General features: G+C 44.4%; 10 protein-coding genes, 1 non-coding gene and 2 pseudogenes across 28 annotated transcripts; 6 read left to right on the top strand and 7 right to left on the bottom strand.

Moving 5' to 3' along the window:
• The first annotated feature begins 786 nt into the window (after positions 1 to 786).
• Positions 787 to 1366, top strand: LOC118858483 (annotated as a pseudogene).
• A 5603-nt stretch (positions 1367 to 6969) lies between these two features.
• LOC118858294 lies at positions 6970 to 7613 on the top strand (annotated as a pseudogene).
• Positions 7614 to 8534: 921 nt separating this feature from the next.
• Positions 8535 to 11404, bottom strand: LY6G5C (lymphocyte antigen 6 family member G5C). The gene is made up of 4 exons (XM_036768429.1): positions 11398 to 11404; positions 10753 to 10878; positions 10149 to 10298; positions 8535 to 9508 (listed from the first exon to the last, which is right to left on the bottom strand). Exons 1-4 carry the CDS (start codon positions 11402 to 11404, stop codon positions 9213 to 9215), a joined length of 579 nt encoding a protein of 192 aa, XP_036624324.1. The 3' UTR covers positions 8535 to 9212.
• Positions 11405 to 11517: 113 nt separating this feature from the next.
• Positions 11518 to 15274, bottom strand: CSNK2B (casein kinase 2 beta). 3 transcript variants are annotated; one of them, XM_036766875.1, is made up of 7 exons: positions 15070 to 15274; positions 14401 to 14483; positions 13566 to 13668; positions 12859 to 12974; positions 12330 to 12405; positions 12014 to 12203; positions 11518 to 11793 (listed from the first exon to the last, which is right to left on the bottom strand). In XM_036766875.1, exons 2-7 carry the CDS (start codon positions 14470 to 14472, stop codon positions 11703 to 11705), a joined length of 648 nt encoding a protein of 215 aa, XP_036622770.1. In that variant the 5' UTR covers positions 14473 to 14483; positions 15070 to 15274; the 3' UTR covers positions 11518 to 11702. The 3 variants fall into 3 exon arrangements, with proteins under 3 accessions (XP_036622770.1, XP_036622769.1, XP_036622772.1); XM_036766874.1 differs by having other exon boundaries at positions 15066 to 15189; XM_036766877.1 differs by lacking the exon at positions 15070 to 15274 and adding an exon at positions 14655 to 14673.
• A 3252-nt stretch (positions 15275 to 18526) lies between these two features.
• On the top strand, positions 18527 to 21196 carry GPANK1 (G-patch domain and ankyrin repeats 1). Its single transcript, XM_036766873.1, has 2 exons — positions 18527 to 19398; positions 20534 to 21196. The coding sequence occupies exons 1-2, from the start codon at positions 18827 to 18829 to the stop codon at positions 20976 to 20978; spliced, it is 1017 nt and encodes a 338-aa protein (XP_036622768.1). The 5' UTR covers positions 18527 to 18826; the 3' UTR covers positions 20979 to 21196.
• Positions 21197 to 60166: 38970 nt separating this feature from the next.
• C7H6orf47 (chromosome 7 C6orf47 homolog) lies at positions 60167 to 62553 on the top strand. The gene has a single exon (XM_036766870.1). The coding sequence runs from the start codon at positions 61051 to 61053 to the stop codon at positions 61948 to 61950; it is 900 nt and encodes a 299-aa protein (XP_036622765.1). The 5' UTR covers positions 60167 to 61050; the 3' UTR covers positions 61951 to 62553.
• Positions 62554 to 62707: 154 nt separating this feature from the next.
• Positions 62708 to 67580, bottom strand: APOM (apolipoprotein M). 2 transcript variants are annotated; one of them, XM_036766872.1, is made up of 6 exons: positions 67353 to 67580; positions 64146 to 64300; positions 63650 to 63723; positions 63438 to 63536; positions 63104 to 63202; positions 62708 to 62799 (listed from the first exon to the last, which is right to left on the bottom strand). In XM_036766872.1, exons 2-6 carry the CDS (start codon positions 64217 to 64219, stop codon positions 62774 to 62776), a joined length of 372 nt encoding a protein of 123 aa, XP_036622767.1. In that variant the 5' UTR covers positions 64220 to 64300; positions 67353 to 67580; the 3' UTR covers positions 62708 to 62773. The 2 variants fall into 2 exon arrangements, with proteins under 2 accessions (XP_036622767.1, XP_036622766.1); XM_036766871.1 differs by lacking the exon at positions 67353 to 67580 and adding an exon at positions 64662 to 64858.
• Positions 67581 to 67610: 30 nt separating this feature from the next.
• BAG6 (BAG cochaperone 6) lies at positions 67611 to 81622 on the top strand. Of its 11 annotated transcripts, none has more exons than XM_036766861.1 (26): positions 67679 to 67979; positions 68613 to 68730; positions 70499 to 70616; positions 70732 to 70931; positions 71197 to 71250; positions 71956 to 72030; positions 72608 to 72810; positions 73273 to 73402; positions 74556 to 74753; positions 75015 to 75267; positions 75754 to 75831; positions 75937 to 76044; positions 76169 to 76281; positions 76407 to 76491; positions 77259 to 77539; positions 77966 to 78260; positions 78582 to 78751; positions 79016 to 79069; positions 79317 to 79419; positions 79499 to 79623; positions 79749 to 79895; positions 80034 to 80090; positions 80196 to 80339; positions 80438 to 80545; positions 80911 to 81057; positions 81427 to 81622. In XM_036766861.1, exons 2-26 carry the CDS (start codon positions 68623 to 68625, stop codon positions 81520 to 81522), a joined length of 3450 nt encoding a protein of 1149 aa, XP_036622756.1. In that variant the 5' UTR covers positions 67679 to 67979; positions 68613 to 68622; the 3' UTR covers positions 81523 to 81622. The 11 variants fall into 11 exon arrangements, with proteins under 11 accessions (XP_036622759.1, XP_036622756.1, XP_036622760.1 ...); XM_036766858.1 differs by having other exon boundaries at positions 67684 to 67979; positions 75910 to 76044; XM_036766862.1 differs by having other exon boundaries at positions 67959 to 68218.
• Positions 81623 to 81904: 282 nt separating this feature from the next.
• PRRC2A (proline rich coiled-coil 2A) lies at positions 81905 to 96983 on the bottom strand. Of its 4 annotated transcripts, none has more exons than XM_036767139.1 (31): positions 96813 to 96983; positions 95092 to 95266; positions 94437 to 94614; positions 94078 to 94177; positions 93908 to 93980; positions 93371 to 93514; positions 92911 to 93062; positions 92693 to 92769; positions 92378 to 92520; positions 91921 to 92011; positions 91580 to 91793; positions 90467 to 90941; positions 89920 to 90110; positions 89331 to 89631; positions 88923 to 89133; positions 86843 to 88678; positions 86179 to 86453; positions 85825 to 85955; positions 85469 to 85598; positions 85282 to 85367; positions 84830 to 85063; positions 84574 to 84702; positions 84397 to 84471; positions 84122 to 84289; positions 83687 to 83769; positions 83358 to 83568; positions 83180 to 83278; positions 82753 to 82965; positions 82575 to 82663; positions 82385 to 82481; positions 81905 to 82222 (listed from the first exon to the last, which is right to left on the bottom strand). In XM_036767139.1, exons 2-31 carry the CDS (start codon positions 95201 to 95203, stop codon positions 82082 to 82084), a joined length of 6459 nt encoding a protein of 2152 aa, XP_036623034.1. In that variant the 5' UTR covers positions 95204 to 95266; positions 96813 to 96983; the 3' UTR covers positions 81905 to 82081. The 4 variants fall into 4 exon arrangements, with proteins under 4 accessions (XP_036623034.1, XP_036623030.1, XP_036623033.1 ...); XM_036767135.1 differs by having other exon boundaries at positions 82030 to 82303; positions 96813 to 96942; XM_036767138.1 differs by having other exon boundaries at positions 82030 to 82249; positions 96813 to 96942.
• Positions 94763 to 94898, bottom strand: LOC118858861. The gene has a single exon (XR_005010984.1). It is a non-coding gene; the product is annotated as a small nucleolar RNA SNORA38 (small nucleolar RNA).
• Positions 96984 to 99491: 2508 nt separating the features above from the next.
• AIF1 (allograft inflammatory factor 1) lies at positions 99492 to 101194 on the bottom strand. Its single transcript, XM_036767764.1, has 6 exons — positions 101074 to 101194; positions 100826 to 100887; positions 100675 to 100741; positions 100386 to 100427; positions 99989 to 100151; positions 99492 to 99682 (listed from the first exon to the last, which is right to left on the bottom strand). Exons 1-6 carry the CDS (start codon positions 101096 to 101098, stop codon positions 99598 to 99600), a joined length of 444 nt encoding a protein of 147 aa, XP_036623659.1. The 5' UTR covers positions 101099 to 101194; the 3' UTR covers positions 99492 to 99597.
• Positions 101195 to 125718: 24524 nt separating this feature from the next.
• On the top strand, positions 125719 to 128120 carry NCR3 (natural cytotoxicity triggering receptor 3). Its single transcript, XM_036766172.1, has 4 exons — positions 125719 to 125774; positions 127050 to 127400; positions 127816 to 127919; positions 128040 to 128120. The coding sequence occupies exons 1-4, from the start codon at positions 125732 to 125734 to the stop codon at positions 128118 to 128120; spliced, it is 579 nt and encodes a 192-aa protein (XP_036622067.1). The 5' UTR covers positions 125719 to 125731.
• Positions 128121 to 128895: 775 nt separating this feature from the next.
• LOC118858443 (leukocyte-specific transcript 1 protein-like) lies at positions 128896 to 132297 on the bottom strand. 2 transcript variants are annotated; one of them, XM_036768965.1, is made up of 4 exons: positions 132218 to 132297; positions 131886 to 131981; positions 129410 to 129432; positions 128896 to 129235 (listed from the first exon to the last, which is right to left on the bottom strand). In XM_036768965.1, exons 1-4 carry the CDS (start codon positions 132234 to 132236, stop codon positions 129098 to 129100), a joined length of 276 nt encoding a protein of 91 aa, XP_036624860.1. In that variant the 5' UTR covers positions 132237 to 132297; the 3' UTR covers positions 128896 to 129097. The 2 variants fall into 2 exon arrangements, with proteins under 2 accessions (XP_036624860.1, XP_036624861.1); XM_036768966.1 differs by having other exon boundaries at positions 132224 to 132288.
• Between the last annotated feature and the right edge of the window lie 6164 nt (positions 132298 to 138461).

Here is a 138461-nt window from a genome sequence, read left to right as displayed (position 1 = left end):
AAGAAGGCCATGAGAGATAAGTCAGCAAAATGGCCTGATTTAGAGAGAGAATTGAGGATATGGATTGAAGAGCAAAGGGCAATTGGAATTCATGTGTCCACAAAGATGGTTCAGCATGAGTCAAGAAAAGAAGTTACTGATTTCAAAGGAGGACACAATTGGTGCTTCAGGTTCATGAAACGGAATGGATTAAGCATGCGTACACGCACCAGACTTGCCCAAAAGATGCCTGAAATCTATGAGCAGATGAATAAAATTTGAGTTTCATAACTTCATGTAATACATTTTTTTCAAATTTTGGGCCCTGAAATTAAGGTGTGTCCTATACATGGGTAAATATGGTATATACATACATACATACATACATACATACATACATACATATATACATTTATATATCATGCATTTTTCTATTGGTTAGTTCTTTCTTTGGAGGTGGATAGCATCTTCCTCCATAGGTCCAAGTCTTTTCCTTTTTTTCTAAATCAGCCAGCTCATCGTTTCTTAAATCACAGAAGTATTCCATCACAATCATATACCACAGCTTATTTAGCCTGTCTCAATTGAAGAGCATCTATCATTTTAGCCAATCTGATAGGTGTAAGATGATACATCAAAGTTACTTTAATTTGCATTTCTCTAATTATGATTTGGTGCATTTTTTCATATAATTATATATGTACATATTACATGTTTGTAAACATTATGTGAATGTGATAGAATATTATTTTATTGTAAGAAAGGATGGGTTCAGCCCGCTGCCACCGCCTCCCTCTTTCCGCCTCCATGATCATTCACCGGGACCTCATCAGCCATGATGAGATGTTCTCCGACATTTACAAGATCCAGGATATCTCAGGCTGTGCCTACAGGTGGAGGGGAAGAAGGTCAGTAGGACAGAGGGAACCACTGATGATTCACTCATCAGTGGAAATGCCTCTGCTGGCGTTCCTGAGGGTGAAGGAACGTATGCCACTGTAATCACTGAAGTTGACATAGTAATAAACCATCATCTGCAAGAATTTGTTTCACGAAAGAATTAGTTTCACAACAGAATCCTACAAAAAGTGCATCAAAGACTACAAGAAATCAATCAAAGGCAGACTTGAAGAACACAAGCCAGATAGGTTTTAGAATAAAAATAAAATAAAAAAATAAAAATAAAAAGGTTTATAGAATAAAACCTTTTATGATGGGGGCTGCAGAACAAATCAAATACATCCTTGCTAATTTTAAAAACTATCGATTCTTCATCAGTGAAAACATGAATCCAGGCAGCATGGTGGCTCACTTGGACTTCTGTGAGGATGGTGTGACTCCATATATGATTTTCTTTAAGGAAGGTTTAGAAATGGAGAAATGTTAACAAATTCAGCTGATTACTTTGAATCACCTGTCATCATATCTGGCTGCTGCTTTTTGTCATCTACATAACACCAGGACTTGGACAAACTTGGACTGATGTCATCTTGGGCTTTATTCATTTATTTTTACCTTGATTTATTTGGAGTGGAGGCATTGTTTTTTAAGAAACATGTCATGTTGATTGTCTACAATAAAACGCATAAAATAAAACCTCAGAAAAGAAAAAGGATGGGTTCAGAAAAACCTGGAAAGATGTGTACAAATTGATACAAAGTGAAGTGAGTAGAGCCAGGAAAACAATTGATACAATAACAGCAATATTTTAAAGAATTAGTAACTCTGATCAATACAGTGACCAACCACATTTCCAAAGGATTCATGATGAAATATGCTATCCATCTCCAAAGAGAGAACTGAAAGAGTAAGAGTGCAGGTTGAAGCATATTTCTCTCTCTCTCTCTGGAATTTGTCTTGCATGACTATACATATTTGTAATGGATTTTGTTTTTCTTGTTTTCTCAATAGGTGGGGGAGAGAGGAAGAACTTTGGAAATGAAAATAAAATAAAATTGAATTTAAAAGAAAAAGAAACACAAAGGGGCTGGGGATTCTTGGTCAGAGAGCACAGAATCACAGAATGCCTATGTTAAAAGATACTTTGGAGGTCACTGAGTTATACTTGAACAAGCATTCCCTTTAGAACATATGACCACTATATAAAGCTTTTTTTTTCCTTTTCTTTTTTTGGAGGCAATTGGGGTTAAGTGACTTGCCTAGGGTCACAACAGCTAATACTTGTCAAGTGTCTGAGACTGTATTTGAACTCAAGTCCTCCTGAGAGGATACACTCCAGTGTTCTATCCACTGTACCACCTAGCTGCCCTTATATACAGCTTTTCCAGTGAGGAGGTCAAGACCTAGGAGATGGAACAGTTTTGGTTCATTAATATGAATGTTCATATTCAAGGTGTTCATTAGTAAAAATATTTATGTCCCTGACTTGCGGTAGAGAGGAAGACCAAACCAGATAGCAAATTCCTTGAGAAAGGGAGGGAGAGTGGACTGGAGGTAGGCATATTATAGAAATAAGGCTCTGGATATGGTAATGTGTCTGGACATCGGACCTCAAATAAAGGGAGTTTGCTGAAGGATAGCCAGACATGCAGTTGCTGCTGGTAGTGATGAGCAGGGTGGTCCTCTTCTCCAGAGTACTTTCTCCCCTCAATAATGACTATGAGAGTTGTGTTGGATACGGGTCTGGGGGTCTGGGGGACAGAGTTATTCCTAAGGCTCTTGGGCTCAGGCTCCTGGGCCATCTCCTTCTGAGGTCTGAGGGGAGATTGTGGTCAGGGTCATGGTGGTGATTTGGTACATGCTGCCTCTTGTCTCTCTCCTTACAATTAGTTAAGAGGGTATTTCCCAGGGGCAGTTAGGCGGTGAAGTGAGTAGATCACTGGCCCTGGAGTCAGGAGGACCTGAGTTCAAATCTGGCCTTAGACACTTGACACATTTACCAGCTGTGTGACCTTGGGCAAGTCACTTAACCCCAATTGCCCTGCCAAAAAGCAAAAAAAAAAAAAAAAAGAACGTATTTTCTTACCCAGAAATTCAGTGGAACTTCTAGGAACTTAAGGAACCAAGGGACTGACTAGTCTCTATTCCTATGTACAAGGCACTGTGCTAAGCACTGGCTACATAGACAAAAAACAGTCCATCATGATCCCAAAGCAATTTACAGTTTAGAAGGTGGCCAAGACTGAGATGAGGGAAGGAAGAGGGTTGAAGCAGATATATATGAATATAATAGAAGTTAGAACAGGATAAATAAATGAATATAATACAAGTTAGAATAGGATAAATACATAGAAGTCCCACAGAATGACCTGATAGAGATTCAAGTAGGCAACTGGTGGCACAGTGAATAGAGTGCTAGGCCTGGAGTCAAGCAGTTCTGAGTTCAAATCCCACCTCAGACACTTACTAGCTGTGTGACCCTAGGCAAGTCTCTTAATCTCTGTTTGCCTCAATTTCCCCAACTGTAAAATGAAGGTAAGAATAGCACCTACCTCACAGGGATCAAATAGAATACTTGTGAAGCACTTAGCACAGTGCTTGACATATAGTAGGTTATTCTCTCCCTTCTAGCTTAGAATATCAGAGAAGACTTTATGGAGGAAATGACAATGAATGGCAAATACCTTTGGGAATGGCAGCTTCCTCCCTTCTCCACCTCCCCCACTCCTCCATCGGTCTTCCTTCCTCACATGAAGCCATCATCTGGGCACAGCACTGCTGGGAAGAAGGGGCCAGCCATCTCTACTAATTGCCAACCAACAGCCCCACACAGGGTAGGCAAGCCAGCCTACCTGAAGGAGCAAGGTATGCTGGGTGAGAGATAGGAGGCAGCATGTGCTGGGCCAGTCACCACTGTGATCACCATCTTCCCCCAGACTCTGACAAAGGCAGTCTAGGTCCAAGAGCCTTGGGAATGGCAAAGCTTCTAACTCGATTCCCTCAGCTATCACTCTGGGAAACAACCCCTGTAGAGATGCAGCCTGGCAACTGTTTCTGCAGGTGTTGTGGGTGTAGATCTACTGAAAGACCCAGAAGATAAAGGTTTTGTCACCAAAGTCTTTGATACTGTCAAATAGTTCAATATCAGAAACTGATATGAATTTATCAGTGGGAATGACATTAAAGAGGAGGCCTGCCTCTGCTTTGCTGCTGTATCTACCTTTCTGATTTGTAGCTGAAATGTAGGTATTGTCTTCCTCCTTCAGAATGTGAGCTTCTTCTTTTGTAAATAATATTTTACTTTTTTCTCAACTATATGTCAAGATGATTTTTACAAGATTTTTACAAGATTTTGAGTTCCAAATTTTTCTCCCTCTCTCCCTCCCCTCCCCTCTTCCTAAAATGGTAGGCAATTTGATATAGGTTATATATGTGCAATTATGTGAAACATATTTCCCTATTAATCACAGTTGTGAAAGAAGGAGATCAAAAGGAAAAAACTGACAAAAAAAAAAAGTAAAAAAGGGATGCTTTGATCTGCATTCAGAGTCCATCAGTTTTTTATCTGAATGTGGATAGCATTATCCATCCACACTGAGTCCTTTGTATTTGTCCTGGATCATTGTGTTGTTGAGAAGAGCTAAGTCATTCATAGATGATCATCACACAGTGTTGCTAATACTGTGTACAATGTTTTCCTGGTTCTGCTCACTTCACCCAGCACCAATTCATATAAATCTTTTCAGGGTTTTCTAAAGTCTGCCGGATCATCCTTTCTTATAGCGCAATAGTATTCCATTACATTCATATACTACTGCTTGTAAGCCATCTCCCAATTGATGGGCATCCCTTCAATTTCCATTTTTTTTGCTACCATGAAAAGGGCTGCTATAAATATTTTTGCACATGTAAGTCCTTTTCCCGTTTTTATGATATCTTTGGGATACAGACCTAGTAGTGGTACTGCTGGATCAAAGGGTATGCACAGTTTGGTTGCTCTTTGGGCATAGCTCCAAATTGGTCTCCAAAATGGTTGGATCAGTTCACAACTCAACCAACAGTGCATTAGTATCCCAGTTTTCCCACATCCTCTCCAACATTTATTATTTTCCTTTTTTGTCATATTAGCCAATTTGATAGGTATGAGGTGGTACTTCAGAGTTGTTTTAATTTACATTTCTGTAATCAAAAGTGATTTAGAGCACTTCTTCATATGCTTATAGATACCTTTGATTTCTTCATCTGAAAACTGACTGTTCATATCATTTAGCTATTTTTAAATTGGGGAATGGCTTCTATTCTTATAAATTTGACTCAGTTCTCTATATAGTTGAGAAATAAGGCCTTTATCAAAGACACTGCTGTAAATATTGTTTCCCAGCTTTCTGCTTTCCTTCTAATCTTGGTTGCATTGGTTTTGTTTGTGCAAAATCTTTTTAATATAATCAAAATGATCTATTTTACATTTTGTAATGCTCTCTATCTCTTGTTTGGTCATGTATTTTTCCCTTCTCCATAGATCGAACAGCTAGACTATTCCTTGCTCTTCTAATTTGCTTATGGTGTCACCCTTTATGTCTAAATCATGTACCCATTTTGACCTTATGTAAGGTATGAGATGTTGGTCTATACCTAATTTGTGCCCTATTGTTTTCCAGTTTTCCCAGCAGTTTTTGTTAAATAGTGAGTTCTTATTCCAAAGGCTGGGGTCTTTGGGTTTATCAAACACTAGGTTACTATGGTCACTTACTACTGTATCTTATGTACCTAATCCACCATTCTATTTCTTAGCCAGTATCAGATAGTTTTGATGATTACTGTTTTGTAATATAGTTTGAGATCTGTTATTGCCAGGCCACTTTCCTTTGTATTTTTTTCATTAATTCCATTGATACTTTTGACCTTTTGTTCTTCCAGATTAATTTTGTTTTTTCTAGCTCTATAAAATCATTTTTTGGTAGTTTGATCGCTATGGCGCTGAATAAATAAATTAGTTTAGGCAGAATGGTCATTTTTTTTTTATATTGGCTTGGCCCACTCATGAGTAATTGATATTTTCCCAATTATTTATATCTGATTTTGTGTGAAAAGTGTTTTGTAATTGTGTTCATACAATTCCTGGGTCTGTCTTGGCAGGCAGACTCCCAAGTATTTTATATTGTTTAGTTACTTTCAATGAAATTTCTCTTTCTATCTCTTCCTGCTGGCCTTTGTTAGTCAGATAAAGAGATGCTGATAAGAATGTGAGCTTCCTCAAAGCTGGGACTTTCTATTTGTATCCCCAGTGCTCTGCACACAGTAAGCACTTAATAAATGGTGGTTTTCCCCCCATTCATTCTCCTAGTCCATCCAGGCCAGCAACTTTGGTGTTATCATCTTCTTTTCACTCTTCACCTCTCTCAGATCCAAATAGTTGTCAAGTCTCAATGGTTTTTACCTTCTTAACAGCTCTCACATATTCTCCCTTTTCTCTTTTTTTTTTTTCCAGGCGGGAAGGCAGGGCAGTTGGTACTCTCCCTTCTACCTTCTAACATTGCTACTACCTTGGGGTAGGGCCTCATCACCTCATGACTGGTCATCCGCCATAGCATTTAGTTTGGTTTGGAGAAATTTGTCTTGAGTTTCTCCCCATTGCAGTCCATCCTTCACTCAGCTATGGAATTGATCTTCCTTAAGTGCGGGCCTGACCACAGCATTCCCCACCTCCATTCAATCACTTCAGCGTCTCCCTGTTGTCTACAAGAACAAATATGAAATAGCCTGTTTAATAATAATAGCTAGCATTTATGTAGCACTGTGTACCGGGCATCAACGTCATCTCATTTGACCACCCTAGGAGGGAGACGCTATCATTATCGTTTTATAGTTGAGGAAACTGAGGCAGACAAAGGTCACAGGGTCACACAACTATGAAGTGTCTCAGGTGAGATTTAAACTCAGGTCTTTCTGACTCCAGGCCCAGTGCTCAATCCACTGTGCCACCCAGCTGCCTCCTAAAAGGAGGCCATTCCAAAAAGAAATGTTTGGCTTGTAAAGGCATTCATAGGTAGGCCCCGGCTGAGGTGAATCCGAGCCATCCCAGGCGCCACCATGACGGCGGGCAAGAGCAGCAAGATGCTGCAGTACATCGACTACAGGATGAGGTGCATCCTGCAGGACAGCTGCATCTTCATTGGCACCTTCAAGGCCTTTGACAAGCACATGAACCTGATCCTGTGTGACTGCGATGAGTTCAGGAAGATCAAGCCAAAGAATTCAAAACAAGCAGAAAGGGAAGAGAAGCGAGTTCTGGGCCTTGTGCTGCTACGTGGGGAGAACCTAGTCTCAATGACCGTGGAGGGTCTACCTTCCAAAGATACTGGTATTGCCCGAGTGCCACTTGCTGGAGCTGCAGGAGGTCCTGGGATTGGCAGGGCAGCAGGGAGAGGTGTGCCTGCCGGGTTCCCAATGCCCCAGGCTCCTGCAGGGCTAGCAGGGCCTGTCTGAGGGGTAGGCAGGCCATACCAACAGGTGATGACTCCACAGGGAAGAGGAACCGCTGCTGCTGCGGCCACAGCCAGCATTGCAGGGGCCCCAACACAATATCCTCCAGGCCGGGGGGGCCTCCCCCAGGCATGATGGCTCCCCTACCTGGAATGAGACCTCCCATGGGGATGTCCCCTCTTGTCATGAGACCCCCTCCTCCAGGAATGAGAGGTCCTCCACCTCCAGGGATGCGCCCACCAAGACCCTAAGATCCTGTAGCCCTTCCTCAGATGTTCTTTCCATGTTTGCCACCTGGAAAGTTGTCAATAGTTGTTTTACTGCCTTTGAACTTGGTTTGTAACAAACTTCAGGAAAAAACAAAAAGCCTTCATATTCTGGCCCCTTCCTGCCCAGCTAGTCATCTTATATAGTGCCTTATTCCTCATACCCCACCTCCCCACCTCCTGCCTATTCATCTCAAGACACTCCAACTTGTGACTGGGCACTTTCCCTGACTGTCCCCCTTGCTTAGAAGGCTCTCCCTCCTTCCTGTTTCCCTGGCTCCCTTCAAGTCTCTCCTTCTACTAGGAGCCTCTCCCAGTCCTTTTTTGAGACGACCTCTGATTTATGCTGAATGTATCTTGTTTGTACGTAGTTGTTTTCATGTTGTTGCCTCCACTAGACTGTGAGCTCCCTGAGAACAGGGACTGGATTTTGTCTATATTTATCCCTAGTGCTTAGCACAGTGCCTAACCTATAGCAGAACTTAATGCTTTTTGACTTGCCTGAGTATGGCTTCTATCCATGCCTTTTTGCCACCCCCACTCCCTTTAGGGAGGACAATTCCCAGATAACCCCTCGAGAGGGTTAGACCCTGGCATCCTGGGGATTAATTTTACAGCCTAAGGTTTGGGGGTGGCAGGTGGTTTGTTATACAGATGGGAGGTGATTGGTGATTTGAGCCTTGGGTTTTGAACATGGCATGTGATTCAAGAAAGTCAGATGGAGGGAATGTCGGAACTGCATCGGACTATTGTGCCACATTGGACTAATCTGTTCCTGGTCTCAATGACACACTGAAGCAGCACCCTCTAGTCTTCTTTCTTTATTCTTCACTATCTCACCCCACCCCCAATTTCATCAAATTTGGACAGAGTTTTTCTGCATCATCAGTTTATTATGGAGTAAAATTAGAGCAGACTAAGGTGTGGAGAGACCTGACCAATCCAACTCTTCCTTTTCTATCATTAATGGGGAAAAGGGCAGTAGGGAGAAAGTGGAGATAATGTTTAAATGATCCAATCCAGAGGGAAGCTGCAATGGAAAGAGCACGAGTCTGCTGGAACTTAGGAGGTGAGGGCTCCAGTCCTGGCCTTTGCCAATGATGACGTGACTTTGACTAATAATTAAAATTCACTTAGTTTTATAGAGTTGACAAAATGCTTTCCATGACAACTCTGAGGGTTTCTTCACTTTACAGATTAGGAAAATGAGGTCTAGAGAGGCAACCAGTAAAATGTTTGGGGCCTGGGGAGGTGTGGTCATGGGCTAGATCACCTCTGGGGTCTCTCCTGCCTCTGAAAGTCCATCATCTATATCATCTGGGGATAGTAGAGTGCCTAAGTGTCCTGTATGTAGTTGAGATGTTTCACAAATGTGGTGAATTGACTTAGATATAGGCAGAGTGAGGTTGGGGTGGATGGGGAACCCCGAGGGACAGGCTGAAACTTGGGTCTTCCTGACAAGTCCCAGAACAAGGTATAGGGAATCTCACTGGAATGGAGATCCCTAGCTGTATTCTAAAGCAGGATTAAGTTTGGGGCCAAGCAAGGTCAGTGGTCTCTAAGAGAGCTCTCAGAAAGGGCTGCTTAGGTGTCATAGTCTGAGGGCCATTCAGTTTGGCTGGTTGAGGGTTTTGGGGGAGAGTGAGCGGTGGTGACTTTAGAGCTAGGAATGGGAATGAGGAAATCCAACACCACACTAGTATTTTTATCTTGATTCTGCAACAAGGCCTGGTCACGGAGTGATGGAGAATTACAAAGTGGCTCAAGGCAGCACCGAGAAGACACCCAAAGACCTGGCACAGGGGAGGCCAGTGACAGTGAGCATTCTGACAGCCGATCCTTCGACCTGCAGTCGCTTATGATGACTTCCTCCTTACTGCCTGAAGGGAGAGAGAGTTACTCTCCCTGCTCCACCCAGATCCCCAAAGTGCCCTTACATCATTCTTCAGAACGTCCTCACTCAGCCTCCCAAACTATTTTCTTTGTATTTCCAAACTGTCCTTCTGAAGTCATTCGGTCCTCATTTTTCATTCACCATCCTCAGTCATCAGTAGAAGCCTGGGGCACTGTCCTTTTTTGGTAGCCAAACTACCTTTTTCACTTCTGGATATTTGAATCCTTTCCCCAAACTTTTCCACCCTTATCCCTTGCAGCTAAAAAGACAGAAGACTACATTATAAGGAAGATTTGCAGGCATGGACTTGGGATGTCTGCGATGCCATGCGGGATCTGAATAAAGTTAAGAAGAGAAGGGTGCTGAGAAGAGAGAGGTGAATGGAGGAAATGAACCAACAATTTGGTGTCTTAGCATAGTTTTCTGGATAGAATTAGAACACTGGGGTGAAGAACCGGCAGCAGGGCTGAGCCACCAGGAGGGTTTGGGACTAGGATAATCTGAGAACGGAACAAGGATGGTCTAAATATTAGTGACGGTTGGGGCTCCTGATGTCAGCCAGACAGGAAGATCTGGAAAGGCCGAGGCCGTTTAATGAGGTGGGGAAAGAGGCGGAGGTCACTCACCATTGTGAATAATGGTGGTTAGGCAGCCTCCACCCTTGGCTGTGAGGCAGACGCCAGAGCCCAAGACACAGCCCAGCTCCTTGGTCTCCAGGATGCATCGGTAGCAGCGCAGGGGTTTGGGGTGCACGGAGGGGAGGCGGTGGTTGGCTCCTAAGAGGAGAGGGCCTTGGGAGCCGAGCAGCCCTGCCCAACCCTTCCCCACCCCCACCCCCCGGGATCCGCCTTTCTCTCCCACTCCCGCGATGAAAAGGGTGGAAGAGATCTTAGATTATGCACAGTCCGACCTTATTTTAGAATCAAAAGTGAAGCCCAAGGGCATCTCGCCTAAGGTCACCCGCAGCGCTCGGTCCCGGGGACATGCTTACCCAGGGCCAAGTTCAGCCACACTCCCATAAGGACGATGGCTCTCATGTGGAGAGCTCAAGGGGAGATTCCCAACAGAAGATGCGACTCGCAGCAATCGCTGTTGCCTCAGGACAGGGGGCCACTCCGGACCACAAGCTATATAACTATCCCCACTCCCCCACGGGGTGTGCCTGCCGGGAGTGGGCAGCGGAAGGAAAAGCTGCCCGTAATCCCCGAGGTACAGGGTGTTCTCACCCACCCGAGGTCCCGGTGACCGGGCAGCGCCGGACGAGGGGGCGGGGAGCTGTGACCAGAGAACGGCGGGTAGCCGGGTGACCTCGCCTCTGAGCCCCCCACGGCTCTTCTGGCCCTGAGGCAACAATTCCTCGCGTGGGTGGAGCACCTCAGGCCATTCCAGAATTCCGCACGATCCGGCCACCGGACGAGACCCCTAACAGCTCCAGCTGCCGGCCCTTCAAAGCCGCGGCGGCCGGAAGCCGGGGGCAGCCACGTGGGGAAGCACGCCAAGGCCCGGAGGCGGGACCCGCCCTCCAGGTAGGCGGGGCCGACCTGACCTAGTCCCGCCTCCCCCGGCAGGCACCGCGGACCTCACGATGCAGGCTCCGCCCCCGGCGATGAGACCCTCTGACAACCAAGGAGCGTAACTTCGGCTCCTGTCAGATTGAACCCCTTTCACCGATTTTCTAGCTCGTAAAAGTTTTGCCTTAAGAGGATTTGGGAAACTTCGAAAGCCTAGATGCTTTCTGGATTAACTCTCTCGAACAGCCTAAGTAGGGTGTCACAAGAACAGAATTTGAAATAATTCACCCTCCACTTTTCTATGACCCAACTTAAATCTTCTCTAGACTCTAAACTTGGCTTCTGCTCTTCTCTAAAACACAACCTTCCATTTTATGTTGCAAACTAGGTCAGTTTTTTTTTTTGGGGGGGGGGTAGGCTGAGTGTCCGGGTTTTGGTCATACTTTAAAAATTTCCCTTTTCCCCAGTCATTGGGCTGAAGCTGTGCCTTTTCCTCCACTTTATTTCATACTCCCACCACACCACCACAATAATGACTTCTTCTTAATTTAAACTAAAAACCATTAGGGGTTCTGGAAAGGTGTGTGTGTGTGTGTGTGTGTGTGTGTACTGGGGAGAGGGGGAACGGTGTCACATCCTGAGGTGTTGGGGGGGAGGGGAGGAGACAAGTCAGCGGATGGTCTTGACAGGGCTCTTGAAGTTGCTGGCTGCCTGAAGCTGCAGTTGGTAGGCCATAGGGTGGATCTTGAAGCCATACAGCCTGGGGAGAGGGAAAGGATCAGAAGAGGGAAAAGTGGGACTAGTCCCCACATTTTCATCCCACTGCTGAGTGGAATGCAACCCTCTTTGAGATCATCTCTTTCCAACAAACTACCTCCACCTTCCTTCTTTCACTTGGTTTTCAGGGTACATGTTCCCAAGAAAGGGAGGATCATGAGGCCTCATCAACCCATTCTATCCCATTCTTCTTCCATTCTCACCTGGGCACAAATTGGTTGGCAGGCCGTTTGGGCCTGTACTCAGGATGCACCATGAAGAGCATGTGAGGAAAGCCAGTGCCAAAGTAAGCACCATCTGTGTGGTGGTGCCTGGACGACTTGGGGGTGTAAACATCCATGCACTTGGGGCAGTACAGCTTCACCATGGCCTCACCTGGTATGTCTGACAGTCCTAAGAGCAGTGGGAGGAAGCTTCACCATCTGATTTGTCACTTTCCCCCTGCCCCCAACCAAGGACCCATAAATCCCAACTTCACTCCTCCTTAGGGAATCCCCCCCCTCTCTTTCCAATACTTACCAATGGGCAACATGGGCTGGTTTTCACAATATACACGGGGACAGTAGCCAAAGTCTCCTTGCTGGTATTTTTCCAACTGAGAGAGGGAATATAATTAGGAAACGAGGTCAGAATTTAATGTACTGGTCCAATAGAGGCTATCCCTAAAGTCTTCACAATAACTATACTTCACAATACTAGAACCAGAGCTAGAAACAATTATTCCTTTCCCCTTTCTCCCATTATGAGTTTTCTTTGTTTAGAAATGAAGTTTCTTAACTTTGTCCTTGTGAAGCTACCGGTCATCTCAAATGAAGTCAGTAATCCCCCAAATGTTAAATGGCTTCTACTTCCCTAATACAGAGCATAAAAATCACACAGGAACTAAAGAACAAATCTGTCATAAATAATAAAAACTAATTGTGAACTTGGCAAGTTCTAATTCCTTGCTTTTTATCTAAGGATAACAAAAAAGCAATTTTCACTTAAGTTTCTTTTCATTTCCTCAACAATCAGTAAACAAAAGTGGATTGAGGCGGGATAACCTCACCATCTGGGCGATGCCACGGTTTGTAAGGATGTAGCGGGCATGAATCAGTCCATACAGCATCTCAGCTGCCTGCTCGATCAGGTCACTCTGGTTGGGGTTGTCCTCCAACTCCTCATCTGAAACATGCCCCCCACACCCAAACCAGGACCCAGTCAGCTGTCACTCCACCTTTTCCCTATGGAACCCTACCCATCCCCGGGAAATACCAGTCAGGTCAACCTTCCCTCCACCCTCCTTGTCCCCAGCCCACTCACCCTTACCCTGCCCAGGAACCTGAGTCCAACCGCCTGACCAACTGAGAACAACAAGGCTCCCCACAGAATACTGCTATTATAAATCTGAGTTCCCTCTACTTTCCCCCCTATAAACCTGACACATAAGCCAATATAAGTGAACTGTGCTACTGGTTTGAAACTGGGAAGAAGAGGTTGGAAGACACCAAGAGAAGGGAAAAAAAAACAGAGTGGGGCAGGGGGAGAAGGGGGAAATAAGACAACAGAACTTTTGCAGTTAAAATCAAGAAGTGGTAGGAGTTGTATGGCAGGCTCAGAATGCTCATGAATTCTATTACAAGTCAAAAAATTTAAGTAAGAGTTATAGGTACAGAAAAAGAACTAAGAAATTCAGAGTTAGAGAGCTTGGGATCAGGGAGAAGGCTCGTACATCTGGGAAAACTGGAAAAAAGGAGGCAGGTGGGGGCATCTCACCAGGTTCCAAGTCGAGGATCATGTCTAGTGCCTGCCTATAGTGGGGCACCTGTTCATTGAGCCCTGTGAGGTTGAACTTGTCTTGGATATAGTCTTCATCCACCTGTTAGAATGCAAAATCAAGGGAAGAACTCTGGCATTTGGATTACTAGAACCGGGATGGAGGGGGAGACAAGTTATCACTGATGTGTCATGTAACAGAACTATAACCATTCTGTCCTCAAAGGAGTCCTCCATCGCAATCCTCCCCTTACTACTACAGAAGACAATGGTTTGCCCCTCCAATCTCACAGGAATCCCAACAAGCCATCTCAGTCCTTCTCCTTTATGACAACAGAGCAAGGGTTCTTAATCTGGGGTCCATGAACTTGTTCTCTTCAACACAATAGTTAATAACTCTATCAATACATTTGATTTCCTCTGTAATCTTATGTATTTTATGTCTCTAAAACATTATTCTGAGGTTTCTATAGGTTCTACTAGACTGCCAATGTTTACTACACAAAAGAGATCAAGACTGCCAGGAGCTCCTCAGTGGAGGGACAGCACTTCAGATTCTTTAGCCCCTCCTATGGAGATTCCTGACTTCAGAGTCTCCCTTAAATGGGGGGGGGAGGGTAGGATAATTGGGTTCCTGAAAAGAAAGGAAGCTTCAGGGGCACTATGCCAGGGTACATGATGACAGTGGGTGAAGGGAAGCACCAAGGCCTGGGGTGGCTAGCACACATGGAAGAGACTAAGCATCTGACTGCCACAAGGGGAGACGAAGACGCTGTGCCTGAGGGTAATTAGTAAACAGGGCACCTGGGAGGCCCTCAATGACCAGAGATCTTACCTCGCAGAAGAACTCATTGCCACGAAGCCCACAGAACCATGAGATCCATGATACTTCCTCTGAGCTGCTCATCTTTACGTCAGCTGAGGGAAAAGAGGTTAGCCTGGAGGGCGAAAGGCCAGCGTCTCTCCCGGGCTCTGCATCCCTTGGACATTCTCGGCCTTCCCCGGCCCCCCTTCCGAAGGAGCCTTGCTCCACATCCAGGTGAGAACTCCTCACCAGCCTTTCCCCCGCCCCGCGCCCCCAAAGCTCACCTTCTTGGCTGAGCCTTTTCTTCCCAAGGCCCTTCCCTCTCCCCCTCCCCCGCCGTGTGTAGTGGGGCGATCCAGGCCTGGCTCAGGCGCCCTCCTCACGCCCCCTTACCGACCCCCTCGGCTGCCCAGGGAGCCCCCTCCTCCCCCCGGGAGGCCGGGCCCCAGCCAACTTCCGCAGGGTCAGTTCCCTGGGCTGCTCCCTCCGAGGGCCGCCGCGGGCCGCTCAGCCCCTTTCCCCGAGGCTCCGGGGCTTAGTTAGGGCTTCTCTGGGGAGGGCCCTCGGCGTCTCCGCGCACCCTGGGTCCGGGACCACCTTGGCCTCCCCTGCCCTTCCTTAGGACCTCTCCCTCCCCAAGGCCAGGCGTCCTCAGGTCCCGCCCCCAACGTGCGGAAGGGCGCCCTACGACTCACCTACCGGGCCGGGGCTGGGGAGGGAGAGGGAGAAGTTGCTCCCAGGGGCGGCGGCGGCAGCAGCAAAGCCGCGCAGCGAAGGCCGCGGACCCGACCGCGGCAGGCGAAGCGGTGGGGGAGCAGGGGGGAGAGGAGGGGGGAAGAGAAACGGGAGGGCGGGAAAGTACGCAGAGCGCAGGCGCAGGAGGTCAGGCTCCCCCGTGGAAGACGGGATATGGAGTCCCGGAGCAGTAGTAAGGCTGGGCTGATAATACGACTTCCGGAAGACGCCCTTCCCCCTGCCCTCTCGGTGAAATAGGGCAGGGGGCGGGGCCACAAAGGAGGAAGGACCGGAGGCTCTCCGCTAAGATGCTGGGAACAGGCGCCAGAGATCCAGGCTAGCGCTGGTGAACATGGGAAATGTAGTCCTCGTGCCCTCAGAGGGCAAGACCCAGACTAAGTAAGGTTGGAGAGGCTTTCTCCCACACGTCTCAGCGCCGAGCGAGACTGGGACTAAGTGGGGTTGGAGCGTCTTTCTCCTCCACGTCTCACAGGTAGGTTATCTACAATAACGGTCTGCTCAGTCTACCGCAAACCCCCCCAGTCATCCATCGGTCATGCCTCACTCGTATTCCCCATCATTATCTCCCCTTTTCTTACAGCCCTCATCCCCCTGACTAGCCTCCATCATTCAGTGCTTTCACAAGCTTTTAAGAAACGCCTGTTACGTTCAAAGCACTGATGGGGGTGAGATTACAAAAGAAACTATGAAAATCTCTCCTTGTAAATGTGAGGCGCTTCCATTCTACAGGGGAATACCTGTATTTCAGTATTCCGATCCATCTGTGATCTCATGGATGTGGCTATTTCTCGACCCCCGCATGAGGCACAAATACATAAATACAAAACAATTTGAGAGAAAATTGAAATCTAGGAGGGTTAGGAAAGGCTTCCTGTAGGAGCTGGCATCTGAGCTGAGCCTTGAAAGACGCTAAGAGTTCTAAGAGATGGAAGTGATGGAGTCCATTCCAGAGATGAGGCACATTTTTCCTGTGCATTTTCCTCCGTGGGGTGGTCGAGTCTTTCCCCTACGTATCTCACACAGGTAGCGTATCTATCACAATGCTTCTCAGTTTATTCTTAAGCTTTAGTTCTTAATCTTTAAAGGTACATCACAGAAGCTGGAGATGGAATGGCAAATTCAGAGAAAAGCAAATAGGGCAGTTTGACTACGACACAAGAGTGGATGATGGAGAGTCATGTGAAGTAAATCTGAGGTGGTGAACTGGAGCCAGATTGTGACTTTAAATGCTAGATTGAAGAATTTGTATTTTATCCTAGTGGCAACAGTAAGCCACAGAACTTTCTTGATTAGGGGAGTGCTGTATTCAGACTTGTGTTTTCAAAAGATTTTTTTGTTTCTATGTTAAAGATCGTTCGGAGAGGGAACAAATTAGAAGCAGAAAGAGCAACTTGGAGACTATCACAGTACTCCTGGCTAAGCATGATGAGTGCTGGTTGCATTGTGGGAAACGAGTTCTATTTTGGACATGCTGAATTTGAGATTGCCGCAGAACATCCTGGTGGAGATGCCCAGCAGCCAGTTAATAGACTTTATTCATCAATGTTTTTGTCTTTGTATCTCAAGTGCCTAGTACAGTGCCTGGTACACTCCAGATGCTTAACCAATGTTTGTGGAACTAACTGCCTTGGAATTTGGGAGAAGGACTGGATATGTAGATTTGAGAGACCTTTGTATAGAGATGATAATTTAACCTTTGGGAGCTGATATAAAGAAATACTGTAGAGAAAGAAGAGAAGAGGGCCCAAGACTGAGCCTCAGGGGGAACATCCGTGCTTAGTGGTTTGAATACCTATTAACCTTACAGCCAAGGAGACTGAGGAATGGGTCATGCAGGCAGGAAAACCAGGATAGTGCAATGTGATAAAAGCTAAGTTGGGAACAAGCGTCAAAAACTGAGGTTAAGAAAGAGGAGGAATGACAAAAGGCCATTAGATTTATAATTTAAAGAAAATTAATAATTTATAGTTAAAAATTATTAATAACCTTGGAGGAAACAGTTTTGGTTGTGGTAGTGGGAGATGTATGGAAGGCTTTTTCCAGGAGTTAGGCTGTGAAAAGGAGAGATATAGGATAATAACTTGAGGATGTGCCACAATCAAACGAGGGTTTAGGGAAGGATGGGGAGGGCTAGAACACGTTTGTAGATAGGAGGGAAGGAATCAGTGGATGAGAAGAATTTGAAGATGACAGAGGGGCAAGCTCCTGGAAGAGATAAGATAAAGGGTACAAGCTGGGAGAGTGTTGGCAAGGAGAAGGAGTGCCTTCTTATATGGAGAAAATGGGGGTTGGTTTATAGAATAGGTGAGAACAGCTCATGAAGGATAGCTTCTATTTTCTCAGTGAAGTATGAAGGCCTTTCTTCCTCCCAGCTTCTTTCACCACCCCTCCATCATAGTTCATCTTCCCCTCTCCCCTTACCAACTGCATTACCCCCATCTTTTATTTCCTCCTCCAAATTGCCAATTAGCCCTTACCATTCCCTATTCCCACCTCTCCGAAAGTCACCCCTATACCAGGCTAGCCCCTATGCCAGCTCTACCAAACAGGTCCCATGCCCACCCTCCTCCAGGGCACTGGGTGACCAGGTTTCTTCTCTGCCCCTTGTCTCCAGAGAATGGAGGTGGGGTGGCACTAGGGAGAGAACGGGTTTAACCCCAGCCTCCGGGAAAAGGGCTTGTCATGGGAGGGGGCCGCTAACCTGAGGTGGCACCAGCCATCCTGTTAGTTGTCCCCTTGCCCTTCTCCATCTCCTCCTCCACTCCTAGGGGCTAGGCTGGGCCTGCAGCAGCACAGGGCTCTTTGTATAGCCTCAAATGCTGGTTGTACTAAGAGTGAGAGGCAGCGTGGCCCTAATTCACGTTTAGACTTGGCTGCACCCCGCAGGCCTGTGCCCACCTTCCTTGGGCAGCTGACTCCACCGAAACCCCTTCTCCGGCCCCAGGAAATGGGCTTCAGGGGCCACTTTGGGAGGAACGAGGAGCATTGTGGGGCGTTATGCAAACGAAGAACCCTAACGGCCGGCGCCTCCCCTCCCCCACTGCGGCCTTCGCGCCTCTGGGCACGCGCCGGCCTCGCGCTACCGGGCCATTCGAATCCGCAGGGGCGGCGAGGGGCGGAGAAAAGGTGCAAACTCAGCAGGACGCGGGCGCAGAATTGTGTGTGAGTGTATGTATGCCTGTGCCTGTCTGTCTGTCTCTCTTTTTTTTTCCACCTTGGCCCCGCTCCGGGCTCCGGCCCTACGTCTTGCACGGTTATTATGTGGGGTGCTGCCTAGGCGGCGCGCCTCAGGCTCCCCTTTGGTTCCAGACCGCGCCATTTTCTTCGCCGAGACTGTAGTTTGACGCAGGCGCATTCTCTTCCCGTTGTCTGCTTCCGGAGTGTTTTCTGCGCCGGCGCCGTGTGTGCGTGTGTCGGGACCGAAGCGCACCCTGGCGCCGGTTGCTCCTGGGGCTTCAAGTCGCTGCCGAGTACCGAGCGTGGGGAGTTGGCGCTGGGGCTCTGGGGAGGAGGCCTGTCGCCATTGATCTTACTTCGTGGTTACCGGTCGCTTGCGTATCTGGGGCGGGGAGGGGGAGAGCGGGGCTGGGTTAGCTTAGGGATGAGCCCCTGCGCGTTTTAGACCGAGAACGTTCGGTCCCCGATGGCCCGGTAACGGTGCTGAGGGCGGCTGGCTTGATGTTCCCCCACCCCGGCAGTCATGACCCGCCCCGCCCTCATCGCCTTCACCCCGGCCCGGGACTCGAGTGATCTCTGGAAGGACGGGCGGCAGCAGCCGGAACCGGAGCCTCCCCTGGACGGTGCCGCCGCCCGGAACTTCTATGAAGCTCTGGTCGGGGTGGAGGGAGACGCCCCCCGAGGGTCCCCGGGACCCTCGCGGGTGCCTCCCAAGGGGAGAAAGCGGACGCGGGCGACTAGGCTGGAGAGGCCCCCCGAGAGCGATGGGGCCTGGGACCGCCAGACGGCGCGGCTCCTGCGGGCTGCCCAGGCCGGGGACGTGGGGCAGCTGCGCGCCCTGTTGGAGCCTCGAGGCCCGGGCGCCCGCGGGGGCGACGTCAACGCTCGGGACGCCTTCTGGTGGACCCCGCTGATGTGCGCCGCCCGGGCGGGGCAGGGGCTGGCCGTGCGCTACCTCCTGGAGCGAGGAGCCGCCTGGGTGGGCGTCTGTGAGCCCGGAGGCCGCGATGCGGCGCAGCTGGCCGAAGAGGCCGGCTTCCCCGAGGTGGCCCGGCTGGTCCGAGAGAGCGGTGGAGAGAAGCGCCCCGAGAGCCGGTGAGTGGGAGGGCCTGCCCAGGGCAGCCCCCTGCCGCCGTCCCGAACGTGAAGGGTCCGAGCCGGGCTGTGCCTTCAGGCCACGAAAGAGCCATATAAACAGCTTCGTGCAAGTAAGACATTCAATAACAGGAAATGGAGTTAAGGAGAAAGAGATAAGGTACTAGCATTAAGGAGAGGGGGAGAAGCTTCTTGTAGAAAGTGGGGTTTGTGCTGGGACTTGAAGCCGCGAAGTGAGGATGAGGAGGGAGAACATTCCAGGCCGGGGCGCAGTTGGAGAGAAAGGCCATAGTCTGGAGGAGTGTCGTGTGGGAGGACAGCGAGGAGGTCATTATCAGTGGATGTCAGACAGCGTGAGTAAGGTGTAGGACACCTAGGAAGGGACTAGGGGGCTCCGTTGTCTAGGGCTTTGAATGCCAAACAGGTGATAGACGGTGGATCAGATCTGAGGATGCTCTGTCTCTTCTCCCTACCTCCCGAGGTTCTTGTAAGGATCAAATGAGATAATAGTTGTAAGGCATTTATAAGCACGGTGCCAGACATATTGTGAGCTTTACAGATGTTAGCTATTGTCATGATCATCATTATTACAGTATTCTACCCCATCCCATTAAGGAGTCTGTGGTCAGTAATGCCTAGCCTCCTTTCCTGGTTTCTAAGGATTGATGAGAGTGTACCCGAAGAATATGACTTAGTAAGGCCTGGTCATCCTTTTCAAGCCCAAAGCTGAACCAGCCCCGTTCAGACTTATTAAATACCTGTAAATACCTGCTGGGGGTTGGGTATACAAAACTACGCAGATCCCCTGGAGGAGCTTACAGTCTACTGGGGCCTGATATGATATAATGCTGTATTTTACTACCTGTATTTGGGCCTCAGTTCCTCATTTGTAAAATAGAGAGTGAGGTTGGACAACATAACTTTTAAATCTCCTAGTTTTAAGTTTATGATAGTTTGTGCACAAGTGTTGTACTAGGTTGAAAGGCACAAAAGAGCTCCAGAGTGCTTTAGGAAAATTAGAGGAAGAAATAAGTTTAGTTGTGTGATCAGCCTTGTTGGAAGAGGTAGCAACTGAACTGGACCTTGAAAAGAGGCCCACCTTCACTCTTTTTTTCTACCTTTTTTTTTTTTCCAGGCCCTGCTCTCCATTGCCAAAATACTGTGAGACTTGTAGTTCCCATTACCGAGACCCTAATCACAACAGCTCTACTGCTCACCTCCTGTCCCTGTCCCATGGGCCTCAACCACCCCCCTTGCCTCCAGGAGTCCCTGCCTCTAGCCCTGGCTTTCGGTTATTAGTAAAGGGGGGCTGGGAGCCTGGATTGGGACTGGGCCCCCGGGGTGAGGGGCGGACTGCTCCCATTCCTACAATCCTCAAGAGAGACCAGGAAGGTTTGGGATATAGGCCAGCTTCCCAACCCCGAGTCACACATTTCCTTGCTGGGGACCTTCGGGCTGTGGCTGAAAGGAAAAGAGCGCCTCGAGCTGCCACTTTGGGCAAGAGAGAGGAGAGACATCGAGAGGAGAAGAGTCGAGCCTGGGAGCGGAATCTACGGACTTACATGAACCTTGATCTCTAATCATGACTACATGAACTGTGATTTCTGATCACAGACTCTTTGGAGACCCGTGACTGCCTATACACAAGGGTCGTTACTGCTGACATCTGACCCTGAACTTGGAATTTGAGTCTTTCTGGAACTGGAATCTTGGATTTTCTATTCTTTAGTTTGATTTAGCGTTTGCTGGAGGGAAATTGCAAAGGTTGATTCGTCCTTAAAGTTGAGAAAAAAACCTGCCTTTTTGTTATTTTTATTTTGTGATGTTTTTCTTTGGAGGAGAGTGGGGCAGTTTTGAGGGATAGTGGAATTTGGGACTGGGATAGCAGAGAAAGGGCAGCAGTAAGCTCATACTGACTTATCTTCCACTGTCTTGGCTATGTGTTTTAAGCATGATAGGATTTAGAGCTGGAAGAGACTTGAGAGATGCCCTCATTCAATCCATTCATTTTTACGGAAGGGAAACTGGCACCAGAGAGGGCAATTAACCTCAAGTATAAACATTTTAAGTGCCTACTAGTTGCTAAGAATTGCTAAGTAGTTCCTTAAATGTCTCTAGGTAAAATACAAACTCTTGGCATTTAAAACCTTTTCCTGGGACAGCTAGGTGGCAGTGAACAGAGCTCCGGCCGCAGAGTTAGGGGGTTCTGTGTTCAAATGTGCCCCCAGACACTTGACACTTATTAGCTGTGTGACCTTGGGTATGCACTTAACCCCAGTTGCCTTGCCTTCCCCCTCCAAAACCTTTTCCAGTCTGTCTTGAATCTGTCATTCTTTCCAGATTGATTTCATATTACTTCTCACCCCCTCAGCCAAACTAACCTAGTTGAGTGTCCTCATGTGCAACATCTCCAGCCTCTATGCCTTTGCGTAGGCAGTTCCCCACACCGGAAACACTTCCACCCCCTCAAGTGCCAACTCCTATGAGAGATCTTTCCTGATTTTCCCCATTTATCAGCACTTTTACTCTCCACCTTCAAAATATTTTGTGTAAATTTTCTGCCTACTTACGTGTATAAATTCTTCCCCCTCAGTAGAATATAAGCTCATTAAGGTTTATTTTTGTCTTTGTACTTTGAGCACAACATCAACTAAGCAAGCTTAAATGCATTTGGAATTGAATTTATCCTAATTTCTTTTATCCTTGTAAATTTCATGTTATCAGATTCAGGACAATACTCTGGCCTCTTAAGATCTTGGATTCTGACTTACCCAATATTAGATTATCCTTCCTTGCCCTATGTGATCTGCAAAAATGATTGTGCCATCTATGCCTTTATCCAAGTCATTGATAAAAATGATAAACAGCCACAGGGCCAAGCCAGTCATTTGACCACTTCTGAATCTCTGATTGTATCCATAGAAGTCTTCTAATCCGGAACACATTTCTCCATCTCTCTCTCCCCACCTACAAGAATACTGTGGGATATTTTATTAAATACTTTGATAGAATATTGATATAATTTACTTAGGTTTTTGTGAGGACAGTCAGTAGAAAGGAAAGAAACATAAGATGAGCTGCTGCTTGGTAGACACCGTTCTTGTTGCCGCCCTACACAGAACACACTGATGAGAAGCAAAGAGAGGGAGCATTTGGAGTGGAAGAGATGAGAATGGAATGCTGTCTAAGCATTAGGAAAGACTAGGGAAGTTCAAGCTAATTGGCCCGTAACTTAGACCTGGGGTGGGGAACTTTGAAGTGTGGATTCAGTCAAAGCACTGCACTTGAGGACCCAGAGGACCTCCCCACCCCTGACTTAGACTCTGTGAAGGTAGTAATGTGAGATAAAGCTGGAAAGATAGGTTTGAGCCAGATCGTGGAGTGTTTTGTGCTGGCAGCTGGCCAAATAATGGAGCCCTGGCTATAAAGCTTAGTAGGTAGGAGTTGGGCTAGTTGTTTTAACAGGATGTCTTAGGCTTTATTGGCTAGGGGTATCAACATAGGATTCCTATATGAGCTCTAACTCTGTAATTCTGTGCTCTGTTAATTTGGGGTCGTTTTGTTTGTAAACCTTACTTTTCAGGAACCAGCAGTGTAAAGATTGTGAAGTAGATTCAAGTGGCTACTGCTCAACAGAAACTGGTGGCCCGAAAGGATGCTCTCAACCTGGATTGAGCCCCTGTATCCATAAGCATAGTCGATAAAACACATTCCCACGTTGATCACACCCAAAACTGTATTTCTTAGGCATTTTAGTTCATCACCTCTCTGTCATGTTTTTGTGACATTCTACACCTCAGTCTCTCTTACTGCATCATCCTTCTTATATCATGCCCCCTAACTGAAAGTATACCCCAAAACTTTTAGGCCTTTTCTTGTCTCCATACTAATTCACTTAGTGACCTCATCAGCTTCCATGGATTTAATTTTCTCTTGCTAATGACTTCTGAAACTATAGTCTGTCCTAGTCTTGAGTCTGACATTATGAACTGCCTTTGAGATATTTTACCTGGATGTCCACTAGACATTTTGAATGTCAATTGTTCAAAACAGGACTATCTTCTCCACCCCATAATCCACCTCTCTTCCAAACTTACCTGTTTCTATCAAAGGTACCACTATTCTTCTGGTCACTCAGATTTGCAACCTTCCTGTCATCCTTCTTTCCTTGCTTCCTTCACCCCACATAGCCAATAAGTTGCCAAATCTTGTTTCTATCTCAACATCTTTAGAATTCCTCCCTTTCCCTGTGCACAGTCACCTCCCGCTTTTAGACTCATCACCTCTCAAGTGGCTCCTAAATGGTCTCTCTGCTTTAAGCTTCTCTTCTCTCCAATTCATCCTTAATGCTACAAAGGCTGTTTTTCTAAAGCATGGATATAACCATGTCACCTCCCTACTTAGTAAGCTCTGGTAGCATCTTGTTACCTTCAAAATCAAATATAAACTTCTCTCTTTGGTATTTAAATTTCACAAACTGACCTCAGCCTACCTTTTGAAACTTATACATTATTTCCTTCATATACTCTACTAGCCAGTCTAACTGGCCTCCTTATTGTTCCTCACACATAATATTCCATTTCTTGTCTCTGTGACTTTGCAATGGTTGCTCTTCTCCCCTGCGTCTGGAGTGTATGTTTTCCTTAAGTCCACCTCTTAGAATCTCTGTTTACCTTTAAAACTCGGCTCAAGCACCACTTCCTATATGAAGCCTTCCTTGATCCCTCTTAGATGTCAGTACCTTCCCCTTCCAAAGTACTGTGTATGTCTTTTGTGTATATGTTGTCCCCCTCATTGGAATATAATCCCTTGGGGGCAAGAATTGTTTCATTTTTCACTTTGTATTCTTAGTACTGCTAAGTTCCAGTCACATAGTGCTTAATACTTACTAATAAATTTAAAAGATCAAGGATGGTGGCTCAGTGCTGTACTGCCAACTCTCCCTAGCTATAAGCTATAAGAAATAACAATGTTTTGATTGCGCCGCCAAGGCAGAGAGTACTGGGTTCTTTCTTCAACAGATATTTCCTCCCTCTCCTTTCCCTTTTATGTTAAAGCCTTTTTGATTAGATTCTTAGGAACTGAGGAAAAAGCATTTTTACCAGCCCTGTTAGGTATACTACAAGTCAGGCCAAGAGTTTATTTTCCTGTATTATAAAACGTGGTGGAGAATTCCAAAACCCATTCTCAGACACCATCTTAACTAGATGTACACTTCTCAAATCTGCTTTCCTCTTCTTTGATTATTTGTGATAAAAACACTACTTAGGCCTCTCATGTCTTCAGTTTTGTTCCCAGTACTTCCTAACCTTTAACAATGATTTCCAGATTCTTTCTGGCAATGTCGTTTATGCCCACATGCATCACCAGAAGTAGGTAACAGTCATCAGGTTTGACAGGTCTTGTAATATATACCAAGGGAAGACAACAAACCTCTCTATTACTCCTAAAGGCAGGGGAGAAAACTTCCTTGGTATCCATCAGCAGAGAGTCAATAACCATTTTTCCTTATCTTTTTACTTTGATGCTTACCAGATTCATTCTCTATATCACTTACAGATCCACATCAAGCATATGAAAGCTTATCCCTACTATGTCTCACTCCATACATCCAATGTGTTACCAGGGTTTGTCAATTTGACCTTTGCAGCATCTCTCTAATACCCACCCCCCCTTCTCCCCTCTGATGCTGACCATGATAGTGCAGGCCTCTCATCACATCTGTATTATTGCAATAGCCTGCTAGTGGGTCTCCTGCCTCAAGTCTCTTCCTGCTCCAGTCCATCCCATTCAGCCACTAAAGTGATTTTCCTAAAGGCAGGTCTGATGATGTTATCTTCCCTACTCAGTAAACTCCCTATTGCTACCAGGATCAAATAGAAAATGCTCTGTTTGGCATTCAGATCCCTTTATAACCTAGCCCTCATCCCCGACATGTACTGCAGTGACGTTGACCTCCTGGCTATTACAGGATGAAGACACTCCATTTCTCAGCTCTAGGCATTTTCTCTGGCTGTCTCCTATGCCTGGAATGCTCTCCCTCCTCAACTCTACCTTCTGACTTCCCTTGCTTCCTTTAAGTCCCAACTAAAATCTGATTTTTTTGCAGGAAGTTTTTCCCAACCCCTCTTAATACTAGTGCCTGCCTTCTTTCTGTAATTATGTCTTTTTCATCCTCTGTATACCTAGCTTTGTATATATTTGTTTCATGTGATCTATCTCATCAGATTCTAAAGTCCTTGAGGGCAGGGACTGTCTTTTGCTTCTTTTGGTCATCCCCCCTCCCGTCCCGTGCTTAGCACAGTGATTTGGCATATAGTAGGTGGTTAATAAATGTTGATTGATTGATTTTTTTACATTTTTGAAGTTTTACAAATCTGAATGTATGGATATCTCCTTTCAGCTTATTTTCCTCCCAGTATTCCTGGAATTTTATTTGCCGCAGGCTTGTGACTTGTAACCAAAGACACTGTGCAAAGAAAGCAAAGATTAAGTACCCTTTAGGGAAAAGGTAATAATCCACATTGGTAACATAGAAGATTAGTTTTGATAAAAGAAGCCATCCGTTACACTATATGGATTGCAATATTCAATAGCATTTTCAACCAAACTTTTTAAAGTCAAGAGCCAAAAAAAGGAGCAAAGTTTACAGTCAACATATTTTTTTTAAATTTCACTGAAACATTTTAATTTAAAAATTTTTAAGTTTGATTTCTTTTTTTTTCCTTTTATTTATTTTTAGTTTACAACATTTGGTTCCACAAGCTTTTGAGTTCCAAATTCCTCCCCCTCTCCCCTCCTCCCCAAGACAACATGCAATCCAATATAGGCTCTACATATATATTCACATTAAACATATTTTCACATTAGTCATGTTGCAAAAACGAATTATAACCAATGGAATGAACCATGAGAAAGAAGAAACAAAACAAAAAAAGAAAGAGAGAGCAAATATTTTGCCTCCATCTACATTCAGACTCCATAATTCTTTCCCTGGATCTGGATAGCATTTTCCATCATGAGTCTTTTGGAGCTGTCTTAGAACCTTGCATTGCTGAGAGGAGCCAAGTCTATTAACCTTAGTCATCACACAATGTATCTGTAATTGTGTACAATGTTCTCCTGGTTCTGCTCCCCTCACTCAGCATCAGTTCATATAAGTCTTTCCAGGTTTTTCTGAAGTCCACCTGCTCATCATTTCTTACAGGACAATAGCATTCCATTACATTCATATACCACAACTTGTTCAGCCATTCCTCAATTGATGGGCATCCACTAAATTTCCAATTATCTGCCACCACAAATAGAGCTGCTATAAATATTTTTGTACATGTGGGTCCTTTTCCTATTGGTATGATCTCTTTGGGATATAGCCCTAGAAGTGGTAGCACTGAGTCAAAGGGTATGCACATTTTTATAGCCCTTTGGGCATAGTTCCAAATTGCTCTCCAGAATGGTTGGGTCAGTTCACAACTCTACCAACAATGCATTAGTATTCCAATTTTCCACATCTTCTCCAGAATTTATAATTTTCCTGTTTTGTCATGTTAGCCAATCTGACAGGTATGATATAGTACCTAAGAGTTGTTTTAATTTGCAATTCTCTAATCAATAGTGATTTAGAACATTTTTTCATATGACTATAGATATTTTTGATTTCTTCTTCTCAAAACTGCCTATTCATATCCTTTGACCATTTATCAAGTGGGGAATGACTTGTATTCTTATAAATTTGACTCAGTTCTCTATATATTTTAGAAATGAAGCCTTTGTCAGAGACCCTGGTTGTAAAAGTTCTTTCCCAGTTTTCTGCTTCCCTTCCTAATCTTGGTTGCATTGGCTTTGTTTGTACAAAAATTTTTCAATTTAATGTAATCAAAATTATCCATTTTTGCATTTCATGCTCTCTATCTCTTGTTTGGTCATAAATTGTTCCTTTCTGCATAAATCTGACAGGTAAACTATTGCTTGCTCTCCCAGATTGCTTATAGTATCAGCCTTTATATCTACATCGTGAACCCATTTTGACTTTATTTTGGTATATGATGTAAGGTATTGGTCTGTGCCCAGTTTCTGCCATACTATTTCCCAGTTTTCCCAGCAGTTTTTGTCAAATAGTGAGTTCTTATCCCAGAAGCTGGAATCTTTGGGTTTATCAAACATACATTACTATAGTCATTGACTACTGTATCTTGTGTACCTAACCTGTTCCACTGATCTACCACTCTATTTCTTAGCCAGTACCAAGTAGTTTTGATGATTGCTGCTTTATAATACAGTTTAAGATCTGGTATGGCTAGGCCACCTTCCCTAGCATTTCTTTTCGTTAATTCCCTTGATATTCTAGACATTTTGTTCTTCCACATGAATTTTGTTATTATTTTTTCTAGTTCTAAAAAATAATATTTTGGTAGTTTGATTGGTATGGCACTAAATAAGTAAATTATCTTTTTTATTATATTACGTTGGCCTACCCACAAGCAACTGGTGTTTTTCCAATTATTTAGATCTGACTTTGTGTTTTTTTCTTTTTTACTAGAATTATTTTCTTTTAAGTTTAGAAGTTGATATGTATTTTCCCACACAAGTAGAAGTCTTACCATTTTATTTCAATAAAAACAGTTTTAAAAGTTTTTTTCTTTGAACTTTTTTTTATTAAAAAATTAACATTTTCTCTTCTGTTTAGTGGAAGTACTTTCTTGGCAATCTAGCATTTGACATTTGCTCTTCTCATTTGGATCTCCTTTTTTGCCTACCACAACAAATCTCAAAGGATTCCAAATACGTGGGCATTGTGACCAGTACTATATTGCTTCCATTGACCATTAAGCTGTTACCTATTACTGTGTTAATATTGACTATTACTAATCCCTGATACACGATGTTGATAGTATTCTTGTAAATAGGCAGTTGGTTACCATGGAATAACAAGTGGATTTGGAGTTAGGACCAAGGTTCACATTCCAGCTCTGCCACTTAATACCTGTGTGACCTGGTGCAAGCTAGCATTGAAGAAAAAAATATTAATAATAACACTGTACTCTCTTTTTAGGCATCAACTTCCCAGAAATAGCTTTATTTAATATAAATTAATCTACATCTAAGACATTTCCAGCTCGGAGAAAGAGAGAGGTCCAAACTGGCATAGTCCTCAGACATGACTCTGCCCTGAGACAATTTCAGGTAACAATTATAGGAATCTTGAGCAAGCAAAATATATCTTAAAGTAATCCTGTTTTAACATTCCAGACTTGAGCAATCATATCTTTATCACCTTCATTCAAGATCACTCTTCTAGAGGAATCAGTGGGATTCCTCCCAAATACTCATTTCAAAAATACAAATTGACTGGTTGAATGGAAGAGAATACTTCTTATGGGTGGACCCTTCAGGGGATAGAGAAAGGAGGTTGCCCTTAGTTGAGTCAATATTCTAGTCAGGAACTGGGGGCAGGTGGGGGTGAGGAATGGCAATATTCTTATCTAAACAAAGATACTGAGTTAAGTTTCTGGTTATCACTTTTAATCTATTTATCAAAGGAGAAGCCCCCTTTTCCTTTTGTCCCAACCTATTACCTATTCGGGTATCTGGGTGGCACAGTGGATAGAGCTCTGGCCTAGAGCCAGGAAGTCCTTAGTCCTGAAGTCAGGAAGACCTGAGTTCAAATCTGACCTCAGAGTTGAGGCCAGGTCACTTAAACCTGTTTGCCTTAGTTTCCTCATCTGTAAAATGAGCTGGAGAAGGAAACAGCAAACCTCTCCAGTATCTTTGACAGGAAAACCCCAAATGGGGTCACAAAGAGTCAGACACGACTGAACAACGACAGTGACATTCCTATACCTTTCCAAGGGGCTTCTCCGGGAGTCTGGAAAAGGCTTTAGAGAAAAATATTATTTCTTAAATTTCTAGAGAAACTAAAATGGAAATTTTTAATATGTTTCCACTCTAACCTCTCTGGGCATTTGTTTCTTCATCTGTAAAGTGAAGGAATTGTACTATGTGAACTCTAAAGTCCCTCCCATCTCTAAATCTATGATTCTACGTGTTACTGATTATACAATTGTTTAATTGCAAGTGCTATTAATATTATTGCCTTTTTTGTCTTACTGTACGCTGAAATCTTGATGTATTCTGGCAGGGATGGAGCTGACAAGAAATATAGTGTTTACTATGAATAGTTATTTTCCAGGATTCATATTTATATATTCAGATCATATCCTAGACCTTTTCTTTTTGAACCCAGAGAGATAGAAAGACCTGATAAGGAAATGAACTAGAGTTCTGGCTCAATTGACTAAATGGAGGAAAAACAACCTAGCTCTTAGACAACTACTTCAGCAAGGATTCGAAAAGAGAGCCATATCATCAAGATATTAAAAGAAGAACTATAGTAAGTGCATTTCACAGCCCAGGTCCATACAAAGAGAAAGCCAGAAGCCAACAGGCAGTACAGGGAAGAGGTCCAACCAAAAAAAAAAAAAAAAACCCCAGCCTGGGAGTATAGTGGACAGAAGCCTTCTAGTGCTCAGACTAGAGATGAGTCAGAGGAACCTGGAGCCTGAAGCTGTGTATCCAAGGGGGTTAGGTTATGAAGGGCTTTGAATGACAAGGAGAGCATTTTGTATTTGATCCTGGAGATAATAGAAGCCACTGAAATTGACTGCATATGAGGAGATAACATGATCAGACCTAAGAAGAATCACTCTGATGGCTAAATGGAGGACAGATTAGCTTGGGTAGACACTTGAAGCAGGCCGACCCATCAGCAAACTATTGCAATAATCCAGGCACTAGGTGATGAGGGCTGGCACTAGAATGGTGGCAGTATCAGAGGAGAGAAGGCATCACGTTCAAGAGATGTTGCAAAGGTGCAATCATGGGTAGTGAGAGACGGTGAGGAATCTAGGATAATTCCTAGGTTGTGAACTTGAGAGACCAAAGGATGACGTTGCCCTCGACAGTAATAGGAAAGGCAGGAGCCAGGGAAAGTTTAGGGGAAAAGTTAGTAAGTTCTATTTTGAACATGTTGAGTACAAGATGTCTACTGGACATCCAGTTCAAGATGTCTGACAGGCATCTGGAGCTGTGAGATTCCCAGCAGAGAATTCAGGGCAAGATGGGGAGATTTTAACATAGAGATGATAAATCCACAGGGAGCCGATGAAATCAACAAGTGATGTAGTTATATAGAGGGAGAAGAGGGAGAGGACTCAGGACTGAAGCTGAGGGACACATACAGTTTGAGGGTGATCTGGAATCCAGCAAAGGAGACAGAGAAGTATTGGTCAGATAGGACAAGAGCTAGGAGAGAGTGGTGCCCTGAACACCTAGAGAGAAGAGAGTATTAAGGAAAGGAGGATGATGAACAGTGTCAAAGGCTGCAGAGAGGTCAATGAGAATGAGGATTGAGAAAAAGGCCACTGGATTTGGCGACTAAGAGATTGTTGGTAACTTTGGAGAGAGCAGCCTCTGTGGAATGATGAGTTCAGAGGCTAGATCGTAAGGGGTTAGGAAAAGAGTGTGCTGACATACCATCTCCCTTTCACTCTGTTTCTGTGGTAGGCAGGCAGCAGGTACTATTGATCAAACAGCCTGCCTGAGTTTGGGGAGTTAAAGGGAGAAATTACTTTTGCTTTTGCTTCCTCAGCCATCAGTGGGAATGCCAGTGTCCTCCCATCCAAATGACCTCCCTCCCCCATCTTGCTTACTGCCATTTCATTGTTGTCATTCCTCTTTTATATAAAAGAGGAATCTTGTGGCCACTTGTCCTTGTATGTATGATCAATGCTGTTAAGTGTGGGTGTTTGGGGAAAAATAAGGATCTTTGCAAAGGGATGGTCTTGCAAAGGGGTGGTGGAGGAGGAGCAGATATGAGTCCATTTGAAAGTCACAAATACAATGGATTCACATTGAAATGATATCCTTAAGCAAGTGTTGCCATAAACAAGGGAGCCTTTAAGCAAAGAAATTGATAACATACATATGAAATATATATGTGTGTGTGTGTGTGTGTGTGTGTGTGTGTGTGTGTATATATATATATATATATATATATATATATATATATATATATATATATATATATATATGTATACATCTCCTTAGTAAAGATGAACCCTTGAAAGAAAAATGTGTGCCAACCCCGGGAAAGGTGTATCTGTGTTACTAGTGGAATGGGGAAACAATTTCCCTGTGCATTCCCTACATGTAGGATTTAGTCAATTAACAGACATTTATTAAACTCCTACCATGTGCCAGCCAGTATACTAAGCACTAAGGGTAGAAATATAAATAAAAACAGACAGTCTCTGCCTTTAAGCAGCTTATAGGGTAAGACAACACACAAAAGGAAGCTGAAAAGCTGGGCTGGGAGGAGGACAGGGAGAAGTTACAGGGCAGAAAAAGGGAGAAAAGAAAGGATAGAAGAGAGAAAACCAAGGAAACAGAGAGGGAAGGAAAAGGTAGGTTAAACTTGGGGAAAGTTAGTGAGATGAAAAGAAGGAGATGAGTTGGAGGTTAAAGAGAGTTAGTGAATGAAGTAGGAGATAATAAGAATAAGAATAATAGATTATACAGTACCAGCAAATTTGGAAAAATTAACAGTGGTCACTAGATTGGAAAAGATCAATTTACATCCCAATCCAAAAGAAGGGCAATGACAAGGAATGTTCAAATTACCAAACAATTGTGCTCATTTCACATGCCAACAAGATTATGTCTGTGAGCTAGGCTTCAGCAATATGTGAACTGAGAGTTCAACTGAGAGTTGAAGAGGTAGAGGAACTAGAGACCAAATTGCCAACATTTGCTGGATTATGGAGAAAGCAAGGGAATTCCAGAAAACATCTACTTCTGCTTCATTGACTACACTAAAGCCTTTGATTGTGTGGATCACAACAAAATGTGGCAAGTCCTCAAAGAGATGGGAGTACCAGATCATCTTACTTGTTGCCTAAGGAATCTATATGCAGGCTAAGAAGCAACAGTTAGAAGTGAACATGGAACAACTGATTGATTTAAGATTGGAAAAGGAGTATGACAAGGTTGTATATTGTCACCTTATTTGTTTAACTTCTATGCAGATTGTATTGTGAGAAATGCCAGATTGGATGATTCAAAAGCCAGAATTAAGGCTGCTGGGAGAATATCAATAATCTCAAATATGCAGATGCCACTCTGATGGCAAAAAGTGAAGAAGAATTAAGAAACCTCTTAATGAGGGTGAAAAAGGAGAGTGTAGAAGCTGGCTTGAAGTTTAACATCAAAAAAACTAAGATCTTGGCAACTGTTCCCATCGCTTCCTGGCAAATAGAGGGAGAAGAAATGGAAGCAGTGTCAGATTTTATATTCTTGGGCTCCAAGATCGCTGTAGATGGTGACTGCAGCCATGAAATTAAAAGATGCTTGGTCCTTGGAAGGAAAGCTATGGCAAATTTGGAGATCATACTAAAAAGCAGAGACATTGCCTTTCCAACAAAGGTCCGTATAGTCAAAGCTATGGTTTTCCTAGTAGTAATGTTTGGCTGTGAGAATTGGACTACAAGGAAAGCCGAGCGCCATAGAAATCTATACCTTTGAATTGTGGTGCTGGAGGAAACTTTTGAGAGTCCTGTGGATATTAAGGAGATCAAATCAGTCAATACTTAAAGAAACTAATTCAGGCTATTCACTATAAGGTCAAATATTGAAGCTGATGCTTAAGTACTTTGGCCACATAATGAGAAGATAGAACTCATTGGAAAAGACCCTGATGTTGGGAAAGACTGAAGGAAAAGGAAAAGGGGATGGCATAAGATGAGATGGCTAGATAGTGTCATGGAAACAACGAACGTCAACTTGAACAGACTTCAAGAGATAGTAGAGTTTGATAGAAGGGCCTGGCGTTCATGGGAGTTGGACATGACTAAACGACTGAATAATAACAACATGGAGTGATGTAAGATTTGCGAATAATTTGATTGGGAGGAGAAAAAATGGGCAAGGGGTAAAAGCCTTGGAGGAAGACAGAAGAAAGGGAGAGTACGAAGTGTAAAGAAACAGGGAAATGAACAGAAAGAGAACAGAGTAACCTAGGGATGGAGAAAGAGCCACTTGAAGAGCAGGACATTTATAGGCACAAGGTCAAGAGCAGGTGGTATACAGGTATAACAGCAGCCTAGATGCTAGAGTTCTTTTGGGGGACCTTGGGGATAGGGATGGCTCAAGCCAGGGACTCTGAGGTCCCTAGTACCCTCTCCTAAAGTGTCTGACCGGACTCTGAAGATCCCACACTCTGAACCTCAAAGATGCAGGGGGCTTCACCCCAGGAAACAGAGATCAGCACTGGAACCAAGGTGACCCATGGTGACACTAAGCAAGGTTGATCACCCTACTCAAAAGTACAGCAAGGGCCAGAGACTGGCTGTAAAGAGCCTTTCAAAGAAGGACAGAGTAACTCCATAACAACTGCAGGTAGAAATTCAAGGGGAAAAAATTATCAATTTTCCATAGGAACTACATAAATACTGAGAAGAAATAAAGCAAGAGGTAAAAAAGCAAATAAATAAATAAAAGCTGTGGAGGAAAGAATTGTAATGAGAATAAATAGTTTAGAAGAAAATGTTGTAAACCTTACTCAATTTAACAAACTCCCTGAAAACTAGAAACAGAAATCTTTGACTCCATGAGATAGTAAGAAATATTAGAAGAAAAAAAGGATTTTCAAAATAGGAGAAAATATAAGATAAATGCTATCAAAGACAACAGATTTAGAAAATAGGTAAGGAGAGATAATTTAAGAATAACTGGACTCTTTGCAAATGAAGATTAAAAAATACTTATGTACTATTTTTTAAGAAATCATATATGAAAATTGCCTACAAGAACTACAGGACAAAATGAAGAGAAAAAGAAATAACCCATCATTTTTTGAAAGAAACCTTAAAAAGAAAAGTCTCAGGAATGTCATAGCCAAAATCTAGGGCTTCTACATCAAAGAAAAAGTACTGCAAGCATCCATAAAGAAGCAGATTAAGTACCAAGGGACCATTGTCAGGATAACATAAGAGCTGGCAACTTCTGCCATAAATGAGAGTGCACCTTGGAATACAATATTCTAAAAGACAAAAGATATGGGCTTACAACCTAAAATAACTTATCTGGCAAAGCTGCATATATTTCTAGAGGGAAAATGGATCTTTAATGTAATAGATGACTTTCAAGCTTTTCTGATAAAAAGACTGGAACTGAATAGGAATTTAGACTTTCAAGCATTTCTGACAAAAAAAACAAAACTGGAACTGAGTAGGAACTTTGATACACTTACATAAGAGTCAAGAGAAACCTAGAAAAGTAAATTTATTTGAGCAATTTGAAGGGGACTTCATAGTGATGCAGTACTAGCATTCTGTTAGGGGGAGAAGAAACAATTGTTTCTTAAGAACTTTAATGCCTTCAAAGGGAATTGAACGAAAAACAGGGGACCTATGAGTGGATTGATTCTTTTCCAAAGATTTTAAGAGGTGAAAAAGAAGGAAAATAAAATGAAGAACAGGAGGTAGAACTTGTTATTTCTCATATTTGAAGTGCCTGAGAAGTAGAATATGTAAACATGGAATTAGAGGTAGGTGGGGAGTAGGCATCAGATGAACCTCATGCATTTGAAATGGACAAAGGAGGGTCAAATACACAGAGAAAGAGTTCAGTGTAGAAAAACATCAAACTCCATAGGGAAAAAACCAGAGATAGGGAATTGGAGAGGGGTAAGAAAGAAGATAGTACTGGGGGACAAAATAACTAGCAGCAATCAAGATACACATCCTAGTCCAGAAGAGAGGAGTAAGGGGGAAAAGAAAAAAAGGATCTAGAATATAAGGGGGTGGGTACCTTAGATAGCTTCTTAGACAATTGGAGAATGGCTAAACAAATTGTGGTATACAAATGTAGTGGACTATAGCAAAAGAGATGATTTTGGAGAATCCATGGTAATCTGAACCGATATAGAGTGAAGTTAGCAGGATCAGGAGAATAGTTTATATGAGGACAATAACATTATAAAGGAAAACAACTCTGAAGTCTTAAGAATTCCGATCAAACCAATAACAAACCATATCTACCGAGTGCTATGATGAAACATGTTACCCATCTCTTGATAAATGGACACAAGGTTCAGATGGACATGGCCACTCTGGATTCATTTTTGTGTGAACATGCTTATTTATTACATTTTATTACATTACATTACATTATATTTCCTTGGATTGTTAGCAATAGTGATGGTTAAAAGAGAGAGACAGAGACAGAGCTAGCTTTCAAAACATTTTTTTAACATGGAAATTTAAATTTATTTAACATATTTAGTTTTCAGCATTGATTTTCACAAGAGTTTGAATTACAAATTTTCTCCCCATTTCTACCCTCCCCCCCACTCCAAGATGGCATCAAAAAAAAAAGTTTTTGCATGCAACTAGAAAATAAGATATGCAGGCAATGGGACGTAGAAATTTAGCTTGCCCTACAAAAAAGGAAGGGAAAAGGGGGTGGGAGTGGGGTGACAGAAGGGAGGGCTGACTGGGGAACAAAACATTTTTTAAAATGCCCCGAAGAGAACAGAAGGAAATTTAGAAAGAAACAAAGAGAGGACAAAGATGAAAGTAAAGTATAGAATTTATTGTATACTTTTTTTAAAAAGCAAGCAGTGTGAAATGGATATAGTCACAGTTTCATAGATAATCTTAATTTTGTGTTCTTCAGGAATGCTTTTTCATGATTTTAATATTAGAATTTTTTAAATAAAGAAAAAGTTAACTGAATTCCAAAAAGACATGTACATAAAAATGTAGTGGAGATGGGAAAGGAATAGTGGCCAGGGAGTTGTCAGGACACCCTAATCAATTTATTTCATCCTTCTCCTCCACAGTCTAGCTGTTGAAATCACAGAAGGAGCACGCAACAGAAACAACCAAGGGTTAATAAAACAAAACAACTGCAAAGATGTGTAACACCTTTACAAAATGTAAAATTTTTTCCCTTATAACATTAGAGGGCCCAATGCCATTATCTGGATGAATGTTGGTCACATCCCTGGTGGCTTATAAAAAGCTAGCTCTCCACCTGTGGAGTCAGTTGAGGCAGTACAGCTTTATGGAGTATGACCTATGGCAGTGTAGAAGAGTGCCAGTTGTTGAGGAAGAGTCCAACTCTTGAGAAGGGTTCACTTTTTAAAAAATTCATTAATTAATTTTTTTTAGTTTATAACACTCAGTTTTTGAGTTCCAAATTTTCTCCCTTTCCTTTTCTTCTCCCCTGCCCCCAAGACAGCATGTAATCTGATATAGGTTCTACATATACCTTCACATTAAACTTCTTTTCTAGTAATCAAATTGCAAAGAAGAATTATAACCAATGAAATGAACCATGAGAAAGATGTAACAAAACCAAAAATTAAATTAAATTAAATTGTTAAAAAAAGAAAGCAAATAATTTGCTTGAATCTGCATTCAGATTCCATAATTCTTTCTCTGGATGTGGATAGTCTTTTCCATTCTTGAGTCTTTTGCAGCTGTCTTAGAACCTTGCATTGTTGAGAAAAGCCAGGTCTATCAAAGTTAGTCATCACAGAAGCAATGTGTCTGTGGTTTTGTACAATGTTCTCCTGGTTCTGCTCCCTTTACTCCTCATCAGATCATATAAGACTCTCCAGGTTCTTATGTGGAAGGGATCACTTTTTGTCTTCTCTACCAGAAGGCAAAAGTAGGGTTAGAAAATTTCTTTGTCCTCCTTCCCTACTCCCATCAGCTATAGCACTTTTCAAGGAGTTACTCACTCAACAAGAAATGCCACATCTATGAGGGAGCAGGCCAGGGAGTCAAAGACCATCAGTGGAGGCAAATCTGAGGAAAATGACCCCAGGCAGCAGAGAAGAGAGCCACTTAGGGATTCAAGAGAACATTAGTCTTGACAATTGGGATTTAAACTATGGAGAAAAGTGGGCCCAGGGAGTTAAGCCGAGTGACTTGACCAATAGAAAAACATTCCAGTGGGATCACCCTACCAAGAGGCTACCACAAGAAGAGAAAGGACATCATGGTCCGTAGTGCTGGAGGTGTCAGTTGCCTTAACCATTCCCTCTCACAATATGTATTTGTAAAAGAGTGAACTATATGTTTATGAAGGGCACTACTGTTCTTACTACACCATTTTAGTAAATCCCTTTGCTTTGGCTAATTGTATCTATTGGCTGACTCAAAGAAACAACCACCACTGGGGGTTTATGAGTTGTAGTTTTAGCAATGTGCATCCACAGGGCACTTTGAGCCTAAGGTAATAGCCACCTTCTATGGGACCCAACCCTCAATTGTGGGTTAGGGAAGGTAGACCTCAGAGGGTGTACTACAAGTAACACAATAATTAGGAGACTTTAGTATTCTTTAGGGGAAAAAAGTATAAATCGAACAGAAATATATAAAATGAAACTATGGAATTGAACAAACTGTTAGATTTGAAAGACATGGAGTTTTCTAAATGGAAACATTAAAGAATATGCATATTCTCAGCATCATGTGATATCTTTACAAAAAATAGACAATGTGCTACTAATAGTTAGTAAAGATTTAAAAGTATAAATATTAAACACATCCTTTACAGACCATAAACATAATAAAACAGGAGTAATGGAGCAAGATTTTGTTCCCAGCACCTACAGGGGTGGGGAACCTGCAGTCTCGAGGCCACGTGTGGCCCTCTAGGTTCTCAGCTGCAGCCCTTTGACTTAATCCAAACTTCACAGATAGAACAAATCCCCTCAATAAAAGGATTTGTTCTGTAAAACGTGGACTTAGTCAAAAGGCCACACCCAGGGACATAGAAGGTCACAGATTCCCCACCCCTGGATCAGACTTTAGTCTATCTGTCCCCTTAATAAAAGGATTTGTTCTGTGAAGTTTGGATTCAGTCAAAGGGCTGCAGTTGAGGACCTAGAGGGCCACATGTGGCCTTGAGGCCACAGATTCCCCACCCCTGACCTAGCATCTAGTTGATATACTTACTCATAGAAACTAAGAACAAGATGAGAGGTAATTAAGTGTTATGATTATTATTTATAATATATAAATCATAATACATAATATGATATATACATACACACACACACACACACACATATATATATGTATATGATTATGTCCTGTCATTCCCTGTGAACAATTTCTCCCATTGAATGGGAATGTAAGCCTCAGCATTAGCTGGCTGAGATTGGCCATGTCCGGGGTGGAGGGGTGGGGGGTCGTTAACATATAAGCCTGACAGGTCTGAGCAATAGTCAAGAGTCAGAGGCATCCAAAGTAGGTTGGCTGTGTGGAGTATGATCCCTCTGCCTCCACCAGAGGGCAGTGGCTGGGTGAAGGAATTTTCTCTCCTATCATTGGTCTGGGAGTCTATCATTGGAATTACTCAGTAGAAAACATCCTATATATCAGACAGAATTTTGGAGAGTAGAGCAATTTCAGCAGTTTGAGATAGGGAGAAGAGACGCAGGTACCTCTATTCAGGAACCATTCAAGGTAGGAAGTAAGACCTCTGTTAGTAGAGAGCTGACTGTGGATTCAAAAGATAGCTAGCCTTGTCAATCAAGAGTTAAATGGCGGAGAGGAGCAATCCTCAGAAGAAAAAGCATGTCTCTGGAAACATACCTTGGCAAAAGGTTATTTGAATGTTCAATCAAGAAACTATATAATCATAATAATTATAATATATGAACTATATATATATAATATAAACTATATAAACAAGACCAAAATATGCCTTAAAGGTGAAAACTTGAAAAAATTAGAAGAAAAATAGATAAAATAGAAAACAAAATACTTAGAAATGATAAAACTAAAAGCCGGCCCTTTGAAAAAGACTAACAAAATAAACAAACCATTAGATAACCTGATTTTTTGAAAAAATGGCAAAACCACACTCCAAGAGCCATTGATTGCTGCTATTGGGGAGGCATATATGCTCTTTTCCATATGGTATAGTTGATAGACGTGCAGGTCTGGGAATCCTGGAGATCTTACTGCTGCCTCAGACATAGACTAGATATGTGACCCCGAGCAAATATTCCACACATTTATAAAGAAAATTAAATCTTGCTTTGCTCAGGATTGTATATTGCTCATATTTCTTTAGGTCTTTTTTTTTTAAATAAAAAGTGGTTGCCACTGAACTCTAAGGCAATTTAAAGAATGCATGTTTTATGTGAACCCTTCGTAGACAAAAACCAAAAATCACAAAAGGTTTTAGAGGCGACTTAGGGGACTATATACTCCAGTTGTGTAATATTTAAAGATGTACAATATAAAAACGTGTGTACTATAAAGGTTTGATGTAAATCTGTGGTAATTATAGAACCAGTCACACATCTTGACAATAAATTTTGAGTTTTATATGTGAGTTTCTGGAACATTTCAAAAATAAAGTTCCCTAAATTAAAAAAAATCCGTCTAAAATTAAAAAAAAATGAAGAGGGCAAAAAAAGGTCAAATTACTACAATAAAAAATCAATAAGGTAAAGTCACAATTGAGAAGAAATAAATGGAATTATAAAGATATACTATATATTCAAAAAAGCAAAACTGAGAATTTAAAAGACATGGAAGATTATTTTAAAAATACAAACAAATTAATAGTGTATGATGTAGAAATCATTCACAACTCAATCTCAGGAAATGAAATTGAAAAAGCCATTGAACCAATGAATTACCAAAAGGAAAAATAAACATTCTTATCCAGACAAATCTACAGGTATTATCTAGTAAATGTTTAAAAACAACTAATTCTTATCTAAACAAATTGTTCTCAAAATTGAGAAAGTATCTACTAAACTCCTTTAATGAGACAAATATGGTTTTAGTTCCTAAACCAGGGAAGGGTAAAGTAAAGAAAGAGAACTATAGACTGATAGTGCCAGTGAATATCAATGTAAAATTTTAAATAAAATCCCAGCCAAAAAGATTATAGTAATAAAAAGATTACAGTAATTTATACAAAAAACACTGTTCATTGTAACCAAGTTGGATTTATACCAGAAGTCAAGGAATATTCAACATTAGAAAACAATTAAAATCATATTAAAAGCAAAACCATCCCAAACCACATGGTTATATTAATATGTGTATGTATATATGTATGTGGATAGATAGATGATAGATAAATAGATAAAAACTCTTTGATTGGGGCAGCCAGATGGCGCAGTGAGTAGAGCACCAGCCCTGGAGTCAGGAGGACCTGAATTCAAATCCAGCCTCAGACTCTTGACACATCTAGCTGTGTGACCTTGGGCAAGTCACTTAAACCCAATTACCCTGCCCCACAAAAATTAAAAAAAAAATAAAAAAAAACTCTTTGATGGCTGAAGAGGAGGAATCGTTATATTGTCCCTAGACTTAAAAAAGTTAAATGTGTAATTATTGTAACCTAAAACTAAAAGTTAGTATTATTTGCTATGAGAGAGGAAACAGTAGAAACTTTCTCAGTAAATATAATAAAGAGGTAAAACGAATATGCTCACTCTCCCCCACTGTTATGTGAAAATTCCCAAAATGACACCAATAGCAACTATACTTTTGATAAGGTACAATCCTAATTTATGCTAAAAACCCTAAAAAGAATAATCAAAGACTGGGCATTTTTAATATGACTAAACAATATTTATCTGTACAGATGAGGTGATTGATTTATTCAACCCCACTCCAGTTAAAGTAAGTGATAAAATGTTCAATCAATCTCATTTATAGGCCTTTAGACTAAGTGTGGGAAAGTCCTTTGAACTCTTAGTAATGTTGTATAAGAATCATGTTCAGATAGGCCAGAATACTCGGCCATTCCCCAGGCCAATTTATAATGTAAAAACTATCAAGTTAGATAGCTGGGGTCATTTGTGAGGTTGGAGCAAGTGTGATGTTACAGCACACCATAAGGAGCAAAGGGAAGACAGAGCTGTGGCAAAGCAACGAGATATTAAGGAGGGTCATTGGCTTTACAGATTTAGTAGAACTACTCTGAGAGAAATTCTGAAAAATGATTGATTCTTTCCCCAGCTTCTCCTTATGGTGCCCTTGACTCTGTAATGTAATTTGCTATTTTGCTGTCCATACATTTCCAGTAAATGGAATTTTTGCCTTACCTACAACAAGGGAGGGGTTGACTAGACATAGATATAGATGTAAAGTTGGTCAGCAAGCCCAACCTCTGACTAAATGTTAAGAGTTTTCCTATTTGAAGGTTCAAAGTGATTGTGACTAAACTTATAAATTTTTGTCTAAAATAAACTCCCTAAGGCCAAAGAGAAGGAATCACTAGTCCTTGGGCTTAAATAAACTAATTATTGTGACAGGCTGTTACATGTCTAAAACTAAAAGCTGGCATTATTTGCCAAGAGGAAACAGTAGAAGCTTTCCCAATAAATAAAGGGGCAAAGCCATCTCCCCACTGTTATGTAACATAATTCTGAAAATGATACCAATAGCAATAAGGCAAGAGAAAGGAATCAAAAGTTTCAATGTTGCCAAAGAAGAAACAAAATTATTCACATTTGTTGACTTGATAATGTGGTAGTAGGTATTGGTGGTAGGGAAGTACACGTAGGGTGGCCAAAACTATGCCCGTCCATACCTGTCTCCTTTCCTTGCTTTCTGCTCCTTATGAGTGAGCTACTCAATGACTAATAAGTTAGCCAACTATTTTTATGGCTCTGAGTACTCATGAGGCAGCTAAAAAGTACAATCAATAGAGTGCTAGACAAGGAATTAGGAAGAGCAGGGTAAAAATTTGACCTCAGATACTTACTATCTGTGTAATCCTGTACAAATCACTTAAACTATTGTTTGCCCGAGTTTCCTTATCTGTAAGACAGGAATAGAGCCTACCTCCCAGAGTTATTGCAAAGGCAAAATGTGATATTTGTAAAGTGCAATTCTTAAAGCCCCATATAAATGCTAGTTATTATTACTATCACACATGATTTATTTATTCCACTCTCACAGCTCATACCATCTCCCAAGTCTTTGAGTGAAGTTAACTGATCACTGGTTTCAATAAAGGGCCAAAGGTTAATCTGGATTATGGCCCAAATTACCCAAGACATGAAATCCCTCTGATCTCTGCTCCTCAAACCCTTATCCTATGGCCAAATCCTTCTTCTGTCCTCATTCATAACATTCAGCTCCATTATTTTTATTGATATCTTCTTTTCACATTGCTTTCCTTTTCCAATCATAGTCTTTCTTATTCCACTACTCAGAAAGCTATCCCTTATAACAAAGAATTACTAAGAAAGATTTTTTTTTTTACAGGACAAATCCTTTTATTAAGAGGATCTTTTTTTTTTTGAGTTTAAATCATTATTTATTTATTTAATATTTTTTTGTTTTCAGCATTAATTTTCACAAGAGTTTAAATCACAAATTCCCTGCCCCCATTTTTTTAAAAAAATTTTTCCCCAAACTAACCAATGTATCAAATGAATTTGAAAAATATGTAGTGTTCTACATATGTTTTCCTCATTTTTTTTTTCTGTAGGGTCATTATACGGATCACTTTTATTAGCTTTGCAGTTTATTGAAACAATTAGGTAATATATAAGCCCAAATGAATTATTAAAAGGTCTTCAAACATCAGTTTATAAGATTCTTTGAAACTTGTGTTGACTCTGTTTTCTTCTTACTGCACTTTGAATGGATAGGGGCTAGAAAAAAACATTTACTCTCAACAAATTGTATTTCATGGCGTGGCATGCCTATCAAGCAGTCAGTTCCAAATCTCAGCAGGATTGGTCCTATCTGCTTGGCTTCCTCCTACGTGCTCTACATTCCCAAGAGGAATTTCAGTTCTTGACATTTTATTGCATTAAATTGCTGAGTGGGGTGGAGGTATTTGGAGTTCTCTGTGTCTCTAGTCTCTGTCTCTCTTTCTCTGATTGACTTTTTATGTCTCTGATTGTCTCTCTGTGACTGTCTGTCTTTATCTGTCTCTGTTTGTCTCTGTCTCCTGTCTCTGTCTATCTTTCCCCCATCACTTCACCCCTGGTCTGGCTACTTGGAAGAAAAACTTAAGATGAAACTCAGGCAGGTGCTTCTCTTAAAAAAAAAATCAGTAATGTAACCCCTGTCCTAAAGCCGTTAGCATGGGACTCTCACCTTATTGTGGAGATGAATGCTTTACCCTGCATGAGGGGTGGGGTGGAGTTGGTGAAATGCAAGAGAGTTCTAGCCACCCTCAGTCCTCTTGAGGCCTTCAAGTTTTGAGTCACTTTGGGCACGTCTGGCTTTTAGTTTCAAGAGGGGAGATGGAAGAGGCTAACCCCATTTCAGCTTGCTGAAGGAAAAGACTTTGGGAAGACATGACAGGAGCTGGCAGTCTTTATCATGTTCCTATCCCTAGTTTGCTACACTAAAGATTTTGGGAGTTTCCCCTTTAGTGAAATCTAGGACTCTGTCTTGGTTGGGCTCCCAGTGGGAGAGCTCCTTCACTCTGTATTGTCTAGAATATATTCTCCTTTGTATACTTTCTCTGATTTCTGTTTTGCTGTTGACCTGGAAAAATGAGTTTCTTTGCTATTTACTGTGAATGTTTATTGTGGGACTGGTATTTGGTGGGAAAGGGGTCAAGCCTTGGATATAGAGCTTAGGGTTTTCCTTCCTCCAGTAATGACACAACGATCAGAAGTTAGATTGAACCTTATCATTTCCCTTAGACTAATACTATTTAAGAGAGCAGGTAGATATAATTCTAGCCTGGTATCCCCTCTTTCTGAGAGCAGTGTGGTGGCCTCATTCAATCAACTTCCTCCTTCCCCTCCTAGCAGGAATGAAAGTGTCCTTTGGAGAAGGAGGGGGAGAGAAGAGGCTAGAGATGTCTATTCTGCCTCTCTTCAAGCCACACAATGACAGCCCTATGCTACAGGCAAGAGAACAGCCCCTCTGTTACACATGGGGTCTATCTACATGTGAGGCCTTCTTGTTACAATGAAAACTCATGGTCGGAAGTTTTTCAGAGGTTAAAAGGAAAACAAAAAGTCTGTAGAACATTAGAAATACGTATGTAACAGAGGTTACTCTGGTCCCCACTGCCTGAAGGCCAGGTATGTCACATTTCAAACCACCAGCTTCCTCCTTAAGGGAAATCAGAAGTATCTAGTCTCTCTGCTATTTGTTTAAGACCTCAGTGAAGGTATTCCCCCAGTTTTAGGGGTTCCCTGCATCCCATTTCTATTTAACCACTTAAGAATCAGATTACCTTTTCTAGAATATTTACTTCAAATATGCAGCAAGAACAAACATACAGACATCCTCCCCCAACACCTGGGGCATAATCTACCCCCTCCCCTTTTCCCACCTCAGTCTCTGGGGAAGTGATTAGGTTCACAATAGAGCTCAGTTTCTATATAGCACAGTCCCACCAAGTTCCAAGTCCAAAGCCTCCATTTTGCTCTAGTCACAGGCTTCCTAGCTTCTCAGGGCTACCCAGCTAGGCCAGCTGCAACATCTGGCACTGAATTCTGCTTCCAAGGTCACAACGGCTCAAGTCCAGGTCTTGTGGGAATTCCACTGCCCAAATCTAGAGTTGAAAAGGACAAATGAAACCAAAAAAAAATCCCAATAATGTTTCTCAGGGCCTCAGGGCCTAGAAAGGAAGCTGGGAAGGCAGCCGTTCCCCTCACCCTCTTCAGTTCATGATGCTCATGCTGGATAAATATGTGAACAGGACCTTTACCTTTTCTGGAAGCAGCTGGAAAGAGAGACTGCTCTAGTCTGGTAGTTCTGAATGAGGCTACTCCCACCTGTGTGGTAGGGGAACACAGGATGTCTTCTCCGAAAAGAAAAGCAGGTCCCTAGCATTTCTCACATGGAAACCTCCATGTTAGGTGATCTGGGTGTGTGCAAGGCAAAGCCCCTGTACATATCAAATAATGATAATAGCATTGATAGTAGAGTTTTAAGATTTGAGAAGTGCTGTACAAATATGATCACATTTGATCCTCACAACAGCCCCAGGACACAGGTGCTAGCTAGCTACTGTTATCCCTGTTTTACATATGAGGAAACAAAAACCGGACAGGTTAAGTGACTTGGCTAGAGTCACTCAACTAGTCAGTGTCCCAAGTTGGATTTGACCTAAGGCCTTCCTGACTCACAGATCCAGGGCTTCATCCACTATACCACTTCTGAATTTGCCAATCAACATTTATTACGCACCTACTATGTGCCAAGGGCCGTGCTAAGTGCTAGAGATACAAAAAGAGGCAAAAGACAGTCCCTGCCTCAAGGAACTTATAATCTAAAGGTATAAACAGCATTCAAATAAATATATACAAAGCAGCTAGGTGGTGCAGTGGATAGTGGCAGGTCTGGGGTCAAGAAGACTCATCTTCATGAGTTCAAATCTGGCCTCAGACACTTACTAGCTGTGTGACCCTGGGCAAGTCACTTAACCCTGTTTGCCTCAGTTTCCTCATTTGTAAAATGAGCTGGAGGAGGAAATGGCAAACCAATCCAGTGTCTTTGCCAAGAAAGGCCCAAATGAGGTCACAGAGTTGAACGTGACCGAAATGACTCAACTACAACAACAGTGCTATATAGAGGATAAATAGGAAATAATTAATAGAGGGAAAGCACTAGAATTAAGAAGGGTTGGGACTTGAAGGAAACCAGGAAGGTCAGTAGTCAGAGCGGGGGAGGGAGAACATTCCAGGCATGAGGGACAGCCAGAGAAAAGGCCTAGAACTGAGAAATGGAGTGTCTGGTTCCTGGAACAGCCAGGAGGCCAGTGTCACTGGATCAAAGAGTACATGTCGGAGAGTAAGGAGGAGAGGGCTAGGTTAAGAAGAGCATTTGATATTTGTACCTGGAGACAATAGGGAGCCACTAGAATTTATTGAGTACATGGGTAACATGGTCAGACCCTCACTTTAGGAAAATCATTTTAGTGGCTGGGATGGATTGGATGGGGAGAGACTTGAGGCAAGGAGACCCACCAGCAGGCTATTGCAGTAGTCCAGGCCTGAGGTGATGAGGGTCTTGCACCAGAGTGGTAGCGGCATCAGACAGAAGAAAGAGGCACATTAGAGAGATGTTACAAAGGTGAAATTGACAAGCCTTGGCAAAGACTGGATATGGGAGATAGAGACAGTGAAGAATCCAGGATGATTCCTAGGTTATGAGCCTGAGAGACTAGAATGGTGTTGCCCTCTATAGTAATAGGGAAGGCAGGAGCCGGGGAAAGTATAGGGGAAAAGACATTAAGTCCAGTTTTTGGACATGCTGAGTTTAAGATGTCCACTGGGCATCCAGTTCAAGATGCCTGAAAGGCAGTTGTAATGTGAGATTAGAAGTCAGCAAAAAGATTGGGGCAGGAAAGGCAGATTTGAGGATCATCAGCATAGAGATAGTAATTAAATTCTTGGGAGCTGATGAGATCACCAAGTGAAGTAGTATAGGGAAGAGAAGGGGGCCACATACAGTTAGAGCGTGTGATCTGCAATCTTCTATATACACACACTTTTCCTAACTTATTCAGACCTTTGCCCCAGCCTTTTCCAAGAGGTATTGGAAAGCCAGATTACGGGTATTTACTTAGAAACCTCAGAGGCTCAGCAAAGAAACTAACAACTAGTAGCACCAATAAAGTGGCAGGATGCCAAATAAATTCATAAATATTGCTAGCATTTCTATGCAACAACAACAACATCCATGAGAAAATAATAGAAAGGGAAATTCCTCTACAAATAGTTACAAAATACATAACATACATGGCAATCTACAAAAACATATAAATGCGATTATAAACAATATTTAAAACATAAAGCACGACTTAATAATTGAAGAGATACTCATTTTTTAAAAAAGAAATTTGTTTTTTATTTTTAGTTTACAACACTCAGTTCCATAAGCTTTTGAGTTCCGAATTTTCTCCCCTTCTCTTTCCTCTCCCCTCTCTCCCCAAGACGGCATGCAATCCAAAATAGGCTCTACATATACCTTCACATTAAACACATTTTCACGTTAGTCACATTGTAAAGAAGAACCATAACCAATGGAGTGAACCATGAGAAAGAAGAAACAAAACAAAAAAAAGAGAGAGAGAACAAATAGTTTGCTTCAATCTGCATTCAGACTCTATAATTCTTTCTCTGGATGTGGGTAGCTTTTTCTTAACATGAGTCTTTTGGAGTTGTCTTAGAGCCTTGCATTGCTGAGAGGAGCCAAGTCTATCAATGTTAGTTAACACAGATACAATGTGTCTGTAGTTGTGTGCAATGTTCTCCTGGTTCTGCTCCCCTCCCTCAGCATCAGTTCATATAAGTCTTTCCAGGTTATTTTGAAGTCCACCTGCTCATCATTTCTTATAGCGCAATAGTATTCCATTACATTCATATATGACAACTTGTGCAGCCATTCCCCAATTGATGGGCATCCCCTTGATTTCTAATTCTTTCCTACCACAAAAGAGCTGCTATAAATATTTTTGTACTTATGGATCCTTTTCCCATTTGTATGATCTCTTGGGATACAGCCCTAGAAGTAGTAGTGCTGGGTCAAAGGGTATGCACATTTTTATAGCCCTTTGGGCATAATTCCAAATTGCTCTCCAGAATGGTTGGATCAGTTCACAACTCTACCAACAATGCACAAGTGTTCCAATTTTCCCACATCTTCTCCAGAATTTATAATTTTCCTGTTTTGTCATGTTAGCCAATCTGACAGGTCAGATGTGGTACCTAAGAGCTGTTTTGATTTGCATTTCTCTAATCAGTAGTGATTTAGAGCATTTTTTTCATATGATTATCAATAGCTTTAATTTCTTCCTCTAAAAACTGCCTGTTCATATCCTTTACCCATTTTTCAAGTGGGGAATGACTTATATTCTTATAAATTTGACTTAATTCTCTGTATATTTTAGAAATGAGGCCTTTATTGGAAACACTGGTTGTAAAAATTCTTTCCCAATTTTCTGCTTCCCTCCTAATCTTGGTTGCATTGGCTTTCAATTTGATGTAATCAAAATTATCTATTTTTGCATTTCGTAATGCTCTCTATTTCTTGTTTGGTCATAAATTCTTCTATTCTCCATAAATCTGAAAGGTAAACTATTCCTTGCTCTCCCAGATTGCCTTTATATCTACCTTGTGAACCCATTTTGACTTTATTTTGGTATATGATATAAGATATTGGTCTATGCTCAGTTTCTGCTATACTATTTTTCAGTTTTCCCAGCAGTTTTTGTCAAATAGTGAGTTCTTATCCCAGAAGCTGGAGTCTTTGGGTTTATCAAACAATACATTACTACAGTCGTTGACTACTGTATCTTGTGTACCTAACCTATTCCACTGATCCACCACTCTGTTTCTTAGCCAGTACCAAGTAATTTTGATGCTTGCTGCTTTATATTACAATTTAAGATCTGGTATGGCTAGGCCACCTTCCCTAGCATTTCTTTTCATTAATTCCCTTGCTATTCTGGACCTTTTGTTCTTCCAGATGAATTTTGTTATTATTTTTTCTAGCTCTAAAAAATAATTTTTGGTAGTTTGGTATGGCACTAAATAAATAAATTAATTTAGGTAAAATTGTCATTTTTATTATGTTGGCTTGGCCTACCCACAAGCAACTGGTGTTTTTCCAATTATTTAGATCTGACTTTATTTGTGTGATAATTGTTTTGTAATTGTGTTCATATAGTTTCTGGGTTTGTTTTGGCAGGTAGAGAGAGAAAATTTTTAAATAAGGGATAGAGGATATCACAAAAGATAAGGTATAAAATTTCAGTTACATGAAATTGAAAGACTTTGGTAGGAACCATATCAATGCATCCAGGATAAGAAAGGAGACTATTTATTAGGGGGAAAATGTTAAGTATCTCTGATAAGCAACTGATATCCAAGACATACGTACAAGAGAGAACACAAATGCACAAAACTAAAAGCCATTCATTCCCTAGTGGCAAAGTGATCAAATGATGAGAACAAACATATTTCATCTGCTTTGTTTTTTCCTGGTTTAGGTATGAAGACCACATTTCTGTGGTAGAATAAGATCAGAAGGGTGTCTTTTCTTATTATTACAAATAGCTTATGTAGTATTGGAATGAATTGTTCTTTGAATGTTTAATAGAGTTCACTTGTAAAGCCATTTGCTCCTGGATTTTTTTTTTTCCTTTGGGACCCATTTACAACTTGTTTAATTTATTTTTCTGATATTTGGCTACATAAATAGCCTATTTGTTCTTTTGTTAATCTGGGTATTTTATAATTTTGCTAAATGTTAACTTTTTTTCCAAGTTATCACTTCTGTTAGCATATAGTTGGGCAAAATAAGTTCCAATAATTTCCTTAATTATTCTTCAGATTTTTAAAGTTTTCCTTTTTAATTTTAGATGGAAATAATTTAGTTTTCCACATTCTCTTTTTAAAAATCAGGTTAGCTAACTGTTCATCTATTTTTATTTGTTTAAAAAACAGCTCCTAATGTTGTTGTTGTTTTAAAAAATATTAATTTAATGGCTTTAATTTTCAGAATTTCTATTTTGTTATTTAGTTGGATTTTTAATCTATTATTAAAATTTTTTAAATTGCATGCCCAATTCATTGATTTGTTTTTCTGTGAGCATAGTTTTGGGCAAAAAGGCTTTTCCTAGAGAACTGGATTAAGGATTGTGTCTTTTTTAAAAATTTTTAATAATTAAAGAAAATTGTCCTGAAGCATTAGAACAGGACAGGGAAGTAGAAATAGAAAAAAACACATCATTCACCACTTAAAAGAGATCCTATGAGGAAAACTCATAGGAATATCATAGTCAAATTCTGAAACTCCCAGCTCAAGGATAAAATATTAAAAGCATCAAGATTAAAATAATTTAAATATGATGGTGCCACAATTAGAATTACATAAGACCTAGTAGCAGAGATATTAAAGAACCGCAGGTGTAGGAACATAATATATTGAAGAGCAAAAGAACTGAGGCTCTGGTGGAAAATGTCATACCCTGCAAAGTTAAGTATTATCATGAATGAAAAAAAATGGACATTATTGATAAACTCTCAGATTTTCAAGACTTTGTTAAAAAAAATCCTGAGCTTAATAGAAGATTTGACATACAAGAACCAAGAGAAACTTAAGGTATATACCAAAGACTGATTAAGGGATTCATAAGGACAAACTGTTTACCTTTTATATATGTAAAATGTATGTCTAAGATTCTTATTAATAATTGGCAAATTAATAAGAAAGGTTGAGGTAAACCTGACTATGATATGAATTTAAAAGGTAAAACCATTTAGGAACAGCTAAAAATAGTAATTATTTTATACAAATGAGTTGCAAGAGGAAGAATGGATACAGAGGAATTAGATGGGGGAGGAGGGCTGGTAATTCTGTAACCTACTTTCATCAGGAATGGGTTCAAGAGGGAACAATACATAGATATTTAGAAGAGTATAAAAGTCTTCTAAATTTAGAAGAAATAAAATGGTAGGGGCATAGGGAGGGGGGAAAGCACAAGGGAGGGATTTTTAGAGGAGAGAACGAGGGAATAGGTAAAAGGGGGGTATAGAAGGGTGTTTAGATTTATGGAAATAGGATGATAGGGGAGGGATCCTTGAAGAGCGGTAAGCAAGTAATAGGAGGGCAAGGTAGTGGGTAGAAGTAGAGGATTAAGGAGGGATAGGAAACAAGAAATATGCACAAACATAAAAACAAAGATCAGGAATAGAGTATGTTTGGGAAAGTATATGACTCTCTCTATATATGTATATGTGTATGTGTATATCTATAGGTATAGCGAAACATATCTAAACCTTATTGAAGGCTTCTAGGGGGATGGGGGGAGGGAAAGAAAGAACAAAGTAAAAAAGTGCACAGCAGAGAACAAAAGAGAACTCACAAGGAAGCAAAGAAAAGATGGACGATTCTCAGCACAAAGTGTATTATTTATCATACAGGCTTTCTTGAAATGAAAATTTATTGTTACATATTTTGAATCCTTTCTTATGTTCTGCTACGCACACGACATGCTTTTTTTTCTTTCTTACTTTGTATTTAAGTTTCAATATTTAAGTTTATGATATGTTTTTGTTTCTTTTCTCTATTCTGTATTTATGTTCTGGCCCTTGAGTCTAAAAGAAAATTTAAAAAAAATAAAATAAATTTTTAAATTCATTTTGAACATAAAGACGAAAGAAGAGAACATTTCCATGTATATAGCACAATCTAAAAAACAGATCTACTATAAAACCATGAATTTGCATTTCATACTTTAAAAAAAAAACTATAGAAGTACTTCATCATTTTCAAAGCTACTTCGCTTTCTATGCTTCCTTCTGCATTTTCTTTTATTCTCTGCTATACACTTTTTATATTTTTTTCCTCCCCCTCTCCTGCCCTAGAGATGGCTACTATTAGCCACAAGTATGTATACATATGTAAAACAATATTATACATACTCCTATTTATTAGTTCTTTCTCTGGGGGCAGACAGCATTCAAAGTTGCTCTTAAAATAATATTGCTGTTATGTATACAACCTTCGCGGTTCTGTCATTTCCCTCTTCATTCATGCAAGCCTTTCCATGTTTTTCTAAAATCAATGAGTTTATAATTTCTTATAGTACAGTAATATTCCATCACAATTTGTTTAGCCATTCACCAATTGATGGGTTTCCCTGCAATTTCCAGTTCTTTGTCACCACAACGAGAGCTGCTATAAATATTTTGGAGTATATAGATTCTTTTCATTTTTCCCTAATCATCTCGGGAAACAGACCCAAGAGTGGTATTGCCGACTCAAAGGGTACAGGCAGTTTAATAACTCTGGGCACAATTCCATGTTGCTTTCCAAAATGGTTAGATTAATTCACAGTTCCACCAATAGTGAATTAGTATCCCAATTTTTCCACATTCCCTTCAACATTTGTTGCTTTTCCCCTTCTATCATTTTAGCCAATCTGATAGGTGAAAAGTGATATCTCAAGGTTGTTTTAATATGCATTTCTCTAATCAATAATGATTTAGACTATTTTTTCATGTTACTATGGATTGTTTTGAGGCTTGTATCTTAAGAGCGAATAACTCTTGTTAACATCATTGTCTCTCTACCTCCCTAGACCTACCCTTCTCCAGTGAGGAAGGATTAAGATATTGATAGAAGGCAACAGGTCCCTTTGTATAAGTACACCTCAATGGGTGAGGTGAATGGTCTAGGCCACTTGGTCACTCAACAATTTTTCTTGGACACTTCTATTGATTTAAATATTTAGAGACACACATTTTCTGCTCAGAATTGCTTCAGCTGCATTCCAAAATTTTGCTATATTGTCTCATTATTGTTATTTTCTTTGATGAAATTATCTATGGCTTCTATAATGTATTCTTTGACTCTTCAGTTCTTTAGAATTCTGTTATTTAGTCTCCAATTACTTTTAAGTTTTTCCTTAAGGCCCTTTATTGAGTGTAATTTTTATTGCATCATGATCAGTAACCGATATATTTAGTATTTCTGATTTTCTGCATTTTTTTGGATGAGGTCTTTAGGCCCCAATATCTGGTCAATTTTTGTACAAATGCCTTGTGTGGCCAACAAGTATGTAAATTCATGTCAATATATTCAGTAATTGGCAGAGATCTATCATCACTAATTTTTTTAAAAAGTTCTAGTCAAGTCCTTAACTTCTTTCCTGTTTATTTATTAGATTTGTCTAGGTCTAGAAAGGGATACTGTAAGGACATCCTCGCCATCCCCCACTAAAATAGTTTTGATATCTTTTTGATATTTAATCTCTCTCCAGTTAGGTTACTGTATCAGTAAGGCAAGATTCACGATATCAATGGTGATGATGAATATGCCGGTATAGTTGGGTATCGCAGAATATAAGAGACTCTCTATATAGAAGGCAGAAGAAGCAAAACATTTATTCAGACGCCAGAGGATCAAATCCCAAAACCAATAACTCCAATTCGACATAGCAGCAATTGTATCCCCAAACCAGTAAGTCCACTTCATTATAATAGTGAGGAAATTATAACATAATATTGCAGCTGGGAGCCAAGCCATCCCATAACCTTCTCCTCTGCTGGGGCCTTCCCATAAACACTCACTTACAAATCCTAGCTGTCTGCTTGCCTATGTCCTCTCCTCCCAAAGTTCTGAGAGCCCTTGAAGTTCTCTGAGCTCTTCCAGTTCTCTCTGAGCTTAATGGCTACCCTCAGGTCATACATACATACATACATACATACATGTATATGTATATGTGTATGTGTATGTGTATGTATATGTGTATATGTGTATATGTGTATACACACCCTTTTTAGGGCCAGAGGACTTCACGCCTTTGGTGACCTAGTTAGCAAAAGGGTGTGGGCCTTCCTACAAACAAGCCTCCCCTAATCAAGCTTCCCTTAACTAGCTCCACCTGAGGCCTATTAAGGGGATGAATGGGCTCAGAAGATCTTTAGTCACATTAACACCACAGTTACCTTTTTTTTAAGTGTTAAAGTCCTTTTCCTTTTCAAGTACATTTTCTTATATAAGTTGAATTTCCTTTAAGCATTTAATGTTATTTTATAAGTGCATATATATATTTTAAGTATTGATCCTGATGTGCTATCTATGGTACCTGTAATTATAATGTAATTTCACTGTTTATCTCTTTTCATCTGAGCTACATTCACTGCAGCCCTATCTGAAATCATGATTGCTACCCCTACTTTACCGAATTCAATTTAAGCATAATCAATATTGTTCCAGCTCTTCATTTCTCAACTCTATGTGAATCTTTGTGTTTTGGTTGTGTTTCTTATAATCAATGTATTGTCAGATTCTGCTTTCTAATCTACTGTGCTCTCTTCTTTCATTTTATGGATGAATTAGTCCCATTCACATTCACAGTTATGATTGTTAATTGTATATTTCCCTCCATTCTCTCTCCTTGTACTTTTTCCTCTCTTTGCTCCCACCATTCTCTTTAGAAATAATAAAGCGGTAGAAGAGGAGTTTGCCTGATACTCGTGATCTTATAAATGAAACATCTTCTTTCCTCTCTGTTGCAGCTCTTCTCTTCTCTTCTCCTTACCCTGTTCCAATCCCAGGTGTTATTTTTTTCCTTTCCTTTTAATTTTCCATTAAAGTTCTTCCCTTGAACATGCAAGTAATTTTGCTTATGACTCTTCCCTTATCTATTTTGCCCTCCCTCTTAGAACCCTCATGTTGACTCCTTCCTCATCCTTGTCCCTCTCTGTTTCTCTTTTGAGTTTAATATATTTCTATACAAAATCTATGTATGTAATTATGTTCAATCCTTCTTTATCTGATTTAGATGAAATCGAAGTTCACGTGATAATCATTCTTTACAACCCTTCCTCCATAACTCCATGTTATATACCTCTATTATGCAATCATGAATTTTCTCCCCTTCTTCCTTTATTCTTCCCCATTATCACCCCCTGTCCTTTCCATTTTTTGTCTTCTCCTAATTCTATTAAGATATAAAACCACACACAGACACTGTCATTTTGCCCTTTCTCTTTGACTTAAAAAACATTTGGGATCTAAGAAGACATTTGTTTCTTATCCTATTAACATGCAAACAATTCATCTCCACATATTCCTTTTCAATTAAACATATATGCATATTTTTCCATGTTTCTTTTGGTGCCTGCATTTCCATTTCCAAATATCCACCCAGTTCTGACCTTTTCATCAGGAATGTTTGAAACTTCTCTATTCCATTAAAGATCCATTTCTTTCCCTGTAGGATCATATTTAGTTTTTTTCAGAAGGGGTGCCTTTGGTTGTAAACCTTTGTCTCTTACCTTTTGGAATGTCATATTCCAAGCTGCCCTCTGCTTTGTAGTGGCAGCTACTAAGCTAATCAGTCAATCAATAAACATTTATTAAGTGATTACTAAGTTCTGGGCACTGTGCTAAGTGCTAGGAACACAAAGCAAAATAAAAGACAATCTCTGCTCCCTAGGAACTCATAATTTTAGGAGAGCCAATATACAAATAACTATGTACCAACAAGATATATAAAGTAGAAATTGGAAATAATCAATGAGGGAAGACACTAGAATTAAGAAGGATTGGGGAAACTTTCTTAGAAGGTGAGATTTAAGCTGCCACTTAAAGAAAGCCAGGGAAGGCAGGAGGCAGAAATGAAGAGGCAGAGCATTCCGTAAATAGGAGCTGACCAGTGAAAATGCCTGACGTTGAGAGATGGAATATCTTGTACATATAGTAGCCAGAAGGCCATGTCACTATAATGCAGAATATATGGTGGGAGAAGGGTGTCAGAAAATTGGAAAGGTAGGAGGGAGCCAGGTTGTAAAGTGCTTTGAACACTAATCAGAGGGCTTTACATTTGATCCTGGAGGTAATAGGGAGCCACTGAAGTTTTCCTAGGAGGAAAATTACATGGTCAGACCTTTGCTTTAGGAAGATCACTTCCAAAGCTGAGGGGTAGATGGACTGGAGTGGGGAGAGATGTGGTAGGCAGACCAACCAAACAAGCTATTGAAATAGTCCAGGCCTGAGGTGATAAATGTTCACACTACCTCGGTGGCATAGTCAAAAGAGGAGTGTGTTTGGGGCTGGGGGGTAGGGGGAGGAGCTGTGGTGGGGGGCTTCGATTATAGGGATGTTATAAGTAAAATTATTGGGGTGGATGGGGTGGTGGGGAGGTGAGAAAGAGTGAGAAATTAAGAATGCCATTTCGGTTATGAGTCTGGGTAAATGGGAAGATGTTTGTAAGTTTGGAACCATGGAGCATTTAAGGGGAAAGATAATGAGTTCAGTTTTGGACATATTAAGTTTAAGGTACATACGGGACATCTATTTTGAGACGTCTAACAGGCAGTTGGAGATGTGGTACTGAAGGTCAGCAGGGAGGTTAAAGCTAGGTAAGTAGTGTATAAACTTATTTTGGCTCCTCAGTGTTTGACATCTTTCTTTTTAACTGTTTGTAGCATTTATTTATTTATTTAGCCTGGAAGCTCTGAGTTTTGGCTATGACGGATCTAGGAGTTTTCATTTTGGGGTTTCTTTCTGGAGGTGACTAGTAGTTTCTAGTTTTACTTGACCCTCTAGTTCTAAGAGTTCTGGGCAGCTTTCATTTATAATTTCCTGAAGTATGGTATCCAGACTTTTTGTCTGATCGTAGTTTTCAGATAGACTGATAATTCTTAGATTATCTCTCCTTGATCTGTTTTCCAGGTCAGTTGTTTTTGATATTATAGTTCTTAGATTTTCTTTTTTTTCTTTAAATCCTTTGGTTTTGTTTTTATATTTCTTGTTGCCTTATTGAGTTGCTGTTCACTCTCTGGCCTATTCTAAATTTCAAGGCATTCAGTTCTTGAATGGGGCTTTCCATTGCCTCATTTTAAGGTGTTCATTTTCCTAGCCATTATTCTCTTCCCAGATTTTCCATTCTGTATCTCTTGTTTCATTTTCACAGGTATATTTGCAATATGTGTAGTAATCTTTCCTTCTTTCTTGCTGTCTACAAACATGCTTATGCCTTTACCACCTTTAAGAAACCCTCACTAGATCCTTACCATCCTCCTTCAAGTAATCCTCTATTTCTCTTCCAAACTCCTTGAAAAAGTCACTTACCCTTACCGCCTCTCCTTTCACTCTCTTCTAAAGCCTCTGTAGTCTAATTTCTGGCCTCATAATTCAATTGGAATTGATCTCTGCAAAGTTATCAATGATTTCTTAATTACCAAATCTAATGGTCTTTTCTCAGTCCTTACCCTCTCTGCGTCTTTTGATTCTTTTGATTACCTTCTTCCTCCTCTGTGTTCTTTGCAGTGCTCTCTCCTGGTTCTCCTCCTTCCTGTCTGCCTGCTACTTTTCAAGTTTCCTCTGTTGTTTTTTCGTCCATGTCGCACACATTAACTATGAATGTTTCTCAATACTCTTTCCTTGGCCTTCCTTCTCTTTTCCCTCTATGCTATCCCATTTGGAGATCTCATCAGCTTTTTGCAGATGATTCCAGATGTGTATGCTGATCTCCACTTTCTTTCCTCAGCTATAATGACATATTATCAACTGCTCTACTCATCTTTTCCCCTAAACTATCCACTTCTCTGAGTTTTCCTATCAATACCGAAGGTACCAGACTTGAAAGCTTGGTGTCATTCTTGACTCCTCACTCTCACTCCACATATCAAGTCATTCGTCAAATTGTGTTATTTCTACCTTCACGGTATCTGTTACATATGATCCCTCTTCTCTTTTCAGTACCCTAGTTCAGAACTACCTCACCTCTTGCTTGAACAATGTCCTTTTAATTGGTATCTCTGCCTCAAGTTTCTCCCCACACAGATACCAAAATGATTTTAATAAAGCACAATCTGACCATGTTACTGTGTCAGTAAATGTCAGTGTCAGTAAATGTCAGTGGTTCTCTGTTAGAGGACAGACACACACACACACACACACAAGGGGAAAATAGTATGATTTGATCTGCATCCAGACTCTATCAGTTCTTTTTCTGGAGGTGGATAGCATTTTGGAATTGTCTTGGATAGACAATGAAGTGATATCAAAAATTTTCACAGCAGATTTCTCTGATAAAGGCCTTGTTTCTCAAATACATACTAAGTATAGAACTGAGTCAAATTTATAAAATAAGAGCCATGCCCTAGTTGATAAACATTCAAAAGATATAGAAAGGCAGTTCAGAAGAAAAAAAAATCAAAGCTATCTATAGTCATATAAAAAAGTGCTCTAAATCACTATTGATTAGAAAAATGCAAATTAAAACAACTCGAAGATACCACCTTGCACCTATCAGATAGGACTAATGCTGGAGAGGATGAGGGGCAAATAGGCACACTAATGACCAGCTAGTAGAAAAGTGAACTGGTCCAACCATTCTGGAGAACCATTTGGAATTGTGACCAAAGGGCTCTAAAACTGGGCTTCTTAGGGTGGGGTTAAGTACAGCTATGGATTCTACCAAGGCATTGACCTTCAGAGGCCCCCGAAGAGATCTGTACCTTGGGGAGACTTCATGAGGATTCCATGGAGAGAAAAGCACTTCTAATTATCTGGAGCTGTGAGTTTACCCCTTTACCACCTGTTTTCTACTTGTGCAATTTGCCATTGACTTTAAATTTATGCCCACTCACCCCATGGACTCTACTCGTGGGAGAATGGGTCACAGACTTTTGTGGGGGTGTTGGTTTTGTACAAACTTTTATACCAGCTTTTTTTTACTGTACCAACTTAGTAAATACCCATTTTTAAAACTAATTAAATCTGTCTAGTAATCACTGAGAAGCACAAGTGATGGAGCCTTGTAAGCAACAGTATTAGAAGACTCCTAGTTATCATTAAGGGTAATAGTGTTACCCCTTGGACTCTGAGGAGAGAAGTAAAACATCAGTGTGAGGGGGAATTGGGAGAGTGAGCTCACAGAGTGTCCTAGACTTTGACAAAAAAGCAAACTGTAAGTAAGAAATTTATGGTTTCATATACATCTCTGTTCTACTTTTAAAATGGAAAAATTTGTTTTCATTAAGTTCGGAATTTAAAAATGAACAAAAAGTTTCTGTATACAAAAAAAATTCACAAAAGCCCTTTTGTGGTAGTGAAGAACTAGAAACAAAGCAGGGGCTCATTGATGGCAGAATAGCTAGACAAATTGAAGTGCATGAATGTAATGAAATGCTATATAATAAATATGAAGAATTCAGAGGACAGGAAAACTAGCATGAACTGCAGCAGAATCCACTTCCTGCTGAGACAAATAAGAGTTCCAGTAGAGACCAGGATTTTAGTGACTGAGAGGAGAGTGATAAACTGGACCTGGAATGCAGAAAGGATAGATGGGGATGGGGCACTGGGAAACATGTGGGAGGGAGAGATGATAGCATCATAATTTTTAGGACTCAAGGTTGGGCAGGATGGAATGAATAGGGATCACTTGAGGACCAATAGAATGGAGATTATGGTGTGTATGTGGGACTCACTTGTGTGCAAGATGTGATAGGAGATGGAGAAGGAGAGATTATAACGGCCTCTGGGGAAAAGGAAAGAAGAGAGGGAGTTAAGTAAGGATCATGCTGAAGTTCCTCTTGAAGGGTTTTTAACATTTTTTTTTCTTTTTGTCGTGGACCTCTTTGGCAGTATAGTGAAGCCTATGTACTATTCGAAGAAGTATTTTTAAATGCATAAAATAAAATACATAAGATTACAGGGGAAATTAAATTGTATTAAAAGTTATCAATATATTAAAAAAAAGATACAAGGACTTCCTGAAATCTCCACGGACCCGAGAACCTCCGCTCTAAATGAACCTGCCCCAGATTCCACCCTGAATCTGGGCTGGACTTATTTTGGCCCTCTCTCCTTCTCTGGGTGCTTCCTATCGCAGCTGAGTGATAGAGCCAGGACACTGCGATCGCCAGGCGGGTAATGGCAGAGGCGGGGTGGTGGTCGTGGTGGTAGTGGTCATGGTGAGCAGGAGGCTGGGGTGGGAGGCTGAGAGGGGCATGCACTGGAGCAGAGACACAGAGACCCAGAACCCAGAGACAGCTGCAGAGATGATGGTAGAAAGGAAGCGACACGGATGACGAGCCAGACAAGTCAATGAAAAAGGGACAGGCTGGCGGACCGGGAGAGTCAAGACGGCGTAGCGAGAGGCGGGGCGCTGGGGCCCGCGGGGCGGCCTGTCTGTCTGTCTGTCCCGGCCCCGCCCTCCCCTTTTGAAGATCCGCCCCTCACTCTCCCCTCCCCCTCCCCCTCCCGGCCGCAGCTGCTTCCGGAGTCTGCTGTTCGGCCCCGGCCTCCGGCAGAGGTCCAAGCCCCCAACCCCGGGACCCCGGAGGGGACGCCGCGCCCGGGGTCCGGACGTCTGGGCCGCTCCCTCGGCCTCCTTCGGGGGAGAGGTCTCGCTCGCTTTCACTAGACCCTCGGACGCCCCGCAGATCATCCCCTGACCTTGGCCGAAGTCCCGGCCCCGCTGCTGACCCAGGGATTGGCCTGGACAGATTCCGGGGTTTTGAGACCTCCCAGGTCCAGGGCGTGCGGGGGAAACTTGAATCCAGAGAAGAAGAGTTTTTGAGGAGGGTGGACCGCACCACCCTTTTCTATTTCCAGGTCTCCCCTCCCGCCCAGAAGCAGATTGCAGGGCATACATAGGAGGAACCTGTGGATCCTGGCACACTTTGAGGGGCCTCATCTCCCGGGAGCACCATCGCCCATTTTCCGGTGGCATCTTGGGCTGTGGCTTTGGTGAGTTGAAACTTGGGGGAGCCACAATAGGACCTGGAACCCTAAACACAGCAGGAAGACTTTTGTGGGAGTGCTTTGTTACACCCCAAGGCATTCTTGGAATCTTTGTGGGGAGTTACTGAATTTGGAGGTCCATAGCTTCCCCAGCCCCTACCCTGGAATCTCCAGTAACATTCTTGGGAGTGAAAAGTGCCCCCTCAGACCCTAAGAGGAGGGAACTGAACTGGATTGAAAATTGGGAGTCCTTGCAGAACTACCAGGGACCAAACACGAACCCTTCCCTGGAGCTGGAACAAAACCAGGCATCTGGGGAGCCCCTCCTGACCTCCCACCTGACAGCCAGAGGAACACCGGGAGGAGATCCCAGAAGTCTAGGGGGTCTCCCTTGCCCGCCACCCAAACTATGTTTCTTCGACGTCTTGGTGGCTGGCTGCCCCATTCCTGGGGCCGCCGGAAAGATCCCCTGCCTGAGCCGGGCCCTGTAAGGGATGATAGCTCTCCTGACAACTCAGGGAGCGACTGGGACAGTGCTCCAGAGACCATGGGAGACAGGGGCCAGCCTAAGTCTGGGGACTCCAGGAGACAAGTGGATAGGGGGACCCCCCCTGAATGGAGCAGGGACTCTGCCAATTATGGAGATGCTGAGCTACTGGGGGACAGAAGGAACTCCCCCAAACTGAGCATGGATGTGCCCAGCTTTGAGCAGTCCAGGAAACTGGATGCTAAGGGAGTGATCCCCACGGTGGGAGGCAACACCCCAAACTCAGAAGATTCTAAAGGACAAGGGGTACCTCTTAAATGGGGAACAAACCCCTCCAACCCTGAGGCTCCTGTGGAGAAAATAGGGCACCACCAGAGGCTGCTGGGTTGGCTTCAGGGGGAAACAAATAGAGGGTTGGGGGCCCATCCACAGTTGTTGGGGGGCTCTGAGGAGTGGCTCCAGATCTCCACCAACCTGACCCTGCACCTGCTGGAACTGCTGGCTTCAGCTCTGCTGGGGTTATGTTCCAAGCCCCTGCGCCTGGTCCTAGATGCCTTAGGTCTTCGGGGGCCTTTGGGTCTTTGGCTGCATGGGCTTCTGTCCTTCCTTGTTACTCTCCATGGACTTCACATGGCCCTTACCCTGCTTACGGCACACCCGTTCCACTTTGCCTGCCTCTTTGGTCTTCTGCAGGCCCTGGTACTGGCTGTCAGTCTTCGTGAGGGAACCGAGGTGTCAGGGGAGGAAGAGGAATACAAATGGGAGGGGGAGAAAGGAAGAGAGAGAGAGGGGGAAGAGACTAAAGGAAGGGAGGGCCTGTGACTACGGTGTTGCAGCACTACCTCAGGGTTGAGGAATACCAGGACTTCTGGGAAGGGAGAGAGATCCTTAGGGTGGGGAAAGTGGCCCATACACACCCCCTCCCTCCTGCAACAGGCTTGGGCACTCAAAGTAGGGGGAGGTACCTTCTAATTCACCAGCAATGTCACTTTTTTCTTTGGTGTTATTCCTCTGTCACCCAATTAAAAAAAAAAAAGGAACTCCCTCTACCCTTTGTAATTCCCCTGGGGATAAGGACTCCAGTAAAAGAACAGTCCTCTGGGTCCTGGGAGAGGGAGGGGAAAGCAGGGGGATCTACTGGATTCTAGGATCTGAGCCATAAATGGATAAAGGGGAGGGAGGTCAACTATAAAGCTGATGGATCAGAGAAGTGTGGGTTCAGGAGAGAAGATGTGCTTGGAACCGGAGATCCAGTTAAGATTCAGAGAATCACATTGCTCCAGAAAACTCAGCAGAAAGCCTTAGGATGCCACAGCAGAGGCCCAAGGAAACACCCATGCTCATCTAAAGTGTTTGGAGGCTCGATCACTGAGCAGTCACTGTTGCACTGATCTCCTAAATATACCACTACAAAAGGGAAGTTAATGCTTTTTCCCGTCTTCTTCCTATCGACAACGAAGCCAAAGTTGGGTGTCTGGGGACAGCGAATTATCTTCAGGAAAGAATGGGCAGGGGTCTAAAAGGGTAGGGAAGCAGAGTGAAACTGGTGTCTTTAGACTACCTCCAGGAAAAGACAAAGATCAGAAAATCATCTTTATTGTTCTTGAAGGCAGCAAGAAGTCTCCAGCTCCCTAGAGGGCACAGGTCAGTCACTGGACAACTCACAGGCCTCTGAAGGGAAGAGAAGGAGAGTAGCAGAAAAGGGGGTGAAGGAAAAAAGTGAGGCAATCTTGGAGGGATGTGGCTCACTCCTCAAAAAAAAAATTCTGAGGCTTTTCAATGTTTAGATACCACTTCCTATCCAGTGACATCTCTGAAATAATCCCTTCTAGGAGGCTGAGGCCTACCTTGACCTGCCCCCCCCCCCCCCCCCCCGGAAATGACCACAGAATTCCCTTGACCAAGATCCTTTTTCTAAATCCCACCTCTTTCCCTTTGAAGCATCTCTCTGTTGATATTTCAGAGGTCTTCTCACCTTTCTCCCTGGGGGTCTGCAGGAAGACTGTTGAGTTCAAGCAAAAGGTCAGGGACCGAAATTCATTCACACATTTTTCAGGGGGTTGTGGGGATCGGTCTGGAGAGGAAGAGAAAGAATGATACTGATATTTCCCCCCACCAAAACCCCCAAACACTCCCACCCCCTTACTCCCAGATCCCAGACCTCTGGGAATGACATCATAGACCTCCAGAGCACCACTCCCCTCTCGTGATGTCACCATGCTCTCTCCAGGTATGAGGGTGGGAGAGTAAAGCATCCGTCCATTACCTTCTTTTAGAATTTCTACCTCCTACTCTGCAAGGACACTTACTGTAGAGGAGGAAGCGCTGGTAACCTTGTCCTGTCTCTCTCAGCATGATCCCATCTGGGCAAGAGCTGGAGAAGAGTTCAGTCTTCATATCCGGGCGACCTGTTGTGGAGTGGAGAGGGGGCAAGGATTGGAGTAGGAGTGGACAGGGGAAGAACTGGGTGGGGAGGGAACTGGAGAACACAAAGGAAAGATATGGAGAATGGGGAACCAACCTTCAGTCTTGAGATCTGTGCTCCCTTCAGTCAGATGGTAAGTCCATTCTCGGGGTATACACTGCCCATTTTTCCTGGGAAGTTTGGAGTAGGGCAGAGGAATGAGTGATCCTCCACAGAAACAGATAAACCCTTTCATCAGTCCTCTCTTCTATTTAATCCACCCCATTCAGCGAAGAGCCCATTTTCTTTGTCTGAGGGAAGACAACTGGGCTGGCAGAAAGATTTTTTATCTGTTACTCAGGATACTAACCAGGGATGAACCTAGAGCCTAGAGTCTGCTAACCAAGAAAGGTCAAGATACTAGGTGGCTGAATAATCAGGGCCCTTAATGGAATCCCAGTTATCTAATGGGGAAAGGTCATTGCATTTAGCAGCTGAGAATGGCCCAATCAGAAACCTAACCTTAGCTCAGACTCTGACTCTGGGGATTTCTGGCTTGAAATGATAAATGGAGAGAAAGGTACCTAAAGAGAAACCCTTCCCCACAACTTACATTTTGATGTTGGCCCGTAGCTGGAGCTTTTGTGGAACATGGCTAGCAGCCATGTTGAAGAGAATGTTGTCCATAGGGACAAAGGTTTTCAGGTCCTCCTTTGTAGGAGCTGCACCCGCAATGAAGTACCATTGTCCCAGGTAGGGTCCAGGGAACTGGATGAGCAGGATAGGGGAAGGAGGGGATGGAATCAATCACAAACTCCCCCTTTGTAGATAGCTTCAAGTTGGCATTACCCTCCCCTCAACCTGATCCCCCAATGGTTCTGGAACTAGGGGTGATCTTCCATTTCACTTGCCCCAGGTCACTCCTATCCCTCTTAATAAGGCTTTTTCATTTGTCAAGCCCTTTGGGCTTACTACTCTAACGGTCTCTGTACTCTTTTCTCTATCTTTTCCTTGTCATCACTATCCCCATGTCCCTCAGGTTCCCCAACTTAAGTCCCTCAAAATCTCTTCTGCAGACTACCAAAGTCCTGCTTAATTCCCTCCTGTCCCTTCCTCCCTGCCCCCATACCTCTTTTCCATTTACTCCCAGAGGATTTAATTGGTCAGTCTTATAACACTGGTAAATGGTATAGAGAGTTCCGATGAGGTGAAGGAAAGCTGCCCAAATTTTGTTGAACATCCTCAGAGACTATAGTGCAAGGGTGGCAGCTGCCTGAAACCACTCTCCTCTGGAAGTTCTGTCCACTGCAGCCTCTGGCCCCCTTTCCTCAACCCTTGACCCCCTGGATCTGCTAATGAGTAACTCTAGTCTTGTTTTCCAACCTAACTCTGGGTTGTTGACAATGTTCTGGGCTTTCCTCCCCCTCCTCAAATTATACACCAGCAGCATAGCTGGGAGCTTAGATCTGGCTGGGGGATGGGACAGGTGCAACCTTCTAACTGGAGGTTCATTCATTCATTCATTCATTCACTACCAGTATTTATTGTATGCCATATTTATAGCACCATGTCTCATGAGGGATAGAGAATACAGACAGAAGCCCTGTCCTCAAAGAGCTTATTATCTAATTAAGGAGACCAAAACTCCAGCAAAACCACTACATTAAAAAATAATTATTAAGTATCTTTTATATATAGAACACTGTGCTGGGCACAGAGAAAGATCTATAATATTAGATTTCAGAGGAACCTAAAAAGTCACCTTGTTCAAGCCCTGCATTTTTAACAAATAAGCAAAGAGGTCCTGAAAGGGGAGTGATTTATCCAAGGTCACACTGCTACTAAGCAGCAGAGTTGGCATCAATTCAAATCCTCTGACTTCAAGTCCAGTACTCTTTTTTTAAAAATCTTTTTTAAAAAGTGTTTTTAGTTTATTTATTCAACATTCACTTCCATAAGATTTTGAGTTCCAAATTTTCCCCCTTCCCTCCCCTTCCCCCACACCAAGACAGCCTGCAATCTGATAAAGGCTCTACGTATATATGCATATTAAACATATTTTTACATTAGTCATGTAAAGAAAAGTCCAGTACTCTTTCCATTAAACCACATTACCTTCTGCTATCCATCCTCATTGAACTCACAATCTCATCGTGCACAAAACATATATAAGTAACTGGCATAAAGAGCAAAAGTATATGAGAGATGCAAACAAAATTCATCTCACTGCAAAATAACAGGGTCAGCTGGGGGATGAGAAGGTGCAGACAAGAGAAGGCTACCACTACCTGAAGGAGATGTCACTTGAAGGGGGCCTTAGAGGATGAATAGGATTGGGAGGTGAGAAAGTTGGGGAAGCAAATAACCCCATTTTGCAGAAGCTTAAATGTTCAAAAAGAAATGCATACAAGAGTTAAACAGCAGTGGGAAACAAGGATTCAGGAGAAACTTCTGGCTATGCTTTAGTGTCCTAATCTCAGAGTTGGAACCCTACTCAACAGGGAACATGTAACCCACTACACCCCACCGGGCCATATACCTATACCTTCAAAAGAATCCACTCTACGTCATACCCTACACCTGGTCATCTGGGATTTGCTTGAACAACTCCAGTGAACCCACCACCTAAAGAGGCAGCACCCCCTTCCACTTGGGGAGGGCTCCATTAGAAGAAATCTAGTATATCTGTCCATTGCTCCAAGTTCTGCCAGCTGAGGCCACAGAGAAATGGTATAATTACTCTAACAGAGGACACGTCTTCAGATGTCTGAAGACAGTCCCTTAAGCCATCTATTTTCCAGCTAACAAATCTTTTCCTTCAACCAGTTATGTATATATTTGTATATTTGTGCTTACCTATGTATATTAGGGCCAGCTAGATGGCCCAGGCTTCCAGTCAGGAAAACCTGAGTTCAAATTGGGCCTCAGACATTTATTAGTTGTGTGACCCTGAGCAAGTCACTTAGTCATTGGGAAAGCCTCAGTTTCCTCATCTGTAAAACGAGCTGGAGAAGGAAATGGCACACCACTCCACCAGAATCTTTGCCAAGAAAACTCCAAATGGGGTCACCAAGAGTTGGACACGACTGAACAACAAATGTGTGTGTGTATCTGCACTGGGTAAATCAGTTTTTTCTTCAGCACATTTGAGGCCCCATGTAAGAAAAATCATCTTGAACAGTGAAAGCTATCTAAAAGCTGAGCGGGCTGTTCAAGGGTAGTAGTTTGCTCTCTTCGAGGTCTGCAAGGCAGGGTCTTGATGACCCCTTAGCTGGAGATTTCTTGCGGGGGTGCTTTTGTTGAGGGATGGGTTGGAACAAGGCGCCTCTTAACTCCCTCACAGTTTTGAAACGTGACCCTCGGGCCCCCAAAGGTCGTTCCTAACCACCCAGCACTACTCTCTGGACTCGCCACCTCCCTGTATGTTCCAGACTTCCTCTGGTTCCCCCATTCCCGTCTCTGGTTTCTCCCGCTGCCAGTTACCACCGGCCATTTCCCTTCCCCCACTTATCCTTTAACCGAGGCTAACAAAATGGCAGCAACCTCCGCCTTCAAAAACTACGGTGGCCTCTTTTCCTCTTCCCCCACCCCCTCAATTTAAGGCAGATAGTCACTCTGCTGAGATATCAACAAGTGGCTTAACTACCCTCATGACACTTAGGAAGAAAAAAAAAAAGGGCAAACCCGCCCACTCATTAATTCCATCCTGGAAAAACTTCGCATTGCCCAAAAGAAATATGGCCGCTGGCTCGTGCCCCCGACTCAACATGGAGGGCAGCGCCAACCTTCACCGACCCTAACCGTCGTGTCGGAAGGTTACCTAAGGGGGCGTGGGCATGGGTTTATTTTAGGTCTCTAAAATATTGCCGCCCGACAGACGCTGCCAATCCCGAATTTCCTCACGTGGTAGAGGGGCAATCCCCCTGCCAAAGGCGCACTCGCTCCGTTCGCTAGAGAGCAGGCTTTTTGCGAGGTAGCTAGGAAGCCCCAGCGGAAAAACTACTTTCAGCCATTTGCTGTAGTCATCCGCTACGCGATCTCCCCACCCGCCTCGCGCTGCGGCGCAGGCGCGCACTGTAGGCTGCTAAATCCAATCAGTGGGGCGGGGCCTCAATCATGTACGCAGGCGCAATGTGGTTTGCGCAAGCGCAGTAAGGTCCCCCGGGAGGCGGCGACGGAGGCTCCTCTGGGTGCTCGGCTCCCTCCCACCTAGGCCGGGCCCCGACTCGTTTTCTCTTAGGGGCTCCCCGGTACCCGGGGACGCCGCTTTCCTCATCGTACCCCACAGAAGGAAATCTTGGGGACCGGGGGAACCGGAAGTGCCGTCTCGCGACCCCCCCCCCCCCAGTTTCTATCGGGGAACAGGAAGTGTTCGTAGGCGGAAGCGTGGGGGCAGGACCGGAAGTGGCGTTGCCGCCGGGAGGCCGGGGGCGGAGCCGCGGGGCAGGTGTGTGTATGTGTGTCGGGGTGTGTGTGTGTCTGTACGTACGTACCAGCTAGTGTATGTGTACATATATGTATGTATGTGTGTTTGTATTTGCGCGTAGTTCTCGCTGTGCCACCGAGGGTAGGGGTGACATCCAGCTAGACCGGGGCCTCCCTTTTCCTTCCGTCATTGTCCCGATTTCCTGATCTGTCGCGACAGAAGCAGGCTCGAGGGCTCCGTATCGCGGTGGGCGTGGCATGGTGCGCGTGCGTGGCGCATGCCTCCCTGGTCCCTTTTCTCCTTGACAGAAGTGCTTTTCCCAACCTTATTCAGGCCTTTACCCCGCACCCCTCCCCCCACCCCCAATCCTTTTTCTCATTCGTGTCAACCTTTGGGTCATGGTTCCTGTCCTGACAGATGCTTCCTTGAGGTTGTTATAGGCGTCATTTCAAATCCGCTCCCTTGTTTGGGTTCCTGCTCCTGTTTTTTCTTTCCCTCTCAACCCCAGGTTAGAAGCAGGATGTGTGTGTGCTTGGAGTTGTTGGGGTGGGGTTGGATTCCTTGGGGAGCTATGGTGGAGTTTGGATCAGCACTTGGGATGTAGGAACTTAGGCTCTGTGCTAACGCCTTGGTCTTCCTTTCTCCTTTCTTCAGCGCGTTGGTCATGGAGCCCAGTGACAGTAGCAGCAGTGCTATGGAGGAACCAGCCAGCTTGGAGGTCCTGGTGAAGACCTTGGACTCCCAGACTCGAACCTTCACTGTGGGGGCTGAGGTGAGAGCTGAGGGTTCAGAGATCTTGGGAGATTCTGTAAAAGGCTTTCCCTTAACCACCTTTTCATCCTGAGGCAAGGACCCCCAGATTCTGTCTTCTATTTACATGTATAATTCATGTCAAACATCGGTTAGTGGATTTTAGAACTGGAGAGTAGTTCAGAGATCATCTAGGTCCCTTCATGTTGGAGATAGAGAAACATCTCATGAACGGGTTCTGATTATTGTTGGGGTCACGGGGAGATAACGTTTTCTAGGAGCACAGTTTCTCTGCCTCTATCGTACATATAAGTATACGCTTAGGAGAATCCTAGAGGCAAAAAGAGTTTATATTTCTTGTCCTTGAAGAGCCTCCAGCTGTAATGAGAAAGGATATGGAACCTGTGGGGGATGGGGCTGGGGGCAGGGCACACTGGCAGAAACCACAAGAAGACTTGAAAAAGTATGAGGATAATTAGGGATGTTTCTTTTCTTCACATTGCTGGCTCATCATAGTTGGGCTCTCTAAGGCCAGGCCAACAAAACTGCAAAGCTTCTGAGTTCCACCAAGCTGGATGCGACAATGTACTAAATATTTGTCATTTGAGAAATATCCTACTCAAAAGAGGTTGGTCATCACAGGATTGGCCTACAGTATTAGAGTAATTGTGATCCACATCAGTAGAGAAAGTACAACATGGATGAAAGTGAAGAACCTAGAAGTAGGGTTGTTTGGGGATATTCCCAAATTCTGAAATCTCATGGAGAAAAACCATCACTGCCAATCATCCCCCTGGTATCTGGACCAGGGACAAAATACTGGGGTAGGATACGCCGTAAGTCTGGTCTAGTTGATCGGTATTGTGGAAATAATGGTACACTTGGAGTTAGGAAAGATGTGGGTTTGATACTAGCTAAATGGCCCTGGGTAAAATCACTAGACATCTCTAAATCCAGATTTCCTTATGGGTGAAATGCAGATGATAAATTTTTAATACCTGTCCTACTGTGTTGTTTGCTTTTGCAGAACTGTAAAATGTCATATAAATGTTTATTGTTACTATTATTAATTTCGTATAAATGACGTGAGCAACGTAAGCAAGACTGTTTTATATGTTTGTATGTGTATGTGCGTGTATGCATATATGTGTATATACATACATATTTATGCATGTATGTATATATTTTAGATATACAAAAAGCCCATTTCTTTGGGCATGTGTGAGTCACCAATCTCATCTGATAAAACCGAACACAGTGTGGGACCCTGTGCCTGATTACAGTTCCTTTTCCCTCACAAAATGTTCCCTTATTAGTTGTAACTATACCTATGGTAAGGACCTCCTTAGGTGTAACTCCAGACGTAGAACCAAAGAGAAGGAGAGAATGTAGAGCTTGATGGGAATCTGTTCTTGTATCCTGATTTTCTCCTGGGCCTCCTATCTAATTTCCATTTAAAACCGTTGCTGTGATTTTACATGCATAATTGATGTATTACTTTGCCTTTTCAGTGAGTGCAAGAGGGACTGGGAGGGAGGGAGGGAATTTGGAATTCAGAAGTTAAAAAGAAAAGAATATCAAAAATAATAAATTGCAATTTTTTAAATTGCTGTTTTCTATTAGGTATTTCTTAGCACAGAACTTTGCAGGCAGTGGATATTTCATAAATGTAATAAAATGGGCAGTTATTTTTATAACTGTTACATGACTTACCCCCCCCCCCCCAATTGCTTCATGTTCTGCATTAGATATTCTGTGACCTTTCTTCCTGTTCCTTTTCATCTTTGCAGATGACAGTGAAGGAATTTAAGGAGCATATTGCTGCCTCGGTCAGCATCCCTTCTGAGAAACAGCGACTCATATATCAGGGGCGAGTTCTGCAGGATGAGAAGAAGCTACAGGAATACAGTGAGGGGCTAGATGGGGCTTTAGGAAAAGGGTTATTTGCTGGGTAGGGGGGAGGGTTGAGGTATTTAGCTGACTCTTCCCTCACTCCTCTCTTCTCTTTTCTCCTTTACTTCAGATGTTGGGGGAAAGGTGATCCACCTAGTGGAGCGGGCCCCTCCACAGACCCAGCCTCCATCCTCTGGGGTTGCCTCGGGGGCAGGATCTCCCTCAGCTACCCATGGTGGAGGGCCCCCATCTGGTCCTCGAGGTCCTGGTGCACCCGTCCACGACAGGAATGCTAACAGTTATGTCATGGTTGGGACCTTCAATCTCCCTGTAAGCTGCAGGGCAAAGCTGTGTCTTTGGTGGGGGGTTGATGAAAGTGACTGGGTGGGAAAAATTGGAAGGCCAGATACTTAGGTCTTTGGGTTGGAAGGTGGGGATCTGGAGGGCCTGATAACCTGTCTCTTTCTTGGGTAGTGAGGCTGGAGGGAGAGAGTTGGGGGTGGGGCATGGATACCTGAGTTCCTAGAGCTCAGTTGTCACAGCATCCTCTCTTCCCCCTCCCTGCCCCTTCCCTCCCCTCCCCCCCTCCCCCCAGAGCGACGGCTCTGCTGTGGATGTTCATATAAACATGGAACAGGCGCCAATCCAGGTATCCAGGGGCTGGGAACATCAGGGCAGGGTATTTGGGAGGGAGTGAACTTGAGATGGGGCTTTGTACGCAACATACAGTGCGTACAGTGGAATTATCTACTCGGTGCGGATACTACACCTATTGTGTTGTGTCCTTCGTGCCACTTTATAGGAAGGACATTGTGATAAGCTGAAGAGTATCCAGAGGAGGCTGGTGAAGGGCCTCAACTTCGTGTCATATGAGGATTGGTTGAAGGAATTGGGGATGTCTAGTCTAGAGAAGAAAAAACATAGGGAGGATGCAATAGTTGTCTTCAAGCATTTGAAGGGTTGTCGTGTAGAAAAGAGAGACTTTTTCTGCTTAGGCCCAGAGTGCAGAACTAGAAGCAGTGGGTTGAAGTTGCAAGAGGCAGATTTAGACTTGCTGTAAAGAAAAACTAACCACCAATTAGATTCCAATCCAAATGTGGAGTAGGCTGCCTCGGAAGGCAGTGAGCTCCCTCTCACTGCAGGTCTTTGAGGAAAGGCTGGATGACCAGTTGATGGTTATGTTGTAGAGTGGATTCTTTTTCAGGTATGGGTTGAACTATCCGGCCTCTGAGGTTCCTTCCAACTACAGATTCTGTGAGAAAGCAGAGGCCTGGTTTGGGTAGGTTTATGGGGCTAATGTCTTCACCCATGTTTTGACTGTTTGCTTTTTTTGTGCTTGGTTTTTTATTTCCAGAGTGAGCCTCGTGTTCGACTGGTTATGGCCCAGCACATGCTGAGAGATATACAGGCTGTGCTATCCCGTTTGGAGGTATATGGGGAGAGGTTGATGCAGATTTATTCTTGGGCTGCTTCTCCAAATTTGGCTGCTGGGGTGACCACATTAAGTTTCTGTGTCTCAATCCTTGTTTCGGCTTCCTTCTCTATTTTCTTCTGAGATTTTGGTAGGAGAAGGATAGGGACTTGGAGAAGTTGTCTTACTCATATTCTACCTAGGTCATGTCTGTGAGTCCAGGAAGCTATTTCCTGACTCCTTTCACAGAAAGAAGAACCTTTACTGTTTTTAAAGCCTTTTCCCTTCTAAGTGGAAAAATGTTCTACAGTCTTTTTTAAGGTCCCTCATTCCAGTACTTTAAAAACAGTGTTTACTGGAAGATTTTTTTTTTTAGTCTCACCTGAGTTGCTCCTGTGACAGCATTAGCCAGTTAATTTTCTTGGGCTCTGTCCTTGTTGGAGTTGGAAAATAGTTCTCTCTCCTTCCTTCCTTTGCTGATGACACATTCAGAGAACTTAATTATTGAAATCCAGTCTTTTATATTTCAAACTGTATAACCTTTTACTTTTGACTCTATCTTTACTCAGTAACCTTCCTCCCTCTTAACCTTTAGGGCAGAGCCAATGGAGGGCAGCATCAGCAGCAACAGCCACCACCACCTTCTGCTTCGGAGTCAACATCCTTAAGCTCAGAGACTCCTGAACCATCAGAGGGTGAAGCTTCCTCACGAGAGCCTATGGAAGCAGGAGACCCAGAGGAAAGCACCCAGCCCAGGAGCCCTGAATCCTCTCCTCCTGGCCCAGCCCCAGCTCCCAAGTGAGTGATTCTGAATGGCAGGGGAAGCAAAGTTAGAAGACAGGAGGAGGGAGGTGAGTGAGTTGGAGCAGGGCATCATTGGGAAGGGTCGATTAGCTAGGGGCTGGGACTTTGCCTGTTGAATGACAAGTGAAGTAGATGAAAATTCTTTTTAAGAGAAGAGATAAATAAAGAGGTATGTAAGTATGAACCTAAGAAATAGGGATATGATTAGCTCAGTGGAAGTGCTGGCTTCTTGGGATAGGAGAACTCTGAAATTACTCCATTCCCAGGAAGTCTTATCTTCCCTCAGTTTTTGGCTGGGAAAGAAAGTTCTGTTTTTGGTTCTTCTGATAGAAAAACTAAGGAGCAGTAACATGCCCTTGGCTTAAAGGAATGAGTAAGGGAGAGAAAAGGCAGGCACAGTGGGGCTTAGGAGACCTCTGAAATCCTTAATGAATGCCCTGCCATCATCACCTGTAGCCACCCATCCCCCTTGGAGTATGTTGAAGTGCTTCAGGAGCTACAGCGGGTGGAGAGCCGACTCCAGCCCTTTCTGCAGCGATACCATGAAATACTGGGATCTGCCGCCACCACAGACTACAACAATAATGTAAGCATTTTATTTTACATTCCTTTCTTTATCTCTTGACTCAAAGGTAGCAGTGGTTTTGAAGTCTCCCAGCCTCTCTAGGGTGGGCATCACATCGTCCAGTTAACGTTTGCCCTTCATAGCAGTTTAGAATTAGAATAGTCCAAACAAACCTCCACGTGACATGGGAATAGTGCAAATAATCCTCCTTGGCATCCGTACGGTACTCTGAACATTTTCTGACTCTCTTCTCCATCCCTGTTTCCCTAGCCCAGTAGCTGGTGTAAGTAGAATCTGCTTTAATAAAACTCTTCAGGAAATTTGAATATGAGAACATGAATTTAAAAAATAGAAAATTTATTGGCTAATGATTTCCAAAGGAATAACCAGAAAGATGCCTTCCAATAGCTAGCTCCTTTTACTGCCATTAAATTGGCAGAAATTAAGTTTACATAAAACTGTCTGAACAAAGCTCTTTAATAAGGGTAGAGATATGTTCTTGCTTTTCTCTTTTTCCCTTCCTGTTACATGGAATTGAAGTTTTAATATTAGATATCAGTGCTGACAACTATACCTGCTTAATAACCAGCTACATTTTAATTAACTCCAGTGCTTAATGTCGCATAACTTTTTTTTCCCAGTTTTTCCTTTAAGTCACCATTGGGATTCTTCGTCCCCTTATTTTTACACACTTCTCTTCATGTGATGGTAATTAGTGTATATTCTATTCTTCTGGTTATGGTTTTTTTGGTCATTTTTTTTGCCATAACGCAGTATAATAATGTTAACTCAACAGTGCGATAATTTTCCATTTTATGTAGGTTTCTGTATTCTTAATGCTTATCAGTTGCAGTTGCATTATAATGTTCTGTGGTGTTAATATATCTTAATTTAACTGTTCCCCCATTATAAGATTTTTAGTCACTTCAGTGTTTAGAAATTACTGTTTTTGTATAATGCTGCTATGAAAAACTATGTGAATAGACGGTTTTAAAAAAATAACAATCAGGCATATTGCCACAATGGAATTACTGGGTCAAAGGGTATGATTGGCTCTTTGTCTACAGAAGGTGATATCGTTTCAAGGAGACATGTGGCAGTTCCAGCCAACTCTTGTCCTCTTACTTTTTCTTTTCTTTTCTCCCTGTTCCTGGGTCTGGGGGAATGGTTTCAGACTGAGGGGCGTGAAGAGGATCAGCGAGTAATCAATTTGGTTGGGGAGAGCTTGCGGCTGCTGGGTAACACCTTCGTGGCGCTGTCTGACCTGCGCTGTAACCTGGCATGCGCCCCTCCTCGACACCTGCATGTCGTCCGGCCGATGTCTCACTACACAGCTCCCATGGTGCTGCAGCAGGCTGCTATCCCCATTCAGGTCGGTGCGGCAAGAGTCTAGGGGGAGGGGTCGATGTAATCTACGCCAAAGGGTGATGGCCGGGGTTCTGTGGTGTGGTAGTGAGTGGTGCTTATTGGAGAGTCAGAGGAGGGTAGAAAAGGTGCTCTCTGAACAGAGGAAGGAGCAAGAGATGTGAGGACCAAACAACTGGTAAAAAGCAAGAGAAGAACGTGGATAAGGAGTTATGTTTGGGGCTCCAATTTGCCTTGTTTTTCTCTCTTGTTTGTTTTTCTCAACTAGATCAATGTGGGGACAACTGTGACCATGACTGGGAACGGGACCAGGCCACCCCAAACCCCCAGCTCAGAGGCACCATCCTCTGCTCCTGGGCAGACTTCCCCTCCCGCTCCTTCTCCTACTACAGGGGAGCCTGCAGCCGAGGGGGCTCCTCCCACAGGCCCGGCCCCACCCCCTGGGCCTGGCCATCCCAGAGTTATCAGGATTTCCCACCAGAGTGTGGAACCAGTGGTCATGATGCACATGAACATCCAGGGTGAGCTGGGAGATCCATGGTTTGGGGAGAGGGCAAAGCACATCAGAGTCAGGGTTATTTGCAACAGGAGGAGGGAATGGATTTAACAGTGGAAGAGAGGAGCATGGGTGTGGTGGTAGGAAGATCCTTGAATTAGGAACCAGGAATCACTGATTCTGGCTGATCCTGGCTCTACCATGAACTTTTCTACTATAAACTTTGGGATCCTTTTTCACCTCCTGGTAAACATGTGACATGTTTTTATGCAGGGGATGGAACATCTAACGTCTTTTCAGTCTGAAGACTGATGATACAGGGATTTCATTACCAAAGTTCACTACAGAGTTGGGGAGTGGGCTGTGAGGGTATCTTAACATAGGAAAGACAGTTCAGAGTTTGTCTGATTGGAGCTGGAGGCTAAGAAACCGAAGACAGAAGGACCTTTGGAGGAGAGAGAGCAAGTCCCTTACCTTGTTTGGTTTAACGTTTCCTTTTTTTTTCTTCCAGATTCTGGTTCACAGACAGGTAGTGTTCCCAGTGCCCCAACTGGTCCTTCAGGCCCTCCTGGTCATGGCCAGGCCCTGGGTAAGAATGAGGGAATTTCTGGGAGGGGGAAGTAGAAATAGAATTAGAGTTAAAAGACTAAAAGAGAATGGTGATCAGTGTTCAATTTGCCCCCTACCTTTCTAGGTTCCACTCATATTCAGCTGCCCTCCCTGCCTCCTGAGTTCATGCAAGCTGTTGCTCACCAGATCACTCAGCAGGCCATGGCAGCAGCTGCTGCCTCTGCAGCTACAGGTAACCAGTCCCGCTGAAGGAGAGAAGGTGGGGAGTAGTCAGTAGGTTTGGGCGAGGTTAGGGTGGTGGGAATTGGGAGGAATAGGGCCTCAGCTTTTTTTTCTCCTCCTCTATATACCCCCAGGACAGCAAGTGCCAGGCTTTCCATCAGCTCCTACAAGGGTGGTGATTGCTCGGCCTACCCCTCCCCAAGCTCGGCCCCCCCACCCTGGTGGACCACCTGCCCCTGGAGTTGTGGTGAGTGAGGGAGATGGGTACTGAGATGTGATGGAGTTTTGAGGAGGGAGTATTGGAGTAAGTAGAGAGGAACCTTGGACATAGGAGTGTAGGACCCAAACCTTCCCCCCATTTTCTTCTTTCAGGGTCCAGGCGTGGGGCCAAATGCGTCTTTGGCTCAGATGGTGAGCGGACTGGTAGGACAGCTTCTCATGCAGCCTGTGCTTGTGGGTAAGATCTTTACCACTATTTCTTGACCCCTCCAAAAAGAGAACAAAAATTTTTGTCCCTTCTCTCCCTCTAAAAATCTTCCTTTGCCTCTAATCTCGTTTGCCTCTCTAATCTCTTGCTTCTTCCTAAACCACCCTACTAATTTTTCTCAGTCCAACTTAAGATGTGAAAGTTTAGGGAGCAAAAAAGTTAGAACTTCTTTTGCTTTTTTCTAAAAATCATAACTTTCTAAAAAGATTGATTTTTTATTGTGTCCCAACTTCTTTCTATGGCAAGTGATAAGTTTATGGAGAAAATCTTATGTAATTTTATGTGTCTGAATGAATTATGATTTATATTTTTTAAAAGGCATTCCTATGGCTTTAAAATTTTTAATTTTGCTGGGAGCATCTAGCCAGTCCTTTCCACTTACAGATGAGGAACTGAGGCCCAGAGAAATGATTATTTGTCCAAGTTCAAGACTAGAACACTTGTCTCCTGAATCCTAGTCCAGTGCTCTTTCTATCATACCATTATGTCTCTCATCTCCAGTCTCAGCCCTCTCCCTAACATTACCCCACATCCAGATTCCCACCAGACTTCTCCGTTTCCCTTTTTAACTTCTCCAAGTTCTTTTTCTTTTTACCATTTGTCATCTTCCTATCTCTCTACAGCTTCCCCTTTCTCTGCCTTCCCTAGTTCTTTGGGCCCCTTTCTGGAGGGTTGGTGATGCCTTGTCTTCTCCATACTGATTATCTCTCTCTAATTCCTCCCTTCTACCTTAATAGCTCAGGGGGCCTCAGGCCTGGCCACACCCCCTGCCCCAGCTACAGCCTCTGCAAGTTCTGGTACCACCAACACAGCCACCACGGCTGGGCCAGCCCCAGGAGGACCTGCTCAGGCTCCACCACCACCTCCTCCCACTGAGCTTCAGTTCTCTCAGCTTCTGGGGAATCTGTTGGGGCCTGGAGGGCCAGGAGTTGGAGGGGCCAGTGTAGGCTCTCCCACCATCACTGTGGCCATGCCAGGTGTCCCTGCCTTCCTCCAGGGAATGACAGATTTTCTTCAGGTGAGTGGTGAAGTTGCTGATAGGCTTAACTCACAGTCACGATCCCTACTACTGGAAGTGTGAGTGCTGTGATCCTCTCCCATGGGGTATTGAGGGTGTGAAAGAAGGTATCTGATTCTTAATTCTTCCTGTTAGTATACCAGTTAATCAACAAATCCTTACTGAGTACTTAGAACCTAGCATTTTATGAGATATACTTGGGATTTTTAGCTTTAGGGCCTTAATAAAACCTGTTCCATAGTCTGGAATTTAACTTAATTCATTCTCTTCCTTTGTACCATTGGCACAACCACTCCATTCTGTTACGTCATCTTTATCTCTCTCTCAGAGGTGGAGTCTCAAGATACATTCTTTAGCTTTCTTCTCTCTAGTTCATGATTTATTTTGTATTCACTTGCTGTCACTGATTCCTGTGCTTCTTCACAGGCAACACAGACTGCCCCGCCACCACCTCCTCCACCTCCACCACCTCCTCCTGCTCCAGAACAGGCACCCCCACCACCTGGGTCCCCTCCAGCAGGGCTGGGGGCACGAGGCCAAGGGGGCGTGGGACCTGAGAGCCTGCCTCCTGAGTTCTTCACTTCAGTGGTACAGGGTGTGCTGAGTTCCCTACTAGGCTCTCTTGGAGCAAGAGCAGGGAGCAGTGAGAGCATTGCGGCTTTTATCCAGCGTCTTAGTGGCTCCAGCAACATTTTTGAACCTGGGGCAGATGGAGCCCTTGGTGAGTGGGATGAGGTAGCAAGGGGGAACCTTGAGGGAGAAGAAACTTAAGGATGGGATTGGGTCTCCTTGATAGGGAACTGGGTGTCATCTTCAGGGGGAAGCCTTTGGTGGAAGGGGTTACTGGTCTGCCTCTGTGAAGTCTAGGAAAGAAGACCACAAAATGAGCAAAAGAACAAAGGAAGTTTGTGTGCTAGGAAGTGTGTAGGGTGGGAGGTCTGAGCACGCAAACTCTTCAAGCCAGTTCTTGTCCTAGGTTGGTGTAGCTGTGTGGGACACTTGGTAAATTTTTTCCATTCGTCTGTCTCCCTCATGTTTTCAGGGTTCTTCGGGGCATTGCTCTCCCTCCTGTGCCAGAACTTCTCCATGGTAGATGTAGTAATGCTTCTCCACGGGCACTTCCAGCCGCTCCAGCGACTCCAGCCCCAGCTTCGGGGCTTCTTTCATCAGCACTACCTGGGAGGCCGTGAGCCCACGCCCCACAACATCCGGGTGAGGGGAGCTACTTTTCCCAAATGACTCAGTCCTAGTTCTGCAGGAACCTATGCAAATCATGTCATTTTTGTGGGCCTTAGCATTCTTCGGCTTGAACTTGGTGAACTCTGAGGCCCATTCCAGCTTTAAATCTGTGCTCCATTTCCGTGACTTGCTGAGGGCCCTCTAGCCCTGCCCCCAGAATTACTGGCTGAGCATGGTGGGAAGGGGAGCATTTTCCAGAGGCTGGTTGCTGATCTCGTCTTGGTGTCTCTCCCACAGATGGCAACCCATACACTGATCACAGGATTGGAGGAGTATGTTCGAGAGAGCTTTGTGAGTGTTGAAACGTGAACTCCCAACACTCAGCCACTGCCCCTCTTTCTGGCTTTTGGAGGGGCCTGAGGCTGTGATGTACCTCACAAAAAAACTATCTCTTCCTTCCTCCTCCCTCATAGTCACAAGGTACAGTGTTAGGGTACGGTATGGAGTAGATTCCCCTCTTCTAGGTCCAGGAATGGCCAGTCTCATTCTAGTCACTGTCTCCTTGTCTCCTCATTTTTTGTCTGTCTGTGTTTTTCAGGCCTCTGTGCAGGTACAGCCAGGCGTGGACATCACCAGAACAAATCTGGAGTTTCTCCAGGAGCAGTTCAACGGCATTGCTTCCCATGTACTGCACTGCACAGGTAAGGGCCAGGAATTTGAGGAAGTCAGGGATTGGGGATCAGCTATGACGAGGAACAACTCCTCTCCTTTCTCTTGCAGATGGTGGGTTTGGGGCACGACTGCTGGAGCTGTGTAACCAGGGGCTGTTTGAGTGTCTGGCCCTGAACCTGCATTGCCTGGGGGGACAGCAGAGCGCACTCACTGATGTCATCAATGGCAGAATTGTAAGACACAAGCCTTTCTAGGCCTCTATATCTAGTCTCCTTCCTTTTCCTGGGATTTTTCCATTATATACATTTCCCCTTGGAGTTGGCAGGGACCATTAATAATTTTCATTTATTTTTACCAGCGCCGGATGTCTGGAGGAGTGAACCCATCCCTGGTGAGTTGGCTGACTACTATGATGGGACTTCGGCTGCAAGTTGTGCTGGAGCACATGCCCGTGGGGCCTGATGCTGTCCTGAGATATGTTCGAAGAACTGGTGATCCCTCCCAGGTAGGATGCTGGGATATTATGTTTGAAAGGTCCCCAACACGGTGTTGGCACATAGTGGGGAGAGGATTAACAGGTTTGGTTCTACTGGGGGAAGGACCTTTAAGGAGAGCCATCACCTCTCTCTACCAATTTTCACAGCCAGTTCTTGAGGAACCAATGGAAATCCAAGGAGCGGAAAGAACTCCTGAACCCCAGGTACTGGGGAAGATTTGGGAACTGGGTATCTACCAATGGGGGAAGACTAGGAAAGCTAGAGAGAGATGATACGTGGATATTTTTCTTTCTTCCCCTTGCTCCCAGCGGGAAAATGCCTCCCCAGCCCCTGGCACCACTGCAGAGGAGGCCATGTCCCGGGGACCACCTCCTGCTCCTGAGGGTACCTCTCAGGAGGAACAGGATGGAGCTACAGCTGAGACAGAGCCCTGGGCCGCTGCTGTTCCCCCAGTAAGTGGGTGCGGTGGCTTTGGGGGGGGTGTTTGAAGTGATTAGTGTTGTGAGTGGGATGGGGCAGAACGATCCCTGATTCCGTGACTCTTTCCCAGGAGTGGGTTCCAATTATCCAGCAGGATATCCAGAGCCAGAGAAAGGTGAAACCACAGCCTCCCCTGAGTGATGCCTACCTCAGCGGCATGCCCGCCAAGAGACGCAAGGTTTGATTCCTTTCTCCTTGGGGAAGATGCCCAAAGCCCCTTAGACATTCAGCTTCTGTACAGGGGTGATGAAGCCAATTCCTTTGCTTTCCTGTTTCCCTTTATGATGTGTAATCCTCCCACCCCTGTCCTCCCTTCCACCCCACATTTTTTGGTGAATGCAAATGTGAGTAAATCAGTATAATTCAGATAAGCATTTATTGAACACCTGCTTGGTGCCAGGCAATCTGCTAGCATGGCATTCTCCTCCTTCAAATGCATTCACAAAACATTTCCTTTTCTCTGCTAGTGTGGAAACTTAGGAGTTAAGTTTGTTGTGGGGTGGAGAGCTGGTCTGATGCTGAAAGCCATTCTTCTCCCCTTAGACGATGCAGGGCGAGGGCCCTCAGCTGCTTCTTTCAGAGGCTGTGAGCAGGGCAGCCAAGGCAGCTGGAGCCCGACCTCTGACTAGCTCGGAGAGCCTGAGTCATGACCTGGAGGCACCAGAGGTTCAGGAGAGCTACAGGCAGCAGGTGCACCCTCTCAAAACAGAATAGCAATTCTTTAGTGGAAAGTTTCATAAGGGCCATTCCTTCCCTTTCCTAGAGGCGAAATGGAATAGTCTAGGGCAGGCGGGTTCATTTTGAAAAGAGGGTGGATTCAAGTGGAAGAGACCATTAGATCAGGTCAGCAAGGGGGAGAATAGCTGGGATGGATTGGATCACCGCCATCATTTGTGATGCCTCTGGGGAGCGGTAGTGCCATCTACAATCTGCATGGGGAAGATGGATAACATTTGCCTTCTGAGTCACCGTCCTAGTGGAACGCAGGTTTCCGGGGTGTTGGCGTATGCTAAGGGCCCTTTTAACTCTTTTCTCAACCTGTTTGTTCTTTTTCCTCAGCTCCGTTCTGACATCCAAAAACGACTTCAGGATGACCCCAACTACAGCCCCCAGCGCTTCCCCAATGCCCACAGGGCCTTTGCTGATGACCCTTAGGTTCTTGCTTGATGGCCACCCCTCACCATCTTCTCCCAGGGACCTCTCTATTCCCCTTCCTATTCACAGTATTTAAGAAATAAAGTCGGATTTTCCTGGCTTTGGCTGTTTTTATCCCTACAAATCGCCACCTCCGCTCATCTGTCACTAGTGAGGGAGGGTCCGAGCTATGATCGAGTGTTACATTACGCTTTTACCTGATTTCCACCTGTCCCCCCTCCCGAAATGGCCCAGCTACTTAGTGAACTTGTTCCAAAGGGGAGGGAGTTGGGGTGAAGGAAGCAGGACCCCAACTGTGCCATTTCTTTTCCTTCTGATGGCAATTCAGGAGGAATATGTCCTCACATTCATTCTCTAAACAACTTGGACATAGGTTTTTTTTAAATCCTTTTATTCTTTTTTAAACAAACGGCCCCACGGATAGGGGCCCAGGGGAAGAGGGAGGAGGGGGAGGGAGGCCCCAGCCCCACAACCCCTCCCCACCCACCCCCTTCCCCCTTATATATTTATATCTATGTACAGGCCCCAGGGGGGTGGGGGTTGGGGGGGAGCAGCTCCCTCAGCGGGGTGGGGGCAACCCAGGATCCTTGTCCCCACGGGGCCCTGACTCGTCTGCCCGCCGGGGTGGACCCTCACGAGAGGGTGGCCCTGCCCGCTCCCAGGGCTTCGGCATCCAGCGCAGGGCATCTGGTGGGGAGGCCTGAGGGCAGGTACACATGGAGTCAAACTGGGAGGGTGAGAAACAGACTTGGGGATCATTGAGGGTAGGCCAGTTTCCAAACTGTGGGCAAGAGTTAGGATTTGGGTAGTAATTTATTTTACAGGTCACAACAAGAGGCTAAGGGTGTATCATTGTCCTCACCTGCTGGTAGAGGTCGAAGCGCTGGGTGCGGAACACACCGACACCACTATATCCAGTGGGTGGGGCCTTGAGTCGGGAGCTGAGACCAGAGAAGGGCCTATGGAATATAGAAGGATCATCATAGGCAAGACGAAGAGATGACCCTAGTCCTGAATTCCATGGGGAGAGCTAAAATCCCCCAGTTCCTCACCTTCCAGCTGGGGGGGTTCGAGCCCCAGGTCCCCCGAGGTTGCTCAGTTTTCGATAATCCTGGAACGGCTTTAGTTCCATTGGGTGCAGCTGGGAGGAAAGGTAGAGAGAGAAACCTCAGAACCTGCCTTCAAGCCTCCATTTCTTACAGTCTGATCCCTCACTTTCCCGCCTCTCACCTCTGCTCTCCCCAAGCTGGGAGGGAAGGGCCGGGCGGGTGAGGGTAGCACCCGGGCTGCCGGAGCAGGTGGGGGCCGGACAGCCAGACTGGGGGGCTGTAGGGCAGGGCCCACAGGCAGCAGGGAAAGCGGAGGAGGGGCAGGAGGTGGGGCTGGAGGCAAGGAGCTGAAGTTCACCACAGGTAGCTGGGACTCCACTACTGGTAGCAGCATCTATAGGAAAAATTGAAGTAGGACACAAAAATCTAAAAACAGTCACCACCACCACCACCACGTAAGGTTGGGGGGGTGGGGCAGGGCAAGTCTAGAACCACAGAAAATACGGCACTCTTGAGACCAGCTTTATTAGAAGACTTGTAGGGGAAGATGAATGAAAGGATGATTATAAAACAGCAGAGAGATCTGGGGAAGGTCTGAAGGGCTCTACCTGCTGGGTCGGGGCAGCGGGAGGCAGGAAACCATTCTGGCCACCAGGCTGCAGAGGAGTGGAGTAGAAATCTGAAGGGGATGGCAGGTCCTGGCGCACCTAGAGAGAAGGGGCTTCATAGCTCAGGGTCCCCAAATTCCCAGCTCCAACCACCCACACCAATGTCCATAATTCTCACCTGCAGCAAAGGGGGGTCAGGCAGGGGACTGGGACAGAAGGCTGGTGGGTAGAGGAAGGAAGGTGGGGGATAGAGGACACCCCCAGCTGGCAGCTTCCCCAGCTCTGCTGCCTGCAATGCTGAGAAATCCAGGAACTGGCCCTTGAGGGCTACACCTGAAAGCAGTGCTGAAGCAGGGGCTGGGCCAGGGGGTAAATAGAGGGGCTGTGACCTGAAGAGGAAGGAGAACAAAGTGAAGAGCAGGAAAGGTAGAAAGTCCAGCTACAAATCCCTACTAGTTCCCCCACTTTAACTCTCTAAAGGTCCCCAGATGCCTTATCTTTCTTTACCTGTAGGGGTGCAGAGAAGGGGTCCCTGGGCGGAAGCCACCATTGGTGGGGTGCAGCTGAGAGTCCACTGTTCCCCCTGGGACCTGAGGGAAACAAATGGGGCTGAGACAGCTCTTTGCATTCATCTCCCTATGTGAGATCTTACCCGCCCACTGAGGCAGATGTGCCTGGGAGAGGCAGTGCAGTGTCTGTTCATTCAAAAAATATTTATTGGGAAATCTACTGTGCAGGTTGCCCTTATGGAGCTTACAGTCTAGTAAAGATACGATAACACAAATAATCATTAACAAAGTTATGATGTGAAATGAGGGGAAAGAATAGGGAGGACTAGTAACCACTTTGCCAGGACCCTCCGGTACAGTGACATCTAGGGAATCTGGCATAAAAGACTGGGATGAGGGCAGGGGCAGTGAGGACAACAGGAGAGGAACATACCTGGGTGCCAGGAGGCCCTGGGCTGCTGTAGAAGACCTCAGGGTATAGGCGGGGACCCGAGGGGTTGGGTTCTGGGCCGCAGTGGCTGGGGCCCAGACTTTTGGATGTTGGCTCAGCCGAGGTGGGACCAGAGGGGAGCAATTCCCAGTCTCGGGGTACTGGAGCAGGCTGAGAAAAGGAAAGGCATCCGTGTCACATGAGGGAGCCAGGCACCTGTCCTTCCCAACTCTCCTCTCCCAAACACCTGACCCCAATCCTCCTCACCACCTACTTACCACCTCGGACCCAGACTGTGACAACTCCTTCTCTGGCTTTAAGCTGTCTCCCACGACCAGGCGGAGGTCAGAGTCCTGAGATCACAGCAGGATATCAAGAGACATCAGGTTCCTGGACCCTCTTTCCCCTAGCCCTTTCTCTATGCCCTCAACATACACGTCTAGCTCCAGACAAACCTTGTCACTGGTTCCGAATTGGATAGGGGGACCAGGTCGGTGAGAGGGCCGGAGGGGACCAGGCTCCGGTCCTCGATCTGCTCGCTGGGATCGTTCTGTGCCTATGGGGCCAGGGGGCAGGGGTGGTTCCTAGGGAAGGAAAGACACACAACAAAAAGGACCCAAATCAGAGGAGGTCAGTGCCTTCTTGGGCAAAAGTGGAAGTGAGGGATTGTGTTACAGGATGCACCTCCCTTCTTTTCTCAATCCCTGTTACCTTCTTGTCCCCATCACGGGAGGCAGGAGGACGTCTCCTTGGAGGGTCAGAGGGTTCAGAGCCAGATGGACCCTCACCAGGGGCAGTGCTCAGGGGTGAGGGGCCTCCAGGCCGCTTGGGTGCACCCTCCCCTGTCCCCTTTAGTCCCCCATCAGGGGAACTTCGCTGGCTGCAGGGGCCTGATGAAACCTGAGAGTCGCCACTCAGATCCACCCCACTGTCAGACTGGCTCATCTGGCATGGGATGGGGGAGAAGAAAGTAATCAGTCTCCAATTGAAATACAGCTACCCAAGTCACCCCACAGACACAGGACAGATAGATGAAGAAGGATGAACGCAGAGGAGATCTGAACACGTACAGACCATCATACTGAATGTGAGGCAGTATGATTGATAGTCAGCTTTTATGGATATCCCCAGGCTAGATGCCCAGATTCCCCCATCTTGCCCACCTCCGTGCCTGCCACATCTTCAAAAGGGCTAAGGGGCTCCATCCAGGGTTCCACTGAGCCAGGTCGGTAACTCTTTCGGCTAGCTGCTAAAGAGGCCAGGAGGCAAAAATTAGTTAGATGGGGTGCAATGAATCCTAGACTTTGCTTTGGACCACCCCAACATCTCATGCCCTACAGTTTCACTCACTAGTATGCAAACGATTCCAGATGTGGGGAGCCAGGGCCTCTGTGCCTGCATCTCTGGGCTCTCCCCGTGGATGGGGTCCCTCTGATTTGGGACCTAGGAATCCAGGGCTATGAGGAGAAGGCAAAGACTCCTGCAGAGAGAAAGATCAAAAGAAGAAAGAATATTGAAGGTGGAGGAGAAGACATGGGATGGAAAATAAGACAGAGACAGAAAGCAGGGACAATATGGAGGTAAATAGCATATAGAAAATAAGGTAGATTGAGACAATGGATAACAATACCAAAACCTCAAGATGAGGGCAGGCCTGGAAACGTTTAGGACAAGGAAAATAGAATATAGCCCCAGCCCCCTCTCACCTCCTGTAGCAGCTCCGGCTTTCGAGGAGGCCGATCACGACGTTTGGGGGGGAAGGGATTAACCCCAGTAGAGTCCCGGGAGGTCCCACTCACCCCCCTCACCAATGGCCCTGGCTCCGCAAAGTGGGGCTCTGAGAAAAATGGGGAAAACCTGGTAGCATATGGATCCAGAATCCTAGGGTCTCTTCACCATCCCAACCTTTACTTTCTTGGGGGGTGGGGGGTAGGGGGGTGGGAGGAGATCCTAGCACTGTGGGCCCTCAATAAATAGACCTCCCACTTGGACTCATTTCCCTCTGGTGACAAAGGCATCGCCCACCCCACACCACCTCCAATCCATTTCTCCCAGCTCACCGGTGCCACCTACACCGTTGCTGCTGGCCCTTGGGGGCTCGAATCGTGCTGGGGGCCGGGGAGAGGGGCCCTGAGGGGCTGGGGGGGCCCCTGGCTTGGGCCTTGGGGGGCCCCCTGGGGCAGCTGCACCCCCCTGTCGGCTGCTGAGTTGGGCCAAGGCCTGCTGGATACCAGCTGGGTCGCTGTGGATGACTCTGTCCAGGCGGAAGACGGCAGAGCTGCTGGGGGGTGGGGGAGGCAGGGGAAGCCCCGGAGGACGCTCCTCTGGGGGTCGGCTGGGGATATGGCAGGGGGTGGCTGGCATCAGTCCCAGTGCTGGCCAAGCCCCTTCCCTCTCCCAAGCATCCAAAGTGTCTAAATCCCTAAACTTCTGTTGCCTTCCTGTTCTATCCTTCAACCCCAGATGTTATTTTTTCCCCTCCAATGTTCCCTTCCCTTCCCTTCCCTGATAGCCTCCTTCTGCATGTTGAGACTGGGGGAGCAGTTGTGCTTTAAAACAACCTGTATCCTGAGCTTGCCCCTAGGTACTTATGCCTCCCATCTAGGAACCACAAATCCTGCCTCATCCTTGAATCTCCCCAGGGGCCCAAATAACTAACACCCTAGCCCACTTCCCCACAAAGTCCACCCTGACCCATAGGCTTAAGTACCTATTTCTACTCACCTTCGATTCTTGGGTGAGGGCCAGCTCCTTTTGTCCCCTCGCCCAGGGCCAGCCCTCCCCCCAGGGACCCCGCTGCCTCCGCCACCACCTGTCTTTCCCCCTGGTCCTGGGCGCCGGTTCTGCCGTTCCATGCCAGGTCGCTGGCTGGAGAAACTCCGCTTGCTCAGGTCTTTGGCTCTCTGGCTCAGCTCACCTCGGGGCATAGATGGGACCCCAGGGCTTGCCCCAACCCCTCCACCGCCAGAGGTTCCCACCACTTTGGGGGTTAGCAGGGTAGGTGGGGGGGCTTCTTTGTCTCCCCGACGCTCGCTGGCAAAATCACTGCTCTCTGATGCTGTCTCCCACTCCTCGTTGGCCTGGTCTGAGTTCTGGTTTGACAGGTCAGGTGATTTCGCAGCTGCCCTTCGTGGAGGTGGGGGTACCGCTGCTGCAGTTGAGACTTCCTCAGGACCAGGGGGTGTGGTTGTGAGGGGCAAGGGTGGAGCCTTTCCCTCAGCCCCCCTTGCTGCATTCTCCCTCTCTTGCTTCAGCCTCCGGAATCGAGGTGGCTTATCCTGCTGTTGTGCCCGTCCATGCCTCCTTCTCCGGGGGCGCTCCCCATCTTCTATACCACCACCACTGCCTCGAGCCTGGGGTGGCAGTGGTCCTGGAACCAACTTCTCCTTTGAGGCTTCTTTCCCTGGTGGCAGTGGGCCAGCTGGAGGCTTCTTGGGAGCCAGGGACTTGGCGGGAGGACTCCAACCTGGACCAGCAGGGGGAGGAGGTCGACCACCACCTCGACCCCTTCGTGATGGGACACCTCGGGGAGTGAAAACACGCCCGCCCCGGGTAGCAGGGAATCGAGCCGGAGCCGGTGAAGGTGGGGCTCCTGGCTGTGGGGGAGCTACAGGTACTTGAGGTGGTGCCCCCTCCTTAGCTGGAGGGGCTTCCTTGTCCGAAGGGGCTAGATCACTCTCATGCGTCTCACTGCCTGTCTCTGAGCCCCGCTGTCGGCGCCGCTTAGGGATCTCCTCATATTCTGAGCCCTCACTTCTTGTCTCACTAGCTGTTCGGCCTCGGGGAGGAGGGGCATGGGTTGGTCCTCCAGCCCCACTGCTACGCCCATCATCTCCTCTGAACTCCCGGTAGCTACGAAACTCCCGGCTTCGGGCACCCCTGCCCCTTCCCCCATAGGTCCCCCTGAAACCCCTACCCCGGGCAAAGTACTCTCCACGGCCCCTGCCTCTGCAGGAAGTTGGCGCCACACGCTCGTATGAGTAATCCCGACGAAGTCGAGGTGCAGGGGACAGCGCTGCAACTGGAGGAGCTTCCTTGGGGCCTCCCGTTTTCCCCTTGGAGACCTTGAGAGCATCTGGTTTTGGGACCTTAGAAGTTTCATCACTTGGCTCAAGAGGCTTGGGAGGCAGTTCTTCTGCCTTTGTAGGGAGTGGGTTTTTTTTGATAGGCCCAGCACGGCGAGGGGGTGCCCCCGGCTCCTCAGGTGGTCCACCACGGCGGCTGCTACCTGGGCGGGGACCCCATCTGGTCTCTGTTCGGCTCTCGCGACGTGGTGGTGGAGGGCCCTGGCCCCCGGCCCCACCACTCCGGGGGGGTTTGCGCCCAGTTTCTGGTCCCCCTAGCTGCTGGGATTCTTCTTTGGGGGGTTCCTTCTTGGGTGGGATTGACAATTTGGCCGATTCATCGCTGCCAGGAGGCCAAGGAATTGGACGAGGGCCTGGGGGGCCTGATTCCTCCAAGGGAAAGCGGGAAAGTGGGGGACCAGGGGCTCCATTCTCAGGGAAGCCTGGATAAGTGGCCAAGTAGGGTGGTGGAGGAGGAGCTGGAGGGGTCTCACTCCTATATAAAAAGTGATGTTGGAAAGTAGAAAAGAAACAAAATGGTACAGAATCAGCGTAACAGGACAAGATGACGACCTAGGATTCATTATGGAAATATCACTTCTAGCAATTCAAAGCTTCCCCTCTCCCTAAGGGTGTGCAACATGCCAACCAATCCTTCCAACCCAGATAAAAGGTTTTAAGTTTATCTGTTGAGTCTACGAACCCTGAGGACTCAGGATTTCTTCTCTGTCTCATCTCACCTTATGCCCTTGTCATCCTCTTCTGGGGCCTGGCGCAATGGAGAGGCGAGAGGGCGGTTGTCAGCAGGCACAGTGGCAAAGACATCTCCTGCCCAAGCCAGCTTTGGGTCCACTGGTGGAGTTCCCCGTTCCCTTAGGAGGGGAGGTGGGTGCCGATCAAAAGGCTCTGAACCCGAGCCCCCACTGTCTGAGCGCTCCCGGGGAACCAGACCTGAGGTATGGGATGGTGATTAAGAAAGAGGACTTCGGCTCCAACATTCACTTAAAACGGGTACAACCACTCAGAACTCTGGAAAACCTCTTGTCAAAAATCAAAAGAATGTTCTTCCTAACTCTAATTCTGTCTCAAAGATCTTCTTGTTCTCCCTTCTCCCTTCACCAGCCCATTTAACAACACCCATTCCTTACCAGAAGGATGAACACCTGGAGGGTAAAAATCGAGGGGAGGCCGCCCCTGGAGCAGCCTAGGATCCATGTAAGGCGGGATCATCATCCAACGAGGGTCAAAGTTCATCGGGGGCATTGGCGGTGGCCGGCCTAGCGAGCCAGGGTACAGGGCCTTAGGTGGTGGGGGCGGAGCCTGGGGGGGTGGCACGGCACCCATGGCTACAGGCTGCGGAGGTGATGGCGGGACCGGAGCAGGAGGGGTGGGACCCTGTTGGTGTTGCTGCCACTGCTGCTGCTGCTGCTGCTGCTTCAAAAGCTGCTCCTGGGGAGAAAGTGAAAAGACTCATTAGTAGAAAGGAGCATGAGGTGTGACTGGTGTGTGTCTGGTGAACTGGAGAGGGGAAGAAGCGTGAATATGGGGAAGAAGAGAGATGAGGACGGGAAATACCAAGAAACCAAAAAAATCAAGAAAAAGAAAAACCAAGGCCGAAGTTAAACCAAAATGAAACAAGATACAGATAAGATTGAATGGAAACAAACAGAATGATCACAACACACACTGGCGCAACTGGAGAGATGGGGAGCCACGGGGAAAGGGCCTCAAGCTCACTTGCTGCTGACGTTGGAATCGGGGAGGCAGCGACTTCTGGTATTTGGGATAGCCCAGGCCCTGGTTAGGGGGCTGTCGGGTTGGCCCAGCTCCATCAACCTTGGGTTCCACCTTGGGAGCTGGGGGTGTGGTAGGTGGGGGAACCTCTTCTGGTGGCTCAGGGACCTCCTTTGGTGGTTGCGGAGGCTCCGCTACATTGAGGGGGGAGAAGAAAAATCAAGGTGCCTCAGGCAAACAGATTCCTATCTATACCCAACAATAACCATCTCCCTTCTTCAAAACAAACAAGAACAGTTCTCAGTCAGACCCAAGAAACCCTCCCTCACAACTAGTGTTCATCGAGACAATGTTAACATCTTCTCTGTAAGCCTTTCTTGCCAAACCAACTGGAAATCCGAGTCAACTCACTCAAAGAGATTATTTAGTCCATTAAAGCACCCCTTCCCAGTTCACAAAGTCATGAGGGCAAGGGCTCTTCTTCCATCCTACCACAAACTGTTCCCTGGGCCCAAACCAGCCAAAGCAACTCCACAAATCAGGAACGTACCTGGACTAGCATCAAAGCTGCTGCTGCTGGTACTGCTACTGCTGCCCCCGCTCGCTAGGGTGGGAGCTGGAGCCAAGACAGGGACAGGGGCAGGCTGGGCAGGGGCAGGGACCAGGGCCGGCTCTTCGGGCTCCTTCTCAGCAGGTGGGGCTAGCACTGAAGGTGGTGCTGGGGGTGCTGGGGGTTCTTTGGAGGCAGCAGGGGGAGGAGCTGGGGTGGGTGGGGCAGCAGGGGGAGCAGAAGGCTCTGCTTTGAGTCGTTTGTCAGGTGCTCCAAACTTTTCATCCAGTCGCTTGAGCTTCTCTGCACAGGCTGCCCGTCGCTCCTCTTGCATACGTCGTTCCTCTTCTTCTCGGCGCCTTCGTGCCCGCTCTACTGCCAGCGAGATCTCTGAAGATGACTGCTTCCGACGTTGCCGCCAAGCTTCATCCTCATCTTCAGGTGCTGGTGGCTTACAGGGTGGGCCTCCACGATCCTGATGACAGACACAGACCAGTGTCAGACACTGACATAGCTTTACACTAATATTTGGCTCTCTGGCTCCACATTCTACCACACCACCTAAACCCTGCCTAGTCTTGGCACAGGGACCTCGGCCATGGGTGAGAGGGAAAAACACTCCACTAGTCTTTCCCTCCCGTCTCTTTCAGGGCTCTTATTGTGATCACCCACCTCCCTTCTTTCTAGAGCTCAGGCTTGATCCACCCTCAACCAATTCTCCACTATTTTGCGCCCTTGACTTCACTTTACTTCCTCCATTTCTTCTTTTGGCATTCTTAAAACTCCAGTTGGAAAGGGCCTTAGAGATCATCTGGTCCAACTAACTTGAGACAGGAAACTAGAGCTCAAAATGATGTCACTTGCCCAAAATCAGAAAAATACTAAGTCAAGGATTTACACCCAGGTGTGTCTGCCCCTAACTCGGTGCTCTGCCACCTATACATCACCTTGCCTCCTCCCCATATAATCCTGGCTCTGTCATCAGTCCACATTGCACTAACTTGCCACAAGCTACGGTTCCCCTCCCCTCTGATTTCTCTCATACATATATATGAGAGAACATACACATACGTATTCCTCATGTATCTCACGTTCCTCCCTGTCCAAACTCACTGGATAGTCTCCTGGAGGCCCCCAATTCCCAGTGGGGCCTCTGTGAGGCGGGGGCGGGGGAGGCTTAGGGGCAGGAGGCCCAGGTTCAGCCTCTGCAGGCCGGGAGGTCTCTGTCCAGGCTGCCTTGGGAGGGGGCGGCTCATTTCCTGGAGAGCAGCCCTTCTTGTTGTCTGTGTCAGGGGGCCGATCCTCACTGGAAGGATGGGACTCTTTGCTGTGGGAAGAGGAACAAGGCCAATCAGAGCAAGGTTAACAGTGCTCATTTCCCTTTTGATCCAATGTGAATCACTCCAAGAACCACAGGACCTCAGAATCCAGAGAACTGGAATGCCCCCACTCACTGGCCCTCCGCTCCCTCTTCCTCAGAGTCACGACCATCCTCCTCATCGCTGAACTTGAGCTTTTCCGTGTAGTCTACCTCCTCATGGGCCCCTGAAGGGAGAGGGCATAAGCTGGTAAACCCGGTCTCTTTCTGCTGGGACCTGGGCATCTCTGGCTTGGAGTATTTGGCTGACTACTCCGCCCTCTAGTGTTGGGACCAAGACTTGGGGGAGGGAGAGGGGAAGATAGTGGTGGTGGATAAATTACACTAATTGGTGGATACATTAATTCAGTGTCTGTCTTTTTCAACTCTCCCATTCCAGCTGACCCCTCCAAGTGGCTCCCCAAACTCTTTACCATTAGTACTTCCAACCCCCCTAGCCCCACATATAGCCTCATTAGTCCTAGCTTTTCTCTCCCAGCAGACCCTGTTTCATAGGTTCCCTTTACCCAGCTCTCCTTGGATTCTCCACTCACCCGCCCAACCGTCATCATTCTCCTGATCCAGCTGGTCAAATTCCTTGAGGTTATCCTCCTTGAGGATGGAGGGTCGGCTCACAGGCTCTGCCAGGCGCATGGGGGGACCTGAGCCCCGGGGGCTGGCCAGCCGGGGGAATCGGCTGCATTAAGGGTATGTGAACGGATTACACCTCTAAATGGGGCTGTTTCCTAGGAGATAGATCTCATTCCCTCCTAGGTCCCAATCTGTCCAGTCTCCCAGACACTATATCCTAACCCTCAGCCCTATAACCCATCCACCCCCAGGTCCAAACCCAGTGCTTGCTCTCTCACCTGGGCCCATCAGGAGTAGGGTATCGGTAAGGCCCCTGTGGTCCATAAGGAGGGAACGGGAGATATGGGGGGTACATCTGCAAGAAGTCCCAATGCTTGCACTTAGAGGGGAGTCTAAGAGGTCCAATTCTCCCCTCCAAATCCCTGGTCCAACCCTCTTGCTGTTCCTTCATTCCCTAGCCCACCAAGACCCCTTTCTCTCAAGAACCACAACTCACAAAGGGCGGCATCATCCCGCGATAGGAAGGGAACTGGGGGGGGCCGGAGGGTTGGAGGCCCCCCCGGGGGTCGTGACCGTGATGGAGTTTGGAGTCCAGGCCCTCCAGCTCATCAGGGCCCCGCCCGCCTCCATCCCTCCAAGTTGTGGCATCTGGCACAAGGTTGGGGGTTAGAGACAGAGAGAAGGGAAAGAAAAACAAAGAGATGTGACTATTCAGGAGCAAGGGAACAGAGGTAACAGGAATAGGGATGAACAAAGCTGATCAGGTCGGCAACTGGTTCCGTAATAGAGACTTTCCCTTATTGGGAAGGGGTATAGTGGAAATACCACACAGGTCAAGAATAATGGAACAAAGAAGTAATTTTGAGTTATCCCTTGAGAGGAAAAAAGGGACAATGGGTAGTGAAAATGAAAAATTACAAAGTAGCAATAAATCTTCTTTTTAAAGAAGGACATACTTTGGGGGCGGAGGCTTGGTCCGGGCCCAGACGACTGTTCGGCAGACTCCCTTTCCTTGGCAGCCTTGTCCTGGTCGCCAGCCGCCTGCAGGGTCGGAAATTCCTCTCGAGAGAATCGTGACAGTAGGTTTGATGCCCTTCCACCTACAAGGGATGAGTGAAGGACAGAAAGACCTTATTACTATCAAACATTTGTAGAATATCCAATTATCAGATTTTACACTAGCTTCCCCTTCTCCCCCACATCTTACAGGTGGATTTGGGGACTCCTGCTTATCACCCAAGGAGAGCCAGTTCTGCCTATCCCCCAAAAACCTAACATGACAGACACTTGGTTCTTGGGAAGATGAACCCGGACTAGAGAATCCACACACGGCCAAAGAAAACAATCAAACCTCTGATTGCAGCACTACCATCACAGAGCCTAAGCCCAAGAGAAAGGGTTACTAAACAAGAAGACAATGAAGGAATACTGCAAAGGAAACATACACATCTGTCCTTCAAGCAGAACAGCTTATTCCAGTGCCCCCAACTTACCATCCCCGTGCGCTCCATGGGTGACACTGGCTTGTGCCCAAGACTTTACCCCGCTTGGAACCGAAGGGGCGTTCTGTTGGGAGAGGAAGAAAAGTTGGAAAATGAGCTAGGGGGCCTCACACGCCTTCCTCTCTTCATCCCCAGTATGGCTAAACCTTCCTAAATGATACCTCGGGGACTGCTGGGGGGCGCTTCGGCTGGCTGGAGGCAGGCGTCTGTGAAGCCGGCAGTGGCTGCGATTCCGGCGGCTGAGCAGTTGAGGCATCGGAACTGGAGAGAGACAGAAGGATGAAGTGGTTAAGCCTGGGACTATCCATCTCTCCTGTCCATTTAGAGAAGACATCTTAGCAAACCACAACCAAATCAGAGAGTGATGAAAACACAGGCCGGGCCCTCTCCAGGTCCCCATTGTCCTTGCTTCTGGCCCTCATGTTTGTGCATGAAAAGATAATCCAAACCCTAATTCTATCACACCAGATCCCCTATGAGGAAAGCTGAAGCCCCAACAACTATTCTCTGTTCCCCACACCTCTTGGGGTCGGGCTGCTCCTGTTTGCTTGCCCATCCTGTCCCGTCTTTCGGCACTAGCGAGACATTAGGGTCATTGCCTTTGTTCTCGGCTTTCAGGCTCGGCAGATTGGCTGGGGGTGGCATGCGCCGGGCGATGGCAACTTTCCCAAGACTCTGTAAGCCATGTCGAGGAGCAACTACAGGAAAGAGGTAGAGAAGGGTCAGGAGTGCCTCCGACCTAGCCCGTGAGATGTGGCTCAGATTTAGGAGACTCCAATGCCAGATACCCACGATTGGCACCATTCTTTGATCAAGGGCCCAGTCTGACCATTAATCTCTGGGAATTAATATAGGACAGGAAGTCCCTGGGCTAGCAAGGGTAGGGCATGCCAGCCCTGAACTTTTCCTAGCCCTCATTTCTTTGCCTCCGGTTCTTACGTATCTACGGACGGGAAGCCACAGACACGCCTTTGTGGGAGGAAAAATAACTCCTACCCAGAATCAGATATCTACCCCCTCCCTCTCTATCCCTAGGGTTGAGCTGCTAAGCCCTCTGTGTTCCTTTGGCCTCCCATGTCTCCGCTATGTCTGGTTCTCCCAAAGGACCTCGAGCACTCCCATCCTTTCTGTCCCCATCCCCCCCAACATGGCAACGTTCCCATAAGGGCCCTCACCAGCGGGTTTCTGGATCTCTAAGGACTTGCCCTTGTATGTATCAAACAGGTTGAGCGAGGAATACTTCTTTCCATCCTTCCCCTTGGCAGTCGGCCCCGAGCGATCGGACATCGCGCTGGAAGCTCATTGAGTACGTTGGGTCCTGCAGGCGCCTCCCCCGAAACGTGCTGGAGCCTGCAGGTGGGGTTCCAGCACCTCACTCCCTGTTCTCTCAGGACACAGGAGGAGGGCCATGCCCGGCTCTCACTTCTTTCGGTCAAAGACCCCGCGGACCCCTGGCTCATTCTCCCTGTCACCCTCAGACACCCAAACGGTGGAGTTTCCGGTACCTTCCAACCTCAAGTGAAGGGATCTGACTTTAAAATCCCGCTGCCCTTCCGCAATAGACCTTCCTCCCCGGCCTCCTCCTCGGACACCACAATGAAGGGGACTATCAGAGGTGCGGGAGGCGGGGAAGGAACACCGGCCCCTCAAGCCTTCAGCGGAAAACAGCAGGGCTCTCCTTTGCCCCTGAGCTCTTTCACCTCCCGGCGGATAAACAAAAAATACTCATTCTCCCGCGGAGGGGACACATTAACCCCTGTTACCAGAAAGACAAATCTCAGCCCCATCACTTTTCGGCCCTAACTCCCCAACCCCGTTTCTGGGCCCAGGCCCCAGGCTCTGTTCCCAGCATGCCTTCTGTCCCATCTGGGGAGGGTCAGGAAAGAGGGATGCTGGGAGTTTGGGAATTTTATGAGCTTGCCCAGCCAGAATGGAGGCTGGCGTCCGAGGAACAATCGGCTTCACCCCCACTCTCCGGCCCAGCCGCCTGCCGGGGGGCCAGGCCGCTGCAGGCCCGCTTCCATCCTCCCAAAGCCAGACGGAGAAGAAATAAAGTGACACCACGGGGCGCCCGCCCCTGCGGACCCCATTCGGACCTGCCCCTGCACCTCCCCTTCCCCCAGGATGCGGCCCCAGGCCGGGAGGTGGGGGGAGGGGGCGGACTCCTCGCCTTCCTTACAGAGGGCGAAGTAAGGTGCGGACACCACGCACAGGCCAGGATTCCCGGGGGGAGGACCGGCCATCCCCAGGGAGCGCTGGGGGAGCATCCCGACAGGGGCCCAGGGCCGGACGTCTGGTTTTATCAGAGAGGGGGGCGAGAATGTGAAGTGGGGTGATGGGGAGGGAAGCGGGGAGGCCGCGAGGAGAAGGGGAGGGATGAGTGCGGGGGGGCAGGCTGAGAGTGACTCGAGGGAGAGGGGCGACCCGGAAGGAGGGGAAATGAGGTGACACGGGGAGGAGGAGAGACACCGGCAGCCGGGGAGAGGGCTGAGCTCCAGCGAGCGGCGCCGGGGTACAACATGGACGAAGGGGATAGAAAGGGGGCTGTTTTTGCGGGGGAGGCTGTTATGTTACCCCCCAGTGGAGGGGCGTGGGGACATCCCCGAAGCAGGAGCAAGGGTCGCCCCGCCGGAGGCTGGGGGAGGCGGGTTGGCACCCCCTTGGGGAGGGGGGAGGGCACCGGGGAGGGGGTGGGGGGCCCCCGGGGGAGGGGCGGCCGGGCCCCGGCAGCTAGAAGAGGACAAAATGGCGGCGGCTGATGGCTGCTGCTGCTGCTTCTACCTCCTCCCCCCGCCGCTACCGCCGCCTCTAACGCCAGCCCCTCCGTCGCAGCCGTCGGCCGCCACCCGCGCCGGGAATGAAGTGGCCGCCCCGCTGCGCGCCCCCCCAGACTCACCTGGCCGGGTGCGCGGGGTCCGGGGCCGGGGTCTGGGGCTCCCCGGGGCGGGATGGCGGCGGGGCGGGGGCGGATGGCGGCGGATGGCGCCGGCTTCGGCTCCTCCCGTCTCCCTCGCTCGCTCGGCGGCTCGGCTCCGACTAACGGCCCATCCGGGCAACCGCCGCCCCCGGGAGCGCCCCCCCCAACCTCCCGCCTCCCTCCGCGCCGGGGCACGCCCCCTTCATTTGCATAAGGGGTGGAGTTCCCCCCCACCCGGCCCCACTCTTTAATCACAGTGCTATTCGTTTAAAAAAAAAAAAAAAGGAAGAAAGAAAAGGAAAGCCCTGGGAAGGAAAAAAGCTGGGGGGGGGGGGGAGGTGACAAAAAACGGGGACAAGGGTGGGTGGAGGGTGAGGAGCTTATTTGCATAAAGGGGTGGGATAAGTCGTAGCTGGGACTCTGGTTGGCTAGGGAGGCAGACTCCCTCCTCCTATCCTCATCGGCCGTTACGGCAGGAGACGTGAGGCGGGAGGGGCGGGGTCACGGCGCCGGCCTGTTCGGCGGTTGGTAGATGTGTAGAGCGTATGCTACGGAAGGAGGCGGTGAAGGGGCGGAGCATGCGTCTTGCGTATGCGGCGGGAAGAGGCGGGGTAGACGTAAGCGGCGTAGCTGGAAATAGGGGCGGGACGCGTGGAAGTAGTGGAGCGGTAAAAGGGTGAAGAGGCATAGTCAAATACAGAGCGTGAGACCCGTGTGGGCCTCATGATGTTCTCGCGAGAGTTATGTAGACAGTAACGGGGCGGGGCTTCACTGGGTTTCTGAGAATAAAACACGCCTGGGGCTTATTTGCATATATACTCAATGTAAATAAGTTGAGAGGAGCCAAATCCAAAAGATGACGAGGTCGACTTTCTGTGGCATTGGCATGATTCATTCGGAGTCCCGCCATATGTGTAGGGGTTAGAGCCGACCCGTGATTTCACTGGTGGGAGAGCTGCTGGCCCCGCAGGTCCGCGCCTCCGACAGGTTCAGTGACTTGTCCCGGGTGACGGAGGTAGGACTTGAGCTCAGGTGTCCCTGGCCTCCGGGACTGCTTCCCATCCCCCATGCCATGCGGCCTCTCTGCCTTGTAATCAGCAGCTCTTCACTTTTTTCGGTCTGGGGACCCCTTTATAGTCTTAATTATTAAGGACAACCCTTCTCCCTCGCTAAGACCCCGCCCCCAGAGAGCTTTTGTTTGTGGGGGTTGTATCTATCGATATTGACCATATTAAAAATAAAAATGGCTTAACATTATGAAAGTCGTTTTTTACTTCCAGCACAGGCTGAAAGGGTCTAAGGCGCCCCCCACCCCGACCCCAGCAGTGAGAACCCTTGCTCTAACTAGTTCTTGTTATACGCAAACCAGACGAACAGCGCAGAAGGGAGCTATTTTGTCAGAATATTTGTTCAGCATAATATAAGCAACGAGTGACGAAAAGCAACGTCATTTGTGTGGCATATAATTGTTTTTAAATTATTTCTTTTTTAAAATTTTGAATTCCAAGTTCTCTCCCTCCCTCCTGGTACCCATTATAAAAGTGATGTCAGGTAAAACATTTCCATGTTAACCATGTTGCAAAAAACCCCAAGAAAAATAAAGTTGAATTAATATGCTTCAATCTGCACTCAGTTCATTGGTTTTCTCTATAGAAGTGGATAGCATTTTTCATCATGAGTCCTTTGGAATTGTATGGCATATAATTGCAATAAAAGAGAGGTGGGTTCCTAGGGCACTTAACATATCATAACAGGTTTTTACAAGATGAGGGACAATACTCCCTCAATCTTATTTCGTAGCTTCTCCTTTACTTAAATGTCCCGCTTCAGCCAAACCTGAGTAGTGAGTGGCCCACCCATTCAGTCACAAAACATTTTGTGGTCCTACCATGTATGAGAGAGAAAAGCATAAGTGTAGTGCTTTAGGTAGATGGAGAAAGAAAGACCTAGTTTCAAATATCACCTCTGACAAGATGTATAACCATGCGGGAAGTCACTTGACCTCTCCAAACCTCAGGAAACTTCTGCAGACTTGTTGCTCAAGAAAGTTCTCACATACATTAAAGCACAGGGTACTGTAGAGGATACAAAAATAGACGTGACCCAGTTCTTGCCCTCAGTGACTTAACAGGCTGGTGGAGGAGCTCTCTTCAGAATATACTTACAGTTTCAATACAAAAAAAAAAAAGTTCTCTCAATTACATCTCGACCTACCTGGTCTTGGAGGTAGGTATCATCACTTGTATTGCCTGGTCTGTGAAACCATCCCTGATGTCCCCCTTCAACCTCCTCTGAACTACCCAGAGCATTATGCAGCATTTGGGCAGGGTCCCGTGTTAATTGTAGTGTTAATTAATCACTTTAAATACATTTATTGTCTTTTCGCATCTATCCTGAGAATCCGTAAGGTATAGGAAAAGGTCACTAAATGTGGAGTCAGGAAACTTCGTTTGGTTTAAATGGGTGGGTGGGTGGAGGATAGTTAATACTTTCACTTTGTGGGGAAAAAACCAAACACTGCAAACTTTGAAGCACTTAGTAAGTTCCATATCTGAGTAAGCATTCACAATATTCTTTTCATCAATTGATTACCTAAGTGAGAGGGCCCTTCTACCCTATCCCAAATCTACCCCCCCCAAACAAATCAAGTAAGCTTAATTTTGAGGGGGAGGGAATGTATTTAATTCACAGTTTGCTTTCCAGTTTCAACTTCCCATCTTGGGGTGGGGGAAGATGAACCCCCTGATAACCTCCCCCTCCCCAGTCAAGGCAATTCAGAGATTGCTTTCTTGGCCGGGGGTGCTGTTGGTTTCTCTTGTTCTCTGTTTTTCTCCTCATACATCAGGATCCTAAATTGGATAATTGGAAAGATAGAAGGGTAGGGAATGGGGAAGAGTCTGAGAGAGGAGTTAAGGGCTCAGAAGCAGGTGAATTAAGACACAGGTTGGGGTATGAAAGTAATCAAGGAGTTCAGATACACGGGAGGAAATAGAATTGGTCGAAGGGAAAAGAACCATGGCTTTGTTGGGGAGAGTGGACTAGATGGGGGAAGTTGTCATTGGAAGGTCTGGGGAACGGGTACTGGCAGAACCCAGGAGAGATTCAAATGAAGAATATGGGGGATCCTGGATAGTTTATGGGGGTCTGACACTTACATTTTAAGAATGGCCGATCTCTTGCCTAGCATCATCCTGAGGAAGTCAGGGTAACAGATGGTCTCCCCAGAGCCACCTGCCACGTCTCTAATTAGTTTCTTCAGCTCCAGGTGAGTCTTGGGGACTCCTAGTTTCTCCAGCATTCTCTTCAGGGACATTATATCTTCCCCATTGTTTGGAGAGGATCATACAACCCCATTTCTTTAGATTCCCATCCTCTTATTTCCCACCCCTTGAAGGGAGTAGATCCCACCCCACCCAGTGAGTAGGACTGAAGCAAATGCCAGACCTCTGGTAGTTTGGCAAAGACTCAGGATAGACCACCTTCCCCCGTTGCTAGGCATGTTTTTGAAAGAAATATCACTTCCTCCCACCCCTAGAATGACCCTATTCTCACCAATATTGCCTTCTCCGTTCAGGTCAAACTCCATATATTTTTCTGAAGAGGACAGGAGAAAAAAAGAGAGAGCAGGGAGGGATGGTGAGGAGAAGAATGCATTTGTGGTAGAGGATGGGGGAGATGGGTTATTGGCAAGAGGGGGTTGGAGAGATGAGATGGGAGATAGGAACGTTAGGTTTGAGTGCAGAGGAATTAAAGGGATAGGAGATAGTTTCTCCCCAAATGCAGAGAGATTTTGTCTGTTACTGGCTCCCTGCCCCCACCAGGATTTTTCCCTTTCTCTTACTCTTAAAGGCTTCCAGTTTGGGGGGTAGATCCTCATCGTTGCTATATTTGGGGTCATCCAGGAATTCCTATCGGGAAATGAACAATCCTCTCCTCAATTCCTTGCTTCCCTTCCCTTTTTGTTCCTCTCCCCTCTTTTCTCACCTTCTTACCTGGTTGATTCTATCCAGTCTCTCCTCCTGCTGAGCTTTCAGCAGTCCAAATTCCTTGCCCCCTAGGAAGGAAAGGGTGGAGGCACAGCAATCAATAGTCCTGGATTGACTTTCGAGTTCCCTTAGAGTACTCTGAATAGCCTCACCCCACCCCACCAGTTGACTCCCCACTCCTAGAGTTCCCCTCTCACACCTTCTCTATCCAGATCTTCCAGTTGTGCCCCTACTACCACTACCCTTTCTCTTACCTTGAAAGTCTCTGGTCTGGTTCATGACCTCTAAGTGGCTACAGGAGAGCTGGAGCCAGGCAAAGCTATCTGTCCCTCAGTCCTCTCCAGGCCAATATCCTCTGCTGCCTACCTCCTAGACTTCCTCTTTCCCGGAACCCCTTCTCCACCACCTCCTAGTCTTCACTTCCCCATCAGCTTTTGCTGACTTCAGCACCCTAAGGGAGGGGCTGGACTTGGGTGTAGGTATATAGAGAGAGTGAAGAAGGAAAGGGAAAATAATACATTGTAATACAGCGAAAATTAGGAACCCCTGAGAAACCCCTAGCTACTGACAAGCACCCCCAGAAAGAATGGACTCAGATATCTTTGGTATTTAGCAAACCCCCTGGGACTCCGTGGTTCCTCTCTGGAATGTCAATAGAGAGGACCATCCCACTGAGAGATAACTTGACAGACCCCTCCTGGGAGATATCCCTGGGACTCCACCGAGGAATGTAAATGAGATTATCCCACTACTACGATAACCTGACTGAATCTTTTGATCAGCCAGGACCTTTGTTCCTGCCCCCCCATTCTGTACCCCACACATATCCTATATAAGCCAAGCCATCACCCCAACATATTTGACATTGATTGTGGTGCCGTACCCCGATGGCCGCTGGCTAATAAATTCTCCACTTAAAACTTATACTCTGTGGTGTGTCTCGCTCGCTTCTGGTACAACACATGACAGTCTTCCCTTTCATCTAACCTTTGTCCCTCTTGTGGGGAGACTGAGATGACAGTGGATTCTCGAGCTACCTGAGGCTGCATCCACTTTTCTTCATATACCCTGGTTCTGTATCTGGAAGTTTTTACTTCCTATTGCTCCCACTCTAGACTCTTGGTAGGCCAGTGTGAATTTGTGATAGTCTAACCAGACTCTCTCATTTGTATTTGCTGCAGTTTTCGTATGTGGTAGGCACCATGGATGGAAGATACTCTTTCAACTTCTTCCCTTCCCCCACTCCTTCCAGGTCTGTGTCTTTTCAAGGAAATTGCCCAGTCCTGGTGACCAGAACTTTTGAGGAGAGAAATGGAGAGTGGATAGGGGAGTGAAACTGTTGAAGGTGAAGAAGAGGTTGAAATCTGAGGAGAGTGTGCCAGGTGAGGTGAGTGGTATGTAAGTGTTCAGGGATGGATAGGAATAAAGTAGGGGCTTCCTACACGTTGGGGAATCTTCACTAGAACAAAAATGGAAACATAGACCAAAGGCCCTGCAATGAAAGGGATAGCTTCTTGCACTAGGAAGCATAGAGGAGTCCCGCATAGCTCTGGGACTGATTAAGAATGTTTAGCCTTGAGGTACAGGAAAGAGGAGGAAAGAAGTTTGGTGAGAGGAAAGGCAGGGAGTCTATGAGAGAGGCCAGTCTGGGGAGGGAGAAACATCTGATGGGGCCTGTGATAGAAGAGGAAAAACACAAGTGTAAAAACGGATGCAAAGGAAGGGCCTTGAAAAGTAAATGTGTGAGTATATTCCCAGATCTAGGACCTAGGTACCTGGTTCCCACTGATCAAAGACAGGACAGCATAGAGGGTAGGGAAAGTAACCTGGGTTGGGAGTCCTAGTAGTTCTTGGAGGGAGAAGGGATTCACATCCTAGGAAGAAAAGGGAACAAGAAAGCTAGGTAATTATTTGGGTGATTAAGGGGCTGACTTGGAAGAAGAAAGATGAGGCTGTTTGGAGGTCCAGAGAAAGAAGATGCTTGGGGGAGATCAGAACTGAAAAGGTGGTATGGTGGGGCATGTGACCAGAAAGGGCCAGCTAAACAAATCTTGTTCAGGATGTTCTGTGAGCTCACTTTCTCTTGGCACTGTGGGCACGGCCCCTTAAACTTTATGCCCACTCAGGTGAGGGAAGATTTTAGTAGGAATGGGAAAGAAGGGACTAGGAGGGGAAGGGTACATTAGACAAGAGAGCCTTCTCCAGAGAAGTGAGGTAGTACGGTGGGAAAAGTGTGGAACTTGGAGTTACAGGACTTGAATTCAAATCCCAGTTTGGTCCTTTATTACCTGTATGAGCTTCATGCATCATCTTTCTAGGCCCTAATTTTCTCATCTGTAGAATGAGGGGCTTAGAATGAATTATCTCAAATGTCCCTTTTAGGACCTGTTCTCTTTGGGTTTCCCAGTACCTGGAGATTCTGACCCCGGAAGGAAGCTCTTCTGTTCTTTCATGAGCAGCCAAGGGAGGCTTGCTATTGGCTCAGCAGGACAGAGAGATAAGGAACAAGAAATTGGAATCCAGAGGCTGCCGAGGCCCCTCCGATCGTGCCTGCTTTCTCCGGGACCCCACGACCACACTGTGGATTTGGAATATCAATAGATATTTTACTAGACCTTAGACTTGGGCAAGGCTGGGTGGTAAAGATGGCACAGGAGCAGAATGGGCAGTGGAGCACAACATGGATGTTTGGGTTCTGGCTTTGTGGTGTCGTCTATCACAATGGCTAAAATCCAGTCAGTAGCACATACCTGAAGTAGCCAGCAGATGGCGGGCTATTCTAGCTGTAGGCCACATGGGGGAAGTCGGCCCATCAATTGAATGCAATATTTCACCTGGCTACTAGAGGATACTGAAATTCTGTTCTGAATTTATTTTAACATTCTTTTTAAATTTTGATTTATAAATTCTCTCCCTTCCTTTCATATTCCCAACGAGGTGAGCAAGTATCAATTGATATTAATATGATATCAATCATTCCATATTAGCCATATTTCCAAAAAAAGGAAGAAAAAGAAAGTGAGAAAATTACATTTCCATTTGCATTCAGGGTTCATCAGTTCTCTCTCTGGAGGTGGACAGCATGTTTTCATCATGAGTCCTTTGTAATTGTCTTGGATTGTTGTGTTGATCAGAGTAGCTAAGTCTTTCACAGTTAATCATCATTAAAAAATTACTGTTACAGTGCACAATGATCTAGTCCTTCTCATTCCACTTTGCATTAGTTCATACAGTTCTTGCCATTTTTTTTTTCTGAAAGCAACTCCCTCATCATCTGAGCTGCTTTTTCTACTGGAGCCTGCTTTTCACCTTCATGTCAGGCATGAAACTTGGTTCTTGCATATGCTATTGCCTCCCAAGATCTAGCCCAGTTGATGAAATTTTCTAAGTACGTAAAGTAGCAAACCATTACAATTATCTTGGTTCCATTTCAAACCTCCTGCAGTAATTTATTAGAGAGATAGATAAAGAGATAGATAGATAGATATACACAGATCCACCTGATATGTGAATCACTGTACTTTTAATAAACATGAAATCAAGGGATGTAAATCAGGAAAGTTTTTTACATGCAATGAAATAGGCTTCTCTTCCCTTTTCCCTCTAGTCTTCTCAGAGGAGAGGGAGGTGACATACATGTCTGAAGTTTATAGAGAATAAGAGAGGGGAAGGGGTTTTGTGTCATTTTTCGGGAAGAAAGGAATACAGAGAGATCAGAGACCTTCCAGAGGCCCAGTCTGACTGCTGAGCAGAATTCATAGCAGTTCATGGTGGTTCAGTAAGTAATAGTGCTAGACTTGGAATCAGGAAGACCTGAGTTCAAATTCCTCTTTAAAGACTCACTAGCTACGTAGCCCGGTTAAGTCACATAAACTTTGCCTGCCTCAGTTTCCTTATCTATAAAATGGAAAGCATAATAACATCTACCTCCTATTGCTACTGTGAGGACAAAATGAGATAATATTTGCAAGCTTTAAAGCACTATATTAGTGCTAGTAATTATAATAATTTTCCCCATCATCACTATCATTAATGGTAGCGGTACGGTCCTTAGCAGACTCTGGGTAGCAAACTGTTGTGTGGCAAGTTCTCCTGTCATGGTCTGGATCAGCACTAGTAGTCTGGCAGACCCTTGTCTGGCCATATCTGTGGTCTTTCAAGTGCGATCTTGAAGTTCCAAAAAGAGAGAAAGGGTATAAGTTGTAGCCAGGATCCTTTTTAGAATCTACATGACCAAAGAACAGTCTCATTAACTGTAGAAGGACCTCAGAACATGTTCTACCTAGCCTTACTAAAATTGTTTTGGCCTTATGAGAAGATTCTTTTTAAAAAAATACGTTTATATATTTATTTTCACATGCATCCATGATCTGCTCCTTCTACTGTCCCCCATTAAGTAAAAGGAAGGAAGGAAAAAAGGAAAGAAGAAATGAGAGAAGGAGGGAAGAAAGAAAGAAAGAAAAAACCAAAAACCCCAAGCCTTCATCATAAACATGAGTAGTCCAACAAAAAAAATGACTACATTTGCACACCTGAAAATTTTTTTGCATCTAAACTTCATCTGTGCAGCTTATCTTTGCATTGATCAGAGTTCTAAAGTCTTTCAAAGCTGTTTTTCTCTATGTTGTCATGGTAGAAAATGTTTTTCTGGATCCACCCACTTTGCTTTGCATGATTAGTTCATAGGGGTCTTCCCAGGTTTCTCTAAAAATGTTAATTTTGTTATTTCTTGTGTCCCAATAATATTCCATCACGTTCCTGTACCATAATTTATTTAGTCATTCCCTAATAAGATAGTCCCTTAATTTCTCACTTTTGGCTGTTATGAAAAGAACTGCTACCAATATTTTTTTACATATAGAGTTTTTTCCCTTATTTTTCTGATTTCTTAGGGGTATAGGCCTAGTAGTGCCATCACTGTGTTAAAGTACATGCACAACTTAGTATCTTCTTGGGCATGGTTTAAAATGGTTTTCCAGAATGGCTATATAATTTCAGAGTTCCACCAGCACAGGACATCAGTGTTCCTGTTTTCCCATAGCTCCTTTGACATTTGTCATTGCCTTCTGTCATCTTTGCCAGTGTGTATGAGTGACTGTGTGATTAATTTGCGTTTCTCTAATTATGAATGATTTTTGCTGTCTTGGGTTTCATCCTTTAAAAACTACTTGTTCATATCCTTTGACCATTTATCAATTGGGGAACCTCAACCAGAGAAACTTGTAAAGATTTTTTCCCCCATTTACCTATTTCCTTTCTAATTTTAACTGCATAAAATTTTTTTGTACAAAAACTTTTAAATTTTTATGATGATATTTGACCATTTAATCTTTGTGATAATAAGCACTTTTTGCTTATTAGTCATAAACTCTTCTCCTATCCATAGAGTCTGAAAGGTAATTTCTTCTTTGCTTCTTTAATTCATTTGTTAGATGACCTAAAATTTCTTGGTTTGGAGCTTCTTTGGTAAATAATGTGAGGCACTGGTGTAAAACCAGTTTCTGCCAGACTGCTGTCCAGTTTTCCCAGCAATTTTTGTCAACTAGTGAGACCTTCCCAGGGGAAAGATTCAAAGATGAGGCAAAATTCCTCTCAGTTATAAAAGCAAAACTGGTGAAGAAAAGTAAGGAGTGGAGACATGAGAGCCTCCTCCTATGTAGTCACTGAGATAATGTTTGTAAAAGTTCTTAGCAGAGTGCCTGGCATGTGTAGTAGGTACTATATAAATGCTTATTCCCTTCCCGCTCCTCTCCCATCCTCCTCAGTACCCAGTAGTAGGAGTCTTGTTGGAATGGATGTGAGGCTGGGGGCTCTTGGGAGAAGGTATTCCTAACCCGTCCAAGACCGCAAAGGTTCAGAGGGTTAGAAGAATATTTGGCTGCTGAGATAACTTAATTGGTTGACTAGTTCATTAACTTTTTAGTTAAGTGGACAGAGAGATGGTGACATATCAGTTTGTTTCAAAGTGAAGAAGGCAGCCAATTGTGTTGGTTGGTTGGTTGATTGTTGTCCTTCATTCTCAAAGAGGACCAAAATAACACCACTATGTTGGAGTCAAGGTACAGTGTGTCAGGCTACGGCTAATCAGACCCATATGGGCTTGGAAGGCTCTACCACAGGTTAGGTACGAATAGTCCATATGAACATTTAAGGTGGAGATGTTTCTAAATTTGCACATCTCATGTTTCTTTTGAGCAATTGCAATTCTGCTTCACTCATAGAGTACAGTACTTTCTTTGATGTGGGCATGCCATGTTGGGCAGTCCTTTGCCAGTGTCTCCCATGTCATGCAATCAATTTCAAAGTTCTTCAGAGAAACCTTGAGAGTGTCCTTGTATCACTTCTCCTGACCACTATGTAAGCACCTGCCTTTCGCGAATTCTCCATAAAATAGTCTTTCAGGCAAAAATACATTTGACATTCAAACAAAGGACCAACCCATCAGAGTTGTGCTCTCTGCAGTAGAGGTTGAATGCTTGGCAGTTTAGCCCAAGAAAGAACCTTAGTGCCTGGTAATCTTTCTAAGACAATTCAAATGGAAGTGATTCAATTTCCTGGCATGGCACTGGTAGACTGTCCAGGTTTCACAGGCACACAATTAGGTTAGCACAATGGCTCTGTAGACCTTAACTTTGGTAGACAGTCTAATACCTCTTCTCTCCCACACTTTTCCTTTGAGGCCTCCCAAACACTGAGCTAACACTGGCAATGTATGCATCAACCTCATCGTCTGTGTGTACATCCCTGGAAAGTATGCTGCCAAGGTAAGTGAACTTATCCACAGGATTCAGAATTTCTCCATTTGTTGTAACTGATGGTTTCATATATGGATGGTATGGTGTTATCTGGTGGAAAACCTTTGTTTTCTTGGTATCAATTGTTAGGCCAAAATTAGCACAAGCAGCAGAGAATCAATCCATACTTTGTTGCACCTTAGCTTCAGAGGCTGCATTGAGTGCACAATCATTTGTGAACAAAAAAATCGTATATCAACTCTCCCTCCACTTTAGTCTTGGCCTGTAGCCTTTTAAAGTTACATAATTTACCATCAGTGCGGTAGCTGACATTGGTGCTGTTTTTGTCCTCATTGAAGGTATCTGACGACATTGCTGAAAACATCATACTTACTAAAAAGCATGGGAGCAGCACACAGCCTCCACAGTCCCTTGGTGACTGGGAAAGCATGAGAGCATCATCCATCATCCAGAACCCATACAAGCATGCCATCATGAAATCGATGTACAATACCGATGAACTTCTTTGGGCAACCAAGTTTTGACATCATTTTCCACAAACCCTCATGAGTGACAGTATCAAAGGCCTTGGTCACATCGATGAATGTTGTATCCTGACCTCTGTTCTGCTCTTGGCATTTCTCCTGGAGTTGTCAGGCAGCAAACACCACATTGACTGTTCCTCGGCCCTTTCTGAAGCCACAGTGACTCTCAGGTAGATGACTGCCTTCCAGGTAGAAGATCAGACTGTTAAGAAGGACTCTGGCAAAAATCTTGCCAGCAACGACTAAGAAAGAGACTCCCACTGTGGTTGTCACATTCCTTTATCTTTATAGAGATGAATAATGAGGGCATCCTTGAATTGCTGGGGGATAACTCCCTCTTGCTGTATAACCCAGAAAATTTCAATCAGCTTTAGTATGAGCAGTGGACTCCAAACACACACACACACACACACACACACACACACACACACACCTTGTAATTTCAGCTGGAATAGGTGCTTTGCCACAGGAGAGGAGCCTAGTGGCATTGACCTCAAACTGAGGTCAATAACTTGAGCATTTATTGATGACAGTCTGTTGAAAACACTATGTTCAGCCCATGGCTCCGGGATCATGTCCTTATCACTAATCAATGTGGTTCTATCAGCACCGAGTAATCTAGATACACCATAGGCCTTTGGTCCATGAATAAACTTCAGGGCATCATGAAAGCACTTTGGATTGTTACTATCAGCATAAAACTGAATTTCAACTGCCTTCTTACTGAGCCAAGAATGCTGCATCTCTCTAAGCTTCACTTGCACCTTATTTTTGATGGGGTTAAATGCTGCTTTCTTAGAGATGGATAAACAATCCTGCTGGTAAACCCTATGGAGTTCTCATTTTTCATTTAGCAGCTTCTGAATTTCCCCACCATTTTCATCAGATCAATATTGATGTTTGCAAGTGTTCTGGCCCAAATGAGTAAATGCAGTGCTGTACATCAAATCTCTGAAAGCTGCCCACTCCTTTTCTGCTGCACTGTTACCAACCATGTGTTGGCTCAGCTTTCCTTCCAAATTAGCAAAGGACTCTTCTCTCTGGGAGAAGCACTCCAATCTATTGACATTAAGTCTTCTGGTAGTTGTCTTGCCTTGGGTCACCACTTTTGTTGAATGTGGAAGATTTAGCTGGGAGAGCGTAAGGTTCTGGCCTTCATGGCCATTGGAACAAATTGTTCTCATTCACCTATTCTGCTGGGGGAAGTTTTCACATGCTTGGGGCAGACACCCCCCTAACTCCCCCAAGGGTTTGAAACCTCTTGGTTACCCTCAACCCCGTTTTGCCCATCTTCCAAAATGGTTTACCGAGGTATGGCCACTGTGCATACTACAGCTTCTTGGAGACCCATGTGAGAGTTGGGTGAATCAGGTGGACACCAAAGGTGGAAAGCAGTCCTGAAAAGAGCTTGGTGGCCCTCATATCCATATTCGGTGAACACATCCTACTCCCCTACCAGTTGGGTAGAGGGTGCTCAACTAGTTCATTGCCTTTGACTGGCTGGCCAACTTGGTTAAATGAGTAGTTATCTAGGTGAGCATTTAATTAGATATGTGGTTGGTTAGTTAATTGTGTGGTTACATGATTGGGTGGCAATATCATGATGTCTGGTTAAAAAGTAAGTGGAAGAGTTGAAATGTGGTATAAATCAGTTAACTTGGCTGGTCAGTTTGGTAGTTAAATGATAATTAGAGCAAATGGCTTAGGTTCACAACTGGCTTCCTTGTTAAATAATTGGCTAACTTTGTAACTAATTGACATGTTATCATCTCTCTATCCACCCAACCAAAAAGTTGATGAACTAGTCACCTAATTAAGCTATCTCAGTAGCCAAATAGCCGTCTAACCCTTTGTGGTCCTAGACTGGTAAGGGACACCTTCCCCCAAGGGCTCCAACCTGATATCCCCTACAACTAGATTTCTACTACTGGGTCACAGAGGGTAAGGGTCAGGGTGGGGAAGGGAAGAGAATAAGCATTTATTTTGACCTACTATGTGTCAGACACTATGCTAAGTCTTTTTTTTTTACCAGATATTATCTCATTTGATCTTTATAACAACCCTGTGCAAACAGAAGTTAAGTGACTTGTCCAGGGTCACACAGCTAGTAAGTATGTGAGGCTAGATTTGAACTCAAATTTCCCGACTCCCAACCCCTTGCCCCCAGCTGCCTCTGGTACAGAGGATGGTGGCCAGCATGGAAGCCCCTTCCTTTAACACTCCAGCCAACCCCCTAAGATCTTCCCTTTTCAATGGTTATAGGCCAAGTTCCCGTCAACCCCCATCTGTGGGTAGACCTCACACACCTATTTCCATCTGCCCTACCATTGTACCCTAAGGATACTTGAGTTTTCCCATCCACTCTGCAGTCATACCCTAAGGACCACCTGTCCTTTCCACCAGCTTTGCTGCAGAACTCTCCTAGATGTGTTTGTTGTCTCTCCTAATTAGAATGTGGCCTCTTTGAGGACGAGGACTGTCTCATTTATCTGTTTGTATCCTTAGCACTTAACATACATAGTGTCTGGAACATAGTAAGTACTTAATAAATACCTTTCCATTCTATTCTTGTATAAGTAAATGTTCCAGGAGGAAGGCAACTAATGCCCTAGAACAGAGGTTGGCGAGCTATAAACTACCTGTTTTGTATGTCCATTGCACTAAGAATGGCTTTTACATTTGAAAATAAATATTTAAAAATGTAAAAACCATTCTTAGCTGGCCGCATAGTACAAAAATAGGCCATGGTTTGCCAACCCAAATTGCTGCCAACGTGTATAAGTGAAAAAGAACAAGTGGGATGGAATCTATCATTCCATCTCCATCCCTACTACCATTTTCACATTTCTGTTTGTTCTAGCCTCTCTGGGTGTGTGATGCCCCTCGCTTGCACTAACTAAGCCAATTTGTGGTTAGGCTTTTGAAAATTTAGGATAAAGAAATCTTTTTTCTTCATAAGTAAGGGTTGAACGGGGCATGTGCAGAGCTTTCCTGCCTGGGCACTTTGAAGAGGATTAGCGTGAATGTATGATGGGTATGATAAAACAATGCCCTTGCTGGCTACACAGCAGGAAGAACTGTTGACTCCCTAAACCTTGAAAAAAGGAGTAACTCTACCACTGGTTCTCTCTTCCCTGACCCTCCAGATGGCATCATGTAATTCTGAATTTGAGTCATAAAACTTGAGTTCAAATCCTAACATTGCCATGCTATCTGTATAACCTGGACCAAGTCACCTAACCTTTCTGAGCCTCAGTTTCCTCAACTCTAAAATGAGGGGAACAGGTTCGATTAATCCAAGGGTCCCTTCTAGTTCCTCCCTCCCCTATGACTCTAAGCAGCAGAGGAAGTGACTGTATTAACTGCCCCCTCTGCAGCAGCATTGAAGCCGGAAAGAGCCATTTCCTGCCCTTGTAGCTAGAAGCTCATTACTGGATGTCAAATTTGCAATGAACTGGCTTGGCTTGGCTTGGCCTTCCTCTTTCACTTTCTGTCTGCTGCTTCTTGCTGTTAGTGGTTCCATTGCTCAATAAAAGAAATGAGCATGCTAACTTTCAGTCTTGCATGTTGTTATTTGTAGGATAGAAGCTGGTAACTTGGGGGAGTTTGGAATAAGGGCAGTAGAAGCCTCTATTCTCTTCCTCCCTTCCCCATAGTGGGAAACATGGAAGACACTGGGTTTTGCTCAGATCACCACCTGGCAGAATTGCCTGAGATAGTTTTCTAAGCCACATCAGGGTGATAAGCAGGGAGAGATTCGGAACTTAATAAGAATCATAAGTATCCCCTAGACCACGGGTCAACAAACTGTGACTGGGTGGGTCAAATCAGGTCTACCACCCATTTTTATATGAACTTTGAGCTAAGAATGGTTTTTATATTTTTGAATAGCTGAAAAAATCAAAATAATAATATTTTATGATGTATGAAAATTATTTGAAATTAAAATTTGCTTAGAACACAGACACACATATTATCTATGACTGCTTCTGCAGTACAGATGAGTTGAATACTTGTGACAGAGACCTTAGATGGCGCTCTTGTTACTCGGTGTCATCGTGTTGCTGCTCTGGGCACTACAGATTGCAGTGGCACAGTTATAAATAGACCATGTTTTGAATGCCACTTGCATCACCATACCAAGAAATTCTATTACTATATTTTATTATTAGTGCATAACCATCATGTCAAAAGGAGAAAGGAAGATAAAAATAGACTTTTAATGTCACAATTTTAAGGCACAATGGAGTATGGATTATTTTATTATCAAATTAGATGGCAAAGCATTGGGTTTAATATGCAAATGACACTATAACTTCAATTAAAAAATGCAATATACATCGGTATTACCAGAGTAGGTCTCATCACAATATTCCCAACTCAGAGGAAAGCAATGGTTGGAAAAATTAGAAAGTTTAAAGTGGAATATCTCATCATGCAGAAATTTCTGGACAAAAATAAAAAATAAAAGTGAGACTTCAACCAAAGTAAGTTTTTGACTGGCCCATTCGTTGCCAAGAAGGGCAACATGGTAAGACATGGTAAGATAATTAAATTGTGTTTGATTGCAGCAGCTGAAGAAATGTGTCTAGAGAAAATAGACTTGTTTAAGACTATTGAGCTTTTTGGCTCAATTAAAATCATGTAGTTGAGGACCGATATCAGTATTTGGCAAAACCTCTCTGTATGAAAAGATATTTTCAAAGATGAAATATGTACTATCCTTGATTCTGCACCTCGGCCCACGAAGCCTAAAATATTTACTCTCTGGTTCTTTACAGAAAAAAAGTGTGCCGATCCTTGCCCTAGACTATTACTGATAATAAATCAGAAGCCTAGGATTAAAGGGGGAAGAGAAGAGGGCCTGTGTGTGATGTCCTGGTTTGCTCCAACCCCCTCCCTATTCATTGCTACACGTGGGTATTTATTACATGAGGAGTACTCGTCATCAGGGCTCACCTAAGTCGTATGTGGGATTACCCTACAAAGGTAACCCTATCGTGTGGTGTAAATACCTATTATACAAGTGGAATAATCTTTGTTATTTTTATAGGATGTAACATATATCCCTGGTATGTGACATACTATAGATCAAGGGGTGCTCTTCTCAATAGAAGTCCCAGCTTTGGCACCAGAGGTGAAAAGGTGAGCAAATAAAGGACAAGCAAAGTACACGTTTCTCTTAGGTGGTGGGTTTTAAGACTGACTCGGCGCCATATTTGTATAAACCTCCAGATGATTGTCTAAGCCTTGAGTTGCTAGCCCCAATTTCTTTCAGTCCTTCTGCACGTGTGCAGACAGGGTTCCCTGGCTCCCAGACTTCTTTTTACTATCTTAGCCCAGGTTTTCTAACCTAACATATAAAAGGTAAAAGCCTCTAACAGTAATGCATAATTTATGATTTGTCTGACTCATTTTTCCCCACCATATTTGGGATTCTAATCTCCTTTCCAACTTTATATGACCCTAAAGGACTACATAGTCATATTAAACAAACATATAGCAGAGTCACATTGTAGACATGAGTACATTTACTAAATGGGATTAAAAACGAAAGATGTAAGCATTAAGTCTCCCCTTAAAAGGTCTGAAATCTCTACTTCCTGCCTCCCAGACTTCAGTGCCTGTAGTCAGGTTCCAGCCTGCTTCCCCCCTCCCCTCCAGGTGTTGGGAGCGCTCCTCAAACCCACCAAAATTTCAAAGTGAAAGGGAAGGAATTGTCTCACTCGTATCTATTCTTGGTCAGCACACCAGGCAGAAGTTCCAGATGCTCCAGCAGGCAGGTCACTGAAGGATCCAAGGTTAGGAGTTGTCTTGGTCTTCTCCAATGGGCAGCACATACCCCTGGAGATCCCCCACTCCAACCCTACTTAACCTTCTCTCGCTGGTTTCCATTGTGTCTCTCTGTTGTCTCTGGTATTACCACGAATTATTGCTAGGCCCTTCTCAGTGTAACGGAGAGATGACCTCCTGCTCCGAAATAAGATGCTGTAAGCTCAGGGTTGGCTCTATCCTCGACATATTATTTGGTGTATTTCCTATAGGCAAATTTCCTTTGTTTTGTTTTATTTTTTAAAATAATTTTTAATTGATGTTTTCTGTTTCTTTCAACACCATGTATCCCTTCCCTTTCCCCATAGCCGTTCCATATGAAAAATAGTATTTTATTTTAGCCAGAGGGGGAAAAAGTCAGCACAACTGATAGATATGTTGAGAAAGTCTGAAAACATGTGCAATGTGTAACATCTGTGGACTTCCTACCTACGCAAAGGAGTAGGTTGGGGGTATCTTCTGACATCTCTTCATTCAAATCCCACTTGATCTTTATAATTTTGTTACATTTACTTTTGATTTTTCTGGTGCGGTGTTGTTCTTTCTGTTTACATTGTTGTAGTTACTGCATATATCGTTTTCTTAGTTCTGCTTACTTCACTGTTGTCAACTGAACCAGAACTAGCCTCTAACCTGTGGGTGACCGGAGTGGAACAGGGCAGGCCAGATTCAGGAGAGTCAGGACACAAACAGAAGTTTGATTTTAAAGTGAGGGAGGCTTGCAAGCATAAGTCCTTAACATACTGGGGCAAAGACAATATACATAAGGGGCCAGACCATGACACAATCATTCTCAGCCATTCCCACGGCAGACTCACACGTGGACAATGCAGGGGTTCCTGGGTCCCGTGGGAACAGTCTCCAGGTTGACTGTCTCACAGACGCAAACAGAACCAGAGTTTGTGTGGCAGGAACAGGAGTGCGGTCCCTGGTTTGGTTCACTTAGCTGTCACAAGAAACAGGGATTATGAGCATGTCAAAAGGTGTGATGGATGGCTCTTAGGTCCCTGGGAAATAGGGGGAGTTCCCCGTAAACATAAATCCCTCAGTGAACACCAGGTGCTGGTCAAAGCAATACACTTTGCAGAGGGTGAGATCATCCATTATTGTAATACCAAGCTCAGGGCACAGCCTACTTGCTGGGGCTTAGCTCTGGGAAACGTGGTGTCTCCAAATATCTTGACACTCTGTATCGGACTATGTAGTGGATCTTTCCATGATTCTCTGTATTCATCACATGCATCATTTTTTACAGCACAGTAATATTCCACTGTATTCATGTACTGCAATTTGTTTCTCCATTCCCCATTCAATAGACATCTACTTTGTTTCCAATTCTCAGTGTGCTGCTACAAACATTTTGGAGCACATGGGGACAATTTTTCCTGTCAGTGGCTTCCTTGGAGTATAAGCCCAGTAATAAAGGCTGTAGTTCAAAAGAGTAGACATTTTAGTCACTTTATTTTCATAATTCCAAATTGTTTTCCAAAATGGTTGTACCATTTCACAGCTCCACCAACAATGTATTAGTGTATCTACCTTCCTGGAAACCTTCCAACATTGTTGCTATTTTTTGGTCAATTTTGCCAATTTATAGGGTGTGAGATGAAACCACACACTTATTTTGCTTTGCATTTCACTTATCGATAATGATTTGGAGTGTTTTTTCATGCAGCTCTGAATACTTTTCATTTGTTTGTTCATATTCTTTGACCATTAGAGAATGGCTATTGTCCTTTTAGATGTGTGTGTATGTATATATATATATATATATATATATATATATATATGTCATATATATTGTTTATGTATCTTAGATATCAAACCTTGTCAGAGAAATTTAATACAAAGACTTTTTTCCCTGTTCAACCACTTCCCTCCTTATCCTAGACACATGGAATGTTGTCTGTGCAGAAGTTTTTCAGTTTCAAGTAATCCAATTATCTATTTTTATTTATCTTTTGTAATTGTCTCTATCTTTTATTTGGTTAAGAATACATCTTTTACCCATAGCTGTGAGAAGTACATGATCTATTTCTCTTTTAATTTTTTTTTATAGTACAGTCTTTGATATTAAGGTCATATATCCATTTAGAATGTTTTCTTTATTTTTAAAGGTCTCTAACATGTACTACAAAGAGCTACTTTAAGCAATGCCCTTTATATTAAAATGCCTTAGGCAATTCAACCCCAAATAGCTATCTGGTTGGGGCCTTCAGAATGAGAACTAGGGTGGAGATGAAGGGAAGAAGAGGTGGGGGAAGAAATGGACAGAATACCCAAATAGAAGTTACATAATGAAAGGCAAATTTTACTTGATTTTCTTTTTTTCTTTAAGACTTTAAAAAAAATAATGATTTGTTATGAACATCATTAAGTACCAAACACAAATAATTAATCTTACTTTGGAAGAATTTAATTTAAATCAATAAAATCCAACTAATAAAATATCAACTTTTCAGTATTTTTGTCCATACATTTCTGTTTGTTTTTCTTCTAACATGCTCATATTTTGTATATATTTTGTTATTATTCTACTTGCGTTGGTTTGTGTTGTTTCATAATAATTTTTATATACGTATTTATATGGGGGGAGTAGTTGATTAGGACACCCCTTGATCGATTGATTTCTGTCCCAGCCCAGTAGATGAAATCACGGTAATTAAGGAATAGGTAACAGAGATAAGATGTTAATATTTTAAATGAAGTGCAAGGATGGTTTTCACTTTGTTACACCTTTATTAAGTATAGTATATTAAGTATATAATATAAGTATATTAAGTATATATATATTAAGTATAAGTATAATAAAGTATACTTTATTAAGTATATCTAGTTCTTCTTGATGGAATCAGAACATAGCTAGACATTGGTTAACTAATGATCAGCTACAACCCTGGTGGTACTTTAAAAAATAAAGTACATGTTCCCTAGGGAGTGTCATAGCAGGAGACAGCCTTGACAAGTGTAACCTTTGGTAGTAGAGAAGGTAGCCAACTATTGTTTCAAGAGAGAATTAGCCCTGGCAATTGGGAGTCAAACCACAGAAAGTAATAGGTCCAGGGAGCCCAGCTAAGTCTGCCTAGTAGGGATGCTGAACCCAGAGGGGGTCAGCATGAAGATACCACAAGAGAAAGGACATAAAGACCCTGTTAGTACCACAGGTAGGAGTTATGCTTGTTCACTACATTTGCTCTTTTTTTGAATAGAGTGCATCATGTATGTCATCTGTCTTCTCACTGATGCTATTTGGAGATATGGGAGAGCATGACCTAGGTTTATTGGGGAAACATTTTGTTACTATTATTCATGCTGTGCCATTCCAGTAAATGTCTTTGCTTTGACCTAATTGTGTTGACTGATTAACTATTAAAGATAAGTGTAGTGGTTCAGGATTTTGAGCTGTCTATCATTTTAGAAGTGCAGACCCACAGAATACCTTGCATCTGGGGGTAGTTACTCTCTAGTGGCCCAACTTATTTTTCCAAATTGGGGAGGGAGGGAGAGTGGCTATACCATGGGGGCTCATCCAGGATATATTTGTGTTGCTCTTTGTTTTTAGACTTTTAGACTTTTTTCCCTTTTGTTTTCAGACTGAAACCAAGTCAAATTTCTAGTGTGTTTCCTATTCAAGTCAGACCACTGTCTTTGAGATAATTTTTGGATGACTGAATACTTAAATACTAATATCTGTCATATTACTGTGTTCTTTACATGTACGGAAGCTGATATAAGTAATTGTATCCTAGCAATGCTTTTAGAGTTGCACAACAGTGTCCCAATTAAAGGATTGTCTCATAAATTAAGAGGAAAGGACGAGAGCATTCTATAGGATGCTATAATTTTACCCTGTCATTCCTGCCTCATCTCAGTAATTTTGTCATCATTATTCAAGCCCCATTCTTTAGCTGCCCCCCAAATATCTGCTCCTTCTTTACCATCTCCCTTGACCCAACTTCCTTAATGTGCCACTCTAAAACTACCTAATCCATCCACTATGCTCTCTGGAATGCCTAATTCATGGGTAATAAACCAGCTTTCATCTTAAACCCTTTCCTTTTTTCCTCCATCTTCTTGCACTGAGACCTGGTTCTCTCTTGATGACACAATTTCCCTGGCCTTCCTTTCCAGCACTAGTTGCATTTTCAGAACCCCTCATCAGTCATGGTGAGAGAATTGGAATACTCCTTACTCCCACCAGCCACTTCTGTGCTCTCCCTCTACCACCAATACTTAGGAACCTCTCCTCCTTTGAGGTTCATTCAATCCATATTTATCACCCAATGGAGATTCTGGTAGCTGTTACCTACTGACCTTCAGGACACTCTTTCCTTCTTCAGCGAGTTCAGTGCCTGGTTCACAGTCTTACCCTCCCCCATAACTCCTGTCCTCAGGCTAGGGAACTTCAATATATGTATTGATACTCCCTCAAACAGTCTAATTTCCCAAACACACTCATTTCCCATGACCTATTCCTCCATCCCACCTGAGCTTACCCACAGGGATGATCATACCCTCGATCTTGTCATGATCCATAAGTATTCCACACCCATGTTTATGAACTCTGAAATTCCTTTATCTGAGAATAATCTATTGTTATTCTACCTCTCCCCTCTGTCTTAGAACTCCAAATCCTGCTGTTAGTCTTCAAAACAACTTCTAATTCCTTGACCTCCTCATTTTGTTTCTAGGCCATCACTGGCTTCACTTTTTTCTCTTCCCCATCTTGTCCCCATCTTGACAAGCCAGTTCAACTCTATACTCTCTTGTTCTCTTGAGTCCCTTATCCTACCACTGATCTCGCCCTGCCAAACCTCAGCCTTGTGTGCTACTGTCTGCTTCCTTTGCTCCAATTTATATGCTGCTGAGCGAAGCTGGGGAAAAATTTTAAAAGCATGCTAACTAGTCCACTACAAATTTATATTACATAATCTTGATTGATTCCTTTTATACCTCCTTAATTGATTTACTATCCTATTCACCACAGCAGCTATTCTAAACCTTTGTATCCCTCCTCAAATCTCCTATGACTCCCACTTCCCCCATATCCTTGGTTGAGAATCTTGCCTTATATTTCACTGAAAAAATTGAGGCCATTTGCCAAGAGCTTCTTCTGTCTTCCATATCTCACACAACTCAGATGCCTTTTGCAATTATCTCCCACTTCACCCCTGTCTCCATGAAGAAGTGACCCTTCTCCTTGCAAAGGGAAGCCCTTTCACTTGTGAAAGTGCTCCCATTTCATCCCATGTTCTCCACAAGATTTTCCTCTCTATCATCTCTTTTCTTTTACTTATCTTTGATCTCTCTCCATCTCCTAGCTACTTCCCTACTGCCTAGAAAAACACTCATGTCTCTCCTAGACACAAATGAGATAATATTTGTAAAGTGCTTAGCACAGGGCCTGGCCCATAGTAGGTGCTTCATACATGCTTGTTCTCTTCCTTTCTCTTCTCTTCCTGCCCCCCCATCCTCAAAAAACCCTCACTTGATCTTTCTATCCTGCTAGCTATCATACCATTCTGTTTCCACCCTTTTGTGGACAAATTTGAGAAGGCTCTCTTAAAAATAATGTGGTTCTATTTCCTTTTCTCTTATTCTCTTCTTAACTTTCTGTAGCAGAGGTATTAAACATGCTGCATACTACCCAGTACTCTGTAGTGCTGCTCTAATGGAATAAAAATGTAATTGGGAAATATTTAACAAATAAAAATACAATAAAACATAGATAATGTTAACACATGGTTTTCTAAGTCAATATGTACCTGCATGGATCCTTATGATCCTATTTGAGTTTGACACCACTGCTCTGTAGTATGGCTTCCCTCCAAACTTACTTACAATCTCTTAATTGCCAAATCCAATGGTCTTTCCCCAATCCTCATCCTTCTCAACCTCTTTGCAGCCTTTGACGCCATCGATCACCCTCTTCTTCCTAATCTTCTCTTCTCTCTAGATTTTTGTGGTATCACTTCTGTCTTGGTTCTCCTCCTCAGTTTCCCTTGCTGAATCTTCACCTGTATCATGGGTATGCCCTCAGGCTCTGTCCTGGGCCTTCTTCTCTTCTCCCTCTATACCATTTCACTTTGTGACTTCTGGGCTCATATCTCCCACTAAGTATCGGACATCTTGAACTCAGTGTGTTCAAAAGTAAATTCATTATCTTCCCCCCCCCACCATGCTCTCCCCTCTTCCTCACTTCCCTATTACTATCGAGGGTACCCCCATTCTCCCAGGCCCCCAGGCTCACAACCTAGGTGTCACCCTCCACTCCTGCTCTCTTTCATCCTCTCCCCCACCCCCATATCCAAGCTGTCTACCTTAGTTATATCTGTCTCTATGCCCCCTTCTCTTCTCTGACTGCCCTCGATCAGGCCTTCATCACCTCATGCCTAGACTATTTATTGCAATAGCCTCCTGATTGGTCTCTCTGCCTCAGCTTCTCACTCTAGTCCATCCTCTACTCATCTATCAAATTATCTTCCTAAAGTTCGGGTCTGACCATGTCACAGTCCCTCCTCATTCAACATACTCCAGTGGCTCCCTAAAAATCCTTTGGCTTTGAAATACCTTCCTGGCCCCTTCCTACCTTTCCAGTCACCTTATACCTTGCTCTTTCCAATGTACTTTGTGACCTAGTAACGTTGGCCTCCTTTCTTTTCCTCTCACAGGACCCTCCATCTCCTGACTTCAGGCATTTTCATTGGTTGTCCTGTGTCTGGAGCTCTCTCCCTCCTCACCTCTGCTCCTGATTTCCCTGGCTTCTTTCAAGTCTCACCTTCTGCAGGAAGGCTTTCCTTGTCCCTCTGAGATTGTCTACAATTGTGTGTGTGGATGTTGCACCGTCTTTTCAGTCATGTCTGATTCTTCATGGACCCCATTTGGGGTTTTCTTGGCAAAGATACTAGAGTAATTTGCCATTTCCCTCTCTAACTCATTTTACAGATGAGGAAACTGAGGCAGACAGGGTTAAGCGACTTTCCCAGGGTCACATAGCTAGTAACTGTCTGATGCCAGATTTGAACTCAGAAGGATGATTCCTAACTTCAGGCCCAGCACTCTATCCACTGTGCCACCTAATTATCCCACATGGAGATATAGACATAGATGTATCTATCTGTTTATATCTTATCTGTACACAGTTGTATATTTTTGTGTACATAGTTGTACGTGTCATCTTCCCCATTAGACTATGAGGTCCTTAAGAGCAGGGACAGTTTTTTTTCTTTTTCTTTTTCTTTTTTGTATAATGGATGCTTGTTGACTTGTTGACAGATGGATTGGGAAACACTATAGGTTGGCTTGGCTTCTGGTCACCTCACTTTCATGGTGCTGTGGTCTCTGGCTGGCACTGGTAGAGGTGTCCAAACCTTTTAATGTGCCCTAGTCACCAGCAGGCCATTCTCATCTCCATCATGGAAGCCTAGACGTCTAAATTATAAGAGCAGGAAAAGAAAGACAGTAAGTGAAAACAGGACCAGAAAAGATTCACGTAGTGTTTCTTCTCTCATGTGACTTCTGATCATAACCCTGGATGTAGTTGGGGAGGGAGCAACCAATTTCCTGTGCCACAATCATCAAAAATTTCTCTTAAAATTAAAAAAAAATATATTTGCAAGTCATTCTGTTTTTACCACCACTACCAATGAACATGAACATTTTCGTGTGCAAAAAATAGAAAAAAAGGATTGGAATTGCAAATCTCTGTTACAAATAGCTTGTCCTTTTTAAGAAGCACATAATAAATTTAGCATGTTGGTTTTAAAATTTCTTGACTGTGTTTCCCTCTGAACGTACTTCTGTTTTCTTCTGTGTTTTTTAAAATGCTCAAATGACTCTCTTTTTTTGTAGTTATCACTGGCCCCCTTTTCTCACTCCCCCAACAAATTCCCCCAGTGATTTAAAAAAAAAGATCCTTCCTTATGACAAATGAGTATAGTTAAGCAAAACAAACCTACACATGGGCCATGTCTGCTAATGTATGTCTCACCTTGTCCATCCTCTCTCTGTTAAGAGATGGGAAACACACTTTATCATTGGTCCTTAAGGTGATCTAACAGTCTTTTTTCTCTCTATGAATTATCTCCCTGGGCCCAGGATGAAAACAAGTTAAGGAGATAAGCAGGGCAAGCAGATAAACAGGTTATATCCCCTTCATTATTTTATATATTTTAGACGAATTTCAACAACTAGACTCAAAGCTTCCTGAGGACAGGGATAATGTATTCTGCCTCTTCCTGTCTCCCGTACTGCCTAGAGCGAACAAAAGGTGATCAGATCCAATCTAATCCAATTCAACAACCATTTTTTTTAAAGCACTTACTGTGTGTCAGGCATTGTTGGGATCTTACTATTTTCTGGGCATTGTTAGGATTTATTAACATGTGCCAGGCATTGTTGCTGGGATATAAAGACACAAGATAAGTACTTAATGCTTGGATGATGTGTTCCTACTGTTTAAAAAGTATGTAATGTGTAGCTGACATTTAACATTTCCTTTCCTCTGCTATCTCTTGTATAGTTCTGGAAAGTACCTTATTGAGTCTGGAGACCTTCTCCTAGGTAAGGCTGAAGAATCTACTTTTGGGAACATTTCCGAAAAGGTGATGATCTGGAAGTAAGAGAACAGAAGGCTATTTCTAGGACTGGGTATCTTTTGGTGAAGTTTAAGAGCTAGTCATAGCCTTATATGGGGTTCCTGTGAGACAGAGTCCTGCCCTGCTATACCTCAGAAGGACAGAGAAGCCACATCCTGTAGAGGTCCTGGTTAAAGGTGAGGAAAGACAAGTCAAGTTTTTGGAAATGAGATGAGAGAATACTGACAAAAGGGAGGTGGGGGGGGGGAGAACAACATATCTAAATATTTCATTCCGTCCCCTTTCATCTCTCCCCACGCCATTTAAGAATGCATTTGTTTTCTCCTCAATCAATCATCCAATATTCATTTTTTTTCTTTGTGTCTGACTCTTCATGACCCAACTTGGGTTCTTTTTAAAATAATATTTTATTTTTCCCCCAATTACATATTAAAAACAATTTTTAACATTTGTGTTGTTTTTAATGAGTTCCAAATTCTCTCTCTTTCCCTCCCATACCCCTTCCCATTGACAGTAAGCAATCTGATATAGGTTATACATGTACAATCATGTAAAACACATTTCCATATTAGTCATTTTGTGGAAGAAAACAGAAAGGAAGGAAGAATGAATGAGAGAGAGAGAAAAATCATATACTTCTGTCTGTATTAAGATGCCATCAGTTCTTTCTCTGGAAGCATTTTTCATCATGAGTCCTTTGGAATTGTCTTGGATCATTGTATTGCGGAATCATTCATAGTTTTTCATTGTATAATATTGCTGTCACTGTATACAATGTTGTATTGGTTCTGCTCACTTCACTCTGCATTAGTTTATGTAAGTCTTTCCAGGTTTTTTCTGAAATTATCCTGATTGTCATTTCTTATAGCACAATAATATTCCATCACAATCATATACCGCAACTTGTTCATCCATTCCCCAATTGATAGGCATTCCCTCAATTTCCAGCTCTTAGCTACCACAAAAAAAAGCTGCTATAAATATTTTTGTAAAATAGGTCCTTTTCCCTTTTAAAAATTCCCTTTGAGATACAGGCCTAGTAGTTGTATATGCAGTTTTATAGCCTTTTGGACATAGTTCCAAATTGCTCTCCAGAATGTTTGGATCAGTTTTACAACTCTACCAAAAGTGTGTTAGTATCCCAATTTTCACACATCTCCTCCAACATTAATCATTTTCCTTTTCTGTCATATTAGCCAATCTTATAGGTGTGAGGTGGTACCTTAGGATTGTTTTAATTTGCATTTCTCTAATCAATAGTGATTTAGAACATTTTTTTATTTGAAGATAGCTTTGATTTCTTTGTCTGAAAAGTGCCTTTTCATATCCTTCAACCATTTATCAATTGAGAAATGATTTATATTCTTATAAATTTGACTCAGCTCTCTATATATTTGAGAAATGAGGCCTTTATCACAGATTTTTGCTGTGAAGATTTTCCCCCAGTTTTCTGCTTTCCTTCTAATTTTGGTTGCATTGGTTTTGTTTATGCAAATTCTTTTAAATTTAATATAATCAAAATTATTCATTTTATATTTTGTAATTTTCTCTATCTCTTGTTTATTCCTAAATTCTTCCCTTCTCAGATCAACAGATCAATAGATCTGACAGGTAAACTATTCTGTGCTCCTCTAATTTGCTTATGATATCTCCATTTATGTCTAAATCACGTACTCATTTTGACTTTATCTTGGTATATAATGTAAATTGTTGGTCTATACCTAGTTTCTGCCATACTGTTTTCTAGTTTTCCCAGCAGTTTTTGTCAAAAAGTGAGTTTTTGTCCCAAAAGCCTGAATCTCTGAGTTTATCAAACGCTAAATTACTATGGTTATTTACTACAATGTATTGCGTACCTAATATATTCCACTGATCCATCACTCTATCTAGAGTAGTTTGCCATTTCCTTCTCCAACATATTTTACAGATAAGGAAACGGAGGCAAACAAGGTTAAGTGACTTGCCCAGGTTCACACAGGTAGTAATGTCTGAGATCAGATTTTAACTTATCAAGATGAGTCTTCCTGACTTCAGGCCAGGCATCCTATCCACTGTGACACCTAGGTGCCTGACGAACATTCATTAGGTGATTAATATGTGTCAAGTCTTGTGTTAGTGCTGGAGATACAAAATATGGATAACATCTTCTCTCAGGGAGTATACTTTCTAATGTGGGGGAGGGGGAGGAACAAATCATTAGGTAAGTATATACAGACTGTTTAGAGAGAATAAATACAAAATAATTAAATACAAGGTGGCTTGGCAGCGCAATAATAGTTAGGGGAATCAGGAGAGATTTTCTGTATGAGGTGGTACTTGAGTTTGTCTTGAAGAGAAAGGAATTCTACGGAATGGAGGTGAGAAGATAGTGCATTCCAGACACAGAGGGATAGCCAGTGTCGAGGTCCAGAGACCAGAGATGAAGTGTCATGTATGAGAAATCCAATGTGACTAGATTGTCCAGTGAGGGAGGGGGGATAATGTCTAATGAAGCTGGAAAGAAAGTTTTGGACTAGGTTGTATAGGGTTTTATAAGTTAAACATAATTTATATTTTTTCCTAAAGGTAATAGGGAGCCACTAGAGTTTATTGAGTGGGGGAGTGACATGGTCAGATCTTTGCTTTTCCCCATAACCATCCCCCACCCCCAGATCATAACAATGGGAGCCCACTACTTTCTGAGGCAGCCAGCCCATTTCTGTTTTGAGTAGCTCCAGTTATGAATGTAGCTGGAATGGACTGGAGCACTTCCCTTGAAGCTGGAAATGCCTTCTGGCCCCTTTCTGTGGGACGAGTGTGCTGGCCCCTTGCTAAAGGACATGTGTAAATGTCTAGCTTCATGAGAGGTTCTCTAATCCACCCCTTTCTACCCTGGGAGGTTTTCTCTTATACGGAATCTAATGCTCCTCCCTGCACCCTCTACCCCCAATCTAATCACTGCACTGATCGCTAATCACTGTTTAGAAGCTGAGATGTCCAGTCTCCTAACCCCTTGCTTTCTATGACACTCAGCCTCGCATTGCCTGAATCTGTCTCTGAAATTTAACACCCTACAGTGTTTGTGGTCCTTGGCATGTAGCCTGAGCCCCATGCTGCAGCAGAAAGCTTAACCACCCTGCCATCCGGTGAGGAACAGGGTTGGTCTCTGAGAAATTGGCCATCCTTTTCCCATACACACCTCCGTCCCTCAAGTCACCCTCCGACATGGCGTGGAAGCTGCTTTTCATCATTCTCTCTCCATGTCCAGGTGATGGGGACAATTCCCTGAAGGGAGCAGGGGGGCTTGTAAGGGGTGGAAGATACTGAGCTGCCCAAGGGAAATAGGGACCAGGGAAAGGATAGTCAGGGGCCCTAGGGAGTTATAGATAGTAAGAGCTGTGTGCTAACGGGCTCAGAAGGGGGAGGGGCAGCGCCAGGTGATGAGGAATGGCAATGGGAACTACCCTCCACGGAGATGGGCATGGCGCTTCTTCCCTTCAAGTCTTCCAGGCCAGGACTTTTTGCTATTTGCTGTTGCTGTTTCCTTTCCCCTCTGCCCACCCCCTTTACCTTCTGAGTTTCTCCTCTTCTGCCTGTCTTACCTGGACATCTCCTGCTCTTTCATGATACTTCTCCAAAGATGAGACACCAAAACGCAGCCCATTTAAGACTTGTTCCTCATGAGGAAGCTCAGTTTCCCTCAAATAAGAAAAAGGGACTGGAAGAGAAGGCTGTATCAAAAACCCAATAAATTAAGTGGATCTGTCGTCTAAAGAAAGAAATGGACTATGATGATTAGTTAGAATGGTAGCTTTCTTAGTGAAGTTAATTTTAAATAAATGTATTGCTTCAATAAGAAGCAGGGTTCTGAAGCGAACAGTCATGTTCACTAACATTTAATCAATTGTTTTAGCTAGAGAAGTTAATCACTAGAGCTAATTAATTAGTGTTGTTCTTCAGTCGTATAGATCAGACCTGCACAACTTGTAAACTTCTTCAGGGCGCAGTTAGGTTAGACTAGAGACAGACTGACGATGGATGGTTGCCGCAGCAGCCCCAAATCCTTTGGCAGGCCAAAATTGGCCCACGGGCCATATGTTGTGCAGGCCTGATATAGATTAATTGGTATTGTTCATTAATGAAAAATCAGGGAGATTCATTTACTAGCAAGTATTTGGGTTTTGCTGAAAACATTAATTAGAGTCAATTAATTAGGCTTCTTCACAACAAGGCTGGATGAATTGGTCAGCTGGAACTTCCCTAAAAAATAACTCCCCAGATAGGTCAACCGGTGAAGAAAACTAAAGAATAATGGGGTGAGGAGAAAGAAGTAAGTTTCTTATTCAAATAAGCAGCATTAAGAAACTTTGGAAGAGAAAGCTAGGGCTCACCTGGGGGCGAGTCATTAGCACCCTCAGTTACTCATGTAGCTTCTCCCCACTAGGGCTCCCACTCCTGGGTTGTTAAAACCTTTTCTACATCCTTTTCTCTCCTTAGAACAGGAAAGCTTCCTCTCTATCATCCTCCTTTGTTTATCCACCAGGTTTCTCTTCTCTTTCCATCTTCCAGCCCCCCAGGATCCAGGCCCAGGAGGGGGGTTCCGTCTCCCTCTCCTGCTTGTTCAACATCAGTCAGGAGGGCCCTGCCATTGGCTTTGCCACCTGGTACCTGGATGTGGTAGCCCCAGGCAGGGAGGTAAATAACAAGACACTGGAATTCGGGGGTCGCCTAGTCTTCTCTGATCAAACCCAATTCATCTGGGACCGGATGGTTAAGCTACAGATACAGGACATCAGAGCATCAGATGCTGGACTCTACCTGTGCAAAGTGGAGATATTGGGGTCAGGGATCGGGACTGGAGAAGGGACCAGGCTGGTGGTGATGGAAGGTGAGCGTGCACGCGCGCACACACACACACACACACACACACACACACACACACTTTTCCCTTTTACTTCTTTCCTTGATTCCAGGGAATGAGCCTTCTTGGTCAACAATCATTTATTAAGTTCCTACCATGTACTAGGCACTGTACTAAGCACTGAAAATAGAAAGAGAAGCAAAGACACATCCTCTGCCCTCAAGGAGCTCCCATTCTAATTCGGGAGACAATTAGGTACATACAAGATATATAGAGTGTAAGTGGGTGTAATCTCAGAGAGAAGGCACTATGTTGAATAGCTCTCCCCATGTTCTACCTGATAGGCAAGAACTTTCTTCTTCCCTATGTCTCCACTACCCCCAACTTCTTTCAGAAATGAAAATATTCTTTTCCACAGCCCTCTTTCCTTAACTTTCTCCAAATGCAGGTTCTCCTTGGCCAAAGGTGTTCCCACTCTTCCTTCGGGCAGCCCTCTACATTCTCAGCTTGGTCTTTGTACAGATAGGGACCGCTCTGTATTACAAGAGACAAGTGAGTAACAGTGTAGATGGGTATGGAAGGAAGATGGCTGCAAGAGAAGCGGGAAGAAACAGAGATGGAAAAAAATAAGGGGCTAGAGCCCTTTGTCACTTGACGTCTCTCTTCTCCTAGGTCGCCATCATCGCCAAAGGACACCAGAGTGCCCTGAAAATGAGATGTGACACCCGGAACTTCCCGAGAGAATCCCAATAAACCTCCAGCTACTCCATAATCAACTATTTTTGTCTTTTCCCTTTTATCCTTCTAGAGGCCCTCCTCTCCCCATACCTCTCTGTTACCGTATTCTCCATAAATTCCCTCCCCTCAAGCTCAGAATTTAGAGTTTTGTTGGTTGCGGGGAGAGGGGTGGCATTAAGGAAAACAATTTCTAATAATGAGGAACTCAGGCTAGGGCTTTGTGTGGGGGGAAGAGTGCTGTAGATTTGGAGCCAGCGGATCTAGGTTTGAATTCTGACTCCGAGACACACCAGCCAGCCCTGTGTCCTTGGGCTAGTCACATCGTGTCTAAGACTCAATTTCTAGTCTATAAAATAAGGTTTTTGGACTAGATTATATCTAAGGTCCTTCCAGCTCTAACCACAACCTGCTTCTACCCTGTCCTAGGGTACAGCTCAAAACTTTCCTCCTGGGTTTCTGGTTGAAGGGAATTTTTAAAAATGTATTTATTTATTTACTTACTCATTTGTTTATTTATAGCAATGGGACCATATTTCTATTCTTCAAATTCCTCAACCTTGTTAAAATCTTGTGGGTCAGGGGTAAACAAAGAAACTATTCTCTAGCATTCTGATGAGATCTGGGGTCCTTAGATTTTCCCTTCTTCACTCCTTTTCAAACCACAACCCTCCCTCCCAACAGAAAATTGAACCCCCTCTCCTAGAGAGGAGAAGAGGAAAAGGGACCATCTTGAACCTGGAAATGCCTATTTTGAATTTAGGTCTTGCAATACACTGGGAGGCCAGAGACATTGAAACAAAATGCTCTTTATTGGGTTCACTGAGAGTTTCCCCCTTAGTTGGGGCCCAGGGGAAGGATAAGAAGATGGCAGGGTCATCACCAGACCAAAGCTTGGGCCTCCTCATTGTCACTTAGCATTTTTGGTGGGCTTCATCACTATTTCTGGGCTCCTGCTGGTGCAAACTTCTTGGATATGACCTCTGCAGTTGTGATTAGGCTGGGCTATTGTTCTTAATACGAGCATAGTCCCCACTGGGATCATACTGAGGAATTTCCCCAGCTCCTTCCCTTAAGCCAGCTGTAAGTCCCTGGAGAGATGCATAATGAAGCTGATTCTCCAAAGAACCATCCTACAGGAATGGAGAAAGATGGTCAGGAGGGTCAGGAGGCAGCTCTACAAAGAATACCCCCTCCTCCATGCTACTGCTTCCTTTCTTAGTTTATTCTTTCCCACCTTATCCGCATTCTCCACATCTCTAGTTCCAGGCTCTTTCCCCACACCCCAACAGACACCCAGAACTCACCCTGTCCCTCTCCAACCTCATCACTGCAAAAAAAAAAAAAAGACACAACTCAGCAAACCTTATTTTTAATGAATTAATAAAAACACATTTATTAAGCACTTACTATATGCCAGGCACTGTGCTAAGTGCTGTGGGAATACAAATGGAAAATTGAGACAGTTTCTGTTCTCAGAGAGCTCTGTTCTAGACCACTCAATCCCCTCACCTTCCTATCTAGGGAAACTACATCCCAAGTGACCAACTAAAAGTGTCCCTCTTCTCCCATTTCATCCTCTGAAGGATTCCTAATTCCATGCTACCCCTGAACTTAATAACTTCCTTAACCTGAGTCTCTCAGAAAGAGTTGTCTTGGGCACTGGGGGGCAGTAGGAGGGCCCGTGGTGCTAGGGGAGGCCACTTGGAGAAAATTAGATGGGGTGTATGTATGGGCAGATGCAAAAAGCGTGTATATTTTTTGGACATGGCCAATATGGGAATTTGTTTTGCTTGACTATGCATATTTGTTACAAGAGTTTTGTTTTTTTGGAACCCAAAAACTTGTGGAACTGAGTGTTGTAAACTAAAAAAATAAATTCATAAAACATGTACTCCCGAAGGCAGGCTCGAGCACACACACACACACACACACACACACACACACACACACGCACACTCACACTCACTCTCACATCTCCAGGTAAAAAGGGAGAACTGGCATGATATAAGAAATAGAGAGTTGTCCTCAAAGTCTAAAAGAGCTGTGTTTGAAATACTGTCTGTGCAATGGCTCTCTGGGAAGAGGATCAGTCTTAGGATGGGTATATTTGAAAACAAAAGAAATCAATTAAAATATTTTAAAATAAAATGAGTGAAAAATTTGCAAGACACAGCTTGGTTTAGTTCACCAAAATATGACAAACCACAGAGACATGAAATCCTAACATCTTCAGAGTTTTAGGGCGAGAAGGACTTCATGAGTGATCTAATCCAATACAAAGTCACACAGCTAGTAAGGGGCAGAGTCAGACCACTTCAGGTTTGCCTGCACCTGGCAATAATGCTGGAGTATAACATGGCCATTTCCTTGTAATGAAGAAGAGCTCTCACTTTTGTCAGCAGGTATATGCTGATTAAAACCGCTTTTTGGTCTGTGTCGGCAAAGAGTTAGCCAAGATGGCATCTCATGTGAGTTTCTGGCTTGTGGAGGTGGTTTTCAAACAAAAAAGCATAAAGACTACAAAGCTTTTTTGCCATTTGATATAAATATTATATAATAGAAATATAAGAGAAAATATCAAGAATTAGTAAATGAAACAACTGACTTTTTTCCACACAAAAAAACTCTTGAAAAGCTAAAGATCCTTTAAGAAAAGCTTGTTGATTTTAAATCTTTGGGAATGTAATCTACAGATTCATTGAAAGCATCCTTGATGAAAGTCCAGAGTAAAAAACAAGCAGGCTTTCCTAAATGCTTATCCAAAACACATAGTAGGCACTTAATAAATGTTTATTGATTGATAGAACAGACCTCATCCTGATATTCACAAAATTGACCTAAAGAAGTGTCATGTATATCCTGTTTCATTTGTTTTTTGTTGACTACAAAAAAGAGCATTTGCTTCAAATTGAGCTATTTATGGATTTAAAGAGCTTGAATAACCTCACCCACTTTTTAAATTATAAGAAATTAATTAGAGATTTGCAGTTTCATTTTCAAAAAAAGAGTTTTGTTTTTTTCTTTGTCTTTTTTCAATTAGAGGGGTGTGGAAGAAAATAAATTTTTGTTCATCAAAAAAAACACCTTAATTTTTTTAAAAGAGGGGATTGCCATAAATGGCTGGTAGGAAAAGCTGGTCCCCAGACACAGATGCAGCTGAAGGTAGAGAGGGGAGTAAGACAATCAAATCGATTCTATTTTGTAATTGATTCTATCCTGTATCACTGTCTACATTCTGTATACTGCCTAAGTCACATTACTTTGTCTTTGAGTTAAGTTCAGAGGTTCAGCTTTCTTCTCTGAGTTAATTAAGTTTAGAAGTCCAGTTTTCCTGCTAGTCACTGTTCTATTCTTTCTAATCTGTTATCCCTGAAGGATGTAGGTAGATGCCAGGGAATCAGGTCTGTTATCTCTGCAACATTGGCTGTCCTTCAAAAAAGTCTGGTTTGTTTTTGCTGTGATACTAACTAGTCTTGCAGGTGGGCACCACTAATGAGCTTTCCATAGTGACAAGATGGAAGAAAGGGTTGTCCCTACCCTATATTCCCAATTTCCAAACAATCATATTGTTTTCCCCCTCTATGGTGCTGCCTTCTAGCTTTTGGATGCATCTCCGTTTGTCTATGAAAATAATCTCTCTGCCCTCATTTGAGGTCTTTTTGACTAGCTGGGGAGATAAAGACCCCTTTATTGTTGCAACTTTGTGCCTCAGTTTACCTTAATTTCAATCATTACAGGAGGGAGAGAGGAGGGTTGCCTATGACTGGCTCCAAGGCTTACCTCTTTTTCGAAGCTGGCATGTATAGACAAACAGAATGAGTACAAGCAGGAGCAGGAGGCCCTCCACCCCTCCTATTGCCCCCAATATGTAGGTTTCTACAGGAGAGAAAACAATTTGGCAGGTATTAGTATTCCATGTCTTTCTTATATCTAGATGATATACCCCACCCTCAAATTAGAAAAAGTACAACTTTCATTAGAGACATCTCACAATACTTTACTTCCTACAAGAGAGCCTGCCACTCACAGAGTTAGCTCATATTAGAGCTCATAGAGCTCTCCTCACATCTCCTCCCTTTTAGGTCTCCCTCTCTTTGCCTCCCTCCACCTACCCCTACCGCAACTCTCCATTTTGTCTTCCAGGTTCCGCTGGGCACCTTTATTAGAGCAAGTTATGGTTGGTTTGTAGAAAAAAAGGTTCTCACAGAAAAGGAGAAGGAAACTGGAGCTGGGTGTGGGGGTTGCTGAATATAAGGTTGCTTCATCATATTTCTTGAAGCAGGGAAAGCTCCTTCAGCTATAATTCAAAAAGGGGTTGTCCTTATACAGACAAAGTAGCCTAGCATTTGATAAACCCAAAGTCCCCAGCTACTAGGGTAAGAATTGATAAAACTTCTAGGAAAACTGGAAAGAAATTTAGGCATGGACCAACAGCGCATAACAAGATAAGCTCCAGTTGGGTCTGTGACTTGGACATAGAGGATGACATAAACAAATTAGAAGAGCAAGGAAGAAATTACCTTTCTGGTCTGTGAATAAGGGAGAAAGGGAGTTCATTACCAAACAAAGGATAGAGAAGACCAGAGACTAGAAACAATTTTGATTATGTAAAATTAATATTTTTTGCACAAACAAATCCAATGCTGCTAAAATTAGAAAGGAAACATCTTTGCAGCAAGTCTTTCTGAATAAGGTCTTATTTCCAAAACATATAAAGAATTGGTTTATACTTATAAGAATAAAAGTCATTTCCCAACTGATATGAACAGGCAATTTTCAAAGGAAGAAATCTAAGTCATCGAGAGTCATATGAAAAAAAATGTTTTAAATCACTAATAATTAAAGAAATGCAATTTAAAGCAACTCCAAGATTCCACCTCACATCTATCATATTGGCAAAGTTGATTACAAGAAGGAAAATATCAAACGTTGGAGGGTCCCGGGGAAACAGGCACATTAACTATGTGAAGCTATGAATTGATGTCACCATTTTAAAAATCAGTTTGGAACTATTCGCCAAAGGTCATTAAGCTGTGTCTACCCTTAGATTCAGCAATATCACTACTAAACCTATATCCCAAAGGGATCAGATAAAGAGGAAAAGGAGTCATGTGTACAGAAGTATTTATCGTGGCTCTTTTATAGTAGAAAAGACCTGGAAACGAAGGGGTGCCCATCAGTTATGAAGTGGCTGAACAAATTATGACATGTGAATGGAATACAGTACAATATTATTGTGCCATAAGAAAGTGTAAAAGGGACAATTTCAGTGAAACCCAGAAAGACTTGTATGAGCTGATACAGAAATGTGCAAAATATGGGGAACAATTTAGACAGTAACAGTAATTAAGCAACGAAAACCAAACAACTTGGAATGACTTAAGAACTCTGATTTATGTAATGACCAACCATGATTCCAGAGGACTCGTAACGAAACATGCCCCCTACTTCCTGACAGAGAGGTGATGTATTCTGAGTGCAAAATGAGACATATTTTTTTTGGATCTGGCCAACACAGGAATTTGTTTTGCTTGATTATGCATATTTGTTACAAGAATTTTGTTTTTGGTGTCTTTTTCTTTTTCAATTAGAGGAGTCAGAGAGAAAACAGATTTCTGTTCATTGAAAAAAACCAAACTTTAATTAAAAAAAGTAAGGGTTGCCTTACATGGCTGATAGGAAAAGCTGGTCCCCAGAGACAGACACAGCTGAGGGTAGGGAGGGGAGGGAGAGAAGAGGGTTGCCTGTAACTGGCCCCAAGGCTTCTGCCCCTACACTTCCTGTCCTCCAACCACTGGTTCCTGTTTCAGAACAGTGGGGCCCTTGACTCCACCCCAAGGCCAGACATAACTGACCAGAGCTTGGGAACTGGAAACTCATGAGTTCTCTATTGTGATGGGGGCAGGGTAAAAATACTTACTGTCCAGCGTTGGGGGGGGGGGGGTGGACGGCAAAGAGTGGGAAAAAGGATAATGATTTTTAAAATTTGAGGGAACTTAAGAAGAGATTCCACCTCCCCAAACCAGACTACTCATTCCAGTCTCCTCTACCTCAAGGGACCCAGATGTCCAAACTCCCAGACACCAATTCTCCCTTTCTGGGCTGGCCCTTCAGTCATGATACTCTTGAGAAATTAGACATCTGACCCTATAGCATCCATCCTGGGTCCATCCTTCTTCTTTCTAATCCCCACCATACTTAGAGGTCCAGTTTTGCAATCACAAGGTCTCTGACTAGGAAAATGTACAGATTCCAGAATGAGCTTTGCTTCCTGGGACAGAACAGAAGATTATTATTCCTCTCCCTCTTTTCACCCAGTCCCCTGTTGTAGATCATCCTAAAATACTCAGAGAGAAAAAATGGTCTGTGGGGTTTGGGGTTGAAACATTCCCTTCTATAAATCAGGGTCACCCAGAGGCCTCTTCCCCATGACACGCATCCTTTACATCCAAGTCTTGAGAGGATCAAGACCTCCAAGCAGCCTTCCCTGATTATTCCCGATTGCTGTCTCATATAGCATCCCCTCAACACTCAGTATTAGGGGCCCTGTGTCTTCTCTCCTCTATCAGAGAGCAGGATGAGAATGGAGACTCCTTTTGGCCTTGGAGCTTGCTTTAGAGTGATAAGTGGAAAGTATACCTTGTGTTTGCTCCTTCCTTTTCTTTCCTCCTGAGTGAGCCACACAGGGCACTGTTCAGAGGAGTACTTGACTAACCAATGGGGAAGACAAATGTCCGGGTCTCCATCCCTCCCCTTCCAGCAAATTCCTTCTGTTCCCCCACCAGCCAATTAGCCTTAATCCAGGTCATTGTCCAAAAACGCAGTCTGCTTCCCTTTCCCCTTCTCGTGTGTAGAATCAGGCCATCAAGTAACAAATATTTGTTAAGCGCCAACTATGTGCCAGGAAAGTGTGCTGAACTTCATAATATTAATAATCACGGAACACAGGCGTTGGCTCTAATGGAACACTTTTCATGGACTCCATATGTTATTTGGGTTGCTACTGTAGCGCTAGCAACCAGCTCGAGTGCTAAGGGGACTGCTGTACTAACCAAGGAGTCATCTGGTCATTTTCCAGTTGTGTCCGCCTCTTCATGACTACATTGTGGGTTTTCTTGGCAAAAATACTGGAGTGGTTTGCCATTGCCTTCTCCATCTCATTTTACAGAAGAGGAACTGAGGCAAACAGGGTTAAGCGACTTGCCCAAGATCACACCGCTAGTGAGCATCTAAGGCCGGGTTTGAACTTAGGAATATGAGTCTTCCTGACTCCAGGCCTGGCCCTCTATTCAATGTGCCACCTAGTTACCCCAAATCAAAGAGTGCGTGTGACACATCATGTATCTAACAGATGGCCATCATTTCAATTCAAGTGGTCCCATCAGAGTTGCTCTGGTGCCTGCCTTCTTCTGAAATATCTCGTGACATCTCAGAACCCCCTCCCACTTCCCATAAGCTATGGTACTGGATGGGTCATCTACCTTCTCCTCCTCCTGCTTCTCCTCCCCCTCCTCCCCCTTCCCCTCCTCCTCCCCCTCCTCCTCCTCCCCTTCCTCCTCCTTCCCCGCCATGCCTGCTTGTGTCTGAGATTTTCTTTCTCACTTCTGAACGACCCTCTACGTTTATAAAGCCCAGTCCATCAAATTTCTGCAGCCACATAGTTTATTTAACTTAGTGAAGCTGCAAGAGGAAAGTTTTCCGTGTCCTTATGTATGTTAGATACGCTGCACCCCAGAGCTTCCTTTCAAACCCAAAGGCTCACAGACAAGGGATAAGGGGAATGGTGCCAGATGGAGTTCAGGGCCCAGCTCTAGGTCCGGGTCTAGACGAGTGAAAACATTGACGAGACTTGGGGGAGCGCCCAGAGGTGGGTCAGTCTCCTGCTTGTCTTCTGACCAGCCTAGAGGCTTCGTAGTGTCCCCGTTGCTGTTTCCGCACAATGGTTCCTGACTGGCTGCTCTCCTCCCCCCATCGGTCTGGTTCAGATGCACCAGCAGCGGCAGCGTGGCCTTCCTGAATCTCTACAAGCCTATAGGGGAAAAGGCCAAAAAGCCAAGGCAGGCCTGTCTACTCTGAGCCCCAAATGGCGCCACCTCGATCCTCCTTCCCTCTTCCTCCTGTCGTGAACAATGGAAGACGAGGGAAAAAAATACGATGGCCATTTGCAGAGACTGTCTTTCCTCATTCTGTTTCCCAAACTACATGATACTGGGAAAAATATAAAATAGGAGGTAAGAAGGTAGTATGACCATCAGTTATGACAGTGCAATACTTCGGGGTTTACAGCATGTTTTCCTTAAAATAATACTTGTAAGGAAAACTGTTTATGCCACTTTTTTCCATTTTAACACCTCTCGCTCATTTCCCAGCCCTTCATATTCTGGCTTCTATCCCCACCATTCAATTAAAACTGCTCTCTCCAAGGTCACCGGTGGTCTTTTCTCAGACATCATCCTTTGTGACCTCTCTACAGTCGCTGACAATGCTATGACAACCCTCTCCTTCTGGATACTTTCTCCTCCTTGGATTTTACAACATTGTTCTGTCATGAATATCTGTCTGCCTAAACCTCTGTCCTTCATAGCGCTATCATCGCCATGCTGTCCCTTATCGAATGAGTCTACTCCAAGCCTCTGTCCAGGGTCTTTTTCTCTTCTTTCTCTACACGCTCTCTTTTGGTGATCTCATCGGTGACCCATGGACTTCAATGATCATCTCTTTTACAGCTGACTCCCCGTATTTATACATCTCTCTCCTTATCTCTCTCCTGAGGGCTATTTCTGCATCTTTGACATGTCTCAAACAGAACTCATTATTTTCCCTCCTGTCTTCCCCTCTTTTCTTCCCCTTCTCTGTCTATTAAAGGAACCATCATTCTCTAAGTCACCCAGTTTCAAAATCTAGGTGTCATTTTGTACTTCTCAACTCCATTCTCAGCCTACATCCAATCAATTGCACGCCTTGTCAACTCCACTAACTCAATATCTCTGACATTCATCCCTTTCTCTTTACTTACACAACTAACCTGGTTCAAACCTTCATCTGGACTATTGTAATAGTCTCTTAATTAGTATGCTTACCACCAGTCTCTCTCCTCTTTAAACCATCCTCTGCACAGGTGCCAAACTGATATCCCCCAAGTTCATTCCTATGCTTAAGAAGCTTCAGTGGTTGACCCAACCATTCTGGAGTGCAATTTGGAACTATGCCCAAAAGGCCATAAAACCATGCATACCCTTTGACCCAGCAATACCGCTTCTAGGGCTGTATCCCAAAGATGTCATACAAATGGGAAAAGGACTCACATGTACAAAAATATTTATAGAGGCTCTTTTTGTGGTGGCCAAGAATTGGAAATTGAGGGGATGCCCATCAACTGGGGAATGGACGAACAAGTTGTGGTATGTGAATGTAATGGAATGCTATTGTGCTATAAGAAATGGGGAACAGACGGACTTCATAATAACCTGGAACAACTTATACGAACCGATGCTGAGTGAAGCAAGCAGAACCAGGAGAACATTGTACACAGTAACAGCCATGATATGTGATGACTAACTTTGATAGACTTATCTCTTCTTAGTAATGCAAGAATCTAAGACAAATCCAAAAGACAACTCCAACTCATGATGGAAAATGCTGTCCATACCCAGAAAAAGAACCGTGGAATTTGAATGCAAATAGAAGCATACTATTAGCTCTCTTTATTTTGTTCGTTTCTTCTTTGTCGTGGTTCCTCCCACTGGTTCTAATTCTTCTTTCCAACATGACTAATGTGAAAATATGTTTAATGTGAATGTATATGTAGAGTCTATATCAGATTGCACACCGTCTTGGGCTGGGGGACAGGAGAGAAGGTGAGAAAATTTGGAACTCAAAATCTTATGGAAGTGAAAGTTGAAAAATAAAAATAAATAAATATCTTTTAAAATGTTAATTAACTGACCAGAAAAAAAAAAAAAACTTCAGTGGTTCCCAATAGCTTGAGAGTAAAACCCAAACTCTTTTAGCCCTTAGAGTTTTTCATAATTTGACTCCAGTCCATTTTTCTGGATTGATTACCTGCTATTTCTAGTCACAAATTCTATATTCCTGTCAAACTGGCTGACTTGGTGTTCTTCATGCCGTTCTCTGATTCTAGGCTTTTGCACAAATTTTCCTCCATGTCTGGAATGCCCTTCCTTCTCACCTCTACCTTCTGGAACCTCTAGCTCCCTTCAAGGCTCAGCTCTATCAAGCCTTCTCTTTCAAGAAGTGTTTCCTGATTCCCCAGATGTCAGCTCCCCCCTCCCCTATTATTGTGTATACTAGATGACACAGTGGATAGAGCACTGGAGTCAGTATGGAGTAGAGTGG

This window comes from Trichosurus vulpecula, chromosome 7 (genome assembly GCF_011100635.1).
Source record: "Trichosurus vulpecula isolate mTriVul1 chromosome 7, mTriVul1.pri, whole genome shotgun sequence".
Lineage (NCBI taxonomy): Eukaryota > Metazoa > Chordata > Mammalia > Diprotodontia > Phalangeridae > Trichosurus > Trichosurus vulpecula.
Note: the sequence above shows the minus strand (reverse complement) of the source record. Positions and strands in the feature narration are given on the sequence as shown.

Coding starts and splice junctions, on each gene's coding strand:
- LOC118858443 (XM_036768965.1), bottom strand. Junction 129,433..131,885: donor ATGCCAGCTTCGAAAAAGAG/GTAAGCCTTGGA, acceptor TTTTTTTTGCAG/TGATGAGGTTGGAGAGGGAC. Junction 129,236..129,409: donor TGAGGTTGGAGAGGGACAGG/GTGAGTTCTGGG, acceptor CCATTCCTGTAG/GATGGTTCTTTGGAGAATCA.
- BAG6 (XM_036766858.1), top strand. CDS start 68,623: ATGGAGCCCAGTGACAGTAGCAGCAGTGCTATGGAGGAACCAGCCAGC. Junction 68,731..70,498: donor CCTTCACTGTGGGGGCTGAG/GTGAGAGCTGAG, acceptor TCATCTTTGCAG/ATGACAGTGAAGGAATTTAA. Junction 72,811..73,272: donor GGCCCAGCCCCAGCTCCCAA/GTGAGTGATTCT, acceptor CATCACCTGTAG/CCACCCATCCCCCTTGGAGT.
- AIF1 (XM_036767764.1), bottom strand. CDS start 101,098: ATGAACCAGACCAGAGACTTTCAAG. Junction 100,888..101,073: donor CCAGACCAGAGACTTTCAAG/GTAAGAGAAAGG, acceptor TTTCCTTCCTAG/GGGGCAAGGAATTTGGACTG. Junction 100,152..100,385: donor GAACGGAGAAGGCAATATTG/GTGAGAATAGGG, acceptor ACAATGGGGAAG/ATATAATGTCCCTGAAGAGA.
- LY6G5C (XM_036768429.1), bottom strand. Junction 10,299..10,752: donor CCCGGTCACCGGGACCTCGG/GTGGGTGAGAAC, acceptor CTCTCCTCTTAG/GAGCCAACCACCGCCTCCCC. Junction 9,509..10,148: donor AACCACCATTATTCACAATG/GTGAGTGACCTC, acceptor CTCTCCCTTCAG/GCAGTAAGGAGGAAGTCATC.
- GPANK1 (XM_036766873.1), top strand. CDS start 18,827: ATGACCCGCCCCGCCCTCATCGCCTTCACCCCGGCCCGGGACTCGAGT. Junction 19,399..20,533: donor GAGAAGCGCCCCGAGAGCCG/GTGAGTGGGAGG, acceptor TTTTTTTTCCAG/GCCCTGCTCTCCATTGCCAA.
- APOM (XM_036766871.1), bottom strand. CDS start 64,772: ATGTTCAACAAAATTTGGGCAGCTTTCCTTCACCTCATCGGAACTCTC. Junction 63,724..64,145: donor CTACGGGCCAACATCAAAAT/GTAAGTTGTGGG, acceptor CAAACTTCCCAG/GAAAAATGGGCAGTGTATAC. Junction 63,537..63,649: donor CACAGATCTCAAGACTGAAG/GTTGGTTCCCCA, acceptor ACTCCACAACAG/GTCGCCCGGATATGAAGACT.
- CSNK2B (XM_036766875.1), bottom strand. CDS start 14,472: ATGAGCAGCTCAGAGGAAGTATCATGGATCTCATGGTTCTGTGGGCTT. Junction 12,406..12,858: donor ACCGTGGCATCGCCCAGATG/GTGAGGTTATCC, acceptor TCCCTCTCTCAG/TTGGAAAAATACCAGCAAGG. Junction 12,204..12,329: donor CCAGCCCATGTTGCCCATTG/GTAAGTATTGGA, acceptor CACTGCTCTTAG/GACTGTCAGACATACCAGGT.
- PRRC2A (XM_036767135.1), bottom strand. CDS start 95,203: ATGTCCGATCGCTCGGGGCCGACTGCCAAGGGGAAGGATGGAAAGAAG. Junction 85,368..85,468: donor CTGGAATCGTTTGCATACTA/GTGAGTGAAACT, acceptor TGGCCTCTTTAG/CAGCTAGCCGAAAGAGTTAC. Junction 82,664..82,752: donor CCAGCTTGGGGAGAGCAGAG/GTGAGAGGCGGG, acceptor CTTTCCTCCCAG/CTGCACCCAATGGAACTAAA.
- NCR3 (XM_036766172.1), top strand. CDS start 125,732: ATGGCGTGGAAGCTGCTTTTCATCATTCTCTCTCCATGTCCAG. Junction 125,775..127,049: donor CATTCTCTCTCCATGTCCAG/GTGATGGGGACA, acceptor TTTATCCACCAG/GTTTCTCTTCTCTTTCCATC. Junction 127,920..128,039: donor CTCTGTATTACAAGAGACAA/GTGAGTAACAGT, acceptor CTCTTCTCCTAG/GTCGCCATCATCGCCAAAGG.
- C7H6orf47 (XM_036766870.1), top strand. CDS start 61,051: ATGTTTCTTCGACGTCTTGGTGGCTGGCTGCCCCATTCCTGGGGCCGC.